Source organism: Dipteris shenzhenensis, chromosome 20 (genome assembly GCF_047967505.1).
Source record: "Dipteris shenzhenensis isolate YYH24624 ecotype China chromosome 20, Dip_SZ_1.0, whole genome shotgun sequence".
NCBI lineage: Eukaryota > Viridiplantae > Streptophyta > Polypodiopsida > Gleicheniales > Dipteridaceae > Dipteris > Dipteris shenzhenensis.
In genome coordinates, this window is record NC_141615.1 from 46,868,288 (window position 1) to 47,012,466 (window position 144,179).

The 144,179-nt window shown below is 42.1% G+C and overlaps 4 protein-coding genes across 10 annotated transcripts; 2 read left to right on the forward strand and 2 right to left on the reverse strand.

The window, feature by feature from the left end:
- The first annotated feature begins 5,383 nt into the window (after positions 1-5,383).
- On the forward strand, positions 5,384-6,806 carry LOC147889754 (cyclin-U4-1-like). Its single transcript, XM_087391521.1, has 2 exons — positions 5,384-6,143; positions 6,341-6,806. The coding sequence occupies exons 1-2, from the start codon at positions 5,713-5,715 to the stop codon at positions 6,645-6,647; spliced, it is 738 nt and encodes a 245-aa protein (XP_087247647.1). The 5' UTR covers positions 5,384-5,712; the 3' UTR covers positions 6,648-6,806.
- A 33,504-nt stretch (positions 6,807-40,310) lies between these two features.
- Positions 40,311-46,637, reverse strand: LOC147889755 (S-adenosyl-L-methionine-dependent methyltransferases superfamily protein). 5 transcript variants are annotated; one of them, XM_087391354.1, is made up of 9 exons: positions 45,952-46,637; positions 45,632-45,698; positions 45,395-45,460; positions 43,793-43,886; positions 43,540-43,665; positions 43,284-43,384; positions 43,098-43,172; positions 41,170-41,262; positions 40,311-40,989 (listed from the first exon to the last, which is right to left on the reverse strand). In XM_087391354.1, exons 1-9 carry the CDS (start codon positions 45,960-45,962, stop codon positions 40,543-40,545), a joined length of 1,080 nt encoding a protein of 359 aa, XP_087247480.1. In that variant the 5' UTR covers positions 45,963-46,637; the 3' UTR covers positions 40,311-40,542. The 5 variants fall into 5 exon arrangements, with proteins under 5 accessions (XP_087247480.1, XP_087247479.1, XP_087247478.1 ...); XM_087391353.1 differs by having other exon boundaries at positions 45,632-45,708; XM_087391352.1 differs by lacking the exon at positions 45,952-46,637 and having other exon boundaries at positions 43,540-43,650; positions 45,632-45,933.
- Positions 46,429-109,188, forward strand: LOC147889756 (FAD/NAD(P)-binding oxidoreductase family protein). Its single transcript, XM_087391309.1, has 9 exons — positions 46,429-46,971; positions 47,328-47,603; positions 58,394-58,520; positions 62,385-62,446; positions 77,914-78,135; positions 78,278-78,399; positions 78,593-78,731; positions 108,541-108,739; positions 108,929-109,188. Exons 1-8 carry the CDS (start codon positions 46,429-46,431, stop codon positions 108,697-108,699), a joined length of 1,650 nt encoding a protein of 549 aa, XP_087247435.1. The 3' UTR covers positions 108,700-108,739; positions 108,929-109,188.
- A 22,755-nt stretch (positions 109,189-131,943) lies between these two features.
- On the reverse strand, positions 131,944-140,924 carry LOC147889757 (uncharacterized). Of its 3 annotated transcripts, XM_087391595.1 has the most exons (6): positions 140,680-140,924; positions 133,915-134,072; positions 133,473-133,735; positions 132,925-133,012; positions 132,768-132,834; positions 131,944-132,552 (listed from the first exon to the last, which is right to left on the reverse strand). In XM_087391595.1, exons 2-6 carry the CDS (start codon positions 133,965-133,967, stop codon positions 132,490-132,492), a joined length of 534 nt encoding a protein of 177 aa, XP_087247721.1. In that variant the 5' UTR covers positions 133,968-134,072; positions 140,680-140,924; the 3' UTR covers positions 131,944-132,489. The 3 variants fall into 3 exon arrangements, with proteins under 3 accessions (XP_087247721.1, XP_087247722.1, XP_087247723.1); XM_087391596.1 differs by lacking the exon at positions 133,915-134,072 and having other exon boundaries at positions 133,473-133,740; XM_087391597.1 differs by lacking the exon at positions 140,680-140,924 and having other exon boundaries at positions 133,473-133,740; positions 133,915-134,067.
- Between the last annotated feature and the right edge of the window lie 3,255 nt (positions 140,925-144,179).

The following is a 144,179-nucleotide window of genomic DNA, read 5'->3' on the forward strand; positions in this document are numbered from 1 at the left end:
TTGAGTATTGGTTTTTCCCATGAAAACCTTTTCTCCCCATGTCATTAGGGCTTAAGTAGGGCCTTGCATGGGACATCTGATGCGACAAGAACCATGGCAATAACATGTCATTAGGGCTTAAGTAGGGCCTTGCACAGGACATCCGATGTGGCAGGAACCATGATAATGGCATGTTGTTGATTATGTGTCCAATGTACAATATGCTAATAATAATTGACAAGTTGATGTAGCATGATATATCAACATAATTAGGATTAAAATGAGATAAAACCAACATTTTTACCAAATATTATAGAAAAAAGACTTTATGGGAAATAAGACTTTGTGAATTCAAGCATTGAAAATGAGATAACATCCACGTTTTCACTAAAAGTTATGATATATTTAACATTGAGAATTGGTTTCTTCCATGAAAATACTTTTCGCCCCACATCATTAAATAGGGCCTTGCATATGACATTTGATGTGGCAAGAACCATGGTGATGACATGTCTTTGATGATGTGTCAAATGTATGATATGGTAATAATAATTGGCAAGTTGATGTGGCATGATAAATGAGATGATAGACGGCATGTAACTTGTGAGGTACCATCACATATAAATGCTATCCTGAGTATGTGAAATGTTTTGGCAGGTTAATGAGATCACCAATTCTTAATTGGCATGTTAAGTGGTACCCATTGATGATGTGGCAATTGACACCTAATGATGTTTCTCTTGTGTTAACCTAGAAGGGCCTTTTACATGGACAAGTTGCCTCACATAGAAGGTTGCCATTAGAATTGGTATTCCTCCAAACCTAGCTTTACCAAGCCTACAATAATAGCAGCCTAGAAGGACCTTCTACATGGACAAGTTGCCCCACACAAAAGGTTGCATTAGAATTGGTATTCCTCCAAACCTAGCTTTCCAAGACTAATACCAAGCCTATTTAGCCTTGGTATTTGGTCAGGGTGGCTTCTTTTCCTCCTATGGAGTGTTTTTCACATGGAAAGATTAAAAATTATCCTTTCCTTACTCAACTTTCACTAAAAAAACTTCCCTAGCTTCATCTCATGAAGATGATGTCAAAGAGTAATATCCTTGTGAATATATGTTTGGACCCTTGTTTACAAGTTATACATTTATTTTCAATTTTCTTGACTAACCTGCAATCAACTTGAGGTGAAATCCATAAAGTAGATCCCACAAGATCCAGTAATTAGATTATACATTTATTACTTGGGCCACATGTTGTTATGTGTCCTATCAACTCAAACATCTATAATTAATAATTTAAGTGCCTTTGTTTAAGTGGAAAAAAATTGAACACAATTTCCTAAAATCTTAAAGCTTTCAATTCATTTTTTATTGGGCGAAAATTTCACTTTTTTTTCAATAAAACGAGTAAATTTGTATATGTGTCTTCTTCTAAATTAATATGTTCGAAGGGGAGAGATGGCTTTAATTATTCGTAAATACTTGCAGCAATTGAATTTGTCTGACATGGAGTAGATGGAGCCGATATTGTAGTGGAGATATAAAATAAGGGAGATATATTTGATTTGAAATAATAATGTATACTTGTTAAAATCTTGAATAGGCCTTGTATACTATACATAGGAAAAAAAGGACCAATATAGCTTTGCTCTTTGATCAGACTTTGATCAGACGGTATCATTGTATGTGCAATAAGATGTACATTGTTTCATTAGAAGATCACAATGGAAATTAGGTGAGATTAGTGATTATACTTTTATTACTTGGGCCACATGTTGTTCTGTGTCCTATTAACTCAAACATTTATAATTACTAATTTAAGTGCCTTTAATTAAGTGGAAAAAAATGAGCACAAATCTTAAAGCTCTTAATTCATCTTTTATTGGCCCGCAAAATTTTCACCTTTTTTTTTCAGTAAAACAAGTAAATCTCTATAAGTGTCTTCCTTTAAATTAATATGTTCGTTTGATGTAAAATAAGGGAGATATAATTGATTTGAAATAATAGTGTATACTTGTTAAAATCTTGGATAGGCCTTGTATACTATACATAGGGAAACAAGGACCAATATAGCTTTGCTCTTTGATCAAACGGTATTGTTGTATGCACAATAAGATGTGCATTGTTTCATTAGAAGATTACAACAGAAATTAGGTGAAATTAGTAGCCATCTAGTGTGCAAAAATGTCTAGTTTTCTTCTTAAAATAGTTTAGGCAAGGAAAATGGTAGTATGCCCTTAGATTGTAACCACTACCAAATCTAGTTTAGAGACTGTGCTCGCTATACTTTTGCTTCCTAAACCCCTTTTAGACTTATCTCATTATAAGAGAAACTTTGCCACACATACACACAAGTGACATGTGCGTAGTTCTAGTGACTGCACTATGATTCATCTGATTCGGTGCTAATGCAGCAGTTAGGTAGCTGATCACCCTTTACGTTGGATCTCAGCTAGATGGTTGCTTGATTGGGATATTGCAGACAATAGAACACAGCGCATCTGCAATTCTTCTTGTCCACGCGAGAATCTCATCTGCAGTTGGTATTATCTATTGTCCTACATTGGCTGGATTCGATCTCGCAACCGGCCTCACGTCCAACCCAATAGGAGTGTCCCAAAGCTCGTATGCGCTTAGGATGGTCTTCATCTTGAACTTCCAGAGTGGATAGTTAGAGCCGTCCAACTTTTCGCTTTCGCCGAACGGTGGGATTCGCAGTCTTGCGGGCTGAGCCATCTCTCACAATCTGCTCGTAAACAAAAAACACACTACCAAATCTTCTTGCTAGAGTCTGGGCTCTGATACCATGTAAGAAAATAATACAACGTTTGTGCTCAACAGATAATAGGATCTCATATGCAAGAGAGAAAACAAGATAGTATGGAGAATAAAAAATTTGATTACTGTAGAACTGATACAATAGATGGCGCTGCCTCCCAACCGTATGCTCCTGTGAAAGAAGCTTCGATGGCATGCTGAAAACAGTAGAAGACGGAGGCTGGATGCTAACGAATCAGGATTGTTGTAGCTAGTGATGAAATGGGCTTCACGGGCTTGCTCTTATATAGCCACCAATCGTATCGGTTAGGCTCAATTGGGTGACCGACCTAGTCCACCCAAAATGGTTGACTGGGGGTTGGTCTCGAAATAGGCCACCGACCATACGATAGAACTAGTGCGCAAAATAGAGCAACTAACCTATGGTCTCCATTCGGTTCAAAGCCATCCAAGATCATCTGAGGCTCCAAACGGGCCCCGCAACCCGAGAGTGGGCTGCCTCGGGAAATGCTCCATCTACCCTTAATGCGATCAGTCAAAGGATGCCTTCCCGCACTTGCATGTAGCCTAGTTGGCGATGTGCCAACTCTATCTGAAGCCGTCCAGCCATCAAGCCACACAAGGCCCCCATCTGGTGTCCAAACCAGGAACTACCGGATAACCGAGCTACTCAAATGCCTTCTCCTCATATGGGGGGCTTACAAGTAGAGTTAGCTGGTTCCCGCGTAGTTACACGAGAGTGGAGCATTGACATCGAACAAAAAGTTCTCGATGGTGACAACCTTAGTGTAGTGGTGATGAATGATGACCTCTCAATAGAGATGGATTGGAGAGGGGATGACAACCATAATGGAGAGGTGATGAATGATGAATGATAACCTCGCAATAGAGATGGAATGGACCGAGTATTTCGAAAGTGGTGCTGATCGAGGAGCTTGTTCTGGGTTTAAAATAATGAGATGCATGGTTAGGGTGGCGAGTGAGGAAATAGAAAAAGGGGTTAAAAATAAGGTTGAGTAAAATAAGGTGGTAGCATGTGCATGGGGGTGGTGGAGCATATCTAGCTCATAATGGAATGATCATGCAAAGCAAATGCAAATGCAAGGGATATGGTTGTCTATGCATGTGTGTGTGTGTGTGTGTGTGTGTGTGTGTGTAATTTCAACGTTAAAAAACAAGGTGAATGATATATCTATCATTCATTAGGCCTAGCTATGCGTGAGCAAAATGCCCAAAGAGAGCATAAAATTGGAGGGCCCAGGTCAAAAGGAGGAAGGAGATTAAGAGGAGTAAATGCGAATGGCCCAAAAGTCATAAGAAAGGACCCCAAATCATCAATACTCTCTGCCGAAGTTGGGAGCAGCCAATGGAAATTTGGACGACCCAAAATAACAGTGAATCCAACCAACAAGTGCACCAACCACTTATCAGAGCATAAATAATAACAAGAATTTTATTTTTCCAATATCAAAACCACAACCTTCATTAAGGCCTACCCATGGCATGCCAAAAAGTGTGTGCATGTATGTATGTATATATGTATATGGTGAGAATGAGGCAACTTTTTTTCTTTCACACACGGAGATCCCCCTCTGCCCTCTCCACATGGCTAACTAGTAGAGGCATGTTGATAGGGAGTAGGCTTTCTTCTTGAGGAGAATCCACTCATGTGCACAAATGGCCAAACTGCCTAAGCGAGCTTCCCCAATGCCTACTAGAGGTGCTCACCTAGCCCCACTAGTAGGCAATTCCCAAATTTGTCTCATGTAGGGCTAGGGATAGCTATCTGCGATTGTAAGTGATTCTCACTGAGTGCTCACCAAGCCCCACTAGTGGTGCTCACCCGGCCCCACTAGAAGGCAATTCCCATCTCCCACATAGGGCTAGGGCTGAAGCTTTGGCAATCGAATGCCAGCCCAGCTTCCAGGATTTCTAGTGATTGCCACTGTTAGAGGCCTTGAAGTGGGTCTTTCCTGTGAATGGGCTAGGCTAGTGGTGGCAAGGTGCAGCTGAGTATGCTTCTTCTAGGGAGTCTGCTGAGAAGGAGGCAACTATGGTGCTTGATAAGGGTCCGTGCACACGAGGCCACTTATGCAAGGCTGGTGATGCATTTTCTAGGTTGGCACTATTTTCGAGGCGAAAGTGAAGCGGCTTTGGTGTCAAGAATGGCACCTCCATTTTCGAGGTTGCAAAACCGAGCGCCATTTTCTCCAAGCCAATCAAAATCTGGCATGTGACACTAGTGCTAGACTGAGCTGCCTTTAATGCTTCAAAGTTCGATGGGCAAGCCAATTAAAGATGGACAGCTCTCCCTCCACTCCTCCTCCAAGTATATTTGAGTGTGAAACAAACATCCATAAAGATGTTGTTGGGCGAGTTAGAGAGAGAGAGAGAGAAGTGAAGTTGTGGGTGGTCGGCAGCACGTCCCCCTCGCCCATGCAACGCTCCACCCTCCAACTCCTTCTCACGTAACAACTCCCCCCCTCCTCTCTATTTACACCTTCCTCATCCCCATCTACTACCCCCCAGCTTCTGTTTCCTTGAGTACAATTCGTAGCTCCTCCCTTGTCACATCTTCTCCCCCCCCTTTCTCCCCCTCCTTCATCCTCTCCTATTCCCTTCCTACTCCTCCACGGTAACGTACCTTTCACGTACCCTTCGTAATCTGTTCCCCGTCTCAGATCTTAGCATGTGCGCTCCGCTTCACACCGTCGCTCTCTCATCCCCCGGCATCTTTTCCCCATTGTGATCCTTTACATCCCTTTCCACCATGTTTCCAGCTGGGGTCTTTGCATTGCTCTCTCCGCCTGTCCTGTACTGAAGCGCACTCATTGTACCCTCTGCCAAGAAAGATCAAGCGCGATGGCTTGAGTCGCAACAAGAATGCAGATCGCCGTGACCCCGTAAACTGCGCATTGCAGCTCACGTTGGGTCTCGGTGCTCTACTCTGCACATGATCATGGCGAGTGTCGTCCCGATGCGCAAAGCAGCACCGAATACCCACGCTGATGTTTACTCCCGCCTGGATCTTAACAATCCAGAATTCCAGAAATGTGAAAGTCCAAGCATTCTATCTGTGCTAGCTTCGTTTCTGGAGAGGATGGTAGCCAGAAATGACCAATACGTTATGGAATTGGGTCAAAGTGCACTAATGGCCCATCGACTCACCGTGTTCCATGGCCTTAGAGCTCCTTCGATTAGTGTTGAGAAGTACTTGGACAGAATTTTCAAGTATGCCAACTGCAGCCCCTCTTGCTTTGTTGTGGCGTATGCCTACCTCGATAGGTTCATTCATCGGCAACCAGGGTCGCCAATAACGTCTCTCAACATCCATCGGCTCCTCATTACCAGCGTAATGGTGGCTGCAAAGTTCCTGGATGACTCGTAAGTCCTCAAAGCTTATGCACGCGTGATCGGCAGTAGGATTGTATCATTCTACAGTTCTGTATCGCTTTAATGTGTCATTAAGGAATGAGGTGCGGGCTGCTGTGTCGCAGCAGGCTAACAATATGGCTCCGTCTCCGTCATTGAATGCGTATAACCATGACTGACATGCATCCTTTGCCTTGGTAATTGAACAGATACTATAATAATGCCTACTACGCTAAGGTGGGTGGTGTCACTACCCTTGAGATGAACAGGTTGGAGTTGGAATTCCTGTTTACGGTGGGGTTCCGTCTGCAAGTAACGACCAACGTCTTCGAGAGTTACTGTCGACATTTGGAGAAAGAAGTCCCGTTCGGAGGCGCACGTCAGATTGAAAGGGTTTTGCAATTCAATTGGAGTGGAAATGGAAGCTCGACTCAGGATAACAGAGATGCGCAAGGGGTTGCGGCAGTCAGATATAGCCCATACGCCGCTATAAGTGTAGCAGAACCTGTATCTTAGCCTTCTTTTAATTTGCTCTCGAGGTAGATGAGTTTTTTCGGAACTTAATTCTTGTACAAAGTGAAATAGTTGTGGGTAGGAATAAAGTTTGGGAGAGACTTGGCTGGCCATGGGCTTAGGCTCCAGAGCGGCGGAGATCATGAATTCTGTAAAATTTTGCCGGTGGTTCTTCGTGGAACGAATTGTATTCATGTGTTTTCTATCTTCTGGGAACGTTCAATTCGATTGCGGTATTGTAGGCCAGGGTCTAGGTGAATGGGCGAACACCCAGAAGCACTCTTTCGCTTCTTCTTGCTTTACTAATTGATGTAAGTAAGAAGTAGGTATGCCTTCCTAAGTATGCAAAGAATGAGCACTCTCGCTGCATTTTTCAGTAGGTCGTAAGCTGAAATCCAGGCAAAGCATTGCGAGCAGCATTCAATACCTGCGAGGCTGCGCTGATCATCGCGATACGTGTTTTGAAGGGCATGGAAGAACTACACTAGACTTGCGTGCGTACCATTACCACAAAGACCCAGTAGGTGCCGCTTAATACAACAAAGCTTTTGCGACCGCTGAGGCCGAGCCATGTCAGGGGTTCACGTTGCACAACTCTCATGACGAGAGCTGCAGTATGTGTCATGGCTCATGACCATAGTGGGGGGGGCGGGGGGGGGGGTCCTGGCCGCCTGGGACAGGATCTTCGTCCTACACAACAAGATCTTGAGGTTGTCCACCGACAAGCATGGAGCAAAAGCAACAGCGTCCAGCAGAAAAGTACAGGCAGCCAGGCGGAGATCGACGTTATGAGAAGGCAGAGTAGAGTTGTCCAGGGAAGAATCCAAGGTGAGCAATGGAATTGCTTGGATGGATGAGGGGACAAGGTGGATTTTGGGGAAGGTGAGTGATCACCGATCGGCATCGATGATGGGAGTAGAGTGGTGCAGTTGTTGGGAGTGCGGAGCTACCACCCCTGCCATGCCCATTGCCAGCACCACCCCCTTCATTCTGGTAAATAGCTTGTTAGCTGGCCTTACTTATAACTCCCCTCAGGATTTCCCATATCCCCTTCTTCACTGTCACCCTTATTTGAGGTGACCTCGTCCTCCATGAGTTGTCTCGTTGTTGTACTCATTTGGTTCTCTCCTTCAATATAGGAGCTCCCTTCAACCCTGCGAAAATGAACTTTACGATCACGATTCCATCATTTTTGCTCCATCTTCACTCCATTGCAACCAATCAAAACACACCATCAACGCCTCAACCCATGTGTCATTGTGAGAAAAATTGCAGAAGCCTCGAGCATCAAGTTCAACATCATGAGAATGTGCTCTAAGAGCATGATCACGCGCAGACAAAAATCCCCCAGTGGTTCCTTCTCAGGTCCTAATCACATACTGGGAAAAACGGATTTTATGAAAAGAACTAATTCCTCATGTTAAAAAGGTGCCCCAAATGATCACAAAGTCTTTATCCCACCAGCTCCCACCTTGGCATTGAAATTCCCATTTCCACAAACCTACCACAATGTCACAAAATCTTGTGGCCATGCCTAGGCAAGCTGATTTCGTATTGCTATTTAGTGCCCTTGCTCTCGAGCAAGATTAGCCTTCACCTCTCATAGCCTTTTTTTGCCCTTATAGGCCTAAAATATATGACTTGGGAAGACATCATATCTATTTCCAATAGATATTCAAAGAGCCCATGTTTGGAACCAAAAAAATGGAGGATAGGTGTGGGACATGGGGGAAGATTGACAAGTTTTCATTTTTAAGCCCATGGTGTAGTTATCAACAAATTTAACAAATGGGGAGGAGTGGCCATATGTGCAAAATAGAGGATGTATGAACTAGGTTCCAATTGAGTAAGGTCAACAGGGTCCCCCTAACCCCCCACACCCCACCCCTTTCTTTTTACTAGCTATGGGGACCTGAGCCATTATTTAGATTAAACACAAATCAAGATTACTTGGGATGTCACTAGATGGTCTAGGTGTGCACATTTGTGCACACATACATGCGTGTTTATAAATCAAGATAAAATTGGACTTTGGAGCTCTTGATCATAAAAAAAGATATGAGTTAATGCAACATGAAGCTCTCCCAGTGCTGATTACAATGGTGAATCTTTCTCTTTATGTGCATGTCCCATCTCCCCTTTTGGCAAGTCTCTAAATATTTTTTAAATTTCATGTCTTCTTCCTTTCCATCTCATTTCCATCTATTCACATACCCATGAACCCATTACCCTTCCATTACTTGATTTTGGTGGCAACAAGATTGATCGAGAATCTAGTCAAGTGGGGTTTGCAATTACGTGGCAAAAAGCCCAATTTTGTGCCAATTTTTTTCTTTTCTTTTTATAGTGCCAATATAAGCATTGATATTAGTGCCGGTATATTCAAAGCAGAAAAAGTTGACATATTATCTTGACCTGGAGAAGTATCAGTAGTTGGCAAATTCAAAGGCTATGTTGATAATATACTTTATATGATTGAGCTAATGAAATTGACATGTGAAGGTATCATTCAAAGTGCACTTGTTGATAGTAGTAGTTCACACTTCAAAATTCAACACCAGAGTTTGATGACTCATAAAGAGATTGGAAGCATAAGAGAAGATATCTTATGCATCATTTTTAAGAAATGGTGTATCTTTACACCACCTCTATGTTGATAATATACTTTGTATGATTGAGCTAATGAAGTTGACATGTGAAGGTATCATTCAAAATGCAATTGATAGTAGCAGTTCACACTTCAAAATTCAACACCATATTTTTTGACTCATAAAGAGATTTGGAAGAATATGAGAAGATATCTTATGCATCAATTTTAAGAAATCCAGTATCTTTGCACCACCTCTATGTTGATATTAACAAATGTTGAATGATCACATTTACGTCATTAAATATATTTAATGCTATTTTAAGAAATGAATCGATTAATAAAGCAATGAATTAATACAAAAGAGGAAAGAGGGAGAATAAATTATTAAAAACTAATTAATTTGATTAATAAAAATAATAATTCATTTAGGAGAGGAAAGGGAGAGAGAGAGGAGGGGAGAGGGAATATGAGAGGGAGGACAAAATGTATCAAAATGTAGTCATGTTTGTTATCAAAACAATGAAAAAAGGGCCAATGAGTTCATTTTTTATCTCAAATATACAAAGTTGTATGGAGATGAGCTATGTAGTGTTCCCAATTCACCTTATCTAGTGTGTACTAGTGAATATGGGCTGAGGTGACTAAGTTGGAAAAAATGTCAAAATGTAGAGAAAAAGTCCAAATAGTTTGAATGTTGTGTTTACAATAGCTTCTTACACAAAGTCTTTAAAGAAGACATCTAAGCTACTTTAGTTGGGGAAGAAAATGGGATAGATGACAAAGTGAGGGATCAAGGAGGATCAAAGCACCATGAGAGAGACATACGATAAGCAACGCTCAATCTATTGCAATATGTGTAATCAACAATACATGATAGGCTTCTTATATAGAGAGAGCCTTTAAAATAGTCAAACCATGTGGGATCCTCTCATCCACATCTCTCCTTATGGATATCCTCAATCCACATCTCCACATTCTTTTTTTTATAAAAAGAATGAGTCACTTAGAATAGTAGGGAAGCTACTCTAGCTTTATTGCACAGTGCCCCTTGGTGGGCAAATTCTTCAAAGTGGTTGTAAGTGCATTGTACTCTGCAAGCATGCTTTTAAGGAGAATTGCAAGTGCATCTTTTCCCCCTACTTTTGCATTCATGCCTTGTAGTTGGGTCATAATGCTTTTGATTTTGTTTACAAATTGTGCCATGGATTCATTGAAGCCCATGTGCAAACCATAGAATTCAATCTTAAGATGGATTTCTTGGTTTTTGGCTTTTGCACCAAACACTATGTTCAACTCATCCCATGCATCTTTGGCATGATCCTTGGAGTCTATATGATGAATTATGTTTGGACCCAAGTGCAAACCAATGAGTGATAGTGCTGCTTCATCTTTTTCCTTCCAGGCATCATTTTGAGCAATGGGTATGTCTTCTTTTACAATCTTTCAAGGCTTTTGATGCATAAGGAGATACCTCATTTGTGTAGACCATGTGCGAAATCCTTCCCCAGTGAACTTCTCAATAGTTGGGATGCGTATTGCCATTGCAAAGGTCTTAGCAGTTGAAGATACTTTCAAATCTAGAAGTGTCTAATTGCATACAGAAAATCTGAGTTGACAGGCACGTAGAGCTAAAAAAACCGATTATTTTTCCTTTTTGGAGCATGTGCAAATTCCTCCTGGAATGCAAGTTACGCCTTGTCGAAGATTCGGTGGAGAAGAGGGGGCATGATGAGGTGGCATAGAGAGTCACATGTTGCTTACAAACCAGTGCTTAGCAAGGTACTGTGTGCTTAGGTGGCACTGTGGTGACCTTTTAACCTAAGGCTACATGAACTTAACCATGGTTCAATGAAACCAAGCAACTAAACCTAACCACAACTAAGATTAACCAACCTTATCCACTTGTTAACCAAGGTTATCTTAACCTAACCAGCCAAATAACTTAACCAACCCTATCTCACTAGGGGTGGTTCCAAAAACCCCACGTGTTAATTTTTGGGAACCTTAGGAAACCTTGTGGAAAGAAATATGAGTGGAGAAGGAGACGACGGCGTCGCGGCCGGTGGCGTGGATCGGCGTTTGATGGCGGAGGTCGACGCTATAGGTCAGAAGCACGAACATGCCCACGCACAAAATACTTCATCCAAGCTTGCCATTGGAATTTCGCAGCACCAATCCGTTCCGTCCCTCATCATTGTTGCACCAGCTGTCAAGAGCCGCTGGAGGTCGTTGCTGCTTGAGTAGTCGCTGGCTACGCTACCTCTTGGTCAATGGTGATGGTTGAGGAGAAAGGCTCCATGGAGTGCAGCTCAAGGTCTCACATATCCACAACACAGATCTTGCGAGAGCTTGCAGATGGATAGTGGATCTACCTAAGATCTGCACAGCAAAGTGGCAATCGAGTGTCAAGCAACAATGGCGAGCAAAAGAAATGAGTGCAGCTTTTACACTGAGCTCAAGGGAGGAGTCATCTGCTCTGCTGTGCTACTGGTGCTTTGTTGTTTGCACTCCCAGCTCACAGCACAAGAGAATTGTTGTTGCCTGGAGCTTTAGCGATTGGAGCAAGCAGCAGCTTGTAGCATGTGTGTGTCACCACAACTTTAGTGGAGTCGCTTTAGAGCACTAGTGGTGGATTCGTTAATCATCTCCTACTACAAGGGAATGCTTGCCTATTGCTTGTTGAGTTGAGCCGTTGCAGAGTTGAGTCGAGGTCACGTTGTTGGGCCTTAGTATGAGGCCTTAAAGCCCATGTGCCTCTTCTTGTTATTGCCACTGTAGGAGCCTTGTTGAGCTGTGTTGAAGTTGATCTCTTAGAAGAACTAGAGCACTCTCTCTCCCTAGAACTAATGGAGTCTCTCACAGGAGTATAAGTCTCTTCCTATCTCTCTCATAGAAGAATAATGAACAAGAGTAACACTCACTCTCTCTTGCAAATGGAAATTATTCCAATCAAGAATGAATGGAAATTTCTCTTCCATTCAATGGAATGAAGGAACTCTCAATTACTCTAGATCTCTTACACTCTTATGCAAGGATCACCATGTCTCGGCGGAAGACACGAAAGCTTTGATACCATGACAAAGTGAGGGATCAAGGAGGATCAAAGCACCATGAGAGAGACATAAGATAGGTAATTCTTAATCTATTGCAATATGTGTAATCAACAATACATGATAGGCTTCTTATATAGAGAGAGCCTTTAGAATAGTCAAACCATGTGGGATCCTCTCATCCACATCTCTCCTTGTGGATCCTGGAAAGTGATTCTCGTCATTTTCCACATCCCTCATGGGGTGTCTTACGCATCTTCTTCTCATTGAAGACCACATCATGGCTTCATATGATCTTCTTTGCTTTTGGATCCCAAAGACGATAGCCCATCTCTCCACTTTCACCATAACCCAGAAAGATGCATTTCCTAGACTTAGGATCTAGCTTCTTCCAAAGCTCTTTTGGCACATGCGCATATGCCTCATACCTAAATATATGCAAATGAGAGTAAGAGGGCTTCTTGCCACTCCATGCCTCTTCAGAATTACCACCATCCAAACTCTTACTAGGTGATCTATTGATCACATGCACTACAGTCTTCATTGCCTCAGCCCAAAAACCACCAAAAAGACTTGCATTGGAAAGCAGACATTGCAATCTTTTCTAGATAGTGCAGTTTATGTATTCTACGATTGGATTTTACTATAGAGTACGAGGAGATGTGAGCTTCCTCTTGCTCCCACATGTATCATAGAAATGTTGAAAATCATGAGAGAGACACTCTCCACCTCCATCAATTAAGTTGCCTGCAAACTCTTCGACTTCAACACAAACCATATGTAGCTGCAGTAAGACAAATGGGGTTTTTGTGGCAGCTCACATGTGACCTTTGGAGTCTTGGGCCAAGACAGCATCGCATTAGTATGTCAATTTGGCTTGGCTGTTAACTCCCACCTGTACCTGTCTATGCTACGCCTGCATTCTAGCAGAACACATAAGGACAGAACAAGCTACTGTATTACTAATCTAGGAAAAATGATACCTGATTGAAAACAACACAGAAAGATACTTACATTTCGTCTGGTTCACGTACATCAATCAGCTGGGCTTCTTCAGTAAAGCTAGTGCCTTGTAAATGTATATGAAGCTCCTCAGGTTGGATATCTTGTAAAAAGGATCCCTCTCTACGCACCAGAAAAGGCATCCTGTTTAGATATCCTTACATAATAAAAATCAACTGAGCACATTTTCATAGAAAAAGAACTAACACTAGAGGAAAAAAAATGCAAGCAAAGCATCTAAGAAAAAATGCGGGCATTTAAGCATTCTATGTGACTGATTTTCAACCAAACCCAACCATTTCTAAAATAGGTGGAACACATCACACTTCCGAGCTATAGCATAAGCCAGCACTTTCCTAGCTGCATCATTAATGAATGTCACATAGTATTTAGCCCCACCTAATGACCGTGTAGGCATGGGACCACATACATCTGAATGCACCAAATCAAGCCTTTTAAGCTCTTTGTTTCCCCTTCTTTTATGGGATGATTTAGTCTTCTTCCCATAGAGACAGTGCTCATAAATTTCAAAATTAGAAAAACTCAAATACGGTAAATAACCCAAACGGCATAAGAGTTTTATTCCATTCTGGCTCATGTGCTCGAACCGGCAATGCCACAAAGAAGTACTTGGCTGCTTGGTTATTGCAACAACATGATCAAACACCCCTGATACATGTAAGGGATACAATTCCCCACACTTGGCACCCCTTGCCAAAACCATAGAGCGCTTTCGAAAATTTCAGCTCTGAAAGCCAAAGGTAGTCTGAAAGCTAGCATCATCTAGCTGACCCGTTGAAATGAGACTCTTGGTCAGCTTAGGCACATGTCTCACATTTTTGAAAACAAATGCGAACCCATTTGCAAAATAAAACTTTACATCACCTACTCCCACTATGTCACATGCATAGTTATTTCCAAGATGCATACAACCTATCTTTCCACTATCATAAGTGGAGAACCATTTACTATGGGGTGTAACATAGAATGAAGCACCAAAATCCAAAATCCAATCCTGGTAATATGCATCATCTGAAGTGGTAAGCAACTCTAGGTAGAGTAGACAAGAAGAGAATATCATTGTCACTATTATTAGTGGGACTGCATTGATCTCCTTGATCTTCAATTGTCCTTTGTTCTCCCTTGGGCTCTCTTCCTTCTTATTCGCACCCCAATTCACATCCTCCTTATTACATTTGGTCCATATGTGTTCCCAATCAATTTTCTCCCCACGTACTTTGAAGCAAGCTAAGAGGTAAAGCAAATTTTTATTCAACAGGTTCTAATGCTAGCCATCCTTCCATTTGAGTTTCATTTCCTTGTTGGGCAAGTAATTTCAATGAAATGTTACAACTATTTATAGTCTACTTATTGACATAACTACTAATTTCAAATCCTTAATCATTAAAAACTGAACCTACTGTCATTCTTAGGCTTATGAACTTGCAAAAAGGAGAGGTTACTTGGTTTGGCAGGTTTGGAGTCAGTGCTATCCCTGTCAAATACCTTCAGGAATTATTGTGATGCACTTGGGTGGCCATGCTTGCGGATCGATTAGCCATAACAATGTTCTGTGCCTTGGATTTGCTATGAGACTTCCCTCTTTCCTAGGGGTTCCCCCTGAACTGTAATCTGCCCCTTTGCACATTTAAGGCAGCATCCTACTTGTTGCCATCCATAGACTTCGATCTAATCTCATCGGCCAACAAGCTACCCACAACATCATAAGCTTCAATACTCCACCAATGCAGAGTTAGTATGGAAGGTATACCATGAGGATGGCAATGAACACAAGGAATATTGCCTTAGTCTCCACATCAAAATTTAGCTTGTGAGCCTGAAGCTGGTTGAAAATAACATTGAATTCATTCAAGTGAGAAGCAATGGAGACCCCTTCATCTATAACTCAAACGACCTCTTCATGAGGTAAACTTTATTTGAGGTAGTTTCCTTCTCATAAGTGGCACATAATTTCTTCCACAAATCTTTCGTAGTCTACTCATTTACTCTTGTGAAATAAACTAACTTTGTAAGATGAAGTCTAATAGTAGACTTTGCTAATGCATCCAACTCATTCCAATCATCCTCAAACATAGCTATAGGCTTAGCTATAATCCCTTCCAAGGGTTTAATTTGCTTCTTTTGAATAAGCACATCCCTTATCTGTTCTTTCCATAGAGAAAATTTTGTCCCATCAAACTTTTTAATGCTAAAAAACTCCTTTTTAGACATGGAAGTAGATGCCATGATGCAAATAAAGCTAAATCTCAAATGTTAGAGCTTGCAATGAAGAGTCACACCAAATACCAGGTGCACCCAAATGTGTATACTACAATAGAGTGCAATATCACCGAAACTCAAAGCTCAAAGCATCAAAAATTGCATCTAACTCATGTGCATATACCATATGAGTAAATCTGGCCCAAAAGAAAATATCAACTTGCAATGCCAAATCAATGGCAAACCCAATGCCAATAAGAGCCAAATGCCTCAAGCATGAACACCGTCCAATGGCATAAGCATCAATAATGTCTCATCCAAGAGAGCATAGCACTATCAGTGCATCAACTGCAATGTGTCAAAGTTGTTCCTTAGCATAAAATAACATCTGTGTGCTAAATGTCCACCATCAATAAAGCATCCCACAAGGCAATCTGGACCTATCAACACATCTAATAAGGATCGCAATGCATCCAAATGGCTTGTAAAGCATCCATTGTAATCCATTGCAAACCAAAAATAAGCGCACATGGCTCAAATTGCAACCAAAGTGATGTGCATAAGGTATGTCCCAAACACCATGGCCCTGAGGCGCCAACTCCCTTTTGTAAGAAAACCTATCAAAATCTTGAGTATGAGATGAATTTAACAATATGCCATGAGTAGAAATTATTCAAATTAGCATGGTTATGTTCTATACTAAAAGAGCTTCAAATATGTCTTTACATCTTGAAATTTGGGTAACACATGAGAAAGTTACATTAATTTGAAAGGAGATGGGTTTTCATATTTTAGTGTATTTTTGCTTTAACCCCCCCTCATCCAAAACACCCCCCTCCCTTGGGCCTCACATATTATGAAAAATATGTACGAATCTTAAAATCTTGCATATTTTTCAAGGTATATACCTTATTTCTTGTGGGAGGAGGAACATGACATTTTCATATTTTTCCCTTGCATATTTGAAATTTTTAAAGAAAATCCATGCATTATTATATATGGACCTTGTCCCCCCATACCCTAGATTTTGGATGAGGGTAGTCACATATTACCTATTGAATTGGCGCCCCAAGATCACAGCCCCACGGCAATGATCGCTACTAAAATAGGATCTGACATGCCTCAAAACATGGATATCACTACATAATCAGACTCAACAAAACGATCTGCAAATATCTCTCTTCTACTACTGGAACTCCAAAATCCCAATCAATGAATGGGAAATGGGGAGTTGACTGTTGCAATTGATCTGTAATAAAAAATTCAAAGGTTTGAACCTTCGAATGTATTTTTGATAGAGAAACAAATGATTCAATGTCTCAAAGATACGGAACTTCATCAAATCTCCACGGAATCATGCAAGAGCTAATAGGTAGGAGTTTTGAGCCTCCGAAAAGCAATGGAATAGACAGCTTTGGAAACCGTGGTCCCAATCATCGGATTCTAACTTTTAAAGTACAATGGATACCAAAATCGATTGCCTCTGCACGTCATTCCGGATTCTCAGTCATCAAAAGAAACATGGAAATCATTTAAAAATGTCTTCTTGCTCCAAAACCACCTACAGGCTTGCAAAAAAACACTCAGAGAACTTTGCAAAGGTTTTTGTAAGGTATTTTCACACGAGAATGCAGGTAAAGCCACCCATAGAGCTTCTCCTTCCTCCCACAGGGCTGCAATAGCAGACTTCGAGCTCTAGGCTCACACACAGGCTTGGCTAAACCACCCACAAGCATAAGATAGACCACCTAGGCTCTAGCACTAGTTGAGAGATCTCAAAAATGAAAGTGGAATGGAAGAGGGTGAGAGAGAGGGAGATCCAGAAGAGAGAGCCACACAAGTTTTGGTAGGTGCAAAACACCCTAATGTTCTATGTCATCCATACATTTATATGTGTTTGAGTATTGTACATAACCGGGGTTAGGCATAGGGGCCTTTAACCCCACACCCCCTTCCACTGCCTCTCCCTCTACCTCCTAACCTCTGGCTCCCCCAATAGACAACATAGTGTAGGATAACATATTTTATACCTTGTTTCAAACAAATGGTGTATACTGTGTGGCATCCATGTAAGAAACATCATGTATCTTATGTGGCATCCGCGTAGAAGACATGCATCCACAATGTGTTATGTAATCAAATGGTGTATCTATACACCACCTATATGTTGAATTCAACAAACTCTTTCCAATCAAATGGTGTATCTATAGATACACCACCTAGTGGAGGTGACTGTTTTGTTGCAAATTTTCCCATCATGATGTATTGAGTGGAGGTCACCACTCACAAATTTGGGGAATTTTGAGCTCTATTAGGCCATATTTGTGTCAAGGTGACCCATTTAGTGCTACAAAAAACCCGATTTTGGAGTTCAGCAAGTGATATTCAGTGGAGGTGACCAGTTCCAAAGAAAAGTCCAAACAAAGTGAGAAAGTCTAAATTTTTTGAATAGTGTGTTCTTTGTATAAAAGGATAGGAACATATTTTTAGAAGCCTTGGAGTACATCATCTGTAGAATATCGAGGCCTTGTGCTTGTAATGGTGATAGCTTATGAAAGAGAAGGCTTGGCTTTAGGTTGGATGTTTTGTACGTGATCAAAGACTCCTTCCTCTTCCTATACGCATGTTGCCCATCCATACTGCATGTTGAAGAGCTTTGGATTTCTTCAAGTTGCTTGACTTCAATCTTGCTATGGCTTGTGGAGGCCTGAACACTTACTACCTTCAATTGATCCAATGTTTGAAACTCTTTCTTGAGGGTGCAAATGTGCTACACAACCTCTAGTAAAAGGTGAGATTTGTCATCATTCTGTCATCAATTACCCTTGCATTAGATTCCATCACTCTGCTATTGTTTTCCTACAATAGTTTGTGTACTCACCCAAGAACAAAAAAAATGCTCGAAGAAGTTTTCTCACCCTTGAATGCAAAGGAGGTAGTGATCCTTCCAAGTTAGTGAACAACTCACCGACTTGAGCTCGCCTACATCGCTCAATAGCTAAACTAGAGGGATTACTGCTATATCATTTCATGGGAGATGTCCCTCTCCATTGCTTCAATGGGCAAGCAACTGAGATGAAAAAGACAAGGATTAAGATCTTTCCACTCATGGAAGATGTCCCTCTCCATTCCTTCAATGGGCAAGCAACCTGAGATGAAATAGACAAGGATCAAGATCCCTCCACTCACCAGAATCACGTCATCCAAACAAAGTAGTTCTAGATTGCTACCCAAAACATAACATGAGCAAATATAATTGATCAACCACTTCAAAGTGAACTAACCATTCCTAAATAGATCTAACGATCATCACAATCATCATGTACACATATTATTGTGAGGAAGAAAATTAGAACAAAGAACGGAGGAGGAGTATTGCTAGTATATCTAAGTGCCTGCTATTGCCAAATGTTATGGACAAGGTTCTGGATTGGTAAGATGATAGCCTTGCTTTGGATGGAGACGAGTAGAAAGAAAATCCATAAAAGGGGAACCGCTGCAAAAATAAAATTTTGAGGTGCATGAAATCACATGATGCTTTGGGAGTGGAGCTTTTTGTGCTCATGTGCTATGTTCCATGATGCTTGAATTTCAGCATCTAGTTTAATTCTCATAAACAATAATAATCCTACTTTCAAATCTTTCTTTTTCATTATTGACAAGATTCAAGACCCAAATGGAAATGTAAAGGATGGAGCACATGCAACAATCTAGTACAATCTTGTTTTTTGTTAGACGAAGAAGACATGGATGAAAAGATCCTTCTCATAAGTAGGAGCTAGAGCCTTGATGTTGCTTAATGATTGCTACAGTTCCCAAAACTTGACAATTGGCAGGGTTTGATGCCCTTTGCTAGACTATGCAACCTAAGATAATGTGTCTCAACGTTTCTTCTATTGCAAGAGTGATGCTAGGCCCACATGGTGACAAGCCACATTATGGTTTATCTCAAACTAATCAATGTATGTTATGAAGGCTTATGGAGAGGAATCCCAATTTGCCCAAATTGATGGTTTGAAGGTTCACAAAGAGGAATCACAATTTGCCCAAATCGTCTCTTGTCTACTTATGTCCACAAGCGCCCACTCCTCTATTGCCACTAGCTACAATGTGCAAAGCTGCAAAACCAAGTGCAAAGACATAAAACCTTGATGAACTCTGGGATTTGACGATTTCTAGCAAGCATCTTGACAATTTCTAGTTGTATGGGAAGAGCAAGGACAACGAAAAACATCCAAAATGGGTAGACCTATTATAATAGAGCGTGACATGTGGCTTCATGAGAGGCTAGATTTCAATTACATGGCACTATATTGCTTTCCATAAATAGATGGTGTGTACCAACAAGATTACAAGGGTCTCATCCTCCAAAGATACAAAAGTATTAAAAGGATCTCTTTGGGAAAGAAAATGTCAAAACTAAAATCAAAGAAAATTGGGAGGAGGAGGAGCTAACTGCTCCCAAACATCTTCAGCAACGTAGTAAAAGGATATCTTTGGGAAAGAAAATGTCAAAACTAAAATATAAACAAAAATTGGGAGGAGGAGGGGCTAGCTGCTACCCATAGATTAGTGCTCTAGGAACCCTTGAAGGTGTAGAAACACATGTAATGTGGAATCTCAAAGCTCCCGTTTTAGAGGTTGGTCAGATATATATGGAAAATCCCAAACCCATGATTTCCACAAACTGGTGAGATCTATATGTGAAAGCCATATGCATGATCCCAAAGGTCCCTTGCTAGAGATTGATTAGATCTATAAGAGAAAGGCACCATGTTAACATGCAATGATAGGATTCTACCCTAGGTTGTTTGTAGAAAGCTTTGGAGGATTGGTTGAGATCGAGTTCTTTCTCAATGGTTAAAACCTTGATGCCCATGCACAGAGTTATAATGATGCCGAAGGACATCTACTTGCACTAAGGTCACCGAAGTGACATAGATCCCTCATTCTTGGGGCACACGTCTCAACACAAGTTGGGCAGTCACACTTTATACGATATTTGACATAGTAGGTTTGTCAATGAATGGAAGGGTAGTTTTCAATTTTGGGGACTTATGGACCCAAGTAGGAAGGGGGATTTTGAACTTAAAGTTACAACATGCATGATTACAGAAGAGGGGTAGACTATTACTCAACAAATTCAAAAATGTAAATACAAGGGTATTTTAAATGTGTGCTTGCTCACATGTTTTTTATGCCTTTTGACAGAATGACCACTCTTGCAGCCGTATCACAAAAGGTGGGAAATGAGGAGTATGCAACAAGGAAATTGAAGTGGGATACTATTCTAGATATGTGTTAGTCAATTATGCAAGACTTGCGCTAACTTAGCTTGTCATTTCATGTGGGACTTCCCTTGCATGGCCATCACATTACTTCCCTTTTGATGCAAATGAGATTCAAATACTTTTGAATGTACATATAGAAGTCAATGACACGTTTTTATAGTTGTCCTAAGGTCCACCTCTTGATTCTAATGTTGTTTCCTTGCCTTCAGAAACTTCCATGGGATATTTTTTCTTTAAAATTAGTTACCTTCATACTAGCAAGAATATCATTCTTTTGGGCATGTCAAAAAAATGGACAAAAAGCATGGGAACAAAAGTTGACATACCCCATGATTATGTGTAAAGTGTCAATAATAAAATTCAAAAAACAAGTGTGGGAGAATAAATAGAGTGAAGACTAAATTAATGGAAATAGACAAGCAACAATTTGGCACAAAGGATGTCCGATCTACTTGATAGCCACATATCTTGATCCCAACACTACGATAGAGCCTTAAAGGGCCCAAACTTACAAATTGCCAAATTTCTCACCTATCTAGCATCACTCAATCTAATGAGCTCAAAAATAATGTTGACCAAAATAGATTTAGAAGTAGTCATGCATGCCTTGCACATTATCTCACTCTACATAACTTGTGCTTGTAACTTTGATGTCCTGCCAAATTTTAAGAATATCCAATATAGCTAGAATACTAGATATCATCATAGTACTCATAGGAATTTTGATCAAATTGTTTGTTTCCTCACCTTTAGGAAATGTATGCAATCCACTAGGCTAACAACTACCATGTTAATAGTGCTAAGACAATAGAGGTGTAACAACATCCTTGCCTTAGCCCAGGTATTTTATTTATAAATCTCAATATCTAAATGCTTCTTAGGAATTTTAAAGTTGGATTTATGTTTGGGGCATCACATAATCCAAATGGCATGAGTCTGTATGCACAAATTTCCCATTCTATGGCAAAGGCTGTCTTTGGCTAATCTTGAGGAAGAAGCTATATACTTCTAATCTAGCTACCCATTCCAAAATTATTTCTATGAATAGTAGGGGGTAGTGATATTTGATTGTTGTAACATTGAAGTCTTTGAGATTCACACATATTCTTAGCTTCTTGTTTTCCTTGGAGTAATCACAATCAGTGACACCGAGTCAATGTGCTCGATATGATAGATGAAACTGGCATCGAGTAGTTTTTCAAGCTCTTCATAGGCATGGGTGCCATACTTTAGATTTGTTCTATAGGGTTCACATACCTTAGGATACTTACTATTCATACAATGGAATTTTTAGAGAGAATACAACTCCAAGAACGCCACAAGAAAATCTTGTATTAGAGAGGATGAACAGAACAATCATGGAGCATGCAGGGAGTATGAGACTATATGTAGGGTTGCCCTTATAGCTTAGGGCTAAAGTAGTGAATAAAATTGTTTAATTGATAAACAGATTGCCTTCAAGTTCCTTAGATGGTGGCATTCTAGAACAAGTGTGGACAAGTAAAAAGGTTAACTGTTCTTTTCTGAAGGTTTTTGGTTGTGAAGCATTTGTCCATGTTGATAAGGAATTGAGAAAAATGCTTGAGGCAAAATCCAAGAAGTGCATTTTTATTGGATATGGAGGTAGTGAGTTTAGTTATCGTCTGTAGGTGTAAGAAAGTAACAAAATCATTAAAACCAGAGATGTTGTATTCAATGAGACTGTTATGTATAAAGATCACTTGCAAAAAAGGAAGAAAGATAATGTAGACACAGAATACACAACTCTTGATGAAATCATAGGAGATGGAATTCCAAAGGTTACAAAAAATGAGACTGTGCAACAATAGCAGCAACACCAACAAGAACCTCAAATTCCTCTAGGTGCACTTGGAAGGTCTACAAGGGTAAGTAGACCTCCTGAGAGATTTTCTCCTTCTTTCAATTATGTTATGTTGATGGCTGATTCTGGTGAACCAGAAACATATGAAGAAGCAATGCAAACAGAATCCAAAAAGGAGTGGGGGCGAGGCATGGAAGAGGAAATAGACTCTTTGCTACAAATCCAGACTTGGGATTTCGTTTACTTGCCCATGGGAAAAACAACATTGCAGAATAAATGGGTTTACAGGAAGAAGAAAAAAGATGGAGGAAAAATAGTACAAGGCAAGGCTTGTTGTAAATGGGTTTGCATAGAAGAAAGGGATAAAATTTGATGAAATATTCTATCCTATTATTAAAATGACTTCAATCAGAACTATTCTAAGTCATGTGGCTATAGAAGACTTGCATCTTGAACAATTAGATCTTTTCTTCACGAGGATCTAGAGGAAGAGATTTATATGCAGCCAGCCACAAAAATAGAGGTCAAAGGAAAGGAGGAATTGATATGCAGGTTGAAGAAAAGCCTGCATGGTTTAAAGCAAGCTCCAAGACAGTGGTGTTTAAAGTTTGATAGGTTTATGGAAGAATAGGGTTTTAGTAGATGCCATTCAAACCACTATGTTTATTCTCAGAAACTAGACAATGGCAGATACATGATCTTGTTATTGTATGTTAATGGCATGCTTGTTGTAGGCTCTAACATGCAAGATAAATGTGCTCAAGAGAAAGTTGGCAAATACATTTGTAATGAGGGACTTGGGTGTTGCAAAGAAAATCCTTGGCATGAGAATAACGAGAGATAAGAAAGACTACAAATTGACATTGTCTCAAAGTGAGTACATTGAAAAGATATTGAAAAGGTTTGAAATGCAGAATGCAAAACCTATTTCTACACCTTTGGCTAATCATTTCAAATTATGCAAGGACATATGTCCCAAGACACATGAGAAGATTGACTATATGTCAAGGGTCCCATATGCATCGACAATTAGTAACTTGATGCATGCAATGGTATGCACAAGGCCAGATATTGCACATGCAGTGGGAGTTGAGCAGAAAATGAATAATCTAGGTAAAGAAAATTGGATGGCCATAAAGCAGATTCTTAGATATTTGAAAGTTACAACTTCTCATGCATTATGTTTTAAAGGTTCAAACATTTCTCTACAAGCATATGTTGATTTAGAAATGGTAGGTGGTAAATATGGAAGAAGAAGCACCTCCGGGTATGTTTTCACTGTAGGTGGAACAGGAGTAAGGTGGGTTTCAAAGTTGCAAAACGCTATTGCACGTTCCACTACAAAAGTAGAATATGTTGCAATTACAGAGGCTAGTAAAGAGATGATTTGGTTTCAAAGGTTTATGGAGGAAGTTGGAAAGAAGCAAGAAAATTGCAGCTTGTATAGTGATAGCCAAAGTGCTATTCATCTCGCAAAGAATTCAGCCTCCCATTCAAGAACCAAACATAACAGACTCAAATATCATTTCATCCGATCTATTTTGGATGATGGACAGCTGAAGCTCAAAAACATACATACTAGCCAGAATCCTACAGACATGTTCAGTAAGGTGGTAACCAGGGAGAGGTTGAGATCTTGCTCAATTTAATCGGTCTTTAAGAATGAGGAACAACATGAGAGATTCTAGATCCAAAGAATTTCAATGAGTGTAGCAATAGTGGAGTTACTATGCACAGTCTCCTAGTGGGAGATTGTTATATGTGGAGCCTGATCTTTTTTTCAGAGATTATTTTTGGCCGTGCCTTGTACCCATGCATGTTTATACCCATCCCATTAAGGGGGAGTAGGGGAAGCAACGCCCCCCTAGTATTGTTGCCAGGGGGTTCCCCCCCTTGGCGGGAGTTCGGGGGCAGTGCCCTCGAAGCAAAAAATACACGAAATTTGGTGCATGAGTTGCTCATGAATTGTGTAGTCAAAATTGTAAGATAAGGTTGTGGCTCATATAGCACGAGAGCAATGTATCGATTTCTTGTAGCTTATATCTTCGCATTTGCTGGATAAGAAAAATGTTGGATTGACTATTTCTCCGTGGGGACGTAGCCCACACTGGGTGAACCATGTATTGGGTATCTCTAAGTCCCTTCCATTCTATGAGCTTTCTGTATTGTGTATTTTACGCATTCTGCTTCTCGCATTATTGCTTCATTATCGTGTTGTTCCTAACACTCGAGTCATAGAGCATGTTTTGCCTAAATCTCCAGCACAAGTGTCTGGAATACTATCCCAGTAGTGCTCTCTTATTTGCACTCTCTTTTGAACTCCTCAAATTTGGGGTCTGTTGTGAGAAAAACATGTCAAAATGAACACTCCCTATATCCATGTGGTACTAGGCAATCATTCGATTGTATACATTGGAGGATGTATCCGTCGGCTCAGTGCACATAGTCATCATACTATCGAATCGATGTAAAAGCTTGTTCTTGGGATGATTGGCCCACCGAATCATACTCAACTTTCCATTTGAGCATTATCACTTTTTCTACATCGAAGCCAAGTGCTTTAAAAGCCCTCTCCATTGTCTGAAACATCTTTGAATAAGCGTCAATGTTGTTTACTTTGAGATTAGTAATGTTGTTCTCCAAATACAGCTTAGACATGCCGAGTTCCTTTAATCTCTCTTCATAAGCTTTCGGAGATCCATGCCGTCTCTTTTCCTCCTCTCATCATGTCTCTTCTTGAAGGTCGACTTCTGCTTCGATCGTCGCTGATGGTGATGTTTCGGGTCCTACCCTCCAATTTTGTTGTGCTGTAAATGCTTTCACCAATGTGGGGTTCTTGGGGACCTTCCATACTGTTGGATAGACCCCAAAGTTTTTGAAGGTTGTACAGTGTGAGGCTAGAGGAATGCATGACAGGAGAATCTGAAATAACAGGAAACAGCTTGGGATGAAGGTGGCGAGCTTGGAACAACTTGGGTTGAAGGTGGGGAGAGAAACTAGGAAATGGCGAGCTGGGAAGAAAGGCAGAGACGCTGAGAGCCATATGATGGCAATCCAATGACAGAAGCGACATGCCATAATGAAAGCTGAGAGCCGTACCAACGGTAGAAGCGACATGCCATAACGAAAGCTGAGGGCCATGGGAGGGTCAGGATGCACTATCAAAGGATGGGAGGTGATTGGCTAGCCTTACCCCCCCTCCCTCCAACATTTCCACATAATCTCTATCCCTCCATCAAAGTCATTGGGGCTTTGAGACTCGATGCCGAGCATTCGGTCAAGTGTCTCTAAAATTTGAAAAATGGTGGGCGATTCAACCACATTGGCATATAGGTGATAGGCCGAGAGAGCACTTTCGAGGAGGAAAGTGCCCTAAAATTGCCTTCGGATCGTCATGTCATCCTACGGGCCTCAGGTCTCTGCCTTTCTTCCCAACTCACCATTTCCTAGTTTCTCTCCCCACCGTCATCCCAAGCTGTTTCCAAGCCTGCCACTTTCATCCAAGCTGTTTCCTGCCATTTCACATTCTATTGTCATGCGTTCCTCTAACCTCACACTTCACCTTCCACCCTTTGGATCGTGCGTTTTGACACTTGGATAGTCATCTCATCCTATAGCCCTCAACTTTTGTTGTTGTATGTCTCTTCTATCTTCGGCATCCTACGGGCCTCAGGTCTTTGCCTTTCTTCCCAACTCACCATTTCCTAGTTCCTCTCCCCACCTTCATCCCAAGCTATTTCCAAGCCCGCCACTTTCATCCCAAGTTGTTTCCTATCATTTCAGATTCTACCGTCATGCGTTCCTCTAACCTCACACTATACAACCTTCAAAATGTTTGAGGTGTATGCAACACGATGGAAGGTCCCAAGGACCCCAGATTGGCAAAAGCATTTACAGCACAACAAAATTAGAAGCCGAAACCCGAACATCACCATCAGCCAAAGCAGAAGTTGATTTTCAAAAAGAGACAGGATGAGAGGAAAAAAAGAGACGACATGGATCTCTGAAAGGTTATGAAGAGAGATTTACAAGAATCGGCATGTCTAAGATGTGTTTGGAGAATAACATTACTAATATCAAAGTGAACGACACTGATACTTATATGAAGATGTTTCACACAATGGAGAGGGATTTTGAAATATTCGGCTTAGGTGTAGAAAAGTGATAGTGCTCAAATGGGAAGTCGAGTATGACTCAGTCGGGCCAATCACCCCAAGAACAAGCTCTTACATTGGTTTGGTAGTATGATGATTGCGTGTAGTGAGCCCTCGGATACATCCTCCAATGTATACGATCAAATCATTTTCCAATACCACATGAATACAAGGAGTGCTCATTTTGACATGTTTTTTCTCACATCGACCCCGAATTCGAGGAGCTCAAAAGAGAGCTATGAAGAAGAAAGCACTACTCGGATAGTATTCTGAGAGTATTCCAGTCACTGGTGCTGGAGATTCAGGCAAACCAGACTCTGTGACTCTAAGAAATTCAAGTAGATGTCAAGATGATAAGAGAAAGTGGCCACACAAGGCACTAAGAAAACCTAGCCAAATAGGAGGGTGCAGGCCTCGCAATGTGCACCTTGAAATGGCGAGATCCAAACAATAAACAAGAGAAATTACACCACCATCAACATAAATGAAGCCCTGAGGTAAGCTTTTTGGTTCTTAATACAATCGACCAAAGCCCGCCAAGCAAGGATGAGAGAAAGGCAAAGGTAAAGGTGAGAATGGTCAATGCCCACCCAAGATTAGTTTTTTTGTATGAAGGAGATAGCCATACCAAGGCATAATGTAAGTTATGATTGGAGCACATCAAGCTACTCAGGACCAATGTTGAATGATGGGAGATTCATCTAGATCTCCAAGTAGTCAATGCAAAGGCAATGGAGATGATTAATATCAATGCAGTTACTCAGTCTTAGGGATCAATACCTAGTACCGACAAGGAACCAACTTCGACCCAAGACATCAATTGGAAAGAACATAACCATGTGGCATTCGAGTTGGTGAAGGAAATGAAGGGCCAAAACCCCACCGTCAATCTACCAATCAGAGTAAAACTAGGTCCCACATTTGACCGAGGCAAGTGAAGCCTCAACATGTAAGTCCCAAGCCAACAAGATGGCCCGAGCTCTAAAATAACCAAAGCATGGGAAGCATTCCAAATGTTGAGGTAAGTCTGAAAATGGCTGAGCTTTTGCAATTGGTTTATACTATCATGAATTCTTATTGAGCAACTTAAAGCATAGCAGAAGCCTACACCAATAGTGGATTGTGGTTGATGAGGCAATCTGAGTCGTTAATATCAAAATTAAGAAGGATAAAATACAAAGTGCTATTATGGATGGTGGCACACGAGTGAGTATTATCTCAAAAATCTTGGTAAGACGTTTGAAGCTCAAGAATTTAAAGCCTTCTCCATTCTACATGCATATGGTAGATCAATGACCAGTGGAACCTAAGGTCACAATTGGAGGATTTCACTATAGTGTGAGGTTGATTGTCATTGCCATGCAAATGAATTCCTATCATTTATTGTTAAGAAGACCATGGTTAAAAAGGGAAAAAGTATTGCATGATTGGGGATTCGAGATAATGATGATCAAATTTGAGGATATCGAGGTGAAAATCTTGATCCCTCTAAGCAAGGTGCCAAGTAGTATCATTGACCCAAGGACTTGGAAGTCAACGACAAGTTTTGACACGATGTCAAGTCCTGACTAATGGAGATGCATGTTTTACTTGTTGGTGAAATACACTTTTTCGAGGTGGTTGTTGAGATTAATTAAAGAAGAGAAGGTTAAAGAACAGAAGCATCTATATCCTGAGCATGTCACTGGGAAACGAGAATTGTCCAAGCCCAAGACAACCATTACTGGCTTGGTTCCGAGAGCTTGGAACCAACCCAGAAGCTAAATTTGGGAACCATAAAACAGCCACGCACCGTCTTGGTAAAGCATAAATGTTGTTGATGATCAACTCCATGCAATGAAGAGTCTTTTTATGCAAAATAAATATGTTGTATTTGCTTGGAGCTACACCGATTTATTGGGTGTTCCATCGGAGATATGCCAATACCAATTTTGTTAGTACTCGATGCTGAACTAGTTCAATAGCAAAGGCAATGGATGAATCACATCAGTCCAAGAACGCTTCATCTATTTAATCAATTGGTTATTCCAATTGTGGTGGTGCCCAAGGAAAAATGGAACATTGATTACCATAAGCTTAATGATCAAATAATGCCTAATCCGTTTCCGATTCCTTTCATTGGTAGCATTTTAGTCCAAGTTGGAGGACACGAGATGCACTTGTTCATGGATGGATATAGAGGGTACAATTAGATTTCATTTGCACTTGAGGACCAACAAAAGACTGCATTCATTACTGAGTGGATTGCATATACCAGCAAAGTTATGCCATTTGGTTTGCACAATGCACCATCAACAATTCAAAGATTTTGGCCGAAACCTTCAGTGGGTATTTAAATAAGCTCATTGCTATTTATCTGGATCACTTTTGTGTATACTTGGTTGATTTCGCTAGCCTTGAGGAAGTCTTGTGCTACGAAAGAGATGTAGAAGAGAGGAGCACCCATAAACTACAAATGGCATTATCACGAAAGACGTTGTGGAGAGAGGCCTAGCCAATGGGAAGGCTCTGGACTCACAAGCAAAGAATGCGGAGGGGAAAATGCAAAATAAATGCTCACCACCATAATAAATAAAGATCTAGAAGAAGGATTCCCCATGATAGTGTTGATCCACAAAGGAGGAGACAATAAGGTAGCAAAAAATACAGAACGATCGTGGTAAGTAGCTTGATGGCAAAGCTATACGGCACCATCCTTGACCAAAAACATCAGTTATGCAGAGAAACACGGAATGATGGCAACATCTCAAGCAGGATTTCGGCCAAACACTCAACGTAGACCATATGGTTCTAGGATCCAGGGGGGAGGAAATGGATCGTGGCCGACATTATTGCACATTGCTTTGGACTCAGCAACAGTGAGAGGAGGTTCCTGGAAGATGTTATTCAAAGAATCAAACCGGAATGGCCTACTTCCCAAATCTTTAGGAATGACACAGGGTTCGGAGGGATGCGCTGGAGAAATGGCAAACCCTTCAGAAATACTAGAGTAATGGATGATGGCTTTGATGGCAGCTCAATCTCCGTGGAAATTCCACGCGCCTCAGGACAGACTTGACACTTGGGCCATGAGGTTCAGGAGGATCTGGAGATATACCCCGTCTTTCAGGATCCCTCTTGGGGAAGCTTCCTGTGCGTGCCAGGATAGCCAAATGGAACGTTAGGGTGCCCCCGACTTGCCCCTTTTGTAATCAGTGCAGGGAAACTCACATGCACTTGCTATGGGACTGCGCCTTCTCCAGGAGAATCTGGACAAACGGGGCGGCAAGGCTCAGGACTGCACAGATCCACATCAGGATCCGGTGGAAGGTAGCGCTCATAGGTGATCGGGGCAGTCTCAATGAGGTGAAGTCTGGCAGGTACTGAGGGAATAGTTATCATCAACCAATGGAAACTTAGGAATGATGTGGCTTTCTCAAGACCTCACTATGGCAATGGACTCATGCGACAATTTTGGAGGATGCCAAGAACACTTCGCTTTTTTTTTATAAAAGGAATGAGTCACTTAGAATAGTAGGGAAGCTACTCTAGCTTTATTGCACAGTGCCCCTTTGGTGGGCTGATATTTTACCTTTTTGTAATTACTTTATAAATCTTAATATGAGTTACTTTTCTCCCGGAAAAAAAACGTAGACCATATGGTCGCCATTAGAGTGGCCATAGCGGGGGCCAAGAGAAAGCTATCTGCTGCTCTTTTGTGGACTTCAAGAAATCCTTTGACATAAGACCTCGAAAAAGTTGTGGGAAAGACTAGAAAAGCTGCACATCCCTCAAGCACCGGGAAAGCCACGCTCAAATTATACAAGAGAGTAATTGGCAAGGCCACTTGTAGATAGGTCAAACTCCAAGGAAAAGATAATTCTAAGCAACGACATAGAACTCAAGTAAGGTTATCCCTCTCAACAACTCTCTTCGTTATATTCATTGACAAATTGTACGGATGGATGAGAGCACGTAGTGGAGGGGTCAGGACGCGAAACAAGCAAATGTCCTTCCTATTCGAAGGAGGACCTCTAGTAGTAGTTACTTCATACAAATACCTAGTGCTTGAGTTCGTGAATAACTACAAGTGGAATGAGTGTGTGGAGCAGGAAGGCTGAACGGAATAAATGCAGGAAAGCACACCTATGGAGTTGGGAAATGAGAAAATCCTTTTACACTATGCTGGTACAAGCTATGGATGAGCACCCGGACTCTGCTCTCTCTGCACCTCCGTAGCCCTCCCATAGCTTCTCCGCCTGCTCTCCCGTAGCTCTCCCATGAAGTTCTAGGTCGTCACTCAGTAGCCCACAAGAGCATATTTATTACTCACAGCAAGAAATCCGTGAGCTCAAGCTCAAACTTGCGGCTCTAGAGAGGAAAACAAATGCTTGGGAAGGGCAAGGAAAATAGGAAATCATTCACGAAGTATTGTAGATACACAACACAGCAGCACCCACACCACAGATGGTGACTAAAGTTCAGGACTTGGTTACAACTCGGCTCCAATCAGTGAAACAGGAAATTACAACAACATTGGACACTAAAGTCTAACACATCGGATGTATATATGGAGTACAAGAACAGGAAAAGAGGGTGGCTAATGCACGGCTCATACGCAAGGGGGGCTACTTGAGGGCTGATTTGAAGGAAGTCAAAAGGAAAAGCTGGAAACTGTCATGGAAAGAATCCCACAAATACAGTTGGAAGCTGAAGATGTAATAGTTGTCTTACAGAAGGGGACACAAGCCAAGTATGCTTCCAGAACAAGATGAAAAGAAGCAAGATTCTCAAGCAAACCAATAACTTGCAAGGTACTAAAATATGGATAGCAGAGGAGCTCACTCCAACTGAGCTCATGTAGGCCGATCAACTTTTGTAGTAGACCGTAGTTAACCTATAATGTCTCTGTGAGTGCTATAAACACTCCCAAAAGACTCTCAGTCTATAACTGATGTTTGGTGTTTATCCCATAGGCCTGTGAGGCCTCCCGACGTTTTTCTTTCTCTCTTTCTGCAAGCGACATTAGAAAAGAATAGAGACAATCAACAAACGATTTCTCATTCGAGAGTTGGGAACCAAAGTACAAAGCCAAGATGATACCTCTCGAGAAGGGGAAGCAATGTGCTAGTACATGGTTTACCTCAACAAGATTTTAAAAATGGAGGCAAATTAGGATCCCACACGGGGTGGAGGCCACAAAAACCACGGGATGGCACAAAGAATGGGTCAAATGGATGGAGCATGAATACAAACTACAGATATCCCTGATGGTGTGGAAGATATTTGAATTTTGGTTATGTAGAAAATGCTATAGAAATTATGGCACAAACCCGGGCCTAAAATGGAGTTGTATACGCGGGAAATTAATCCAATGGACAAATATGTAATGCAAGAGTACCTCGGGAGGACATACCACTGCTCAAGCGACATCTAATTTATAGAATAACGACCAGTTATCATGATCTAAAGGTGAAAAGGGGTAGGCAGACAAGACTTGGAACTCTAAAGGATACAAGAACTTGCAAAATCTGCCCAACCAGGGAGATAGAAAATGAAAAACTCCATTGGCACGCATACATGCATATCAGGGAAAAATACATCAACAATGAGGCATGTGTCAAAACCCTCCTTCAACAGCCAATTAAGAAACTATGAGCGTACCTCAAGGAAATATCAGGGCATCGCAAAGCAAAGAGCTTGACCGAGCACACCAATTGGCTAGGCACATACTCACAGTATAGCAAATATTGTATGAATTTCTTTTTCCACACAATTTTAATTTAAGAGCTACTATCTATTTAGTAGTCCAGCCCCATAAATCCTAAAGGTTACAAGTGGACTTCAATACAATCATACCATAGCATATTATCTGTAGAAAAGAGGGTAGGGGCAGATTTGGAGAAAGAGGATAGACTAGCAGAAGGGGAAGAGAGATAGGGAAAGAAGGGAGGCGAGAGAGAATGAGGTAGGAAAGAGAGAGGAAGAGAATGAGAGGGAGTAGGGAAGAGAGAGAGAGTGAGGGAGTGTAGGCAAGGAGGGAGGGAGAGTAGATAGAATTAGATGTCACATCAAAAAGTACATAGTAGGGGTGGATGGGGACTTATATAGTCCCTCCACATTTTCCACCTAAAGGACCTCTAACTTGGCCCTTTTCCCCCTTCATTACAGCCAACCCTTCCCATAGAATTTCGCCGTCAAAATTTCATAGCATGGCTGTCCAAAAGTGCAGCAAACAGCAACTACTAATGAATCCGGTAGGAGATAGGGGTGGTCCTGGACAATGCTTTCCGGCTGCCATGAATTTTCATTTTCAGGGAGTCCCCGCCACTTGATAAGATACTCTACGTAGGCCTTGTTTTAGAGGACATGGTCTCTGAAACCCACATGCGCTCCGGAACATAGAGGATGCGGCCCTCTTCATCCATAGGTGGCAGCTCAGGAAGAACATGGACATGCTGTCCAACATGTGGTTTCAGCAAAGACACATGGAAAATATCATGGATATCATGACAAAAGTGCCTCAAATATTCTCCACCCATTTGTTCACCCTTTCCGACTGTCCATCAGCCTCAGGATGGTAAGCAGTGCTAGGTGTGAGTAAAGTACCCACTGCTGTAAATATCTCCTACCAAAAGTGACCCATAAATTTTGCATCTCTATCACTGACAAGTTCCTGAGGGAAACCATGATGCTTAAAGACATGCTCAATGAATTGCCAAGCAACCTGTGATGCTGAATACCGGGTCGTAGTGGGTATGAAATGGGCTTGTTTTGTCATTCTATCCACCACAACAAAAATGATGTCCCATCCCTTCTCTGTAGAAGGCAATCCTGTGATGAAATCCATTCCTATGTGCGCCCATTTGCCCTCTGGAATGGGTCATGGCTGCAAGAGACCTGCAGGTAATTTGCTGTCCAAGCATTCAGCCACATATTTAACCACATCTCTCCACATGCCTTCCCAGGTAAAGCTCTGCTTGATTCTTTCATATGTTTTAGTGATACCCGCATGTCCAGCCATGGGAGAGAAGTGCATTTCTTGCAAAACCAACTGGCGGTATTTTGAGTCTGGCAGTAAATAAATCCTGTCTTGGCACCACAACAGCCCATTATGCAATTTGAACCTGACTAGAAGGCTTCTGCAAGTCCGAAAATATGGGAGCTGCCTTGGAATTCTGCATATACTCTTCCTGAATGCCATGAATCCACTCTTGATATATGGTAGAGATAGCAGACAAATTGCAAGCCCACATCCTGGACAAGGCATCTGCAACCACATTTTCCTTCCCTTTTTTGTACTCAATGTCAAAATCATAGGATTGACTACAGCCAACCACCTCTTCTGCTTATATAACAAATTTGGCTAGGTGAGGAAGAATTTGGGTGTCCTATGATATGTTTTCACCTTAATTTTACTTCTGTACAGATAATGGTGCCATTTCTTGAAAGCATGCAAGATAGCTAGCATCTCCTGATCATAAACATTTCTGGCATTAAACTTCCTGCTTTCAAAGGCTATCACCCCGTGTTCCTGCCTCAAAAAAGCCCCCAATCCTTTGCCACTGGCATCTGCCTCCACAATGAAAGGGTGTGAAAAATCAAGGCATACCAAGACAGGCGCATGAGTGAGAGCAAATTTCAGGTCTTCCTTTGACCACCCAAAAGCATGGGATTTTGTGGATGTGGCCAATCTTTGATGCATTTCACCTTTGCAGGATTCACTTGAATGCCACATCTACTCACAATATGCCCCACGTACTCAACCTCCTTTGCCATAAAAGTACATTTGCTGGCTTTTGCATAAAGTTGATGCATCCTCAAAATTTCCAGTACTTGCTTCACATGCTTAATGTGCTCTTGTCTATCATTGCTGTAGATGAGGATATCATCAAAGAAAACCAGCACGCATCTGAAAAGAAGTGGCTGCAATATCTTGTTCATCAATGCCTAGAAGGTGGCTGGTACATTAGTCAATCCAAAAGGCATCACCTTGAATTCATACAAGCCCCGTTCTGTGCAGAAGGCCATCTTAGGCTCATCTCCTTCTTTCACCCTGATTTGATGATAACCAGACCTCAAATCTATCTTCGTGAAAAATAGAGCACCCTTGAGTTCATCCAACAGGTCATCTATCCTGGGGATTGGAAACTTGTTCTTGATAGTGGCCTTATTTAGATCCCTGTAATCAATGCACATGCGGTATGATCCATCCTTCTTCTTTCACCAGAAGAACCAGAGAGACAAAAGGAGAAGTGCTATGAGAGATGAAGTTATTCTCAAGCAATTCCCGCACCTGTACTGCCACTTCCTCCTGCTCAACCTTAGAGAGACGGTATGGGGCTTTGTTTACGGGTTTACTGCCAGGCTCTAGAACAATGGCATCTTAGGAGGCAATTGGGATGGCATATCAACAAATACATCATCAAACTCTGATAGCAACTGCTGCATATCACAATCCTCAACACGGGGAATGCTACCCTCTTGAGATACTGACACATTCAATGCGTAGAGGGCATGCTCCTTCGTGAGCTCTCTGGCCAACTGCCTTGCTGAAATGACCTGCAATTTAGGAGTGGCAATGCCATGCAATGCTACAATTCTACCCTTGTGGAAAAAGCTGAGTGATAGGGCATTTAAATCCACGCTGATTTTACGTAACCAAAGATTTCAGCCAATCGCAGCCCAAGACAGCATCTATTGGGCCCATATCCAGTGCCAAGAGATCCCCAGCAAATTCATAATCCTCAGAGGGCTTGATCCTTGCATCTTGGCAACAAAATTTGCTGACCAAATGATGTCCATTTGCCACCTCTACTCTCAGCCCATGATCAATCTCAGTAGAAATCAGTCCCACCTTCTGTAAGGTCTTAGAATTGATGAAACTATGAGTGCTACCGCTGTCCACAAGCATGTGAATAGTCCTGCAATTAATTTGTCCTTTCGATCTTTGGCACCCATCAATGCATGAGAAGAGAGAGCATAAATTGTTTGCTGCGCATCCCAATAAATCTTCTCCTCGTCCACAAGAGCATCCTCTCACGCAAGAAAAGGGTTAGCAACCTGATGCTCCACATACATGACAAACTTTAGGCCAACGGCCTCGCATGTCACATGTGGGCTGAGTGTCATTGGATTGTACACCGTGCATATTATGTTCATTAGCACCACCGGCATCAAAAAACGGGAAATCAGCCCCCTTCATGGCTACAACATCTGGAGCTTCTTCCACAATTTGTGCACCCTCTGAATCATCATGAGTGGCATCCAAAGTCTCAAAAGCATCCAATAAATCCTCATCATCTGATATCTCAATAATCATGCTGAGTTTTGCAGTACCACTATTACGCATTTTGCAAAATTCCTGATGCTCAGGAGTCCGCTTCTCACCACACTTAAAGCATAAGTTTGCCCACTTTCTGCTATCCATAATAGCCCTAGTGTGTTGTTTAAATTCTGATTTTTAATTTCCAACACTTGGCTTAACATCAAATGACCGGTATGGCTTAGCATATGGCATCTTGCTGCCTATATCTGTGGGAAACCTCGGAAATGGTGCTGTTGCTGATTTTCTTTCATTCCAATCAGTCACCTTAGGCTTATTCTCAGCTTCATTTGCATTCCCATATGTACTGCCCGCTGTCATAATATACTTGTTGGCATGTTTGGCTCAAATACCTCTGCCAATTGGGTTGCACGTTCAATTGTTTGAGGGTTGTGTGCCTTCACATCTGTAGCAAGAGGAGGACTTAACCCATGGATGAAATGCAGCAGCTTTCCCTTTTCAAATACGTCGTGCACAAACAGGGAAAGCCTCAGAGCGTTGCAAATACTCTTGGACCATACCGGTCTGCGACAAGGCACAGAATTCAGCCAAGTACTGATCCAAGACATGTAGTGACCATCAATTCTTTGAAACCCCTCTAGGTGGTTGGCTCTGAGGCGAATCCCTCATGTATCACCACCATGTGTGGGCAGTCCTGCATATGCATACTTGCAAAAATGATGCAATCCTCCTCAGACTAGGGGTAGAAGCGGAAATAGTCTTCCAGCTTCGTGAGCCGCTCCAACAACTCATTGGGAGTGCGAGTGTCCCCTTTAAACTTATGCGCTGTGAGTTTGTCCTCGATATCCTTGGCTACATAATTCTTGTGTGTGTAACCTTCAGAAGTGCAGGCATCATCACGCTTGAGGTTCACATAATCAAGGAAGGACATCTCAAGTTTGATGGCCTTACGTAGGGCCTTATATGATCACAAAGAATCTACCAACATGTCATCAAAAGTGGCTTGCAGTCCACCACCAACCCCCTGCTGCGTAGCTGTTGCCACTGCGTCTGGCTATATGTGCTCGCTGACGGAGCGATAGGTGCATGAACCCCGGATTGGGTCTCTCTGCCAAATGCATCTCTTCGAAATGATGGCATACCAAAGGACTGAAAAGAGGATTGACCTCTTTCACAGGGGTATGGGTTGCCATATAAACCCATGCGAGCTCCAGGCATACTCGCTGGTGCGGTGAAAGAAGCACTAACCGGATGCACACCAACGGGCCGGCCCAAAAGAGGCGACCCAGCCTGCATAGATGCAGAAAGCTGTGAGCCAAAAGATGGCCTGACATCCTGCAAGAAGGGGATTTGTGGCACAGAAAATGCATCATCTAAGTCTAGAGAATCCCCATGCTGGGGTACATGCAACGGTCCAGAAAGACTGATGCTCTTAGGCACGGTGGGCATCTGCCATATACCCCTGTGTGGAGCAGACAACACATCCCGACTGTTTGAGTGGTCCCCTTGTTGGGGTGCAAGCTGCTTACCCTTATCATGCATAGCAATGGCAGATGTGATCTGCTAACCAATCTGCTGTCCCATATGGGCAAGAGCGGTATCCTGCATAGCCATGGCTGTGGTAAGCTGCTGGGTGTGATGCCTACTTAAAGGCTCCACCCATTTAGCTCATTGTATCAATTTCTTTTAGTCTCATAGGAATTTTAATAAACACACTCCCTCTTTGGGAGTCAAGCAAGGCTGCCCACTCTCACCCACTTTATTTGGGATATGCATTGACACGCTAGAAGAACTTGTAAAAGAAGCTATAACAACAGAAGACATACAAGGCCCCAAAATAGGAGTATGGGTAATATTGTTACTGCTATATGCAGATGATATAGTTCTTTTTGCATATATGATCTTGACCACATGCACAAACTATTACAGATATTGAAGACCTTTTGTCTAGAGAGCGGGCTGCAGGTAAATGTCAACAAAACCAAAATGATGGCAGTGTGCACCATTCAGCCTTTACATCCCCCAGACATTATATTCGATGGACAGCCCCTCGAATATGTCAATACTTTTAAATACCTAGGAATTGATATTCCAGCAGATCATAGATGGTGGCAATGTGTCCAAAGAAGACTAGACACAGGCTGGGGCAAATACTATCACTTTGAAAATGACTGCAGGCACACCGACACTCGCAATTGGAAGATTCGGAACATTTTGTTTGATGCATATGTGGTTCAAATAGTACTCTATGGAGTGGAAGTATGGGGAGGCAGCATTCCCCCATCAACATGGAATGAGATCGAAAAAATGCAAAAGTCTTTCTTACGCCGCCACTTAGGTGTAAAGGCAACTACTCCATACTCGGTGCTACTATTAGAAACAGGCAGGAGACCTATTGAGTTCCATGCTTTGGTTAGAGTACTGCAATACTTAGTGGAGGTACAACAAATGCAAACAGATAGATTACCTCACAGGGCATGGATGGCCAGCATGAAACTTCAAAAGAACCATAAGAGCAAGATCATTTGCACAGGATGGGGGACAAATATAAGGAAGTGGTTCAGCAGATGGAATGTAGACTCATACCTGACTATGCCACCCGCAAGAATTGATATCCAAGAGTTTCAGATGTCCCCACTGAGCACTCTACAGACTCAATGGCTAACAACAAAGAAGAGGGTGAAGCTGGAGTATTACCAAGATCACATCAACCCCACATGTTGGTCCACATATATGACAAAAGAGGCCCCTGCTCAGGCATACATCAGCACTTCCATCCCCTTGCTCTATCACAGAAATATTGCTAGATTCCGGACTAGATCTCACATGCTTGCAATTGAGAAGGGAGCGTGGTTGAATCTTTCGCGACATGCCAGAATATGCAGATTTTGTGACTCTCAAACAGTGGAGACAGAGGCACATATAGCTCTGCAGTGTCCCAGTTATGCACACATTAGGGAGGACTACCGGAAGTTACTGGGAGACTCCACACAGTTAACATCAGTCCTTTCCACTGCCTCGCCGGCAGCATTAGGATCTTTTGTTACCCGCCTCTTTTTGTACCGTCAAGAACTTGAAAATTCTTGACCCCTCCACACTGGAGGAGACTTTTCTTGTACACCGTTCGGGTCCCATGGGTCGTTTTCGGCCCCCCGTGGACGATAATAATTTCTACTTCTCTCTCTCTCTCTCTCTCTCTCTCTCTCTCTCTCTCTCATGGAGGTACTTATTGATTTTTGATCATGCTTCCTCATCATAAATAACCTTAAACAAAGCTAACCTTTCCTCAAAGCTCTCAAAAGCGTTGGCATGTAGGCTTTTGCTTTGCATTGGATTTCAGTTGTTGCGTACAAGCTTGAAGGACGATGTTGCACTAGGTTTAGCACATGTGAAGTGCCTTCTGGTGGTTGCTGGTTGTTAGTTATGGGTGCACCACAAACTTGCTAGAAAGGTGATGACGTGCTCTAGTGTTGCCTTTGGAAATGTGAATCAATGGTTGAGGTGGTGATTCAATTGCCAGTTGGAATGCAAGTGATGTAGCATTTCCATCGATGGGTTTGATGTCTCAGTTAGCTAAATGATGAGACTCATCTTGATGCTCAGGATCTCCTCAATTCTCAAGGCACATTTCACATCTTTTAATAGTGGCATAGATTCAATGTTTATCTGCAGTTTGATGGCCTGGTGTGACGCACATATGGTATGCATAATGGTACGACATCATGGATTGGGTGTTCATTTTAGAGGCAAGCCCAGCTTTTGCACGCACATGACATATACTCAGAGATGCATCCAACATTGAAAAACTGGTTTGTCAACATTCTAATGAGTATAGGTGACACTTCTTGACGTCATGGAGTAAGAGTTACTTATGGAACAAGGAAGCATATTTGGAACCACCTTCCACAATCCTGTGTCAGTTTTTTTTCCTTCAGTTAATCTATTTCTCTGTCTTTCAGTAAAGGGATCACCTGAAAACTTGTACATCTAATCAGAGTCCACTTAGCAATTGTTACATTTTTGTGTCAAAACTTTGCATAGAATGATTATTTCCTCAGGAAAAAAAAGAAGAAAACGCATGTAAGTTAATGCACTAAAAGTTATTAGTCTAGATGCCAGTCATGGTGCCAATCAGATTGTGGCGAATCGACATCGTTCTCCCACTTTACCAGTTTGAATATTTTTAAAAGAAAAAGTGATATATTCCATTCAAAACGAATCATACAACAGGTGGGAGAGAAAGTACTCTATCCCTGCCTCAACAACTTACATATCGTCACATTACATGCTCATATGCTTAAACATGGATACCATCGAAGAGTTCAAAAAGGTATCAATTGCATGCTCTGGGAAGTCCAGCCTGAAAAGGCTTATTCATGGATTTTTGTAAAAACTTAGCTTTCTTGACCTGTGTCCCTGATGTGCTATACATTGAGAGCAGAAATGGAATAAAGCATATTTCCTAAAGCTACAGGGCATCTTTATTTTATTTGGGGCAAAAAAGCTACAGGACATCTTGAAGAAGTCTCGCTGCCATGGAGCCTAATCTCCGTATCTCCCAATCATTTAGACCAGGGCTCCAACTAGAATCTTCTAATTCACTATTTGTATCTGAATGACCATCACCAGGAGCCAAATCTCCAAATTTCTCCCCTCTTTCATGGTTTTGCAATGATTTCTCATCTTTACTAATATCCAATGTTTGTTGAACGGAGCTGCTTGATGATGCTATCTGGACACCCTCTGGTACATCAAGAGAAGAAGCATCCTCCAAGTAGTTTCCTTCCAATAATGTCTCAGTTGCCTCTTCACTGGACTGGTTTTGGACAACAAAGTCTGATTGCTCCCCAAGTGCCTCCTCGTTATCCTGTCCTTGCAAAATGACTGATCCAATAACCTTTGGCCTCATGTTAAATATGTGAATGTTTACGTGCTGATATTTAGAATCCATCTACATCAAAAAAAGACAGAAAACAATATCCAAGTCCTTACAAAGCAATCTTATGAGAGGAAGTTTCCTAGCTCTAATTCTTATGGAAATAATATCACAGACAATGATAAATAATACACATGATCAACAAATCTAAAAGTGGCTGAAATTTTCTTTAGTTTGGTGCTCCAGAAAAAACACCTTTGATTTGGGAATAGTCTTGACATTGAAGTTATCTTTCCAAAGCTGTTGCATTTTCTCATGTACCATACTTGATCGGAACTCATATCCTAACTGCAGCATATCAAAGGAGTAATCTTAGGAAACATAGAGATATCATGTCAGACTGCAAGTGAATTCCTTGACAAAAATGTATTGCCCCCATGACAAGGCCAGAATATATATCATATTAAAACAAACATTGATCATAATCAGAGTCACAAGCAACATTTTTAGGGTTTTACCTAGAAAGGTGTTTCAGGCGTTTTTTCTAAAAACGTCTCGCTTGGAGAAACTTAGAAATGCCCGTCAAGCATAAGGCTTTTCATAACATACTAAATATACACAAAAATAGATATATGTTGTCCAAATTCTAAATTTTATAGTATCTAGCCAATACATGGATGTTGGAAGTACCATAGGCTCCCTCTGCCCAATTCCCGTTGTAGTCTACCTAATACAACATCATAACTACTAGCTCCTTAGTATTAACTCTCAAGTGAAGAGTCAAGACTTGTATGATCATTGAATCATTGCTCAGGCTTGGGGATCTTTCCTCCATGTTCACTAGACCAGAGGCACAATCAACAGGTGTGACGATGACCCTTGTCCGGCAAAGGTCCATAGCTAGGCAACCACAACGAACCACGCATATAATCGTCGCCAATGCTCTATCATGGGTTTTATGCCACCACAGCCCTGTACATCACCGGAGCCTCCAGTGGACTTGACTGCTCCACCAGCATCTAGAGGATCACCATATTGATGCCACACCACAAGTTCCTTGCTCCCCGTGGGCTCAGGCACTTTGCACTTTGCACTAGTGTTTTTATGTTTTAGTTGCACTTGTCTTGGATGTAGATGTCCACATAGAGGCTGCACCCATTCAGCTTATTGTATCTGGTTTTTTCAGTCTCATAGTCCCCTTCAGTCATTCCAAGACTTTTAATTAAACTCTCTCTCTCTCTCTGTCACACACACACACACAAGCTACCACTTAGAAGTTATTAATTAGTACTAAATTGTACGTTTGATGCCTATTGGCATGGGATAATACCAGTTGTTAAGAGATCCCAAAAGGCCAATGCATTGAGTGCATGGACCACAGAACATATTTACTCCCATCAGAAAAGGAATCACAAACTAAATGACAAAAAAACTAACTAGAGCACTTTTGGGCCTAGAAATTACATCCAACTGTAATTGACATTCTTTTCTATTCCATACCCTCTAAAGTTGAGATGATAGATGGTACACAGAGAAATTATATATGTCGCCTTCATAATTGAAGGGCATTGTAAAAAGTAGATTTTATTGTCTGCCTTCTAGTCGTTCTCTTCATGAGATTCGGCATCATGGCCAGAGTGACTCTCGGGCTGCACAGAATTACTGCAAGTTGTTGCACACTTTGCATCACAACTTTCCTCACACATGATGGAGGCTTTGATTGGAATTAATTTCCCCCCGTGCTACTTAGGTCTTTTTAGGTAATTCCCTTAAGTTGATAGCTTTGTGCAAAAATAAACCATTCTTTTCATTTCTTATGATAAGCCTAGTTTGCTTTGGCTTCCATGCTGAGAGCTGTGCACTGAGGCTTCAGGTTTTCGCTGTCTGGCATTTGTCAACTTAGAAGAATGTTTTCCCAAACAAAAGAGACTGGATTATTCAGGTTGTTCATCCTATAGAGATGGCCTTGAGAAATTGAGTATTACATTATCAACAGGAAGTGCTTGATTGTCTTCCTACCCTCCAGATTGAAAGCTGAACTCAATACTTCAAGGGACATCAAAAGGACTCAAAGAGAGAAACAGATTTAGAAAGATTTCCTGAGTATCTTTTCATGGAAAGGGACCATAGAGGATAGGGGCCATTTCAAAGTGCAGAAGGCTTAAAGGCTTAAAATGGTATACCAAGATAGAAGTCCGTGGTCCTGCTAAACCAAGGAAGGTTGCAAGAAGTGGCTCCAATAGTTGCTCCTTATATACCTGCAAAATACAGAATTAAAAAAGATGGTAAAAGCTGGAAGCAGCTTGCCATCCGATGAAGTAGATACACTCTGTGAAAAGGAAGACAGTCATCAAGAAAGGCATACTCACAATATCTGTGCCAATGATGTAGTCAAAGGGAGGATTCAAAGCCCTGATGTGTTGTTGATTGCCCCATTCGAGCTCTGCAACTTCAATAGTTCCAAGGGATCCTAAATATTGCCGAGTAGTAAGTATTTTCATTATGAGCACAGGATATCATCTTTGTAACAAAACTATTGTACATACAATGTTGAAATAAGGGCTCTGATGACAGTTGTCTTCAAAACGTGATATCCTAGAAAACTTACTTGCAGACCATACAAACCTAGATAGGGACTTTGTGAAGTTGAGTGTTTCGCTCGTGTCATATTCCGTTCCACATTCCTTAATAGAAGAGGCAACACCTCGATCTGGTCTGTGGCTACCACATCGCAACCTAGTATTGCCATGCCTATTTCAGGAGAAGAAGTCTTAATAAAAGATAGTTCTCACTAATTCATGAGACCAAAACAAAACACACATGTTCTGATGACATCTGTAGAATCAATCTCGAAAACCCACAGCTTTTTAAGACTCACCTAGCCCAGCCAGTCCACATCCAGCTCCAACTTCAATAACTTTCTTGCCAGTGAGTCTCGAGCTGCTGAATTCTCCCTTCTTGCAATTACGCTCCTGTGCATGAAAATATAAGACGTGAGTTCAGAAAGAGTTTGAGGCAAAGACATTGTAAATTGTCCTCCGTTATTATAGTCTTGAGCTTGACAATGGCCTTTCAATCATAAAGGCTATAACAGATTCATGAATACGAGAAGATTTAATGAATAGTATTTATTTACAAAACCCAAGCACCAATCATGCCCACTTACACCGTCACATCCTGTTGTTCACATGGATAGCTAAATATACATATCATTGGATATGTTTGATCTTGACTTTTCAAGCAGTTTTTAACACAAGAAATAAAGCCTCCACAGATGTCAATGGGACTGATTCATCTCATCCCTGAAAGGGGATGATTGTACGTCTCTACCTTCCTGGATGCCAATCATCCTCTTGGGCACTTAATGAAAGAGCTTAGAAAATTATTAGGGCTTCACCTTGTCCTTTCATTTCAGAGACTATTCATAAGACTCATAATAGATTGATCTACGACCAGAGTATTCAGAGAACATTGCCAGTACCTAAGGATCAACAAAGTCACCAGGATATGGCCATGCTACTCCTTGACAAACCGAGAGAGCTTATAACCGAAGGGATTTGTTTTTTCCCGAGGAAACCCTTACTTGGTTGAGTTCTTAGATTCCCAAGGCACTGGGATTTCAGCATTGTACTCTTCAGCAAGTTGTAACACTAGTGATCAGAGAATGAAGGGGACAACCCTTGGCTCTTTCCATGTCAGTTCGTCATGGTCGCCCTCATATCCTAAATTTCTCTCTTTGTAGTAGAGGCTCTGGGACGTGCAGCAGAGACTAAATTATGAGGCTTATGCTTTCCCATGGGACAAGGAATTACTCGGTATGACACAAGGGCTTTCCTAAAGGGCACAATTCAGAAGCTCAAGCAGATCAGACAGCTTCAGGAGCAAAAATCAAGTGGCATAAGTCAATTGGGTTTTGGATAAGTTACCCAGTGACTCCAACGTGGGTTCCAGAGGTCCAGAAAGATAGATCTTTCAGATGCTAGGTGGGAGCGAGCATATCATCAGCTCAACAGCTAGAACTAGTCATGGAGAGCATGTAATGCAAGCTATTATCCTGTAGTACCATATCTTTCGCCAGAGAAATTTGGTTGCAAATTACAACCTACTAGTAACAATCCTATATTGCGTTAGGTTGGGTGACTAGTTCGAAACTGCACCATAGATAGGATAAGTTCAAGTGACTCTTCAGTCCAGCTAGCCTCGTTGATCCCAAGAAACACCTGCTTAGGATTCAGTTCAGCACTCGACACTCAGTCCAACACAGTACACCCATCAGTGGAGGCTACTGGCATCCATGGTTTTGATGGATTTTTGCTGGCATTCAACTGTGAGCCAGTATCCCTTCCACAGCCACTCTTCTCAGGGCAGGGAGGAGAATATGCTTGAATGCAGAGGTCCTTGTGTGTCACCATGTGACCCGCAACTTGCCCGAAGGAAATTAAACATCCGAGTTCATACAAAGAACATTAAAAGCTGTTACCAGGAACTTCACAAACACCATCGACGCGTCCCATACAGTTGTCCCTATATGCCTTGAGTTTGGATCCTGCAAGACCCGGTACGAGCGTTTTACCGGTTAAGTAAAATTGTGGGTTGGAAGATATTGGTATCATGAAATTTTTGTCGTTCGGCACTCTCATAAAAACAGTGGACATACAAGTTGGATAGTGTCCAAGATTCCTCACAAGCAGCCGACCTAGACAAATGATTCACCTACCTGAGCAAGCAGCAAATTGTGTCCTAGAAACTCCAGCTCTATCTTGTCAGTGTGTGGAGTGTTGAATCTGCACAATGCTTGGAAAACAAAAGCTGATAAGAAAGAGCATTGCGCTGCTGAAACAGTGGTGTATCTGCACTGTGATCTCAGATGTGACCGCAAATCTCCCACATCAAACATGTGAGTTCTGTGAGCAAGAAAATCGCGACAAAAAGGCAAGACTTCAGAGCAAATTTGAATGATAAGCTCAATGGATGAAAAGAAATCTGCAAAATCTGTTCATGCAGCAGACAACGAGCAAAACCGGGGGGATTTCAGACCTGTCATCCATTGCCTGAAATTCCGTAAGGCGTCCGGACTCGATTCTGACGTACAATGACGTAGTCTAGCTAGTAGCGGCTGAATGACCCCAGGCTCCTATTTATTTCAAATCTAGGCGTCTCATCATTGTTGGAGGCTTTCAAGCTACAAGAAATCTAATTTTCTCGTCTCAATCTTCCGCGCCTTCTCCAATGCGTCCAATGTGCTCCTCTCAACTCGCCAGCCTTGCTCCTCCGCCCTGCTTAAGCCCTCTTCTCAACTCCAGCTTCACTCCTTCTTTACCTTTCCCTTCGCATCTTTCCTTTAGCTGCCAACCCACCATTTCATCGTCGCACGCTGCTGGTCCAATCCACGTACAAACCCAACTTTGTGAACTCGCTTGCACCTCTGAATGCACCTTAAAGCTTGCTGTTTCCGCGTGGCGCGTGCGGGATTCCAATGGCCTCTTAGAGGTACTAGGCCGTCCAAAGTCAGATATGAATGCTGCAGCGTCTTCCAGGTCGCGAAGGCCTCAAGAATGGAAATTTGTGACACGCTCCTCATCCAAGTCCTTCCGGGGCAATATTCAAACTGATAAAAGTGTGGGCAAAGGGACGAAGGCATGGGAGGAAAGAAATAAGAGGTCAGACGAGAGCACCGAAAGCGGACATGAAAATTACTCAAATGAACTCACCTCACCTAGGGCATTGGATGATACTGAGGACGAAGATGAGTTAAGGGAAGAGTTCTCTGAAGAGGAAAATTTTGCGAATGGTTCGGGACAGGGGGACGGCACGGAAAGCCTGAAGGAAGAGGGACGCCCAAAGTATGGGGATCGATGGATAAATACGCGAAGAGATGCTTCCGTGGAAGCAAACACCGGTAAGAAGAAGAAGCCACCCAAGATAAGGGAACAAGTGCGGCTTCTTTCTTCTCTGAACAAAAATCCACACGTTGCCATTCTTGGTGGCGGGATGTCTGGTCTTATCTGTGCATTGACTCTGGAGGAAAGAGGCATTCGATCTACAGTCTTCGACACGGTCCTTATACTTTCTCTCTCGTTGATCCTGTCCCTCTGAATAGTATTGTGTTTGTATGTAACAAACTCCTTGAAATGTTGATGTAATCCTGCCAAGGAGATAGTGCAATAATGCAATTCGAAAGTTGAAAACATTGTCGTCCTCTTATTGTTTCTATTGATAAATCCTGTATGCGTGATTGAAGATTTCTTCTAAAGTTTCAGGCAGCTGATACCGGCTTTACAATTTTCTCATCTCTTGTTACACTGTGAGACTGCACCAGACTATGATGCATGGCTTGTGTTTATTTGATTGGTGGGACTATCAAAAGCTGCAAAATGTGAGAAACATTAATAGAATCTCTTATGCTTCCATAGGGCAAACATGGATTAGGAGGACGGATGGGCACACGTGATATTGCTCAAGTGAATGGAGTGCCATTGGTGTTCGATCATGCAGCACAGTATTTCACTGTCACAGATCCTAAGTTCCAAAGGCTTGTGAATCAATGGACTGCAGGAGGTGCTGTTAAAGAGTGGGTTGGCGTTGTGGGGGCATTGGATAGAGACGGAAAATTTTCAGAATCGCCACCTTGTACCAAGTATATTGCAACCAATGGCATGCGCCTTCTTGCAGAGTATATTGTCTCCAAGGTGAATTGATAACTGCAGTAATGCCATGTCTTGAACAGTTCGTTGCAAACGTTGACCACACAAGGTCTCTTTCAACACTACTGACACCAAGTTTTGAGCTTAAGTACCTACGAAAAACGTATATTCACATTGGGACTGCTGTTTCATTAATATACTTGCAAAACATTGACCAGAAGTAGTTGCTCAAAACAGTCTAGATACCAAGTCTTGAGCTGAAGTTCCTTAAAAAATAGTGTGTCAATGGGGAATTCGCCGCATTTCTACAGCACGTTCAGACATTGTGGTGACTCCATTAACGACATATGTTTACCTGTACAGACATGTTGCTTTTTCTGTTGCACTGCTGCTTTGGGCGGATATTGATCTGAGTAGATTGCTGTGGATCATAGTGAAAGGCAAATGGGTTTAGAATAGCTAACGATCAGCAAACATCAATAGTTTCCTAGTAGTGTGTGCAATGTCATGAGAATATGAGAGAGAGAGAGAGAGAGAGAGAGAGATTAACTTCTTCAGGAAGTCTCACAGGCCTATGAGCAAGTACAGCCAAAAAGAGTAGCTATTACATCTCAGTACTGAAGAGTCAGGGAGTGCAACATGGCAGCTCCTTTTGAGTGCGTAAAGCAGCTGCAAAATTATTATAAGACATAACTATGTTCTAGTTCTATCACAGGATGACCTTCATTACATCAGCTTAAGACTGAGAGTCTTCAGGCTTAGATTTGAATTCTCTAGTCAGCGCTTGTCCCTCCCTATAGACCACCCCTTTGCCTACTTTCTCTAACTTCTTTTGGTTTGGTAAGTTCAATGGCTTTTTGTTTGAGTTGGGTCAGATATGAGCTCCTCAGATATCCATATCTTTGTGCGTTTCAGCTTGTGGGTTTGTTTGAGAATCCTTACCCTTGCTGCCTTGCCGTTTCAAAATACTCATGTATTTGTTCCCTTTTGACCGACATTAGGCTGACATTCCATATAATTTTGATGCTATGCAACTATTGGCATTTTGTCCTTGAGGTGAAGCCGTCCGGCAATCCCCCCATGTGTAAGATCAAATTGTTATTTGCCCTAGCTTCCTACTCTTTCATTTCCACATAGAAGTCAACTTTATTCACTTTGTTGTCAACATTGGCGATCATCTCTTGATGCATTGACCTCACCTGAATGGTGATCACTTCCTGAACCGTAAAGTGGGGATGTATTACATTTGTGTAGTACCTCTTTGACAGCTTCCTGCTTTCTATTTTCTTTCCATATTGTGAACTCCAAGCTTGAATCATTTTGCATATTAGATGCCTTTTGAACCTGGATATGTCTTTCTCAAGGTTTTCGCAGCCCATAGGCTATCCATTGGATTAAATTTCTTGTTTATAAAACTGCATTTTTGCACCTGGGTCTTGCTAAGTTTCTGTAGCATCTTCTGCGTCACTAGCTCTCTGATCTCACATGTATCCTCTGGCATATCAGCAGCTGTGATACCCCATAATTCCATCCAGTCATCCCTTCTCGGTGCCATCTGGTGGTTTGTGTAGCTTCCAATGCCTTCTGATGTATTCTGTTGGCATCCATCTTCTCAACTTTGTTATATTTCCATGTTCATTTGCAAAATGATTGTGACTAGAATGTCCACCTCGATGATTTCCTCTGCCTTGAGAATTCCCTAGATTACTGCTGGATTGACCGCCTTGGCCATATTGCTTCTTGCAGCAATCTCTTTCATAGTGTCCAAACTTGTGACAGTAGTTGCACTGGATGTTTGACACATTGGTGGATGCATTCCCTCGTCCTTGAAATCTTCCTCGGTTGGAATGATTTCCTCTTTGCTGATTCTGATGTTGCTGAGGATGATGCTGATGCTGATGCTAATTCTGACTTTGATTTTGTGGATGATGACCACTTTTCTGGTATGATCTACCTCTGCCTCTGCCTCTGCTTCTGTCTGAAGCTGTGAATGCCTGATCATTAGAATGATCGTTACGTGCTTGAATGGCCTGAGCCCTGAGTTCTTCACCAAGTAGAACTGACTGAAGTTCTTCTAGTGTCAAAATTACAAGGGTGTGACCATGTTCATATTAGATCTAGAAAAGGGGCCCATAGATCCAGAGTGCCTATGGAAAGTGAAGGACATGCTCAGTCACTAGAGCTGCAGTAGAAGCCGTGTCCACCAAGGGAGGTGAGGAGTTTGGCAATAACGATTACAGCATGAGGTCAGAGTTACATAGGTGTCCTTATCTTGAGGTTACACCCGGGAGGTACCTGATCTTGAGGGTACACTAGGGAGGTACCTGGCTTGCAGTCATGGCAAGCAACATTGGGAAGATGAACCAGGGGATGTAATCTCAGCTATTTGCTTGGGATCTTTGGTTCTCCTAAAGTTCTTAGATGGTTGGAGAAGGGTGAAACCTTCTGGACAGTCAAGAGGGGGAAGCATCATTGCAGTGGCACATTCAGCCTATTGCATGATAGGTGTAGCATTGGTGATTCAGCCTCTAGGAGGTTAAGTGTTAGTCCACATTTGGACATAATTTAGCGAGAGTTAAGAAGGTCAAGTTAACCTAGGGTCATGTAACCTAACCCTAGGATGTTTTGCATTTTATTGGGGAAGGCCTTTATCCTAGAGGTGAATGATCAAGGTGAACAGGCCGGGCAGTGTGGATGGGACTAAGGTTAGGGGATACTTGAGTAGGAATCCTAACCATTTATGTGTTCACTTGCTAATAGTAGAGAGTGCTGCCCTTTTGGAGGCAGCTCACAAAGGGTCTTTGAAACTTGGATTCTTGGAGTGTTGAAGATGACTTCAACAAGTTGGAGTTTGAAGAGGAAGACAAGCTCAGGGGGCTCACCTTCATTGCAATGCCTTCCTCGAAAGGAGTACATGGGAAGAGTTTATCTTCATTGTCAATGGCTGTGATCCTTGGCGAGAGAATGAGTTCTCTAGGGTGCCAGGGAGTCTCGATTTCTCTTTTGGGTAGTGTCGGCGGCGGATAGAAAGGACAAATTTTTCCTAGGCGACGGGGCCATGCACAGGGGGGTTCAAGATGAATTTTGCTCAGCATGATGATGTGGGCTATTCTCCCATTGTATTACATCTTGAACTGCCACGGCGTGGGCTCCTTCAAAAAGTTGTGGGGGTTTCGGATGCCATGTTCCAGCTCCAACAAAGCCATTGCACAGATCAAGCGAGTGGAGGTTACCCCTCCATAGGATCGATGGGCCAGTTGGAGAGTGAGTTTCATTTAGCAAAGCAGCACAGTGCTCTAGGTCCTTCGAAACAGTGATTCTTTCCTAGGCAGAATTCTCAGGCAGAGGAAGGCCTTGGTATCATTGATCCAAAGATATTGAGTAGAGCCATGTTGGGCAAACTTTTTGTTAGGAGTTTGGCTCTAGGCTTTGAATGTTGGAAGCTCATGCTATGGTAGGGGCTTCGTGCATGGGTCGACAGTGGCTAGGGTCCCACCGTCTACTTGTATGGCATCCTGGTTTTCAGCATATTCTTGACAAGTTTTTGAAGTTCTTTGAGCTAATTCTTTCTACATCAATGTCAAGAAGATTGAGCTCTTTTGTACCAACAAGCTTGAATATTTGGGACATGTCATTTATCACAAGGCATCTCAGTTGATCCCAAAAGATTGAGGTAATTTTCGCCTACTTCAAGGAATGTTCAAGACGTACGCTCTTTTGTCGGCTTGGCAAAATTTCATCTATCAGTTCTCTAAGATTACAGCACCTATATCCAAACTTTTGAAAAATACAGCAACTTTTCAGTGGCTTCCAGAGACAGGGTATAGTTTCCAACAGCTTGAGCACCCAATACAACACCGGTTATGGCTATTGCTGACCCAAATCTTACATTTGAGGTAATGACCGACACTTCCAACATAGTTACTAGAGCAGTTTTGATGCAAAAGGCAGAGGTTTTGCTTCTGACAGCCATAAACATTCTGATATCTAGTCAGATACCCGAATTATGATAGGGTTCCTTGCCGTTGTTGATGCTTACTGCACGTGCAAACATTATCTCATGGTGGGAGCTGACTCTGTGGTGAAAATGGATGATCTCTCGTTGAAGTATATAACTTTAATCAGCAGTTAAGAATGCTCGAGAAGCATTCTGGGTAGAATTTCTGGCCAACTTCCATATGGCCGTTCAGCACATTCCAGGATTACGCAATGTGGTTGCTGATGCTCTTAGCGAATCAGCATCAACAGCAGATGAAACAGTACTTGAGATGAGGAGTGACCTACAGGAATTGGGGAAGGAATATTTGTGTGTGTGTGTGTGTGCGCACGCGGGGGGGGGGAGGAAGGGGCTTTCGATGCAAAAACTGTGCTGCAAGGGGGAGGGCTGAGGGGTGGGACAGGGTTAGATGCAGCTGAGAGGGGCTGAGGGGAGTGGTTGAGAAAGAAAATTTATTACTGACTACGAAAGACTGGAGGGTCTAGGAGACTAAAAGAACTAGATACAATGAAAGCATCATGTTGTCGTTGTGCGAGAGAGAGAAAACCCAAATAAGGGACAACAAGAAGAAGTTCTTGGTCATCTACCGATCCATTAGCTATCCATTTGAGTGACTAGACCTATGTATGCTATGTGTGGGGCCATCTCCACCGGGCAACTAAGGAGAGACAAAGTGAGCTCGTATAGTGGCTCTAAATCCACTGAGGGCATGGATCATTGCTGTCCCTGTCCCTCCCTCCCTCTTGTGTAGTCTACAGTCTTAATGTGACTGTCTACATGGGTTCGAGTTTGTCGAGTTATCTATTTTGGGTCTCTTCTATGCCAGGTCCCTTGTTGGTCTGGTTCATGTCATCAGAGAAAAAGTCTGTGATCTCCTCTTACTGGGCTAGGATTCCCTCATGTTCACTTCTCTGTGCTCGCATGAGCTGACCTCTATGTCTCTTGGCCTCAAGTAGGAAAATGGCCACACGTCGCTAGGAACTCTCTCAGTGGGCCAAAACCACTACTACATAGGCAGTGATGTCATCCACGGATCTCATAGTACATAGGGCATCTGAATGCAAAATGCTCCTATGTCTGTATCTTATGCATATCACTTAGAGGGCAAATCCACCTCTCACGTGGCCCCTCTGTCTATTCTGTCTCAACCCATAGCCTATAAAAAGAACCAAGGAACTTCCCAATCGATGTCCTCCATGCATGTGGGAGATGGATGTAAGTGTAGCCTAGTGGTTCGGTAAACCCCTCCTCTTAGATCCGCAAGCAATGATCTCTATAGAAGTTGAGTTCTACCAAAGCTCAGAAGGCGCTAGCCAAGTCCTATTGTGTGAAGCTGTAACAAATCCTCTTTGATGACTTGATTTACCTCTTAACGAAGAGCAGAATGGATGGAGCTCGGCTATACTAGGATACTAGGGCTATGGCAGTCTATCCATATGTAATCCCCAGCGTGCAAACCATCTGCATGTTCGGGCATACCAACTCCATAGATCCCCTTTTGCCTCCTGTGCGATAGATGAAGTAAAGGTCATCCATGGCAATCTCTGCCATCGAGATGTGGTGGTGCCAAAGTCTTTGACTTTATGGAGATAAGTGATAGCTGAAGGACTGCATCAAGTTGTAGAGGAGTAACCCCTAACTCTGCTTGTACAATATGATGTGTGCAATGCACTCAATACTTAGCCCCTCATGATCTTTGACTCGGTCATTGTGTGTCATGACAAGAGAAATTACTAATTTGTGATTAGTAGACATTAAAACATTATTATATATTATACACCAATGGTGTAACATGTATTTGTATTTATGATGGACACCGACCGATTTGTTATGACAGTGGATCATCTCAATAGATAGGACTAGTCGAGCTGGAGCCACTGCTTCAGACAGCATTGAATTTGGACATGTGATACTTATTCTATTAATAAAAATGTGCACACATGTGTCTAGGTCCTAGGGGCAATAGGAAGGGAAGGGTGCATTAAGGTGCATTGAATGGTAGATGCATGGGTCATAGGCTAAGGGTAGGTGTAAATGGGAAGATGGAACTTGAGTTCATGGGTCATTGAATGGTAGATGCATGGGTCATAGGCTAAGGGTAGGTGTAAATGGGAAGATGGAACTTGAGTGATCTCAAGGGACATTAATGAAAGGGTATCACCCTTTCATTGTGAATCTCACGAAGCATTCTTCATTCACCTTGCATTCATCTGCCATCTCTCACCCCCCTTGCATGTAGGTTGACAATAGAAACAAGTACTCTCACGAGGGCGCTCTTCCCCATTGGAGGGCCAATCGGCATTCAAATTCTGCATGCATTGCATACATTTGCATTCTTGAGAAGGCTGGTTCTTCACATTTGGTATCAGAGCTTTGACAATCCACGGCTGGGACAGAAAGAGGAGCAGGAGCGAGCACGAGGCAAGACGCAAGCATGCGGGACAGCAGCCAACACAAACGGGAACCACACGAGAAGGCGGCGCACAGAGGAGAGTGCAGCAGAAGGCACGCTTGCGGAGAACCTGACGAAAGGCAACACGACCGAAACCCTCGTACGTAAGCCCGAAGTACTTTGCGCGAAATAGTTCCATTGGACGGAACCTGTGTGTGAAGGCAGAGGGCAGCAGAATGCAGGAAAACAGACACAGCAAGCTGTGAATTTGGTCTCTTGAACGGAAGGAAATCAGGGCTGAGAGGCTTCGAAATTTGGAGGAAGAGCTGAATCTGAAACTCCTGAGGTAAGGGCTTTCTCTTATTTTTATTGGTCTTTGGACGGGGAACAAGGTGTCCTAACAGGGTGACTCCCCCCCGTGCAAATAGACCCTTAAAACCCTTAAACTATGGGAAAAAGAGACCCCCCTGTTCTCCCCAACGGAAAGTCAGATCGGAACAAGATTTTAAGGGGGTGATCCACCCACCAAGCACCCCCTATAACAGTATCTAGAGCTCCAAACCACTCAAAATAAGTAGCCCAAACAGAGCGCACCAGTTTACAGTAGAAATACAAGAAGAAAAGCCTAAAACAGAACGAAGAAGAGCTCATTTGAAGTGGTTTTTCGACACAAGCAAAGCGGGAGTTGGATAAGTACCACCAACTCTACAACACTTGACTTTTGCTGTAAAATAAACCCCTTTTCTGAAATTACAGCAAGTCATTCTCTCTCTTGTATTACTAAAAGGAAAGAATGGAAGGAGAAGGGATATTTAATAATGAACTTGTCCTTTTTCCTCCACTACCAAAAGGAGATAGGGAGACAACACCATCACCTCCTCCTCAAGAGGATGATGTAGATGAGAGTTACACACATATTGAGTATGATAACCCATGTATAGAATTACCTTCATCTCTCCTTCAAGAATCTCTGGATAGGGAGTTTTCCTTTAGAAATGAAGGGAGAAATGAGTACATCTAAGAACAAGGCGCTGAGTTCATGCCTTTAACTCAAAATCCCGTACACATGGATTATAATCCAAGTGCAAGAGGAAGAAAGGAGTCTCCCGTTGATAAGTTGGTTTCTTAGCTTAGCCATATATGATTGAACAGTCCATTATGACAAAATTTGGGACTAAGAGAGTGTTGGATTTTGGAGATGAAGATTTAGGTACCCCCTCGAAGAGAGCCAAATTTCAATCTCGAGAGAGAATAGAATTCCCAAAGTATGATGGAGCAAGAGAGGCGGATAAAATCCTCAATTGGATTCGCCATTTTGAGCTATATTGTGCCCATCAAGATAAGACCGACCACGAGAAGCTTACTCTTACCACACTACATCTACAGAAGGATGCTTTGATGTGGTGGTCCTTGTCACAAATGGGAAAAGAGCCTATTCTTCAATGGTCCAAACTTGTAGAGCAGCTTAAGGCCACTTTCATGCCTCCGAGGCATGAAGAAGAATCGGCCTTCCGCTGGGAAAGGTTCAAGCAAGTCGAAAACGAGAGTAACACTGAATTTACAGCTAGGTTCTAGAGACTCTCTTTAGAGTTACATGAGAAGAGCGAGGATGATAGAAGGAAGAAGTATTTAGCAACCCTAACCCCGAAAGTGAGGTATGAGGTTGAAATGTTCAACCCAACCACCTTGAAAGGCCTCACTAAATTGGCTGAGATTGCTGAGAGGAATTGAATCCTCGTAAACCCTTCAACAAAGGAAAGGAGAAAGCTATTGTACAAAATGTTAACAGCCAATCACGTCCTGGATGGATACCATTTCCTTCCATGACTGACTATGAGAAGAAAAAGCTAATTAAGGAGGGTAAATGTTTCGGATGTAAGAAACATAAGCTGGGGCATCCATGGCATAAATGTCCTATTCTATTAGCCAAAATCGCCAAAACGAATTCTGTAAAAGGGAAAGGCAAAGCATCCAAGCAGGAGGGTGAGGCTTCTACCTCCTCATCCCAAGACTCTACGGTGAACATAGAACCAAGAGTAAATGCTATCCATTTAGCCAACACTGGCGTATGGATGTGTGAACTGAATAGAGAGTAGGCATATTCATTGTAGAGTATGGATAGCGAATAAATATTTTTCTGCTCCGTGTACAGCGTCTGATAGGATGAACAGGGCTTAGAAGAGTTGGAAAAAGAGATTGAAGGTCTATAGTTTCTACAGACTAAGTAGCTCTCCATCGCAAAATCAGCTATAGCCAAGGTCTACCTAGTTCAATGAAACATTTGGGTGAGAGAATCGTTTTAATACTGACCAGTTTGTTGAGAATATGTTTCAGCTTATTGAGTAGGTTACTATAAAGAGATTTCAGCAGCTTGGTATTCAGAAGAGAATTCTGAGTATGAAGAGATATTGAAGAGGCACTGCAGTGGTACTTCTACATTTTGAATATTCAGCATCAAGAGGAACAAAAACTTGAAGATTGGATTTAAGTTCCGATTCAGAAGAGATCATGTGCTACCAAGAGAAGACTATTTGCAGATTATGAAGGGGAGATGCAAATGCAGAAGTAAAAGAGAAGCGTACGCAAGAGAAAGAGACAAGAGAGGATCCAGAAGAGGACTTTTGCCCATTCAAGCAAGAGGGACTGTCATGACAAGAAAAATCACTAATCCGTGATTAGTAGACATTAAAACATTATTATATATTATACGGTGTAACATGTATTTGTATTTATGATGGACACCGACCGATTTGTTATGATGGTGGATCATCTCAGTAGATAGGACTAGTCGAGCTGGAGCCATTGCTTAACATCAAATTTGGACATGTGATACTTACTCTATTAATAAAAATGTGCACACACGTGTCTAGGTCCTAGGGGCAATAGGAAGGGAAGGGTGCATTAAGGTGCATTGAATGGTAGATGCATGGGTCATAGGCTAAGGGTAGGTGTAAATGGGAAGATGGAACTTGAGGAACTTGAGTGATCTCAAGGGACATTAATGAAAGGGTATCACCCTTTCGTTGTGAATCTCACGTAGCATTTTTCATTCACCCTTGGAATTATTACTAAACTGAATGTTTAGTAGTTCTTCCTCATTCTAATGGATAAAGTTTCTCTTCTTCCTATAGATCAGACTTTGATATTCTCATTTGGTGTCTGCTGTAGTCGGAAGGTGATGCATGGACTCGAGTCTGAGTTGATGGCACAAGGCCTTACACTCATCATTGTACAAGGTATTGCAGGAGATTGATCCAATATTAGATGGTTGGGTGGATCTAGTGGTGTGAGTGAAGGATTGGATGGCGGCATCTTGTAGGGAACAAATGATAAGGCTGGCTCTATCCTCTAGTAGGGGGATATCATTGAGATCCTCAAGCATAGTAGAGACGCGAGTGGCATGGGCGGGGGCTAGTGTGTGGGCAAAGTGAATCCCTTGGAAAGTGGTGTTAGGGGGTGGGATGAAGGAATATGAAGTTTATGATTCATAAAGACGCCTTGTGATCACACAAGATTTGATGTGAATAAAAGCTAGGGGCTTGCAATTGCAACTTACATGTCTACCTTGTGAGCAAGTTTATGTTGTAGATGGTGATAGTCGCCAAGAAAGGAAACTCGAGTCTTTGACTAAGAGATTTAATAGAATTATAGCTTGCCTTGTGATGGATAAAAGCGATGAGAGGTTCTATGATTGTAGCTTTCCACCATGTCAGCAAAAAATAAAGGCATGTGTTTAATGAACCCTATTTGTGAGTGATTCACTTAACTAGTTATTCGATGTCATTGATCCAACTATATGAAATTCAGCATTGTGTGAGTAATTTAAATATATGACTATGCAAGGTGAAGGCCTATGCTTGTGATTAATAGGTCGAGGGAATAATCAAGCTCATTTTTGCTCATCAATAGGTCCAACAAAGAAACTGCATGGTAGTGGGAGTGGGATGGATAAGCGAAATAATAGGTATGTATGATTAGTGTAGGAGGGCTAAGGCGAGGTGCGGATTGTGCAAGGAGGAGGGAGTGACTTAGAGGGGCTGAGGTGGAGGCACAAGCAACACAGGTGGGTTGGGAAAGCTGGCAAGGGGCTGAAGGGTAGAACTGAATAATAAAATGTCTAGCATAGCCTTCAAAGATCTAATGGAAGATTAAATTGAAATTAAAATATGCACACTCATAATGAGAGAGAAAGAGAGAGAGAGAGAGAGAAAGAAAGAAAGAAAATTTGTTAAAGCCTTTGGAAGACCAATGGGTCTCTGAGACTGTGAGAATCCTGATACAAACAAACTGTGAGGGTGGAGCTACTAAACGAGCATCCACACCAATGTAAAATGCAAAAAGCTACTGCTAAGTACTACATAGTCATGTCAAAGAGAGAGAGAGAGAGAGAGAGAGAGAGAGAGAGAGAGAGATTATCTGAGTTCATTTGATGTTGGTGGTTTGTAGAGAAAGCTTTTGGATATAATAAGACCTTGTTGGATAAGTAGCATGGATGAAGTAAATGGTATGTGGCATCTCACAGAGAATGGGAAATTTCGAGGAGCTTTTGATATGGTAATTATTGCACACAATGGTATGTATCGGTAACTCTTTAACCTCTTCCACTGATTCTTAAAGCAAACACAAAGATAAAAGACATCAAGTCTCATGTGCCTTTATTGTATAAGGAATTAAGGACCATGTTATTACGGAAGTGGTGCATTTACTTATCACATTTTATGCTAGAGTTGTGCATGAGGCACAACTTTTGAACTAGAGAAGTTAATAATGGGTGCCGATTGTGCTGTTGATGAGGGCCAGTCAATTCCATATGTGTGTTTTCAATTGTTCCTTTCTTCTCAAAGCATTTAGGGTGTGCTTGAAATGGAAAAGCTTGCCTCAGGTCTCTTCTTTATAAGAACTATTCGCACTTTCCTATAGTTTAATCATTGCAAGCTCAATTCATCCTGCAATATTGTAAGAAAAGAAATGGGGCAAGTGTAGAAAGGAGGGAAAGATAGAAAGTGAGACAAGGAATGTGCAGGAGAAGCATGGGTGAAAGGAGTGAGAAAGAGAGAGAGTTCGGAGAGAGTGAAAAAGAGAGATGTTGAAGCTCAAAGGGGAGTGGGAAGTATGTAGGGTTGCCAACATTTCGTTGTCATGCACATGGTAGGTGAGCTCTTTGTCATCAAACTTTTAACGTTCAAAAGCATATAAATATTTCTAACACCCCCTGCAATGGCAATATCCAATGTACAAGGTAAACGTCAACCACCAAATGAATTTAAGTTTAAACCTTTGCGAAAAGCCTCAAACTTTGGACAAGGTAATGCTTTGGTGAAGAGGTCTGCCACATTCTGAAGAGCCCACATCAAGCTTACGACCAAACCATGCTTGATAAGGTGTCATGACCTTAAGAGACTTCGTGGGAGGTTATGGGCCCACCACGCTTCCATTGCGCCACTCTAATATCATGCCAACTCCCAAAAGGGAGCCACGCATCAGCCTCGGGTGCAGGGTCCGAATTTTGCCAGATAGCCAGCCTAGAGCGTACATAGTCCCCCAAAAAGTACCGGGAGGGATGACTCTGGAGGGTCTTCAAGGCTCAATGTATCTAGGGTACCTTTACACACACAATTGCATATGGGACTATTCCCTCCAATTGACACGTGTCGAACAACGCGCTCCCCTTGCTCCAATTTAGGCTTTGGAGGCTCGAACTTGATTGTGGGCAGGGATTGGGACCCCGCACCCGAGGCTGACACATGGCTCCCTTTACACCGGAGGCTTTCATGGGTACCAAAAATGCCGAGGCACTTAGATTGAAAGGCAATATCGATGGCAAGGCTATTCATATGTTAGTGGACAATAGGAGTATTTACAATTTTATCAACACCCAAAACTTATAGAAAGTGAAACTTACAGCTCAATAAGGGAGAAGATGGAAGCCTATTGAGTGCATCTATGAAATCAATCTCGTGCTTGGTAGTCAATGACCACCTTTAAATGAAAAAGTTCTTCCATGTCTCAGTGTGAGGAATGGATGCTCTAAGCACCAACTTACTTAGCAAGGCTTTGCAGTGAATGTCAAGATCGATGATGCTAGGCCACCTCAATGTCTAGGGAAGATGATGGTTCTCCAGGCCACCCTAGCCCTCGTGTCATTATGCTATCAACAAGTTTCAGATCAATATTTTGAGCTGACCACTTCATGTTGGGAGAAGCACCAAGAAGATGCAAAGTAACCATGGTGTCGCTAATATAAGTTGCACTAGGGTTGTGGATGTGAAGTCTAGGATGGTGGAATTTCAATGGAGCAATGTTCTCTTCATGTGCACCATCATTGGAGCAAATTGTTGGGTCAGGGTCACACCCATGCTATGTGGCATCCCAAATATCTAGTCATGGCGTCACTATGTGTCTATTTGAGTAACCCTTGAAAGGATGAAATGATAGTAACCCCTATCATATCCCAATGTGTTATGAAGAAAGCTATAGTGATGTCGTCATCACTTGAGCACTTGCCTTATGGCAAACCAAAGAGTGCCGTCATGAGCTTGTGTGTCATGAAGGTTCCACCTGAGCATATCCTTTGGCTACTAATGTAGCCTTGTTCTTGTCCAATGGCCCATCAGACTTGTACTTCACTTTGATCCATTGGTTCCTATGACCTTCCTCTTTGGAGACCTAGCCATTGTATGATTTCAAAGTATGGATTCCATTTCAACCTTCATGGCTTTCTCTTGGCCTAGTTCTCCCTCGGCTTCATCAAATGTCTTCGGCTCTTGAATGTTTATTGGAGTAAAGTCTACCAATGGTCTTCCTAATAATAGCTAAAATTAGGGTCATCTTCTAATGCACTAGACTCTTCCAGGGTCCCCATTTGCCGTTGAGAAAGTCTCTTCAGTCTTTGTTGTAACTGCTCTTCAAAACATAGTGGCTTGACCTTTACTTCCTCAACATCTATTCGATCAACTGAGTGAGTGCTCTGGAGGTTTATAAGTGTCTCAATGTTGGATTTTGTTTGGTACACTGAGCATGTCTTCTTGCCCATCTTGCAAGAAGCTCCCATTGTGACTTTTGTTATCTTGATCTTGTATAGACTGTTGTTTGACACTCCACATGTAACTACTTTCCTCTTCTATGAAAAACATTTGCACCCTGATAGTCAAATTCTACCTTCATTCCACTTTCAGTAATAGCATGAATAGAGAGAAGATTCTTGCATATTTTTTGAACTAAGAGCACGTCAGTTGTACCGTGGTCTCACCTTTTTCCATGATGAAAGGAACATTGCCTATTCCCTCCACTAGGCACTTTGAGTTGTCACCCACTGTGATTGAAGATTCGGATACACTAGTTTGAGTGAACTGTACCACTCCCACTAGGTGGTGATGTGTCAGGTGCCACCATTGTCAACATACTAGCTGTTTACAGAGGGCTGTTAAGGATATCTTCTAATAGTCTGGCAACATGGCTGTTGCTCTTGGTCTCCTCCTTGGGCTTCTCATTGCTATCCTTGTCGGCTACTTTCTTCTTGCACTCATGCAAGAAGCCATTGCAAGTGCTACAAATGACCCAACAAAGTTTGAGTTGACTACAACACATTAATGGTAAACTGAAATACAGCATCTTGGAGCAATGCCTTCCTTCAACTTATTTGAACAGATCACGAGAGTATTAACTTTGGCTGTGTTACCATTATGGAGGTGAGGGCCTACTTGTGAAGTAACGCCATGCAGCGGAATATAATCAATCTCTCCCTGATCTTTCACTGTTGGTGCAGACACACTAAACCCACGCTCAGAAATCTGAAGCAAAGGATAGTGAAGCAGAACTCAGAATATGTTAATCTACAGATATAGGATAAATTGTTCAGAGAAGAGCCACAAACATCCACCAAGGTGCTGGGGAAATTTTAGTCAGGACAAACTGAAATACTGAGAACTTTAGGGAGCTATGAAGCTCACACTCTTTCCCGCGTTGCCTATGACCGGGCTTCAATGGGATCAGTGGGAGTGTGCCAATGCCTCCTGGAGGGGCTGGATACCCGTCCCTGTCTGAGCTGAATGAACTCAACCTACTGCAGGCCGACCAGGTCTGGGCTCTGCCTATCTGCCTGCCGCTCCCTGCCAGACCTACAAATAGGTGCTGGCCCGGTCTGCAAAGTCTGCTGCAATCCTGCAAGCTTTTGCCACTGTGTCGTTGTCATCTGTACCTCCTCCCATCTTGCCACAGCCCTAACAGTGGGCATACACTAGCTCTACAGCCCAGGTCGCTGTCCACAGAAACTTACAGGCAAACAAAAGTGGCTAGGTTAATCACTTGATTCTTTTTTGGTGTATGATGGTTGTCTCTGCTCTAGTCTTAAGACCAAGCAGCTTCATGATGTGTGCTTAGAAGTTAATGCGCTTTTGAAGGCTTCTTTGATGGTTTTTATCAACTTTGTCTATTTCAGGGAAATGTGCAAATCGCTTACTTGGCCCAGTTGGTGTTCCTCATATTGCCAAGCAGATGAAGGTATCTCTTTTCTCTTTTACTACATATATTGTTGGGATCTTGAAAGAACTTTCTGAAAAAAATCCCCTTGATCCAACAGGCCTCAGTTTGAGTGCTTAGATTGAGAGTTTCAAACCCACATTATCATGCATAAGGGAGACAGTTTCACAGTGGAAATAGGTGGAAACTAGTGAATCGGGACAAGAATGAAACAATGGTGCAAATATAGCAGCAAGCCCATTTATGCATGGGGATTAGACCCAATCAACTTTTAGGCTATTTAATCAAACAGAAAACCAGAACCTTGCAGTCTCACAGCTGACTACATCTGGAAAAGAAGCTTCAGAGAAGAGGTACAGTAATGAACAGTAGAGCTGTCAAAGCATCTTGCTGGGCATTGTTTATATCCATCAGGTCTAAGAGATTCGATCTGTAATATACCAAGGAGGAAGGATTGACATGTTGGAAATATGAAGGCAATGATCAATGTTAGGTTAGTAATAAGGCCAGGGGCACTTTTTCCCTCATTATTGAGTTCCCCTCCCCCGCTTAACAACAGTTAATGGGTGAGTTAGTTGTTTTTAAAACGCCCTAGGGTTTTATCCCTTGGAAGTTTTTCATGTCTACTTTTCATTCTCAATACAATAGTTTAGCGAGTTGTTGCTGCTCCACCTTTGAGCACCTTGCTTCCTTTTCTCACAAATTGGTATCACAGCAGGCTGCCCCTCCTCCCCCGTACCTCCCCCACCCTTGGGAAGCACTGTTGTTGTGAGAAAACCCTCAATTTTTCTGTGAGAAACTCTTCTGGACAACTCAGTTTCAGTTGGCCACCTTGTTTTGGCGTTGGAAGAGCTCCTGGAGTTGCTCTGCATTGGCTGCCCCTGATTTTGCGAAAACTGCCTTCGCAGATGTTCACTCACCATTTAACTCACTCTAGGGCAGCCAGTCAGCGTATAGTGCATGTGTTTGGTGCATGCTGATTGGATACACTGTGTTAGTGTAGCCACATAGGATGGGGCTGAAGCACTGGCTTTTGTGAGAAGCCACCGAGAAGCTTCTTCCTCCTCACCTCCACACCTTCGCACCTTCTCAGTGAGCATTTGACATACTTGGGGTTCATTTTGTATCTGCAGTTAGTTTTTGCAGATTCAGTTGTATCCTATTATTCTAGCGAGGGTTGGTATTTTTATTGTAGCAATTTACGCATGTGCATCTATCCCTATGTGTGTATGGAGGGCACTGCAGTAGTGTAGCAGGCATCCCGTTCTCATTTTTCTTTCAAAAAGAACACCATCTATGTATTAAAGCAACCAAAAGCAAAACCCTCTTTTATTCACTGCTGATGCCTCAATCAGAAGGGCTGATTGTGAACTCGATTGCAGAACAACTGATTGTGAGTACACTTGTCACATGCTGGCTTTATTCGCACAATCCCATATGAAGCATCTATGACAAAAAGCAAACCCAAAAATTCCCACATAAAGCTGACATTCAATCCTTCCGAGAACCGCTGGTGCAAAAGATCACAAGCTGAATAGCAGCACCTTGTAACACTTGCTTCCCAATTCTTAACTGTTCTACTGTCTCCAACCTCCATCTCGCTCTTCTCAGATATGGCTCAATGGAAGACTAATCCTTGGACAAGTCTTCTCAATGAAACCCTCAACAACCTCGATTGCCCTGCAGCTCCCATGCGAATAGCTTAGAATGACAGCAAGTTCCATAGTCACATGAAAACGTGTTTCGTCCTGTCATGTAACATGCAATGGTTATTTGATCGTGTAATTCACAGCAAGACCTTCTTTAAACCTTTAGCAAGGAATGAGCGTTGTTTACCATAGAGAGAGGAAGGAGATGAGGGTAGAGAGAGAGTAGAGTCGACAACCAATTGGGTCCCTGTACCCACTGAGGGCCCCCTCCCCCAATCAGGGGAGAATTTGCTTTGTACTTGGAGAACTGAGAAATACAAAGAACACTCTTCAAGAGAGCACGGAACACGCTTTTGAAGAGCTCATTGTGCACACGTATAGCAGACCCAAAGACCTGAGAGGCAATGCCGACCAATACTGAGACCTTGATGCTGTCCACACTGACGATGTAGGACGCTTCTGCAAGGCAAGGAAGAGGCTTGTGCTGTCTAGCGGAATGCAGGGTTACTGCGTGAGTGAGAGAGTGAAAAGCTAGAAGTGATAGATCCTATGAGAGAACTGAGAGATGACGGAAATATAGAGCTGAGAGTGAGCTGTGTAAACTGTAAAAGAGAGCTGAGAAAGCTGAGGAAACAGTGTCCAAACCTCTCTCCGTTTGTTGGTCCAAACCTCCGACTGTTGTGCTACATGGTCACCTTCAGATCAGGCTGAACTGATGGCCAAGGGACTGAGGCTAGAGCAGGGCCAGATCTGAGGATCTCAGGGGCTGCACAGGAGGCTGAAGTGGAGCTGTAGGAGGACTGAAGGCAGGAGCAAACTGAATGAGAAAACAGGGCAGCCAAGGGGCCCTTTTATAGCGCTGGACTGAGCCAACCCAGTCTGTAAATAGACTGACTCAGTCTGTACTCCATGTGGGCAAGAATCAAGAGAGATACCTAGAAAGAAAGAAAGAAAGAAAGAAAGTTTATTAAAGTCTTCGGAAGACCGATGGGTCTATGAGACTGTGAAAATCCTGATACAACAAGCTGTGGTAGTGGAGCTACTAAACGAGCGTCCATACCAATGCAAAATGCAAAAAAGCAAAATGGCAGGACTAAGTCCTAAGTACAACATAGTCATGTTGATGGTCGACTATATATCAATCTCAGCATCATCATCAATATCATCATCATCATCGGCAGCAGCAAGATATCAAGATGGATGAGGCAGTGGAGGCATGAAGTCGGCAATAGAGTGATGTCGGCCACTCAGAGGTGCAGTCCTGGTACGTCTCTTGGTCATAGCTCTGCGTCTGACCAGGGCTACTGTGACCCCCATCGGTCGGTCTCCGACTCTAAACAAGGAGGGGATGTCCCCAAGTGTGATCTGTGTGTCGACCCTTTATCTAAGTTGTCGGGTCATAGGCTCCGGGTCACGGTCATGTCAAGGCCTCGTCTCGTGGGGGTCCATGTGATCTAGCTGAAAGAACTCCGTGATAGAGCTCTGAGAGGGATCAGTCGAGGAAGACGTCTGCTCCTGTCTCCGTGCTCGGAGTATCCTCTCACGGTGTCTAAGTGCCTCATGAATGAAACGTGCCAAACATCGCTGGTCTGGGTAGGAGAGGAAACATGCCAAAATCCCATAACTATCCTTGAAGAGGCAGTGGAAACACCCTCAGATCTCATAGTACACAGGACACCTGAAGATGAAATGCTCCTCTATCTCAACCTCCTGCATGTCACACAGTGTGCATATGCGCCTCTCCTTGGGTAGTCGCTCTGCTTAGCCGCTCTCGATGCGAAGTCTGTGTGAAGAGACTTGGAACTATCCCAGAGAGATCCTCAGCGAGTGGGGTAGGTGAATCTGCGTGTATCATGGTGGGTCAATGAAACCCTCCGCTGTGATATGTAAGAAGTAATCTATGTAGAAGCTAAGCTTCACTGGGAGTTCACTCGGTCCCAACCAAGTCTGAAATGTGTGTAGCTGTAGTAGATCCTCACGGATAACCTGGTTGACCTCGTGTGATAAGAGGGGAGAAAACGGATCCATGTTGTACTGGAAGGGAGGTAGTCTATCCATGTGGAGCCCCAATCGCTTAAACCATCTCTTTGTACGTGCATACCAGTACCTCTGGTCTCCTCCTGCTGCAAGTGCCATAGAAGAGGATAGAGCTATCCATGGTAGCCTGCTACGCCCCAAGGTATAATCCCCATATTCCCTGACTCGGTACAGATACGTGATGACTTGAAATGCAGGATCTAGTTGTAAAGGGGGTGACCCAAACTCAGCCTGAATGATCTTGTGAGGAACGGATGACTTACCACGAATCATCCGTGATAACATGAGAACTTGTAGCCGCTCCACACGGGCCCACTCTGTATCCGACAAGTGTGGCCCCCAACAAGAGCTGTCGTACATCCTCGCTTAGCGAACCAAGGAGTCAAAAAGCAACCCCTTGGTGTGTGGATCCTAAAAGTGTGAGCGGAAGCACTGCCTCTCTAGTCTGGCCAATGAAGCATACCCTATACTCAAGCATACTTGCATCGCAGGTCTCATAGTGAAGCTGAGTCCGGAGAAGATAACCCCAAGATAACTGTATGATGAAAGTATTTCAACAGATAACCCCGCAAATGTGAACTGCTCCTGACACGTGATGGCTCGAGATGTATTGAAGATCATGACCTTGGTTTTACCCAGGTTGACCTTCAAATCATGAGACTCACAAAAGGACTGTAGTGCGTCTAGGTGTCTCTGAAGCCCCTCTGCTGAGGAAGACAAGAGAGCCACGTCATCTACGTAGAGCAAAATATGGATCAACGTGCTCGCAAGAGAACAACATACACCCCCCTGTGTATGTTGGGGTAAAGGCACATTGCCACCCCTTTATTAAAGATAAGACATCTATGACTGTCTTAAGACAGTCATAGGGTAAAACCTAATCCTAATAAAACTAATGAGTTTGTGGTGTGGCTCATCACTTCACACCCGCACACTTGAGTCTTCTCTCTCTCATACTCTCTCCCTCTTGCTCTTCTTCCCCCTTCTGGCCCTTCAACTGGTATCAGAGCCTCCTCTCCCTCTACCCTTGCCTACCCACCCCCCTCGACCCCTCTACCTAGCCTCTGCAAGGGCCAACGGGCCAGCAGGCGGCAGCGCAGGCCAGCAGGCGACAGCGCGAGCCATCAGGCGGCAGCGTGAGCAGGGCACGGGCGCAGGCGCGGGCATAGAGTAGGGCGCGGGCAGTAGCGCAGCTGCTAGCTACAGCAAGGCGGCGCCGCGTCACGCCAGCAGCTGCATAGCAGCTACTAGCTGTTCGAGCCCTCGGGCTTCGTCCGAGCGTCACACAGGCTATAGCAAGTGTACGGCCGTACGGCCGTCCGTACCGTCGTACGGACTCCGTACGGGTGTCCGTACAGTACGGACGTCGTCGTACCTACAGGGAGCTGCATCAGGGAAGAACTTCCAAAATTTTTTGTTTTCCCTCTTCTGGGATTCCGTACCCTGCACAGGTACAGGAAGTACAGTAGGACTGCGCAGGTACAGGAAGTACAGCAGGCGCAGATTTTTTTTTTGGAAGAAGAGAAGGAGAAAGAGCTCTCTGCTCTTCATTCAGGATAATCTTTCACTTCTTAAAACTGTGTTTTCTTGAAAGTACAGCAAGTACCTTCTTTTACCTCGTGCTTGAGGTGAAGAGAACCACAGTGTGTGGTTGATTGCACAGTTATCTGTTTTCGTGAAGGAAATGCCTTGAGGTAGTGTGGTGCCAGAGAGCACACATTTGCCTCAATTTTCGCAGTGTTGAGGTGACATTTTCTTGCAGGTCACATTTCTTGTGCAACACTCAGAGAACCTCAGTTGAGCCACGCTTGGCCAGGGCGCATCGAGTTTACTCGGTCCCTAACTGTCCATCGTTGACAGTGCTCAAAAGGTTCCTCATTGAGTGTTTGTACGTTGGGATCTGTGTATGTCATTTCTACACAGGGCAGTATATGCATTACACGGTTGGTTGATTCTGTCAGAGAGATTTTCACATTGCATGCTACCTCAGTGTTGAGGTGTTCTTCACTTGGTTCAGGTGTCAGATCAAGGGGCTTTTGCCCAGATTTTGTTTGAGAGCACTTGGGTTACCGACAGAGATCTTCAGATGCATTTTATCCCCTTGGCAGAAGGGTGATTGCTTGGGATTTATCCCATTTTCTGTTGCAGGTTTTGTGACAGGCTGAAGTGTCATTTTTTAAAAGGTGTTTGCCAAGTGGTTTATGCATATTAACTCAGTGCAATACCTCATCTGAGGTGGGAGAAGTGATCAGTACAGCCAGTACAGCAGTGTTTACAGCAGTGTTTTGTGTTTTGTCAGCCAATGATGCACTGTTAAAGCACTTGTGGAGCAGCTGCAGCATTCTGAAATTACTGTTTATGCCTATTTGAGCACGGTACAGTGTGTCAGAAGGTACAGTATTTGCAGGGACATTTACTGTTTTGCTGCAGATTTTCCTGACAGTTTATTTAAAAAAAAAAAAAAAACAGCACTATTGTGAGTGCTCCTGGCTCTTGATAGAGCAGGTTTTTTCTGAGAAATCAGAATTTTTATTCAGTCGTTTTTTACTTCCAGGGAGTCAGATACTTTCCTTATCTGAATATGGCATCAGGGGGAAGTGAATCTTCAATTCTGAACATAAAGAAACTGGAAGGAGCACACAATTATGCATTATGGGCAGAACAGTGCTTGAATGTACTTCTGTTAAAGAAGATTTCTAAGCCCATAAGGGTGAAGGGTGTCAAGCCATCTGACATGGCAGCTGATGACTGGGAAGAGCTTGATTTGTCCACAAGGGCAGCTATCATGCTCACTATTTCTAACACTCTTGTGTTCAATGTTCAGGCTGAAAAGACCTCTTATGGCCTATGGCAAAGGCTAGAAGAGATCGATGAGGTTAAGACTTTCATTAAGAGTCTAGGGGAGACTAGAGGGCCTCCATCATCACTTGGATGCACTTCATACTTTGTGTGAAACACGACTTGAAGTCAATCTTGGTAAAACCAAGGTCATGACTTTTAATACATAGTGGGAAGTCATGCATATAGAGGACTTCACACTAGATGGCCTACTAGTGGAGGTTATTTACATACTTGGAGGTTCTTTTCTCTAGCCAGAATTTCACGATTCGACTAGCGTTGCCAGCCTGATTGAGCAAGAAATATGCATGCTTGTTAGACTAGCGTGGTAGTGCACTCTCATTTCAAGGATCTTTGGACCAAGTCTCTTCTCTTTGACTCTTTGGTCCACCCACCAGCGGGTAGGTATGGCAACCCTTGTTGGGGGCCAGACCTATCAAAGGCTCGAGTGGAGAGGCAATTGTATGCCCAAAAGAGCTCAGCCAGTAAGGTTTATTGGTTGAAGAAGCTGGTTGATCTTCACATGAAGGAAGGTACAGCTATGACCTCACACTTGAGTGAGTTCAATGCCATCTTTACACAGCTGATTGCACAGGGATTGAACCTTGATGAGGAGTTCAAGGCTACTTTCTTGCTGTGTACCCTCCTTGAGAGTTGGGACACTTTCAAGACCACCCTGTCAAATTCGAATGTCACTCTTATGTATGCTGATGTAGAGAGCTTTCTCCTTATGGAGGAGATAAGCAGGAAGAATAATGCGAGCAGCAAGTCTTCAAATGCCTTGCAGGTACAGGATAGAGGCAGGACTCAGCAGAAGGGGAGATCTGCTAGTAAGTCCAAATCCCGCAGTCAGTCCCGTGGCAAAAAGGATATTGAATGCTTTTATTGTGGCAAGAAGGGACATGTGAAGTCTAAGTGCTTCAAGTTCATACGGGATCAGAAAGCCAAGAAGGCTGAAACAAAGGATGCAGGCCATGGAAGCAAAGGCAAAGGCAAGGCCAAGGCAGATGACTTGGATGCAGTGAATGTTGCAGCAGAGGACAGTGACAGTGACATACATGATGTTTTATGCTCTTCTGCTATAATAGCACATGCTTTGGTTATTGATGGCTATGACATGCACACCTGGCTCTTGGACTCAGGTGCTTCTTTTCATGTTACTCCTCATAGGGAGTGGTTTACTTCCTACACAGGTACTTATGGAGTTGTTCATCTTGGGAACAACTATGCATGTCAGATTGCAGGGATTGGCAGTATACACATAGTATTCCCTGATGGACGCTTATTTATGCTTGATGGTGTTCGCCATGTGCCGCAAATCAAGAAAAATATGATTAGCACTGGCTTATTGGATGACAGTGGTTACCACACCACATTTGGGGATTCCAAATGGGTGATTACTGATGGCCAGGCTGTAGTGGCTGAGGGTTTTAAGAGTGATACCTTGTACCCTCTTTATGTTTCCAGTGTGGGTAATCATGTTGTTGCCATAACCGAGCTGCCAAAGGTTTCATTGTGGCATAGCCGGTTGGGACACATGTCTGTTAAAGGAATGCAAGAACTGTCACGTTTGGGTTATCTGCCGTCTCTTTCTTTTTCAGATTTGCCTACTTGTGATCATTGCATATTTGGCAAGCATTCTGTGACTCCTCATAAGAGGAGAACTCCTCCCCAGAATAGAGTACCGCTTGATCTAGTGCACACTGATTTGTGTGAGATGCCACAGTTATCACTAGGGGTGCAAAATATTTTATTACTTTTATTGATGATGCCACACGCAAAGTGTGGGTCTATTTCTTGAAGCATAAGGGCGATGCCTTAGATGCTTTCAAGAAGTTTGTCGCTCATGTTGAGAATCGGACAGGTCGTAGGCTGAAATGCCTCAGATCCGATAATGGGGGTGAGTATGTGTCACATGCTTTTGTGCAGTTTTGCCAAGCTAAGGGCATCAAACAGGAACTCACAGCCCCTCATAATGCATCTCAAAATGGTGCAAGTGAGCGGATGAATCGAACTATTCAGGAGAAGGTTCGATGTATGTTGTCTTATGCTGCATTACCCCATGGCTTTTGGGCAGAAGCCGTGCAAACAGCAGTTCACATTATTAACAGGTCGCCTAACAAGGCTTTGGAGTTGAAAGTGCTAGAGGAGGTGTGGTCTGGCAAGCCACCTTCATATAAGCACTTACGTGTATTTGGCTGCGAGTGCTTTGCTCATGTACGCAAAGAACTGCGCACCAAACTGGATCCAAAGTCTATCAGATGCATCTTTATGGGTTATGGTGACGAAGGTGAAATGGGGTATAGGTTATGGGATCCCGTTAAACGGAAGATTATACGCAGCAATGATGTCATCTTTAAAGAGGATAGTGTACACAAGGAACCCGTGCAACCTGTGGAATACAGGAGGGTTATTTATGATGATGTTGGACAGCAAAGAATGCCCATTTATATGCAGCAGCAGGCTGCTGCAGATAACCCTGTTCAAGAGGGTATACAGGCTGAAAATCAGCCAGATAATTTTGCCAATGATGCACCACTGGATATGCCAGCAGATGGGGCTGTAGAACAGCCAGATATGGTGGTACAGCCACCCGTCATGCATGACGAACAGGCTGGACAGCAGCCTAATCCGGAACATTTTGTTAGGAGGAGCACCCGTGTACAACGGCCTCCTGCCAGGTTTGTTCCAGGAGCCAATAATGTGGCTGATTTTATCATGCTGACAGATTGTGGTGAGCCTTCCAGCTTCAAGGAAGCTATGGGAAGAACAGAGAAAAAGAAGTGGGAGAAAGCCATGCAGTCAGAAATGGACTCCCTACTTCAAAATGATACATGGGACTTGGTGCAGCTACCTGCAGGCAGAAAGGTTTTGCCATGCAAGTGGGTTTACAAAGTCAAAGTGGATTCAAATGCTTTACCGAGGTATAAGGCCAGATTGGTTGCCAAGGGATTTAAGCAGGAGAAGGGCATTGACTTTGATGAGATCTTTTCCCCTGTAGTCAAGAGGACTACTTTGAGAGCAGTGTTAGCTCTTGTTGCTCATGACGACATGGATTTATGTCAGATGGATGTGAAGACAGCCTTTCTTCACGGAGATCTCCATGATGAGATCTATATGAGTTAGCCAGAGGGATATGCTGTTAAAGGGAAAGAGCAGCTTGTGTGTAAGCTCAAGAGGAGCTTGTATGGACTCAAGCAGGCGCCAAGAGAATGGTACAAGAAGTTTGATGCCTTCATGCAGTCCCAAGGGTATCATAGGTGTGAGACCGATCATTGCTTGTACACCAAACGGGCAAAGGATGGCAGTTTGATGCTACTCATTCTATATGTGGATGACATGCTTATTGCCAGTAAATCTCAGCATGAGATTAGTGCTTTGAAGAAACAACTGCATAAGTCTTTTGACATGAAAGACTTAGGTGATGCAAACCATATTCTTGGCATGCGGATTACTCGTGACAGGTCCAAGGGACTTTTGTTTCTGTCACAGAAGGAGTCCATTGACAAAGTACTGCAGCGCTTTAAAATGGAGGGGGGGAATTCTATTAGTACCCCGTTGCCTCCACATTTAAAACTCAGTAGTAAGGACAGCCCCAGATCAGATGATGATAAGGCTGAAATGGCCAAGGTTCCGTATGCATCTGCAGTTGGTTCTTTGATGTATGCCATGGTTGCCACTCGTCCGGATATTACTTTTGCGGTGGGAGTCATCAGCAGGTATATGGCAAATCCAGGCAGGAGGCATTGGGAAGCAGTGAAAGGTGTCTTGAGGTATCTCAAGGGTACCAAAGACTTGTGCATATGCTATGGTAGGCAGGATGCATTGGTGCATGGTTTTACAGACTCAGACTATGCAGGGAATGCAGATAATCGGAAGTCTACCACCGGTTATATTTTCACATTTGCAGGAGGTGCTATATCATGGGTGTCTCGGTTGCAGAAATGCATTGCACTGTCAACTACTGAAGCTGAATATGTTGCAGCCACTGAGGCTTGCAAGGAAGCAATATGGCTTACTCGGCTGGTGGGAGATTTGGGCATTACAGGAGATATGCCAGTTTTGCATTGTGATAGTCAGAGTGCTATCATGTTGGCAAAGAATCCGGTCTTTCATCAGAAGACCAAGCACATAGATGTAAAATACCATTTCATCAGGGAGGTACTGGAAGACAAGCGACTTGAGCTTGTGAAGGTGCATACTGATGATAATCCTGCAGATTTGCTCACTAAGAGCTTGCCTACAGAGCGGTTTGCACATTGCCGCCACATCATGGGATTAGGATGAGACCATTCTTATTTTATGGTCTTGTATACAGTAAATTGCTGTAATTTTTATTCTTTTCTCCCCTTTAGGCACATTGGCCTTTAGGTGGGAGGTGGTTGGGGTAAAGGCACATTGCCACCCCTTTATTAAAGATAAGACATCTATGACTGTCTTAAGACAGTCATAGGGTAAAACCTAATCCTAATAAAACTAATGAGTTTGTGGTGTGGCTCATCACTTCACACCCGCACACTTGAGTCTTCTCTCTCTCACACTCTCTCCCTCTTGCTCTTCTTCCCCCTTCTGGCCCTTCAGTGTATGCATCACTATCTTAAGCTCGTCAATGTAGAGACAAACAAGCTAGGCGACAAAGGACACCCTTGTTTGACCCCGATGGTGCTCATGATCTCTTCTGTCCACCCGGATCCTGCCTGAACTCTGTCTGAAACTCTCTCATAAAGTGCCATGACAGCCCAAATGATCTCCTTGTCATAACCCAAGTCCTGTGGGCGCCGTATGAGGCGGGCTCTCGGAATCGTGTCAAATGCCTTGCAAAAATCCACAAAGCAATAATAAACCCTCTGCTTCCGTGACCTCGCCTCCTCGATGATACATCTGAGCGTGAGAATGTGGTCCATGGTTCCATGATCACACTGGAATCTGGCTTGTCTTGCTGCTCTAAGTCCTCGACACTCTGCAGGTTTGCTAACCTCGGATTGAAGTACTGATGCATAAATCTTGGACATGACATGTGCAATCATAATGGTCTTGTATTTCTCCGGGCTCATGGGATCCCCTGCCTTGTGGATGGGTGAGATAGTGTTGATGGTCCAAGTGTGTGGAAATTCCAAACAAACCGGGGCTAGGAGGTTAATCCCATATGCAATGAACTCAGTGCATAGCCCCTCATGATCCTTCGCTTGGCCATTATGAAGTTTCATTACGGCATCCTTTATCCTTTCTCTAGTGAAGAGGGTGCAGGATATGGGACGAGGCATGTGTCAGAGGTCAGGGACTGGTTGATTTGGAACGTCATAAAGTGTGCGTGCATAATCAAACCAGATCTGAGTGTCAGTGAGTGGTGGAGGGGACCGTCCTTTTAGAAATCTCCACCATAAGTCCTGAGAGTTGTTACTAAACAAAATGTTTAGTAGCTTCTCCTCGTTTCGACGAACGAAGTCTAGTTTCTTCCTCCGTACCAGTCTATGGTATTCACATAGCATATTTGGTGCACTCGGAAGACTGTTTTTGGTTTCAAATCTGAGTTGATGGCGTAAAGCCTTACACTCATCATTGTACCAACTATTACAGGGTAGTTCCAGGGGGTGGTGGGGGGTGGGCGGGTGGAGCGAGTGGTGTGGGGGAAAGCGTGAACGGCAGCCTCGTGTAGTGAGCGGGTGACAAGGGCAGCACGATCCTTTAAAAGGGGTATGAAGTCAATATAAGCGAGAGTTATGTACAGACGGCCAGAGTAAGAAGGTGAGTGATCCCGATCAAAGCGTATATCGTGGTAGGTGGAGTAAGCACTAAGTGGGGTGGAAGGTATTGTGCAAAGGGAGGTGGAGATGCTAAAGAAAAGGTATGTATGATCAGCCCCTAGGGGGAGAGGTGCTACAGTGAAGGCAGTAATGCGAGATGTGAAGACAGGGGATCCCATGATGTAATTAACAACACTAGAGCCCCCCCCATGTGGAAAGCATGTGAAACCACCTAAAGTGGGCCATCTGTCAAGACCATTATAGATAATGAGATCATGTATCGTGCCGAGGTCTAACAGGGCCTACCCATAAGATGAGAATGGACCTCGCTTGTCAGCCGAAACCCGTAGCATACCTGCCTCCTCAAGGTCAATATCTGGCAGTAGAGTGGAATCATCTCTAAGTCAAGAAGTGGTACCTGACAGGCCCTTGTCCTCGCGTTGAAGTCCCCCACTAGGAGCTACCTCAGATAACGATCATATGCAGGAAGGGTGTGAGGGCAAAGGCCCTTGGATCTGGCCTGGCAGGAGGTGCAGCAGGGTGGTGAGTCTTTGGGCAGCAGGCGCCTATGTGGCAGGACACATGGCACATGATGTGGGTAGGTTCAGGACCTGCAGCAGGCTTGGAAAGTGGAAGGATCCAGGAAACCTGGTCGGTCATATGGAAGGCTGGTAGGGATGAGGACTTCCCTGATATAAAGGGGCTTTTGGGGCCTCATATCTCACTCACCAAGAGTCCAAGCAGGGAGTAGATTGGAGTTGAAGGGGGCCTGCCTCAAGGACCAAGACATGGAAAAGGACGTGGCTATCAACAACAGACAAAGAGGTCATGATGATGAAGACCCTTGGCTGGACTCCAAGGCAGCAAGGAGATTGGGACTCTGGAGATTTTGGGCATCTAGTGTGGGAGCTTCAGAGTGCAGGTTGGAGCAGGGTACAGCCAGCCAGAAGGGCTTCCAAAGAGACTAAGGGAGGTGGCAAGGACTTGCAGACAAAGAGCCAAGAAGAGTTGTACAAGGATCAAGGGAGCCACTAGAGAAGTGGAGCAGAAAAGCTTGGGGCCTGCATCTAGGAGGACCTAGGGAGCTATGTACTGTAGACAGAGCTTAAGGAAGGATTGCACCCTTGGCTATCATCCAGACAGCAAGGTACAGGGTACAGGAGAAGTTTGGGCCTCACCATTGGCTGCACATTAAGGCAGCGAGGAGGTGAAGTCTTCTAGTCATTCACTGCCTCACAGGTAGCTATATGGAAGGATAGCTTTGAGGTTTGTTTGTGGGCCCAGGCGACCAAGTCTACAGTAGCAAGGGAAGGAGCACGCGGACTCATGGATCTAGAAGTGCCACGGAGGTAGTAGGACAACATTTTGGTAGGGACAAAGGACCACGATTTGGTGGGACTTTGGACCTCTTTTGTATTGTCTTCGGTTGTGGACGGAAATATATTTCGTCGGTTCTATATCTCTGGAGCAGTTTCTATTTACTAGTCTGCACACACACACATGGTTGTTTGAGTACACATTAAGTAAAGACGTTTTGGATTCCGTAGTCAAGCACTTCCGCATGTAATTCTTGGGATGTTCTATCAGTCTTCCGTTGTGGGATACCCTCTGTTGGGATCATTTCTAACATGGTATCAGAGCTACCCTCTGTTGTGAGAACTTCTAACAGGATCTACATAGAGCTTGAGGGTGTCTAGGCCACACACATTGAAGTACGAACATTTAGCGAGGGAAGAACAGGTGCTGCGATTCTAGCAATCATCAGCAACACAGCTTGAAGGAAATCAAAACCATCCTTTGCTTAGTGCCAATTGGAGCAGACAAAGAGCAAGTACAGATTATAGTGGATGCATTTCTCATGATTCATATGATAGCCTCATGACATCCATACAATTTGACTAGTTTCTCGCTCATTCCAAAGATAGCAAGCAATATTGAAATGTTCTCCACAGGGTTATGAGATTGAGCTTACTCTCTGTCTCTGTTGTTGGGGGTTTTTGGTGGAGGCTTGGGATGGAGAACACTCTCCCACCTCTGCTGTAATAATTGTACTTCAGTACTGAGTTGTTTTGAATGGAATATATTCCCTTTTTGTTGAAAAAAATATTCGCCACATGAGGTTTGGTGCAATCCAATGAGATGTGCGTTTTCTCCTTTCTTTACTTTCAAGCTATTACCTCCATTTAGAGGTCAGGTAGTTTCATGAGTATGTGTGGGGAAGTTAGCTAGGAGTTCTGATGCATGTGTCAAGGAGCCCAACCTTGGTGTAAATTTGTTTGCCGCATGTCATATTCAAATGAACAATATTAAGTCTTGTGGATACATATGTTCATCCATGGGTCACTTCGACTCTTGCTGATTTTGTAATGTATATCCGTAGACTGCTTGTAAACTTTCCTTCCTTGTCTTAGATAGCTATGTCTCCTTGGAGTTGAGATTCATGCAATCAAGGCATGCACACTGTGCCTGTGCTCGTACTCAACAGGAAGGGATCATTTTCAGCAAAGAAAAACTGAAGTTGTAAGTTAGCTGTTAGATTATACACAGCTTGAGGTTGCAGCTGTACAAGTAAATGACTAGTATAGTTAAGCACAATTTGGGTAATTGATTTGCAGGTCCTGGATACTCACAGGAGGCTAATAATTAGATGTGGCCACTTCAGATGATAAATGGTGATATGAAATATTGTGTTTTAGAGTCCAGGCATTACAGCCTTATGGATGCCTAGACATTCTAGCTTGGTGGTGAGCTTGGCTTGAGATACTAGGCTGGATGGTCATGGTCATGCCATTCTTCCTGTAATTCTTTTTCAACCTGCAACCAGTTGCAGTGATGGATCAGAGAATGTCCTTACCAAACAGCAGCAAGCTTGGAATTGTGCTTATGTTGGTTTGGGACCATGATCCCAAGTGCAATTGCTTTTGACATGATGAAACACATATCATAAAGTACATTGGCAATTGCACCATGATGAAAAACATATCATATAGTACATTGGCATTGGTCCTAAACCAAGACAAGCACAATTCCAAGCTTGCTGCTGTTTTGTAAGGACATTCTCTGATATGTGTTTCGCCATGATCTACTTGTCAAACGCATTGTGAAGGGCGGAGATGCATAATTCCTTTTTTTAAAGATTTCATTGCCAAATTAAGGCACAAAGTGTTATGCTGTGGTATTGAATTTATTCATCTCATGTTTCTTATGTGCTTTGTTGCAGAGGCTGGAGCTTAGCTCTATCTGGGCTCTGATGGCAGCATTTCAAGAGCCTCTGCCTTTGTGCAGAGGTATGAAGGTAGATGGAGCATTTGTTGCAGGCATTGATTCTCTTTCATGGATTGGGAACAACACAGCAAAACTGCAACTCTTACAAGACCATGGTCCACATTGCTGGACCTTCTTTAGCACTGCTGCCTATGGGAAAAAGCACAAAGTCCCCCAGGTACTAATCTTATTTTGTATGACAAATGTTTCAATCACGGCTGGTGCAAAGGCATGGTCAGAGAAGCAATATTTATCTGCCTTGCCTCTCTTAACCTTCTTTTAAAAGAATACTGTAAGAAGTTTGTATTTTTGTTTTGCAGGAGAGCATCCCTACTGCCAAAGCACTGAGGGTAAAAAGAGAGATGCTTCAAGGTGTTGAGAGGGCATTTGGTCTGGCTGAAGGGACATTGCCCACTCCAATATATACAAAACTGCAGCTCTGGTAGCATGAATCTTCCTTCGATTGTTGCTTTATTTTCTCTGATAAATCAAACGAAAATGTCATTATCATCTTATACATCTACTGTTTTAGTGCACCCAAGGTTGGTATCTCTCATCCCAAGCAAACCTCTACACCATTTCAATGATTAAAGCTGTCAGTTTTTCATCTGACTATGTTCATCATTTGTAATCAGGGGTGCAGCTCTTCCTACAAATACTCCAAACCTGCCATGCATTTTTGATGCATATGGAAGGGTAGGGATTTGTGGGGACTGGCTTCTAGGTTCCAGTCTTGAGGCTGCAGCTCTCAGTGGCATGGCCATGGCAGATCACGTAAGTCTGTTCAGTTTGTTCAGTGTGCTCCTCTTATTTCTAGAAGAATTAATAAATCAAATCCTTCTGTAAAATCTTTGCAGATGCTTACAATGGTCTGAAATTCTCTCTCTCTCTCTCTCTCTCTCTCTCTCTCTCTCTCTAGCATGCCAAGTCAGCAAGAGACTGGACATAGGTCTCATGAGCACTCGCCCCATTGGAGATACAGTCATTGCCGCATCTTGATGCTAGGCTGTCTCAAGCCACGCGCAAGTACACCCCACAGAGAGGAGTTAAGAATGCTTGTAGTGGATCTTGGACATGTTCTAGAGACACTGGTTCTCCTAAATGGGGCCTCAGTCAGGCTGACGTAGAGCTCAGACTACTTATGATAAACATTGGACAGATGACACACGATAGGACATGGTGTGATACACACCTCTAGTTCCTCCCATGGGGGTGCACTTTCATGTCGATTTTAGTTTCTTCAGTCTCATGCTATTTTGGCCTTCTGCAGACATTAATAAACTTTCTTTCTCCCTTGCTCTAGCTTTCTGTTGTGCTTCTTACTTTCTGTGGCCTCATGACGTGAAGTGGAGTACCAAAGCTTCAACCTTTTCACGGAGTAACTTTTTGGTGAAGAGATCTGCCACATTTTGATGTGTAGGGCAAAAGACCAAGCTGATCGCCCCTGCATGTAGCTGCTCCCTAACAAATGATAACGTATCTTCATGTGTTTTGTTAGTGCATGAAACACAGGATCCACATCACGGCAATGGCATGTTGGCTGTTAGTGAGAATTGGAGTAGGCTCCTCCAATGATGCATGTAGATCTGCCAACCTATGTCTCAACTAGACACATTCCATTGTGGTTGTGAAAGCGGCCCTATAAGAAACAATTACCACTGGTTGACTACCTAGTGTCAAAATCACCAGTAATTCGAATCGTTGTAAGCATGTAAATGCAAGCTACTCCCCGTGGGACATAGCAAACCGAGAGACCGAGGATCTTGCAGGTATCTGAAAACACGCTTCACAGTCTGCCAATATGAAGTCTTCGGGTTGTGCATAAGTTTGCTTGACTGGGATGAATGTGTGGATGTATATTACACAAGCAAATTAGGCATCCCATAGCCTGGCTGTAAATGATGGCATCAAACGGCTCACTAGCATCATGCACAAATAACTTAAGCTCTGTTCATGGGCTTGCAATTCTAAAACTTGAACCGTTGACAAGCAGTTTTCCAATGTACTTGGACTACAATAAACCAGTGCCATTGTCACCTTGTACAAATTCGTAATAGTGAGAAACCCCAAATTCGACCTCTCAAATGTCTTCTGCAGTGCAGCCTTCAAGGATTTCTTTAACATCCAAACTTGTCTTCCTTGCCAAGTACAACAAAACCAATGGGTTGAGACACGGAAACTTCTTCCAGGTTCAAAAATGAAGTATTAATGTCCAAATGATGGATATGCTATTTAAAAAATGCAGCCATGGCAACCACATACCTAATGGCCGTCATACTACGAGTGGGAGCAAAGGTCTCGTCATAGTCTATACCCTTTTTTTGAGCATAGCCTTTGGAACAAGACGGGCTTTGTACCTATTAATAGATCCATCTAATCTGTGATTTAATTTAATCTCCATTTGCATAGCTTGCATTCAATGTGCATTATCAAAACAAGCAGGTTCATTCATTTCCAGCAAATTACTGGCCCAAGCTGAAATAAAACAGTTGGCATCCCCAATGTCCAAGCGGAATCAAAATAGTTGGCATCCTCAATGTCTCTAGTCTCACGACATGTGCGATCAGAAGGTGGTGCCGAGAGCTTGCTCTCTTGGAGACTACAGAGCAGCCAGCAAGGGACTGTCCTAGCTTCCTGCTTTGCTGAACTTTCTTCTGCCACAGCATCCGCAATTTGTTGTTGATTGACAAGGCGAGCCCTAGGTTGAGCTGAGGCATCAACCACTTGTGAACCATGCTGCAAATTCTGATTTTCAACAGGCATATCAGCTCCAACATCATAAGAAATGGGCAAATCTGATTTCTCAGCAAAAATAACATCTCTACTAGCGAACATCTTCTCGATAGCATGATTGTAGGTTTGTAGCCCTTGCTTTCAATGTTATAGCCCATAAATATGCACTCTCAGCTTGGTCATCAAGCTTTCCTGAGGTGCATGTGCATATGCTCATTCAAATGTACGGAAGTAAGGGCTGCCTTTATGGAGCCTAGGGCTGCCTTTATGGGGCCTAGTGCTGCATTTATGGGGCCTAGGGCTGCCATTTATGGGGCCTCGGGCTGCCTTTATGGGGCCATCCAACCAGCCCCAAAGGCTCTATAAATAGGGGGCCTCCAGGCCCTCTTTCCTCATTCAGTTCTCCCAGTACTTCAGCCTCCTACAGCTCCTCCTCAGCCCCCTCTGAACAGCTTGACACTCACCCCCAATGGCCCTCTGACCAGTCTCAGCATTTGGCATCAGTTCAGCCCTCTGGGAAGGTGTTCACGTAGCGCATCAGACGGGGAGTCGGGACAGCGAACGGAGTAAGATTTGGGGTCTGTTTCAGCAGCTCTTTTCAGTTCTCTTTTAAAAAAATAAAAAAGTGATATATTCCATTCAAAACGAATCATACAACAGGTGGGAGAGAAAGTACTCTATCCCTAGCCTGAACAATGTGGCAAAAAAGCCATGGAGGTGGTCTAAAATGCCACGACATCCCAAAAGGGGTCAAATGAAAAAATAATGAGCAGTCCCATGTCCTCATGAAGGATAAAAGTCTCCCACGAGCTGCCAAAGAGGTGCTTGTACACCGCTCCCACTGACTCCTGAGAGTGAAGATAATCTCCGCCCAAATGGAAACGAGAGTGTCAGCCTCCGTGCATAAATGGCCCCCAAGGACAAAAGAACATCGCGAACACCAAATCCGCCATAGGGTAATGCTGGAAATCACCTCCCAGGCTGACCCTGCAGCTGAAGTAGGCATGGAATCTTGAGCTGGTACAGGTACCAAAAGTAAATCCTGCGGCTCCATGATGCTGGCCTCTGTGGGACCCCGTCTCTAGCGACGCTGCATGAAGAAACCGTGGTCTCTTGGCTCTGACTCAAAGAGAGTAAAGGCTCCAGATCCTCTCCCCCAAAGGGCAGCGCCCCATGTCATCAGAAAGGACTCGGATGTAACATGTGAGAACAACCTGAAGATACCTGTCCATACCACTCTAGAGCTGGGGCAGCTCCATAAACAATGCTTGCTAGATTCCTTTGCTAGCTGACAACGCATACACAAGGAGGGTCTACCCATCTGCTGAAGCCAAGTACCCACAGGTATGCCCCTATGTATAGTGAGCCAAAGAAAGTAGGAGACTTCTTGGCTCTACTGATGCCCCAAAAGTGAGTCCAGTAGCTTAGCAAGAGCTCTGCAGTATGTCCCTGTGCGTGCCAATGCTGGGAGGCAGATGGTAGGTGATGAGAGTCTCTCTGCTGAAGCCTGTAACTTGCCCTCGTTGAGTACTGGAAAAAGGGAAGAGGACGATCGCCTGCCACCAGAGCAGGCCATGCCCACTCACCTGGGTCCCAGTCGACCTCCGCAAGAGGTCAACCCTGAAAAATCCAAAGTCTCCATCTAGTATCCTCTACAATGGTCAACGTGGAAGGATTTGTGGCCCATTCCTTACCCAGGCAACCAATGATCTTGACTCTCTGCCAAAGGAGCTCCTGTCGATCCAGGGGTTGATCCAGGGGATGAGTGGGATACAATCTGTGAGAGGAGTTCGTCTCAAAATAAAGAAACGGTGCCGGTCCTAAACGAACTCCAATGCATAGCCGAGCCTCACTAAAACAACCTAACCAAGTAGAGATGGAATGAACATAGGTTGGATCTGTAAGTATATCCCTCCACTCCTGAGGAATAGCTCTCATGATCAGTAATCTGGTGGCAGCAGTCTGTGCAAGTGGCCCGTGTCTATCTCTAATCACCTCCTCTGACATCTCCACACCTCCCTTGAACCAATCTCCGACTGTCACAACCCCCTGAGCATGCCATCTGGCCAAGGGAGTCCTAAGTTCTGTACTAGGGGAAGATCCCTGATACCAAACCAGGGGGTTGTGGTAAAGTGGCTGTCAAGCAATTTCCTCTCTGGAGGAGGGAACTGCTCTGATGAGGTGCTGTCGAAAATGATCCCATATCTGAATAAGCCTTTTCACAAGTGGTGAGGAAGGCTGAGAATGCTGGTCCGTCAGGAAGATCCAACTGACTCTACCTGCCCACTGGCCTGCTGCTCTGGGGGTGCACTGGTGAATCCCATATGCAGTAGGAACTGCTTCCACGGCTGATCTCCTGGAGTCAAACCTCTAACAAGAAGTTTGACTAAAAGGGCTCTGCTCTGCATCTCCGGATCAAGAACCCCAAGTCCTCCGTGCGAGGAGGGTAAAGTGATAGTATCCCATGAAACTTTGGCCCTAGTGTCCTCAGAACCATCACCACCACTCCACAGAAAGTTCCGAAGCAATCTCCTCACCTGACGGATCGAGTCAGCATGAAAGCACCAACATGACGCAACGTACCACATAGACGCTAGTAGCACCTGGTTGAGTACCAGCGCTCTTCCAGCCAAAGAAAGTCTAGCCATACTCCAGTAGGCTAGCTTTCTCTGGATACTCTCAAGAACTGGGGCAAACTATTGCGTTGGGGACACCTCCATGCCAACCTGGAAGCCTAGATATCTCTTGGAGGTGCCTCTGGGAATCCATACAAAGCCTCTGTCTCCTCCCCATGCTGGGGTATCCTGCTGAGCTCCAGTCCAGATGCCTTTTGATTTGTTCCAATTGACAAGTCCCCCTGAGGCTAGGCAGAACTTGTCAATTTTTCAGTTATCTTTTACAGTTTTACACAGCTCATTCTCAGCTCTTTATTTCAGTTATCTCTCAGCTCTTTTAAAGGATCTATCACTCCTAGCTTTCACTCTCTCACTCACGCAGTAATCCTACATTCCAGTGGACAGCACAAGCCTCTCCCTTGCCTTGCAGAAGCATCCTACATCGTTAGTGTGGACAGCATCAAGGTCTCAATATTGGTCGGTGTTGCCTCTCAAGTATTTGGGTTTGCCATACGTGTGCACAGTGAGCTCTTTAGAAGCACGTTTTCCGTGCTCTCTTGAAAAGTGTTCTTTGTATTTCTCAATTCTCCAAGTATAAAGCAAATTCTCCCCTGATTGGGGGAGGGGGCCCTCAGTGGGTACAGGGACCCAATCGGTTGTCGACTTTACTCTCTCTCTCTCTACCCTCATCTCCTTTCTCTCTCTATGGTGTACAATGCTAATCCCTCGCCAAAGGTTTAAAGGTCTTGTTGTGAATTACACGATCAGATTACCATTTCATGTTACATCTTCTTCCATACCAAGCTTGATACGGTTCATAACCTTAAGTGCTTTGATGCGACACCTATTCAAAACATGATGTGAGCATGTTAAAGCTTCCATCCAAAACTTGTAAGCAAGTCCTTTGGCCTTAATCATGTACCTTGCCATTTCCATTAATGACCAATTTGTCTGCTCAACCACTCCATTATGGTGACGAGTATCATGAACCGTACATTGATGTATGATGTCTTTCTCACCCAACAAGGTTGCTAACTCCTTGGACATGTATCTCCCCCCCTCTATCCAATGTAGGGTCTGTGTCCTACAACCAATTTGATTCTTCAGCAAAGCAATGAAATACTTAAACACCAATACTTCATTGCAAAAACCCAAGTGAATCTTGAGAAGTCATCAATAAAAGTAACAAAATAGAAATGGTCTCCAAGAGATTGAGTCCTCATAGGACCGCAAACATCAATGTGAGCTAGCTACAATTTCTTCGCAAGCCGAAGTGCACCATCCTTAAGAAATGTGAACTTGTGCATTTTTCCAAGAATACACCCTTGCTTTCCAAATGAGGCAAGCATCTACCATCTGAAATCCATGCAAGAGCAAAAGACTACCAAAGTTCACATTCTCAAACCTCGCATGCCACGACTCTACATCCTGCATGCCAAAGGTAGATGTAGATGTAGAAGCTGCATATGTAATTTGTTCTCTTTTATAATATGCATTAAATCTGAAAAAGACCATGACAGAGTGTGCCTGACAAGACCAAAGCATAATCATTCTCCCTGTCACAAACCGTACACTTGTCATCCTCAAAGATGACCTGAAACCTTCTTCTAATAAATGAGGAAATGGAAAGAAAATCCTAGGGACATACAAAGCATCATGAATGTAGAGGTGGGAGCCATTAATTGCTGCAAGCAAAATCTCACCAAACCCTCTAATAGGATAAGAACAGTTATTGGCACAAGATACTTGCTGCCAACAAGCTGCATATGACATCATGTTTGCCTCTACTTTTTGCAATAAGGGTATTTGCCCTTAACTTGGGCTTTTCGGTATCCTTCTTATCCTTCTTGTTTGCAGCTCTCTTTGGCATTGATTAATGTGGTGACTTGACTTTTTACCATAATGGCATTTACCCTTTTTCTCGGGCTTTTTTGCATCCTTCTTGTCCTTTCCAAAAGTATGACCAGCAACATGTTTGCCTCTACCCTTATCTATCACAGCAAAATCTTGCTCTCCACCGTGTGCATTCATTGACAAGTCTTATTCTTCCTATAGCAAAAGTCCCACCAACTCTTGAAAGGTGATAGGGCTGTAGACAAGTTGAGCGATTTATGAGAAAAGGAAAATATGATTCCGATAGGGAGTTCAGTGTAGTAGAGACAAGTTGTGAATTTGATATGACTTCATCAATATTCAGAAGCTGCTCACACGAGTCCTGAACCTTCGTGATATAGTCTATCATTGAAGCTTCTTCATTCATATGCACTGAATCAAGCTTTCTTTTGAAAAATGAGACTCTTGCCTCATTATGAGCATCATACATTGCTTCTAGAGTGTTTTAAGCATGCTTCGAAGTCCGGTAGGACCAAATGTTATTTATTTTTTACCACTTCAATGAAATCGAAATCAAAGACAAAGCCTACGCATTGCATGTATCCCATCTTTTTTTGCTTTGGAGTGATACCAACATTTGCTTGTGGTTGAGCCTGTTGCCCATGTCCTACACCATGGCCTCCCCCTTGCTAAGAAGGGGTTCTAGGGCAATGAAACATTACAAAGTGATTTATGCCTTCCTTTCGTGGAATCACGGGCACCGGCACTTGGTTTCTCCTCCCAGCCAACCTCGTTGGTAGCAAGCTCATGGATAGATCTAATTACGTAAAAGCTCATGCTTGCTTATTCCCAACAAGCCCCAAAACTCCCTAGATGAATCTAGTATGCCACATGTCACAATTGTAGGGTCCTTTCTTAATGCATTATTTACCCCTCTCTTGGGATATCTTTAAAACATTTGCCCCTAGGCACATTTAATGCATTAAAGTCCTGTAGCCTTAGATCCACCTAGTCTAGTGCCATTATACCCTCACCAAGGACCTTGACCTTTATTCCTTTTTTATCATTTACATGAAACCCAAACAAATATAATACAAACATTGATCCTTTAAAGGAAAATGTTGACTGATCCTTCCGAGGTCATGTTACCTCGACTTGAGCGTAACATTCCTTCCCTCTTCAGCATCAGCGTCCTCGATGATAAAGTCTGGGAACACTCTCCGTAACTGGTATACGGATTCCCAGGTAGCTTCTGATAGAGGTAGACCATGCCATGCAACCAACATCGTGGGTATCTTCTGATTGTGTACTTGCATTGTTCCTCGGTCCAGGATTCTCGTTGGTTTGTGTCTTGCATTATCCTCTATCTCCTGAAACAAAACAACACCTTCGATTAGTGAGTCACATGTATGCAAAAAAAATTTTAAACGAGAAACATGAAACATTGGGTGCACCTTACAGCCCTGTGGCAATTCTAATTTATAGGCTACCTTGCCTATTCTTTTTAGAATTAACCATGGCCCACAATATCGAGGTGATAACTTAGCACACTCTCCTGCAATCAAAGACTTAAGAGTGCAAAGGAACTCTGAGAAAAACTTTTTCTCCTTCCTTAAATTCTCTAGCGGATCGATTTTCATCCGCATATGCCTTAGCTCTATCCATAGCTTGGCGGATGTTAGCTCTCACAAGTGCTAGCATCTCCCGCATCTGAACCACAAAGTTCGCGGCACTAGACACTTTCTGAGGTATTCCAACTATAGTTGGGTTCGCTGGCCTATAACCATAGTTCAGTTCAAACGGACTGAACCCTATAGAGGAACGTTTTCTATCATTGTAGGCAAACTCTAACAATGGCAACCACTTGTCCCATGTATGTTGTCTCAATCACACATATGCTCTAAGCATATCCTCTAAAATTTGGTTGATTCTTTTTGTCTGACCATCCGTTTCTGGATGATCCCCACTACTCATTCCTAACTCAGTCCTTAGTGTTTCAAATATCGCAGTCCAAAAATGACCGGTAAATTTGACATCCGTGTTTGACACTATGGATTTAGGTAATCCATGCAAACGAAATATATGTCTAATAAACAAATCTGCCACTTGCGGGGCACTAACAGACTCTCTAGTTGGAATGAAGTGAGCCAACTTGGTAAGACGATCAACCACCACAAGGATAGAATCATATCCACCTTGTGTCGTAGGCAAATGTTATGCTCTAGCCGAGATAGCATGACCTCGGAAAGATCGGTGGGCATTTTCCCTTAGATGACCGACTTTTGTAATATTTTATGTGCGTAAATAAAATGGTTAAGGGAAGTAACTGCCAAGGTCCTAGGTGAGGGTGTTATTGCATCGATTAGGTGGTTCTGAGTGCTCCGGCCTAGGTGCACCTAAATGTGTGAGAATGCCAAGGGGCAAATGTTTTAATTGTGCCCCAAAGAGAGGGGTAAATGGTGTACCAAGCTAAAGGTCTAAAATGATGACATGTGGCAGGAGGGAACCATCTAGGAAATTGTAGGCTTGTGGATAGGCATGAAGGAATGTAATTACGTATCTTTGTGTGGAGGCATGCAATCCATGAGAGTGGCTAGGAGGAAAATTACGATGCCTTGTCTTGTCCGTGAATCGACAAATCCAAGAGAGTAGTAAATAGAGCGTATCATTTGGTATCAGAGCTTGCAATCGAGGCTTTTCAAACTTTGACGATCGAGGAGACAGAGCGTTGCAGAGTACTCTGGGTGATTAGTCGACGTCTTTCCTTGGTGAAGGATTGAAATAGGCGACATTCATCACTTGCTCAAGGCTTTGTTAGCAAACGGGAGTCGAACGTGCATTAAATTGCCTCTGTGCATAATTCACCTGTGATGAACAAGGGACAACTCTGCCACGCGTGACGCCAAAACGGAGAAAAAGAGTCAAGGTGTATTATCATTACCAGTAGAGTCTTTTGAAGTGGATTGCTACATAGCTGTTCCGAAGGTCACCCGGTTCTTCATCAAAGGAAGTTGGACTATATCTACGTTACGTGGAGCTTCCAGGGAGCATTTTTTCCCCCCTTCTATACAAATTTCCAGTTTTCAGTCTATTTACTCCTGTACAGCAAAAGGAAATTTGAAGTGTGATACTTTTGGAGTTTTGGAGTGCGGAAAGAAGTAAAATAATAATAATAATAATATATTTTCCCTTTTGAAAGAATGGAGGCAGAGGAACAAGATTCCAAGGTAAATCCTGGTGAATCTAGAGCGCGATCTACGCAAGAAGTGTCCCATCACACAACACCTACTCTGGTGGGTAGGATTTCTGTATTAGAAGATGCTTTACAACATATCATGAACCAGCAGCTTCAAGTGAATGCTGGTCAAAATGAAATTAGAGAAATGGTGCAAGCCTTATCGGCTAGACCATCTAGAAATGAAAAGGGCAAAGCTCTAGCAGAGCCAGAGCCCAGTATACACTCATCAGAACGTGTGAAGGGCAAGGTACCTAATATTGCCAACTATAGACCGGAGAAGTACGCTGGTCGGATGACCGAGCGCAGTTCTGACGTGATCGAGGTTTGGTTACACAAGTGGGAAGAAGCCTTCGCCATTTGTGAAATCAGATCTGATCTAAAGAAAATCCGCAAGACCACTCACCTGTTTATTGAGGCAACGGATAGGTGGTGGATAAAGCAACAGAAAGATCAGATTGCCCCTACCACCTGGGAAGGGTTTAAGACTAAATTCAAGAAACACTTTCTTCCACCTGATGAAGAGTCCCGAGCTTGGGATGCTTATAGAAACCTTCGCCAGAGGAATTTGTCGGTGGCAGAGTACACTGACAAGTTCAGGGAATGTGTTATGAAAATAACAGACCCTCTCCCTAAAGACTATATCTATGGACTGAACGACAAGATTAAAATGGAAGTTCGGGCTAAATATGTGACTACATTAGATGAATCTATTGCAATAGCCCTGAACTATGACGATGCCAGAGGCAGACCTAGTGGGTTTGTGCAGGCAGGGACTCAACATGAGTACTCGAGAAAAGGGGGATTTCAGAGGAAATGGACTTCAAAGACAAGTGTCTTGTAGCCAAGTGGCCAAACCAAGCAGGTGAAGCTGGTTGAGGGACAACCAAAGACAAGTACCACCTTCGAAGTGAAAAGAAAAGTAACTCCAATGGCAGCCCGAGCTTGGTCAAAGTCCTCGTTGACCCCTGAGTAAAAAGAAAAGCTAGAAAAGAAGAATTGTTTCTTCGGCTGCCTTCAGCGACAGGATAGATTATCCACTAAACAAAGACCGTCGCACGGCCAATATGATAATATCTGAATGCGACGCGGAAATGCAGGAGAGTCCCAATGCGGAACATATGCAGATGCAATTGGCGGGACCTTCTCAGAGATTAGTACCTGTGTTGTTAAGTGTGTCTGTTACTAAGTTAGTAAGCGGTGCACGTGATAACATCCTTTCAAAGCCCGCAGCAACGGGGTATATGGTTTTCGATGAGCCCGAGTTGATTAAAATAAAAGGACAAGTAGCCAATCATGATGTGATTGTGTTGTTTGACTCAGTGTCAACGCACAATGTAATTAACTCGAAGCTTATTAGGAGGCTCAAGTTGAAAACTAGTCCGTCTGACTATGCTTATACGGTAAGGATGACGGACGGAAGTTCAACTGAAGTATGGAACCAAGGGTTACCCAGTTGGAACTTCGAATACAGGACTATGTTGGGAAGCTGGACTTTGAATTGCATGGCTTGGCATTTTTGGAAAAATCCAGCCATTGATTAGAAAAAGCATATTTACCAGTTCAAGATGAACGGGGTAGAATATGTTTTGCGAGGTGAAAAGGATTTACCTCGAGGACCATTGATTTCAGCCATGGAAATTCGGAAGACTCCGAAAGAGTTTCTGTGTCTGTGTATAGCATCGGTAGAGTCGATTGATGATGCATCGGCTAGCACTAAGGCTACCCAAGATGGGGAAATGGCCGAGTTAGCTAAAGAGATATCGGAGAAGTTCTCTGATTGTTTTAGGGATGAGTTACCTTATGGGTTACCTCCAGAGCGGAATGTTCAGCATAAAATTGAGCTTATCCCGGGGGCAAAACCTATAAATAGACCTCCCTATAGATTAAGCTTTACAGAAGAAGCTGAGATGCGAAGACAACTAGAAGAATACCTCAAGCTGGGACAGATTCAACCCAGTTTTGCACCTTTTGCTTCCCAGTGATATTAAAGAGGAAGAAAGATGATACTTTTCGCCCCTGTATAGATTACAGAGCATTGAATAATATCACTATTAAGCACAGGTATCCGATGGCTCGGATCGATGATTTGCTAGATGCATTACATGGGGCCATAGTTTTTAGTAAGATAGATCTAAGTGTGGCTACCATCAGATCCGTATTAGAGCCGACGATGTGCATAAAACCGCTTTTAGAAGCAGGTTTAGTCATTATGAGTTTTTGGTAATGCCCTTTGGACTTACCAATGCTCCAGCTATATTCGTCATGAATAGTGTTCAGTACTTTGAGGAAAGCCAGTCTTTATGTAAATAAAAAGAAAACTATACTGTGTATGGTTAGACTTGAATATTTAGGATTCATAATTACTCCAGAGGGGATAGAAATGGATCCAAAGAAAGTGGCTGCGATACTGACTTGGCCAATCCCTCAGAGTTTGACCGCTTTGTGATCATTCTTGGGATTTGTCCAATTTTATCGAAGGCATATCAAAGGATATCGCCATTGATTGATCTAACCTCAGATAAAGTACCGTTTATATGGGGACAGAATCAAGAGGAAAGTTTTAACACCATAAAACAAGCTGTGGTCACAGGACTGGTGTTAAAAATAGTTGATCCCCAGAAACCGTTGTTCCTGGAAACCGATGCAAGTGGCATTGCAGTAGGAGCAGTTCTCCTTCAAGAGGGAAGGCCAGTAGCCTTTAAAAGCAAGAAGCTTTCTCCCTCTCAAAGAAATTGGCCAACTCATGAATTAGAGTTGTATGCTATTGTCCATGCTTTGAAAACATGGAGACATTATTTGTATGGATCAGAGTTTTATGTGGATGTTGATCATGATACTCTGAAACATTTTTGTAAACAACCTGACTTGAGAGGCCGCTAAGCTAGGTGGGCAGAACTCATGCAGGAGTTTAATTTGACGATTCGGTACCGAAGAGGAAAAGATAATAAAGTTGCTGATGCTTTGTCATGCATTATGCATAACATGAGTTTCATGGTGTTAGAGAGTGCTCTAATGGCCGAGATTAGAGAAACTCAAAAGATGGACGAGTTCGTCCAGAGTCTATGGCCTAAGGCTCGTGTTCAAACCCGGGGAAAAGGATGACCTAGCATCCAAAAAAGACCAAACTTATGCAAGTATGGCATAAGGGATGGTATGCTGAAAAGAAATGGCAAGGTAGTAGTACCTAATCAGAATGATCTCAGGCAGAGTCATTCAGCAATGCCATGATAGCCCCTGTGCGGGACATTCAGGAGTCGAGAAGACATATGATCTCGTGAAGCGAGATTTCTTTTGGCCAAAGATGAAAAAGCATATTCATGAATATGTGACACGTTTTTCATGTCAGGTAAGTAAGGCAGAGCGGGTGAAGCCACCCGGACTTTTACAACCCTTGGAGATACCACTAAGTAAGTGGGAGAGCATTTCCATGGACTTTATTGTAGGGCTGCCTACGACACAAGGTGGATATGATTCTATCCTTGTGGTGGTTGATCGTCTTATCAAGATGGCTCACTTCATTCCAATTAGAGAATCTGTTAGTGCCCCGCAAGTGGCGGATTTGTTTATTAGACATATATTTCGTCTGCATGGATTACCCAAATCCATAGTGTCAGACAGAGATGTCAAATTTACCGGTCATTTTTGGACTACGGTATTTGAAATACTAAGGATTGAGTTGGGAATGAGTAGTGAGGATCATCCAGAAATGGATGGTCAGAAGAAAGAATCAACCAAATTTTAGAGGACATGCTTAGAGCATATGTGTCATTCAGGCAACATACATGAGACAAGTGGTTGCCATTGTTAGAGTTTGCCTACAATGATAGAAAACATTCCTCTACAGGGTTCAGTGCGTTTGAACTGAACTATGGTTATAGGCTAGCGAATCCAACAATAGTTGGAATACCTCAGAATGTGCCTAGTGCCGCGAACTTTGTGGTTCAGATGCGGGAGATGCTAGCACTTGCGAGAGCTAACATCCGCCAAGCTATGGATAGAGCCAAGGCGTATGCGGATGAAAATCGATCCGCTAGAGAATTTAAGGAAGGAGAAAAAGTTTTTCTCTGAGTTCCTTCGCACTCTAAGTCTTTGACTGCAGGAGAGTATGCGGAAAGATCGGTGGGCATTTTCCCTTAGATGACCGACTTTTGTAATATTTTATGTGCGTAAATAAAATGGTCAAGGGAAGTAACTGCCAAGGTCCTAGGTGAGGGTGTATCGGCATCGACTAGGTGGTTCTGAGTGCTCAAGCCTAGGTGCACCTAAATGTGTGAGAATGCCAAGGGGCAAATGTTTTTATTGTGCCCCAAGAGAGGGGTAAATGGTGTATCAAGCTAAAGGTCTAAAATGATGACATGTGGCCAAAGGAAACCATCTAGGGAATTGTGGGCTTGTGGATAGGCATGAAGGAATGTAATTACATATCTTTGTGTGGAGGCATGCAATCCATGAGAGTGGCTGGGAGGAAAATTACGATGCCATCGCCTGTGATTTTGCCTTGTCCGTGAATCGACGAATCCAAGAGAGTAGTAAATAGAGCGTATCAGCAGCCCTACAATAAAGTCTATGGAAATGCTCTCCCACTTGCTTAGTGGTATGTTCAAGGGTTGTAAAAGTCAGGGTGGCTTCACCCGCTCTGCCTTACTTACCTAACACGAAAAACAACGTGTCACATATTCATGAATATGCTTTTTCATCTTTGGCCAAAAGAAATCTCGCTTCACGAGATCATGTCTTCTCGACTCCTGGATATCCCGCACATGGGCTATCATGGCATTGTCGAATGACTCTCTGCCTGAGATCATTTTGATTAGGTACTACTACCTTGCCATTTCTTTTCAGCATACCATCCCTTATGGCATATCTTGCATAAGTTTGGCCTCTTCTGGATGCCAGGTCATCCTTTTCCCCTGGCTTGAACACATGAGTCTTAGGCTAAAGGCTCTGGACGAACTCGTCCTCCTTTTGAGTTTCTCTAATCTCGGTCATTAGAGCACTCTCTAACACCGTGAAACTCATGTTATGTATAATGCGTGACAACGCATCAGCAACTTTATTATCCTTCCCTCTTCGGTACCGAATCGTGAAATTAAACTCCTGCATGAGTTCTGCCCACCTAGCTTGGCGGCCTCTCAAGTCAGGTTGTTTACAAAAATGTTTTAGAGTATCATGATCAACATCCACATAAAACTCTCATTCATATAAATAATGTCTCCATGTTTTCAAAGCATGGACAACAGCATACAACTCTAATTCATGAGTTGGCCAATTTCGTTGAGAGGGAGAAAGCTTCTTGCTTTCAAAGGCTACTGGCCTTCCCTCTTGAAGGAGAACTGCTCCTACCACAATGCCACTTGCATCGGTTTCAAGGAAAAATGGTTTCTGGGAATCAACTATTTTTAATACCGGTCCTAAGACCACAGCTTGTTTTATGGTGTTAAAACTTTCCTGTTGATTCTGTCCCCATATAAAAGATACTTTGTCTGAGGTCAGATCAGTCAATGGCGATACTATTTCGGAATATCCTTTGATATGCCTTCGATAAAATTGGACAAATCCCAAGAATGATCGCAAAGCGGTCAGACTTTGAGGGATTGGCCAAGTCAGTATCGCAGCCACTTTCTTTGGATCCATTTATACCCCCTCAGGAGTAATTATGAATCCTAAATCTTCAAGTCTTACCATACACAGTATAGTTTTCTTTTTATTTACATAAAGACTGGCTTTCCTCAAAGTACTGAACACTATTCTTAAGTGTTCATAATGCTCAATAATACTCTTACTGAATACAAGAATATCATCAATAAAGTATACTACAAACTTTCCGATATACGGACGTAGTAAATCATTCATAAGCATGACGAAGGAAGCTGGAGCATTGGTAAGTCCAAAGGGTATTACCAAAAACTCATAATGTCCAAACCTGCTTCTAAAAGCGGTTTTATGCACATCCTCGGCTCTAATATGGATCTGATGGTAGCCACACTTAAGATCTATCTTACTGAAAATTACGGCCCCATGTAATGCATCTAGCAAATCATCGATCCGAGCCATCGGATACCTATGCTTACTAGTGATATTATTCAATGCTCTGTAATCTATACAGAGATGAAAAGTATCATCTTTCTTCTTCTTTAATATCACTGGCGAAGCAAAAGGTGAAAAACTTGGTTGAATTTGTCCCAACTTGAGGTATTCTTCCAGTTGTCTTCGCACCTCCGCCTCTTCAGTAAAACTCAACCTATAGGGAGGTCTATTTACAGGTTCTGCTCCCGAGATTAGTTCAATCTTATGCTGAACATTCCGCTCTAGAGGTAACCCATAAGGTAGTGATGGGAACAAAGAGCGGAAGCAAGAGGGAGAGAGAGAGTGGAAGGAGAGAGCACAAGTTTTGTGGGAAGCAAAAATTCTATTGTGTGACTTCCCTTATTGCCTTTTATACAAAGAATAGATAAGGTGATGACGTGGCAGTATAAGTACCACTTATACAAGGAATAGCACATTGTGCCTTTATCCCCAACAATCTCCCACTTAAAGGCAATGTGCCCAAAAAGGAGGAAGAAGTGTACATAAAAACATATACACAAAATACAAGAGAATCTCAACATGAGAAACTCAGCCAACACCCATCTGTACTTTGCAATGTGCAAAGCGTTGCGGGTTAAGACTCTTGGTCAAAAGATCTGCAGGATTGTCATGAGTGTGCACTTTGACAAGCCGAATGCGCTTATCCTCAAGTACCTGTCTGATAAAATGATATTTCACCTCAATGTGTTTCGTTTTGGCATGAAACACAGGATTCCGTGCTAAGCACTCTGACTATCACAATGCAAAATAGGAACCTCTCCTGATAAACCAATATCTCCCACTAGATGAGATAACCATATGGATTCTTTGCACGCCTCTGTGGCTGCAACATACTCTGCCTCTGTGGTAGATAAAGCAATGCATTTTTGCAGCCGAGAGATCCATGAAATAGCACACCACCTAAGGTGAAAACATATCCTGTAGTAGACTTTCTTTGGTCTACACATCCTGCAAAATCTGAGTCTGTGAACCCATGAAGAACCAAGTCTTTCTTCCCAAAGCAAATGCACACATGCATTATGCCCTTAAGATATCTCATGATACCTTTCACGGCTTCCCAATGCTTCTTGCCAGGTGTTGCCATGTATCTACTGACAACTCCCACTGCAAAGGCAATATCTGGACGTGTAGCCACCATTGCATACATGAGACTACCAACCGCGGATGCATAAGGAGTCTTGGCCATTTCAGCCCTCTCATCATCTGACTGTGGGCTGTCTTTTTGACTGAGTTTCACATATGGAGGTAATGGAGTATTAAGAATCTTTCCTCCCTCCATATTGAAACGCTGCAAAACCTTGCCAATGTATTCCTTCTGAGACAAATAGAGCAATTTCTGATTTCTGTCCCGTATGATACGCATCCCTAAGATGTGATTTGCATCACCAAGATCCTTCATATCAAAGGTCTTATGCAATCCCATTTTCAGTGCATCAATCTCATACCGAGATTTGCTTGCAATAAGCATGTCATCAACATAAATGATGAGCAAAATAAGGCTACCATCCTTTGCTTTCTTGGTATAGAGACAGTGATCAACATCACTTCTCCTAAACCCCTGAGATTGCATGAAAGTATGGAATTTGAAGTACCACTCCCTTGGAGCTTGCTTCAACCCATATAAGCTCTTTTTCAGCTTGCATACCAACTTTTCTTTGCCTTCACTGACAAACCCTTCTGGCTGTACCATAAAAATTTCCTCATGAAGATCACCATGAAGAAACGCAGTTTTGACATCCATCTGACACAAGTCCATGTCCTCATGTGCAACCAATGCCAAAACAGCCCTCAATGTTGTCATTTTCACCACAGGGGAAAAGATTTCATCAAAGTCAATGCCCTTCTGTTGCTTGAACCCCTTGGCAACCAATCTTGCCTTGTATTTGTTCTTAGCATTAGGAGTGACCTTGATCTTATAGACCCATTTGCATGGTAAGGCATTCTTTCCAGTTGGTAGTTTCACCAAATCCCATGTCTTATCTTTGATAAGAGAATCCATTTCTGAATGCATGGCCTTCTCCCACTTTCTCTTATCATGCCTTCTCATTGCTTCCTGATAGCATGAAGGCTCACCACAATCTGTCAACATGACAAAATCAGCCACATAGTTCTGTCCTGGAACAAACCTATCAGGAGGTTTGGATACTCTGGTGGATCTCCTTACCCAAACATCTTGATTGGCTGGCTGTTCAGCCTGCATATCAGCCATATTATGTGGTTGTACCACCTCTTCTGGTTGTGCTACATCACCAAGGTGTGGCTCTATCTGTGGCATATCAAAGGCAATTTGATTAGGCTGATTCTCAGCCTCTATTCCCTGTGCATTAGGGACATTTGCAGCAGCACCTTGCTGCGTATTATTGGGCATATTTTGCTGTCTATTCACAATGATTTCTTCAAAGACAACCTTCTTATTTTCTGATTTTTGTGAGGGCTGCCTGTGCATGCTTTCCTTATGAAAAATCACGTCATTGCTGCGTATAATCTTCCTTCCAACGGGATCCCACAATCTATACCCCATTTCACCACTATCACCATATCCAATAAAGATGCATCTGTTTGACATTGGTTGGAGTTTGTTGCGCTGATCTTTTCGTACGTGCACATACGCATCACAGCCAAACACTCTCAAGTGTTTATATGAGGGTGGCTTGCCATACCACTGTTCCTCAGGTACTTTACCATCCAACCGCTTATTTGGTGACCTATTGATGACATGAATGGCTGTTCGAACAGCCTCTGCCCAAAAACCATAGGGTAAGGCAGCATGAGACAGCATACTACGGACTCTATCTTGAATAGTCCGATTTGTTCGCTCTGCAACTCCATTCTGTTGAGGATTATGAGGGCTTGTGAATTCCCTCTTTATCCCCTTTTTGTCACAAAATTCCTGAAATATTTTGGAGACATATTCTTCTCCATTATCAGAGCGTAAGCATTTCAACTTCTTGCTTGTCTGATTTTCAACCAAGGCAACAAACTTTTGAAATGCATTAAAAACTTCATCCTTCCTCTTGATGAAATAGACCCACACTTTCCTTGTGGCATCATCTATAAATGTAACAAAGTATTCATGACCACCCATAGACAACTGAGGCATTTGACATACATCACTATGTACCAAATCTAAGGGTGTCAAAATTTGTTGCAATGTCACTTTATGTGGTGACTGTGTATGCTTACCAAAAATGCAATGCTCACAATGCTTAAATTCTGAAAATTTTTCAGAGACGGTAAATAACCCAATTGAGACAGTGCTTGCATTCCTTTAACACTCATGTGTCCTAACCGGCCATGCCACAATGAAACCTTTGGCACCTCAGTTACGGCAACCACATGATTCTTTACATCAGAAACATGCAAAGCATACAAAGTATCACACTTATACCCCTTTGCAATGACTCTGGCTCCCTTGGTTATCTTCCACCTACTATCACCAAACACAATGTAGTAGCCTTGATCATCCAATTGACCAGTACTAACCAAGTTCTTTTTAAGCTTTGGCACATGCCTAACATCATGTAGCATAAAATGTTTGCCATCAACAAATACAAGTTTCACATCTCCAATCCCTTCAATAGAGCATGCATAATTGTTTCCAAGATGCACAACACCCTGTGAACCACCATTATATGAGCAAAACCACTCCGTGTGTGGTGTCACATGGAAAGAAGCACCCGAATCAATGATCCAAGTGGTCATATCACTATCATCATCAGTGATCAAAGCATGTGCATCAAGTGATGAAACAAAAAGAATGTCATCCTCACTCTCATGAGTGACTGCATTTATCTCTTCAAACTTCACACCACTGTTACTGCTCTCTGCATGTTGCTTGCCTTTATCATTTTTGGCATCCTGATTGTTGTTGCTGCCCTTCTTTTGCTCCTTTTTCAACTTAAAGCAATCTTTCTTCATGTGTCCCTTCTTTCCACAATGAAAGCACTCAATGTCCTTCTTAGGACGTGACTTACTGCGGGATTTGTTCCTTTGGCTGTCATTACCTCTATGCTGAGGTCTTCCCCTTGTGTTAAGGGCAGTGGAAGACTTACTTGAAGCATTATTCTTCCTATTCATCTCCTTCATGAGGAGCTGGCTCTCAACATCTGCATACACAAGAATAGGATTTGAATTGCTCAAAGCTGTCCTGAAAATATCCCAACTCTCAGGAAGAGTACAAAGCAAGAAAGTTGCTTTAAATTCATCATCAATGTTAAATTTCTGATTTGCTAACTGCTTGATGATAGAGTTAAACTCATTTAGGTGCACACTCATAGTCATGCCCTCCTTCATCCTGAGATCCATGAGCTTCTTGAGCCAATAAACCTTGCTTGCTGCACTTTGTTGAGCATACAAATCTTCCAACCTTCTCCACATATCCCATGCAGTGTCCTCATTCTCAACATTGAACAAGAGCACATCTGAAATAGAAAGCATAATTGTGGAACGTGCCAATTCATCAACACTTTCCCAATCATCATCAGACATTATTTTTGGCTTCACCCCCTTTTCCTTGATAGGACGGGCTTGGTGCTTTTGAAGAAGCACATTGTAGCACTGCTTTTGCCAAATGGCAAAGTTGTGTGCTCCTTCTAACTTCTTGATGTTAAGAAGTGAACCACCTTCACTCCCACTTGAAGCCATGTCTGAGCAAATAAAAAACAGCAAAAGCCAAATAAAATAGCAACCAAAATTTGTTCTCTACAGGAGAGAACTTGCAGCCAATATACCTTCCACCTTTGAATGCATAAATAGTCCCAAAACTGTAATAAATTTCCTGCACCACTATGACTCCAAAACTGAGTCAAATATGCCTGCAAGACTGAGTGCAACTCACTCAAAAATCTGTCCCAACTTGTGACAGAGATAGAGGCATCCAAAACTCAGAGAAACTGTCCCAAAATGACAATCAAAACAGTCATAAAACTGCAGCAAACAGTATTCTTGTTTTTCTCAACATAAAAGCATCCAAATTGACATCCAAGATACTATTCCAGTGTCACAAAGAGTTGCTGAGCACTTGTGCACCAAAAGCCCCAATTTTTGAGGTCAAAAGTCAAACTTTGACCACCACAAATGTGCACAATCCAAGCATAAAGCAAATCAGCACCACTTTTGCAACAATGTCAATGCATCCAAGTGCTCCAAGCACTGTTTCACAAAGGCATAACCTCTGGGATCGAGCTCGAGGAATATTCTTGGAATATTTTTAAATTCTTTGAGATTCCCCCTTCCAATGTGTCCCAAACAGAAAATTTCTTGCTTCAATGTGCAAGAGCAAGCCTTCCAATGCATAAAATTGCAAAAGCCCCAAATTTCTCTGCCTTATCCACTGCCACGTGTCACTTTTTGACAGGCTGAACCCTAAAAGTGATGATATCTCAGCACCACGAAGGCGAAAGTCAACCAAACTTGGCAGACAGTGTCCCTTCAAGTAGGCGACCACTTTTATGATGTCAAAACAGCAGTAAAATGTGCGAAATCCACAAATCTGCAACTTGCCCTGTGGCTGGAAACTGAGAATCAGCAAGAGCTTCGCAACGGTCAAGCAGAATCCAACCAAACTTGGCAGGATTCCTCTCCAGGAGTAGGCGACCACTTTTAGTGCAAAAGATTGGAGAAAAAACCCCATAAAGATAGGTGAAATTCAACTCCTGTGTGGCTGAAAGGTGTCGCCCTGCTTAAACTGCACCGGATCTAATGTAAAGTACTACAAATGAAGTTGCCCTTCTGTAGGAGGTGTAGCAATACCAAGAGCTCCAACTGGAAAGTGTCCTTGACCACTTTCTCGCTGTATTTCGCTTGCTACAGCCCAAAAACCAGTCAAAAATGCTGAAAAACAGCAAGTACACTCACCCAAAAGGTGTCTCCAGCTAGGAGCACGAGAATAGAAGTGATTCCCGCGATGAAACTCCACGAAACAGCTGGGGGCAGCGAGGGAGAGAGGCTGGACTGCGTGGGCAGCAAGAACAAGTGACTTCCCGCAATGGAAAGGTCACACCGTGCAAGGGGAGGCTAGGGAACGAGGAGGAGCTGGTGGGTAACCTGGCTCTGATACCAATTGATGGGAACAAAGAGCGGAAGCAAGAGAGAGAGAGAGAGTGGAAGGAGAGAGCACAAGTTTTGTGGGAAGCAAAAAGTCTATTGTGTGACTTCCCTTATTGCCTTGTATACAAAGAATAGATAAGGTGATGACGTGGCAGTATAAGTACCACTTATACAAGGAATAGCACATTGTGCCTTTATCCCCAACAGGTAGCTCATCCCTAAAACAATCAGAGAACTCCTCTGTTATTTGATCAGCCAGCTTGGCCATCTCTCCATTTTGAGCAACATCAGTGCTAGCCGAAGACTCATCAATTGGCTCTACCGATGCCGTACAAAGAAACAAAAACTCTTCTTGAGCTTTTCAGATTTCCATCACGGAAATCAACGGTCCTTGAGGTATATCCCTCTCACCTCATAAGACATACAGCACATCATTCATCTTGAATTGATAAATGTGCTTTTTTCAATCTATGGCTGGATTCTTCCTAGAATGCCAAGCCTTACCCAGGGCTATGTCTGCATGAGCAGGCTTAGTCATTTCAAAATCAAGCTTCTCAGCATAGTCCTGAATTCGAAGCTCCAACTGGGTAACCCTTTGGTCCCATACTTCAGTTGAACTTCCATCTGCCAATGCATAGTCAGATGGGCTGGTTTTTAGTTTCAGCCTCTTTACGAGCTTGGAGCTAATTACATTGTGTGTTGACGCTGAGTCAAACAACACAATGACCTGATGATTAGCTACTTGCCCTTTCATCTTAATTAACTTCGTATCACTAAAGGCTGTATACCCCGTTGCTGCGGGCTTTGACAGGATGTTATCAGGTGCTCTAGTTACTAACTTGGCAACAGACACACATAACAAAAAAGGTACTGACCTTTGAGAAGATCACGCTAGTTGAAGCTGCATCTGTTCTGCTCTGGGACTTCCCTCCATTTCCACGTCGCATTCTGAGACCATCATCTCAGCCATCCGACGATCTTTGTTCTGTGGACAATCTTTGCACTGATGAGGCTGAAGGCAACCAAAACACAAGCCTTCTCTCCTCGCTTTTTTCCTTTGCTCTGGGATTAAAGAGGACTTCGACCAAGCCCGGGCTGCCATTGGACTTTTCTTTTCATTCCAATGGTGGTACTTGATTTTGGAGTCTCAAGTGGTTTCGCCTGCTTAGCTTGACCACTAGACTGTGAGGCCAATATGCTATGTACACGAAGGGAAAGTCTACAAATCTACTGCGGATACTTCTGAACTGTACCAATCTCTGTCAATGCATAAAAATCAGCCAAATATTGCTCTAGGATGAGCAAGAAAACAAAAGTGGTGACCATAAACTCTTAAACTGCTCCCATATGGTGGATCTATGCGGGGATCTCTTATGTAGCGCAACCAAGTATGGGCATAATCTTACATATGCATGCAGGCAAAGATGATATGCTCCTCATCAAGTATGGGATAGAAGCAGAAGGAATCTTCTAGCATTGTAATCCACTCCTCCAACTCATTAGGAATTATAGTGTCCCATTTAAACTTGTGCACTGTGAGTTTTGTCATCAACATATTTCACGACAAATTGTGTGTCTGGCCAACTCCATGGCCTCATAACTCATCTTGCCTCATTCTTCTTAAACCCAGTTTTCTTCAGGTACCCATACTGAGTCCCAACCTGCACAAACCCACTTGGTCTGTTCCCTTTTGCATCTTCATAGTTCAGGGCTATGGCAATTGCTCCATCTAGCGTGTTCGCATACTTAGCCCAAACTTCCATCTTTATCCGATCATTCAATCCAAAGATAAAATCTTTTACTTGGATTGAATGAGGTAGGGGTTCATCAACCTTCATTACACTCTCTCTAAACTTATCAGTGTATTCTGCCACTGATAAATTTCTCTGACGAAGGTTTCGGTACTGATCCCAAGCTCGGGATGCTTCATCAGGAGGTAGGAAGTGTTTTCTAAATTTCTTTTTAAACCCCTCCCAGGGAGTGGATGCTACTCCATCTTTCTGCTATTTTATCCAGCACCTATCTGCTGCCTCATTAAACATATGGGTGGCCTCGCGGATTTTCTTCATATCATTCCTGATTTCACAAATGGCGAATGCCTCGTCCCATTTGTGTAACCAGGTGTCAATGATATCGGAAATCACGAGATGGTCTAGCAAACATACTATGCACCATTTTTCTGAGTTCAGACTGCCCCACATTTGTTTGTAACTGCTGTGCCAAAATCTGTTGCAAGGCATCCTCTAACATTGCAATTTTGCCAGACAGTGTATGACCTGCTGGGCGCGACACCTGCGGGGTCGGCCGGACTCCCAACTCTACGGGATCCATCATGGAAGCTTCTTCTACTTCCATTTAGGTCAATGGGTGTTTTTTTTTTTTTTAAATAAATAATAAATAAAACACCGCTTAAAACTGTAATTACAAATCGAAAGTCCAACTTCCAACTTTACAGCTGTAAACTTCAAATACTCGAGACAACAGCTATCCCAACATATACCAAGCTGCAAACCACGAATACTTTTCCCTATGCTAGGGAAATAACTGCAAATTTTAAACTGACTGCAAATACCAAAAACTGTAACCTGAAAAAAACTTAAAATTTTCAGAACTTTAAAAAACTCGATAGATAGCCCCTTGATCAGATTGCTCTTTCAATTTCAGTCAACGGAGATCTCCCTGCAGGTACTTCGAACAATAGATGGATCCTAACGAGAAGCCAGGTCCTCACACCAAGGTCACGACCTCCGTAGCCAGCCGTGACCAACCAAGGAACAACAAACCAGAAGAACCAACTCTCTTTGTAACCACCGACTAGGTGACCTCTCTATTGGGTTCAATATGAATTTCGTCTGTCAACTTCAGCCAAGAAATCCCGCGCCTCATAACCACCTCAAAAATTAACGTGATTGTTTACCACGTTTGCAGGTCTTTCACCTAGCATCGCTTATCGTGTCGAAGGACCTCCACGTAACGTAAGTATCATGAGCCACAGTTCCTTGGCCCTAAGCTAACCGTAAACCAGCGGGTGTCTAAAACTTTCGTCTGCCTTCTGTCACTTGGCTACGTGAACCCTACGCTCCTGCGACAACTCGTCCCTTCCCGCGATGTCATGGAGTCCTAAAGGTAACCACCCGTTCTGCTTGCATGATGCCAGATTATAAGCCTGCAGCCGTATGCGCTCCTACTCTCCTGCAACGGTGATGTCGTTCGAGACCCCACAGTTGCGCCATCACCTGCAGTAGCTGCACTGCTCCTAATACGTAACGCAAATCTGAAGGGCCAGATTTCCAACTCCTGGCAATTCTACTTGTTACCCTTTCGTACGCAACTCGTTCATCCACGCTACCCAGATATTCTGAGCTTTGATACCAAATGAAATATTACGAACTGATTTCTGCCTTCCTTTCGTGGAATCACGGGCACCGGCACTTGGTTTCTCCTCCCAGCCAACCTCGTTGGTAGCAAGCTCACGGATAGATCTAATTACGTAAAAGCTCATGCTTGCTTATTCCCAACGAGTCCCAAAACTCCCTAGATGAATCTAGTATGCCACATGTCACAATTGTAGGGTCCTTCCTTAATGCATTATTTACCCCTCTCTTGGGATGTCTTTAAAACATTTGCCCCTAGGCACATTTAATGCATTAAAGTCCCGTAGCCTTAGATCCACCTAGTCTAGTGCCATGTCACCCTCACCAAGGACCTTGACCTTTATTCCTTTTTGATCATTTACATGAAGCCCAAACAAATATAATACAAACATTGATCCTTTAAAGGAAAATGCCGACTGACCCTTCCGAGGTCATGTTACCTCGACTTGAGCATAACAGGCAATAGAAGTGGAATAATCATCATCACCAGTGACAAATTCCTAGAGTCCCTTGGCGACCAAAAGATTTCTAACCATGAAGCTCCAAAGAGAATACTTGGTGTAATCCAACTTATCCTCCTGGGCAAGCACACTAAAAACATCATGTGGTATCTGGGCAGTTGTAGTTTGAATGAAGAGATTTTGGACTACTTTTTTATTAGCCTTCTCCTTTAGTGGTAGCCTTCATCATGGCTAAGTCTGCCCTTCACCTCCGAAGTGCCAACAGAAACTCAGTACAAAGACTTTGTATAAATGGATGCTCAAGTATGTGTGGGTGTATGGATTTGTATATGTGAGAGCATATTTTTATACTATGGTCTACACCCACTGTTGGGTGCTGATGACGTCAATGGGGATGTCATAGTAGCTAGTCCCTGCTATGTGTGATGGAGTTTACGGTTTTCAACCTCATGAGTGACTATCATGAGATTGAAACTGCACTATGTTGTGTAAAATGTGTCTCCGAGTCAAGGAGAGATCCTAGAAATAGGCCTGCCCTGGAAAACCTGTAGGAGTGGTCGCCCAGCTCTAGACAACAAACTGAAGACTTTCTGTGAGGTCTTCGTCATAGAAGTGTAGCGAGGCAAGAAGCAACCTGCTTTGATACCAAATGTGAAAAAAATGGAAGCGGGAGCGCAAGGGGAGAAGGAACATGCAAGCTGTATTGAGATTGCAGCAGCACGCAATGAGAAACCACACTAGGCTGGAAGCCCACCAGAGCTCATCATTCGGAGAATTTTTGGATTTCTGCTGATCTATAGAAAGCCTTTTCGAAGAGGCTATAGAAATCCCACGGGAATTTTAAAAATACTATTTTCTTTTGGCTTTTAATCCATGAAGGGATTCTTGTGAATCGGTGGAGGTCGAGGTTCAGGGCAGATTCCACATGTTCTCATTGCCTCTCTATTGATGAGTCTATTCAGTATTGCCTATGGGATTGTAGACATGCAAGAATCATTTGGAAGGGGATCGCTAGACTATTGAGCACCGTTACGCCTTCCTCTTCTTCACGACCTAGGGCTCTCTCGGTAGCTCTCTCTCTCTTGGGGCCTCAGGTGTTCTACGAGAGACATGACTCTTCTTGGGCTCTTTTGATTTGATAGCATTTGGTTAAGTCATGTTCTCTGGATGAGGTTCCTGGCTCTTTGTATAGACGTGGGCATGCATCTATGGATACTTCGTGGGAGATTCTGGCGAGCATATCAGAGTGACATATTTGGAGATCCAGATGTACAGAGGCTTTGGATGGTTCCTAGGTCCACCCTACACACACATTAGCTAGTAACTGGATGAACGAAGTACATAATTTGGTAGCCATTTGGGGGACTATGCAGGGGTCTTCACGAGCAGCCTCTACCAAGAGAAATGTTTTCTCGAGGGAGTGGAGCAGCTCCCCATTCTTCTCGAAAGCCCCTACAAGGTTGAGCTGGCACTATCAGCCTCAACCTTGGTTATTTTGTGGCCTTTGTTATAGGAGCTTGATTTTGCCATTTGGTTTTATTTTATCATGCCTCGCATGATGTAGTTCTCCACTAAGCTTTGCTCTCCAAGGTTCTTTCATACTTAAGAGATCTCTTTTTTAGCATTTAAAAAAAAAAGAAACTACACTAGGTAGTCATTTTTTGGCTAAAATCGCTTACAAACTCCCTTCTTTCCTTTGTTCTTGTGCCTATACAAATTCTAATTTGTAAGATTGGACATACTCTAGTTTGATCAAGGTATATACTAGATAGTCATGGAGACAAAACCCTATGATGGGCCCTAACTAGGGTCAAAACATGTTTGGTGACTAACTCAACCACTAATTGTGCTTAGGGGGAATAAACATTATAAAGGGAAAAAGTGCCCCTAGTCGTATCTTGATCTTTACCAATCAAAATCATTTCTCTAAAGCAGGTGAAGTTCTCCTTTGGAGGGACCTTCTGGTGCTTGTACCACATTGAAGGACATGCATCTTGTCAATTGTGTCGAGGGATAAGACACCATATATAGGACGGCATTATTAGAGCTACATACCACATATGGCTTGATGGTATACATATTAGAGCTATGCACCACACATGGTGTGACAATATGTAATGGGAGGAGAAATGGCCACAATCTTCAAACTTGTGTTTTTGCATGGGGGAGAGAAAAGCATGGTCGGTTTTTGTATTGAATTCCCTACGTTATGCCGTGGACATCATAAATTTCTCGAGTTTAGATGTAATCTCTTCCAATACAGGATGATGCCCCAAACATGCTAAGTGTAGAGTGCTCTCCCAAGCTAGGATGTACCTACTAAGAGTAGTAGCCACACCAAGTCCTTCCAAGATGAATGGAGAGGAATGGATGAAATAAAGGGATATGCAATCCATTATTAAAGGGAAGTACTATTAGACTTGCAGCCAACCCAATTTGGAATAGCTGACAAGCTACATGGCCAACTTTGTCTGACCTTAGAGTGGTCTTGCCACACAGCATTCCTCCTTGGTCGATTGCACTTGGCAGTCTTGCCATGGGTCACGTGTTTGCTATCATCAGGCCTTTGGCCTCAGATCTGGCAAATTGCATTCTTAGCATTGTGCTTGTGCCCACCTTCTAGTCTTCTTGGAAAGTTGCTCAACATAAATCAGCCCGGTCATCCCTAGTCGTATCCAGGACATGTTCGTTTACTTCTCCTCGTACAAAAATTAAGCAACTAAGGACTTATCGACAACCTAGAGAGTGGAGAATTGATACCAATACTGTTCAGATTATCTCTTTGAGTGAAGGTAACTCTTGGTATAAGCCAGGCATCCAGTGTCCTTTGTGTTTCTAAAGAAAGGCATCGTTCTACCTGGAGGTCAGCAATGGAGGCTTCGTTCATGTCCAGCCTGGTGCACCCTTGATGATATCGGGGATATCTACATTGCTTCAGTGTTGAGCAGTCCAGAGAGAACGTGAGGCACTACTATATATGCCCCTTATATATAGAGTGGCATCATTATACCGCAACTTAAGCAATGTGGGTTTCATCTCCTCCAGCTCTCTACGCCATTGGAGAACCATGATAAAGGGATTTCTAGATCCCTTTAGATGCTGAGCAGTCTAGAGACACGGTGAGGCACTAGCTGCCACCGTCACCATTATATATGGACAATGTTTGCCAAACCCTGGAGATCTTTGATCAGCTGAAGGCCAAGCTTCACATTAATGCCAAAATCATTCATTTCACGGAAGGTAGAGGTTTTTTGAGGTTTCAACTAGGAACCAGGTTATAGCATCAGTCTGTTTACCTCCAGATTCATTTATTCACCTCAGCCTATGGTTGGCTACTTTTCATGCAAACCCATCGGCTGTGCTTCATCTCTTTTTGGAGCATATTTCCCAGCCATCCACTTGCACTCGACATCATTGAGCACATTGCAGAGGGGGTCTTTGGACTTACCAACTGTCCAATGCCAGTTCAATCACTAATCCGAACCCTAAAGTCATCACAGTGACGATTACCATAGTATTCATTTGTGTTACCTTAGACTCGTATCTAAAAGACAGACCTACTACCAATCAGTCAGCCTGGTTGTCATGGGGTCTACCTGACCAATGTTCACTTTCGAACTCCTAAATCCCTTGACTAGGTGGTTCATCTTTACAGAAAAGATAGTCGGTATTCAACGGCTCCACCTAAGGCCCACAAGCCCCTATGATCATCAGTTTCCAGCCATTCCTACAAATCATCCTCCTCAGCACCAGCTGCTTTGGCAGTGGACAACCCGACAGTGCATCTAACTGATTTTTCCATTTTCGTTTTCATGCTTGGGTGGAGTTGTGCTTCCTGTCATTGCTCATCTGCTCTTTATTTTCTGGGAGAAAATACTTGTCACCTTATTACAAGAAAGTTGGAGAAATTTTAGTATTACAGAGGTGCTGCACCATTAGTTTTTTTAGTGTGGTACTGAAGTACTCGTTAAATTGCTGATATTATAATTCCCATTTCAATTCTCCTTTGTATATTTTATATGTTTACTGCTTGTTTAATTGACTGTATTAGATAATCACACCCAATTGTGTTAACAAGAACATTTTTCTTCATGAAAAAGGAAATCCATGTGTGCACTTTCCTTGTGTTGTTATGCCTTGAAGAAAATGACTGGAGCAACTGATGTTGATGCATAAGTATCTACGTTTTTGCAGATTTCTAAGTTTTGTACGGCTGAAGGGTCAAATCCTGAAGACTTTAATATTGGCTTGGACAAACAGTTTTCAAAGGTTAATGGGCATGACATTGGGCAGTTTCCTGGACAAGAATCCGTGCACAAATTACCAATTCCAGAATTGCTGACTGCAGCATAATCGTTTTCTCTCTCTCTCTCTCTCTCTCTCTCTCTCTCTCTCTCTCTCTCAGATTTGACATTATGTACTTTCACTTGCATTGTATTGTGTAGCACTTAGATGATATTCGACGATGCCTCTTCTTTGTGGCACGTTGATTTTGTGCTATCTTGTATGCAGAGTTCTTGATGTCCCATGGGCCCATTTTGGCCTTTAGTGGACAATAATACACTTTCTTTCTTTCTTTCTTTCTCCTTGGGAGCTGCCCTGTGCCCCCCTTGAAAGCTGGTTTTTGTTGTCCCATAGACCTGGTGGTCTCCTATGGACGTTAATAAACTTTCTTTCTTTCTTTCTTTCCTTCTCTGTGTCTGTTTGAGCTTCAGGATGTAATCTATGCTACTTTGGCACTACATGGAAGCATACGTATCTTTTATCTGTGTCTTTTCAATTTATGATTATCTGAAAATAAAGCATGTGTTCTTTGTACATACCATGATACTTTTACCACTAAATATAAGAACTAAGATCATGCACAAACCTATTGATTGTGTTGTTGTCATCTCTGCGATCTACAATTGTACAGCCAATTGCATACAGTGATTTGCATGTGGTTGACTAGGTCCAAGGTCTCTTATGTGAGCTCTAAGAACTATGCATGAAGACAGTCCGTGTACGGTGGTGGGGCTGCAAAAATGAGGATTGGGTGAAGGTTTGAGATTTGATTTTTAGTCTTCAGGGTCGCATGTTGAAGTGGTTCCAACATGAAAATCCTTTCTGCAGGTAAACTATATCAGGACTAATGGTAGTATCTAGAATGTTGGAAACTTTCTCCGGGTATTTTATTGCTTAATGTGGGGACCCAACATGCTCCCGTCTACCAAGTGCACTTAATTTATTTTTCATAATGGGCTTTACATCCGCGATGATGCATCTGTTTGTTTCGTTTTTGTGTTACTGCATGCAACATATTTTTCAGTCTATTTCAGAATGTTGGAGCCTTCAACATTGTCTTGTCACCTCTCATCTTATCCATCTAGCCCTTTTGAGTAAGAGTGCATCTTAAAATGCAAAACATTGTAGAGGTTTCTTCTCCATGATCTATATCAAAATTCCATTTAGTAGCATCTAAATACCATATACACTGTGGACCCTGAGTGTTGCATTGTCATAAATTAGATCCTTTGCCCTTAACCTAATTTTATAGAGGCCCATATGCAAACCTTTCCTTTTTCCGATTGTAGTAGTTTGATGGGTTAGCACCAAGATGGCGTACCAAGTCGCTACAAATTTTGTCAAAAATGAGTAGCAACCTTCATAAAAGTGGGAATCCCATCGAATCAATACAATATGATAAGGCTTTGAGGTTCATGTCTTGAAGTAAGTTACTTCTATCATGCATGATAAGTGTTCTTTTGTGGGGCATCCAATATTACAAGAGAAATGTGAATCTTCAAGTACTATTGCTTTTAATGGATCTTTGATTGTCATGTCTTCATGTATTGCTAGGGGTAGCCTTATTAAAGACATACATGGAGTTGTACATACTTTGTTAACTTGTTTCTATACAGAAGAGAGCTTATGTCAAATGATGACGAGGAATGTGTTGAGAACTCAATGTTGCCATTGATTCTCTCTAAGTTATATGTTTCCTATAATGATTTTTTAGTAAATATTTTTGTTTTCACAAAGTGTCTAAATTGCTAGGGGTAGCCTTATTAAAGATATACATAGAGCTATACATACTTTGTTAACTTGTCTCTATACGTAAGAGAGCTTATGTCAGATGATGACAAGGAATGTGTTAAGAACTCAACGTTGCTATTGATTCTCTCTAGGTTATACGTTTCCTATAATGATTTTTTTAGTAAATATTTTTGCTTTCACACAATGTCAACTACATAATGTTAAGTACAATATTAGAGTTATTAGAATCTGAAAGGCTACGTGTGTCTTTGAAATAATAGCAAAACATTTCATTTAACACAAGGAAATAATAGCCTTAGAAAGTATTGTAGATTTTAAGGGCAAATTCAAGGGAGGTTTGATAAATAACACTTTCTTGGTTCTAGTCAAGGTACACGTTTGTTCAACAAAATTGAATTGTAGTAATAGCTTTCTTGTATTCTCTAGCTTGTCAGATTTCTTCTCATCTCAAAGTTTGTTTGCTTTATTCAAATTTTGTTAAGTTTGCTTAAGCGCAAAATAATTTTTCATTGTATATCTTTAGGTTCCCACATGTTGATACTATGCTTGTTGCTTTTGTAGTTGAGAACTTTTGCTTGAAATGGTCTTCATTGCGATCGTAGCGTTCTCAATCAACACCAATAGTTTAAATTATATTTGTTATTAAATTGTCAATTGTTGTCTTGTAACTTCATCCCACATTATTGCCCTTCAAGAAAGTACTTGAAAGATACCCCAAGTGCAAATGCTCATCCATCATGTAGAGCATGAGAAACAAAATACCTTGAGTAGGCAAATTACCTACTCATTAAGAAGAGCTAGTAAAGTACGAAGTTTGAAGTTGAAAGTGCCATCTCAATCCTATGGTGGACTTCGAGAAGAAAGGGGAGCCACTCCACTTGTTGAGGGAAATAGTCCTAGTAGATGTCGTTCACGAAGGTCCTTGCATGCTCACTCAAATGGCTATCAAACTGTACAGTATCTATCTAAATATACTAGCCAATGCCTGTGAAGGGTGGACCTTGGAATCATCAAGAGCTTGTATGCATCTGGACGTTCAAAATATGCCATGTTGAAATGGGCGCTAAAATCTCCTAAAAGTATTTAGTGAGGCATGTGTAGGTCTATAAGTTGATTGGGGAACATCGTTTGGAGAGCATGACTCAACTAAATGCCATTAAACTAAAAGAGCCCAAGAAGAGTCATGTTTCTCATAAAAGACCTGAGGCCTCAATAGAGAAAGCCAAGCCAAGGAGTCCCAGGTCATGAAGAGGGGGGGGGGGGGGAGCAAAAGTACTCAAAACACTAGCAAATCTCTTCTAGGTAAACATCACTTTCTAAAATCCCATAAACAATATTGAATGGACTCTTGGGTTTGACTTGAACCTGGGCATCCATAGATTCAGTGCAATCGTTCCATGAATAGAAAATCAAAAGAAACGATTGATTTCTCCAAAGTCTTCTTTAAAATGATTTTTGAAAGTCTGTAGAAATTTGAAAATTATCCCATGAAGAGCTCTATTGCTATTGGGCTTCAACCCCTAAGAATGAGATCTATTGGTCTTCCAACCACGAAGACTGAGATGTGTCTCAGGTTTGTTTGTGTTTTGTAGGTATGTGCATGGATATGCCTTGTTTGTAGCTGCAATCTACTTCCAATGAAGGCTTATCTACTTCCATTATTTTCTTTTGGTAAATTTTTTGTCGTGCAAATGATTTTCAAATGTCATTCTTTTCTTGTTCATATGTATACTAGAGTTTTTCTACATATTACAGCTACAATGGAGATGTAGCAAATAAATTTAATGCAACATTTAGAGATTTATTTTATGAGAATTATTTTTGGAGGGGGAAGAATTGAACTTCTATTAAGGATGACCAAACTATAACAATCCAAGACATCCTATGAAAACTTCATGTAAGCTCATAAGAAAAGAAACAAAGATGTCTAAACCAATTCAAAGAGTGGAAATGCCCACGACGGCCCATGTAGCAATAGTTTTCTATGGTTAAGGTTGGGACTCTTTACTAAATCCAATCATTTGGATTTCCTTTATTCATTATCTTTGGTGACCTCAACTAACCTATTGATTCCTAATTGCACTAAATGCTTGGTATTTATGCTTTTTATCTTTAATGTTCATTTTCTAAGTGTTAATTATGCTAGATTAATTATTTTCTTAAAATATAATTGGTATTTTGAGTATGGGATATATAATGGAAGACAAATAAGGAAATGAAATAGGATGGTGATGATGATCTTCATAGAGGTGGTAATTGGAGGGTTTAATGGCCATGGACCAATTAAAAGGATAATATATTCAATTCATGAGTTAGTCTTAAATTCCTCTATTTGAAGAATATGCATATTGTGGCATGCATTCTTAATCCCATTCGAATACTTATTGGTTTAAATATCGGATTCCCCTTAAATCTTATGATAGCACTCAGAATTGTGCTCAATAATGTAAGCAAAATATACATATGATTCTGTAGACAAGCTATGAATTTATGACCTGTCTCTCAGATTTTAATGTTGGGGCAAATTTTATGTGGCCCATGTGTGAGATTTGGCTAGTCGTGTGTTGCCATCAGAGTTCTTCCAACCTATGGCTTCTCCTTCATTAATAGTTCATTTTAATAAGTCATGGTTTTTTGAAGTTCTCTCTCTCTCTCTCTCTCTCTCTCTTCCATGAGCTTATAGATTTCTTTGTATGTATTGGTGTCATTATGACTATGATCCTTTTGCATTCGTCATGGCATTGATGCTCACTTAGAGGCTCCACCCTTTCAGCTCATTGGCATTTACATTCGTGCCAAACACTTGAGAAGAATGGAATGAAAAGAGGATAAGATATGCATGCATCTAATTTCTAGAAATAGATGGCATGATTGGCCATATACAGGATTTGGAGACTCCACAAGATGCATGGGAAACATTGGAAAACTGTACAGCAACAACATAAAAGACAAGAAGATACAACTGAAGAATGAGCTCAATAATGTCAAGAAGAAAAATATGTTTGAATGATTATATGTTGAAAATAAAAGAGATTGCTCATGCCTTGGGATCTATTGAAGCCAAACAAGATAATGATGACAGTGTGTCTGTCACCTTGAATGGTTTAAATGAAGATGAGAAGTGGAAGTCATTCGCAACTTTAGTTTATGTATGAGAAAATCTCCCCAATTTTGAAGATTTGACATCTCTCATATTTTCTGAAGAGTTGGTTCAAGATGAAGGGATCAGCAATGAGTGATAATGTGCTAGTTCCTTCTACTTAGACTTTGATAGAGACAAGTGGAGAACACCAAGAGGCTGTGGTGCCAAAAGAGCTGGTAGTGGACACCAACAAACCTACAAAAACCTACAATATTCTGGAGAGAGATCCTGAGGTAAGGAAGAGGAAAATGGGGAGCAATAGAGGCCGATGTGGATGGCAAAACAATACACAAAGTGGAAATCAAAGTGGCTGGTATTATTGTGGAAAACTAGGTCACATTGAAACGTTTTATTACAAGAAACAAGAAGATGCAAAGAATGTCAGATTGCAATGTGGCAACTATGCATCATCCAGCAAGGTAAAATGAAGAGAGAGGAGAAAATGTGTTTGTAATAAAGCATATGTTTAATGCCATTTTGCATAAGGAAAAGGTTAAAGATGTATGGTAGGTCAAACCACATGAGCTGCCATTGAGAGTGGTTTCTAGGTCTGCAGCAGCCTGAGAGGCCTAGGATTGTTGAGACCAAAGATGACACTTATTATACAATTGAGCACATTGGCAAAATTCCTTTAGACATGCAAAATGTGCAAAGAAAGTATTTGGCTGATGTATTAGATGAGCCAATTATTACTAAAACTTGGTTTCTACTAGTCAAATGGTAGACCAAGGATTATAGGACAAGTTTAATAGAAAGGGTGTGCTTGTTGAGCACTATAAGAATATCAATAAAGTTATTGTAAGAGGATACAGGGTTGGTAAGATGCTCACCTTGAATGTGGATATGCCAAGTGTGGATGTTGCAATGTTTGCAAAAGGACAAGGAGTTATTGTAGACATAGAGATATGGCATAAGAAGTGGATTGGCCATGTAAATGTGCAGTGGCTGAAGTCGATGTTGTATAAAGGAATAATTGCAGGTTTGCCCAATTTTAGAGTTGAATACATGGATAATGTGTATGAAGCATGTCAATTTGGGAAGCAATACAAGAAATCCTTTCCACAAGAAAGACATATAAGTTCAAATCCATTAGATTTAATACATTCAAATGTATGGGCTCCCACAGATACACAATCAGCAAACCTACAAAAACCTACAATATTCTGGAGAGAGATCCTGAGGTAAGGAAGAGGAAAATGGGGAGCAATAGAGGCCGATGTGGATGGCAAAACAATACACAAAGTGGAAATCAAAGTGGCTGGTATTATTGTGGAAAACTAGGTCACATTGAAACGTTTTATTACAAGAAACAAGAAGATGCAAAGAATGTCAGATTGCAATGTGGCAACTATGCATCATCCAGCAAGGTAAAATGAAGAGAGAGGAGAAAATGTGTTTGTAATAAAGCATATGTTTAATGCCATTTTGCATAAGGAAAAGGTTAAAGATGTATGGTAGGTCAAACCACATGAGCTGCCATGGAGAGTGGTTTCTAGGTCTGCAGCAGCCTGAGAGGCCTGGTGTTGTTGAGATCAAAGATGACACTTATTATACAATTGAGCACATTGGCAAAATTCCTTTAGACATGCAAAATGTGCAAAGAAAGTATTTGTCTGATGTATTAGATGAGCCAATTATTACTAAAACTTGGTTCCTACTAGTCAAATGGTAGACCAAGGATTATAGGACAAGTTTAATAGAAAGGGTGTGCTTGTTGAGCACTATAAGAATATCAATAAAGTTATTGTAAGGGGATACAGGGTTGGTAAGATGCTCACCTTGAATGTGGATATGCCAAGTGTGGATGTTGCAATGTTTGCAAAAGGACAAGAAGTTATTGTAGACATATAGATATGGCATAAGAAGCGGATTGGCCATGTAAATGTGCAGTGGCTGAAGTCAATCTTGTATAAAGGAATAATTGCAGGTTTGCCCAATTTTAGAGTTGAATACATGGATAATGTGTATGACGCATGTCAATTTGGGAAGCAGTACAAGAAATCCTTTCCACAAGAAAGACATATAAGTTCAAATCCATTAGATTTAATACATTCAGATGTATGGGCTCCCACAGATACACAATCATTAAGTGGGATCAAGTTTTATGGGACCTCTATTGATGATTACTCAAGGAAGATTTGGGTATACTTTATTAAGCCTTTAAAGCCATGGTTGAAAATGAATATGGTAGGAAGATAAAATGCTTGAGAGCAAATGCTGGGGTTGAATAGTCCTCACATGATTTTGACAAATACTTGAAGGAGTATGGCATAAGAAGGTAATTCATAGGTAGGTACACCCCATAGCAGAATCTAGTTGTTGTGCTGAAAGAAAGAATAGACATATTTGAGGTTGCAAGAGCCATGTTGACTAAGAGAAATATGCCAAATTGTTATTGGGATGAGGCAGCTCATATAGCTATGTATATTATGAACAGGAATCCCACTGCAGCAATACATGATATGACACTAGAGGAGCAGTATACTTGAAGGACACTAGATGTGTCACACTTTAGAGTCTTTGGCTATGTTGCATGTGTGCATATACCAGATGAGTTGAGTTCAAAGCTTGATCTAAAGGCTAAAAAATGCATTCTGTTAGGATACTCAACTGAGCAAAAGGAGTATCGTTATTACAACCATGTCATATGAAAGCTTAGAGTGAGCAGGGATGTTGTACACAAAGAGATGGAATTTTGGTATGCACAACCTAATGGATTTTTTAAAATGAACATTGAAAACGATGTTGGCACCAGGGCAGTGTAGGCATCATGTAGCTTGAGTGGACCAAGAGAGTTCTCTATTAATGCTACAAAAGTGAACCCTTGGTTAGGGAGATAAAGAGAGCCAATGAGATCCATTGATTTGTCAGCTAAAAATTCATCAAGCAAAGCTCGAAAGCAAATATTGATTAAGCACATGCAACTTATGAATACTAATGGTCACAGTTTTGTGAATGATGATACCAGTGGTGTAGAGTCCTTAGATGATGAGTTTGGCATATCAAAAGTAAGAACACCTAGCGTGCAAAAAGGAGGCCTACAAATGAGAAAAATCTATTAGATCAAGCAATTGGAGAATCCAACTATGTATAAGAAATTGGTTGAAAGTTTGTTGTATGCTTGACTAGGCCAGATATGTGTCATGATATAGGAGTGTTGAGTCGATTTGTGCAGCACCCAAGAAAGCCACATTTCGATGCAACACAAAAGATGCTACAGTATGCAAAGGCTAGGGTGAATTATGGGTGTTTCATACATGCAGTGCAGCCATAGAGGTGTTTGGATACATCAATGCAGATTTGGCAAGTAGCTCGTATGAAATTCACCCAGTGGCTATGCACTCAATTTTGGTAGTGGCATGGTGACTTGGAGTAGTAAGAAGCAACCAACTATTGCATTATCTAGTACTGAGGTTGAGTACAAAGGTGCAACAATGGCCGCGTGTGAGATATCTTGGTTACTACAACATGACTTGGGACATGACTTGGGAGAAGATGTTGCCAAAGCAATCACATTGTATTGTGACAATATGAGTAGCATTTAGCTCGCTAACAACCTGGTTTATCATGCATACAATGTGACAATATGAGTAGCATTCAACTGGCTAACAACCCTGTGTATCATCCAAGAACAAATAACATAGAAGTGCAAATTCATTATGTGAGGGAGAAGGTATTTGCTTGAGAGATTGATTTGCTATATGTCAGGACAGATGATCATGTGGCTAACACATTTACAAATTCATTGGGTGTAGAGAAGCACCGAAAGTATCAGAACATGTTGGGTGTGATGGAGTTTAGGTTGAGCTCGAGGGGGAGTGCAAGCTTACCACATGAACGGCCACTTGGGTAGTGGACCGATGGCCATCAGCATGATAGATCAAGTGGTTGCAATGTGATTATCGATGGCTCTACATAAAGATTTTATCGTTAATAGATGTAGATCCAACCAACCATATAGTTAGTCATTCACCTTTGTTTGGTGTGTAGTGGAGTGTAGTGGAGCTATTGTTTGTGTAGAGGGGATGTTGTTGAGCAGCCGTGTGTGGCCGAGGAGTTGTGCATGATTCCACCATTCTTGTGAATCTTATGTGTATACTTGTGCAATTGTAAATCTCAAGCTCCCCCTCTTCTACTGCATCTTTGTTGTTATGTTGTTTTCTTTCAAAGATGAACTTTTGGGGTGGGTTTCCAAAGGTTTTCTAACTTTTGGTAGATGTAGGAAAAACAAATAATGTTTAGGACACCATGTGGCAAAAGAACATGGGGCACATGGCTCAATGAGAGGCAAGCTTTTAATTTCATGGCACTTTGTTTCTTGTCTAATGGCGTTCTAATCTCATATGTTTAAAGAAGCATTTTGCATATGATCCCTCTTCATATGGGGAATTACAATTTTCTCTTGCATTAATGGAAATATTGATGTGTGGGAATGGCATTCATAGGTATACACATTAGCATTGACATTCTTTTTGCTAAATGTGGAAGAAACATGTAAGCAATGTTTTGCATAGGATCATGACACATAAGAAATATGGGAATAGCCTTCATAACTAGACATGTTAGCATTGACTAGGAATTTATTGCTTTTACTAAATGTGAATCATGTGGTAGATTTACCTTTGTTGCTTGGACGTACCTTTGTTGTGGGAATGTACCAACTTGGGGAATGGTTTTCTTGGATGCTTTGTTTACGATGCTCTCCATCTATACATGGTCTTGAGATTTCATGCAATTTACACTCTCATTCCAATTGCAATGTCCTACATATAGTTCTACCATCCCATGCAACCACCAAAACCCTAAGAAGTATGCTTGGTTTAAAATTCAAATCGGTTCTCCAAGGGATCTATCTTTCTACCCTTCCTTTCAAACTTTTCATTATCTACTCCATGCAAATTTTCAAGGCTTGCCTTCTATGAATGCAAGTCTATACTAATTGTAATAATGCATGAACTATCAACTACACTTCATGGTTGCACATTATTATATGTCAATGGAAGCACATATTGTTTTGTTTCATGGGATATAATATATTTGATGCGGATTTGGGATCTACTACTAGTGTACAAAGATCTAAAACGCAACAACTATTATAAATAAAATACGTAAAAAATATAACTACTCAATAACTTCAAGACATTACCATGCATGTATCAATTTTTCCATGCTTATTCCACTAAGAAAGTAGGTTTTGGATGATGTGGTTTGTAAAAAAAACAATGTGAGGAAGTGTCAAGTAAGATCACTCTTACCAATTGAGCTCATTTGCCTGACATTGGAGACTTCCCCCTTTCTAGGAGGCAATCCCTTGATTGGAGAGGGTCTCATAAACCTACCCTAATTGGAGTCCACCTAACTCCAAAGTGCACCTCATATCCGAATGCTCTCTTCATATGGAATAAAGCTTGTATACCATTCTATGTCCTCACCATAGGGATTTGGTAGATTACCATGGGGATCTTTTGGTTTGGTGAGACAAGTGGTAGCTGACAATGGACGAGGTTCCTACACACCTTGAGGATCCTATATCAATGACCTCTCACCTCAGTAGAGGGTTAAATAGCTAGTCCATATATGTGTATACACTCATCTTCTTCTTTGGGCTAACTGAACCCATTGTGATCTTCTAGCTTGTATTGAGGGATTGCCCCCTCTTTCTCTCTTCTATGAGTAATGCAAGTGTCTTTTCTATTCACTCAAGTCATACTCTTTTGTTTTGAGTCTAAGAGCTCTTATTTGAGTGAGTAGTGTGGTTGGGGTGTACATCATTGGTATCAAATCTTAAATTTTCATAAGGAGAGTCCACAAGAGTAAGCCTTCTTATTCTTGCATAGTCCACTCTTTTTGCTTCTTTCTCTCTATGGTTATCCCTCTCTTTCAGTAGTCTCTCCCATAAGCTAATAGTCTCCCACAAAGAATAAAGTTGTAGTTCATCAAGAGCTTGATGAACTATGGAGTCGTCATGCTCAACTCCAACAATAACTTCTAAATGGTCACCAAGCTCTCCCAAAGTCAATGTCCTTGTTGTAACAAGAGATGGCTTCAAGAATGACTTAATTTGGATTGCAAATGTGCCAACAATTGTTTAAGAGCATAGACCAAGCTACCCATTCTTTGCAAGGGCTGGGGAATAAGTTTGAATGTTGGAACCCATGGAGGGACTACCTCATGTAGTAATTCTATAGGAACACAATCCCCTCAAGGAAGCTTAGGGTCCCATCTATCCAAATGTTTTAAGGTGGATACAGCCTTGGATTTACATGGTTCCCTAATCTTGAGAAGTTATAGTAATGGGCCAAGAAGCTTACTCTCTATTTTCATTCCAACCATTCAGTAAAAAAGAGAAGCTTTATCTTGCAACCATCAAGCTCACTAAGGGAGCATTGCATTGGTGGGATTAAGTCCAAAGTAGGGTCTAAAAAGCAATCCCATCACCACATGGGATGAGTTGGTCTAAGCCATGAGAAGCAATTCATCCCACTTGGGTACAAAGAGAAGATGTGCCACATATGGCAATTCTTCAAACAAAATCCAAGACAAACTCTCTCACACTACATTGAGGATTTCCAGCAATTCATGCTAAAGGCCAAGGTACACCCAAAACCTCTTGACAAATCCAAGGCTCAACAACAACATCAACATCAGAAGAGAGCCAAAAGTTGGACTCCCCTAGAAGAGTATGCCAAGCACAAACCTAAGAATCATTCCAATTATGACAAACATGGTCACACAAAGAAGGAGTCCAAAAAGAAAAAGCATGCGAGAGTTTTGATAACATGAGAAAATATGGAGAGGGAGAGAAGAAAAGTGTAGATGAGGAGAGAGGGCATGGCTAGAGAGCATACCACAAGTGACTAACTATACACTAGATTTTTTGTAAATGATGAATATATACGTAGCATTTAGGGTAAGGGTTAGGGTCAAGGTTTCCAATCCTTTCCTTTTTACACTCTTGTTGGTTAGTGCTTATCCTCGATTATAAACATGATATTAAGATGAAGCCCGACATAAGTCTGTTGCAATTGAGTATGGATTCCTTAAATACTCTCGTCCATTAGGCTTGGAATATTATCCATGTCAAGAATCTTGTCTAAATTTGTTCAATTAATGACATTGAGACTATAGCTAGGAGACACTACCGATGCTTCTACATAAAGTTCATACTGAGACTATTGGGAAAACTGCTTACCATGGCTTGGTGCATTTGATGCATACTTTTAGAAGCGAGTGGTTCATCCTAAATTTTTTATTTAGCCTAGGTCTTTTCTTCATCCTTTACTTCATTCTGGACAAATTCACTTTAGGGTCTCAAAGCAATGTAGTCAAAGACATAATTGTAATGGAGACCATGTTTGGGTGAACAATAACCCTTTCAATTGTGTGAGGTGTTGTAGGAGGATCTCTTGCACTATGTTGCTTAATAGTCAAAGATAATGATGTCCAATCAATGTGTCATATATGTGTATGTATGCTAATAATTATGGAGGATCATATGTGAGCACGCCCCCACCTAGACTATGGAGTAAGACATGGCACTTTGAAACTTTGAGACTATGCAAGGTCTTGTGGTTTGGATCTTGAGACTAGCACATCACTTTGGGATGTTTGCTGTTTAAGATTATGGAGTGTAACGTCTAGAAGATTCAACTTTTAAGACACATTAAGAATAGTGGTTAACAAACCTAAACCCTAAAGTGCTAGCAGTAATTTGTAAAATATTTTTACTATAGCAAGAGGTTGTGTTGTACCAACCCACAGGTTGGGTCTTGAGGTTGGGGTGCAACATAACCTCTTGCTCGAATCAAATTATTTTATTGATTTAAATAACAAGTTTTGTTTCAATGCAAAGTGTTGCTTGAGCAATAGGTTGCATGCAACACATTGTAGAGACAATCTATTGTCTTGCATGCAGCCTATTGGTCAAGAAACATTTTATTTGATTTGAGCAATAGTTTTATTGTACCAACCTGTTGCTCATGTAATTATTGCTCAAATCAAGATATGTTTTTATTTTAGCAAGTTGTGTTTCACTCTAAGGTGCTACTTGAGCAATAGGTTGCATGCAAGATAACATAGAGACAACTAGTTTGTGTTTTGCACCCTAACCTACAACTCAAGAAATAGGTTGGTGAAAGATCCAACATGTTGCTCAAGTCATAGATTGGTGCAACACCACCTCTTGCTCAAATCCATAATGTTTTTTAAATTTGGCAAGAAATTTGGATTTCCTAAAACATACTTCAAAAGTTGATTTTTTTCTAAATTTAATACAAAATTGAGGGTTTCTAGTGTTTAGGGTTGCAAGTTAGAGATTTGTTGATTGTTGGAAGCAACATCTTATATTCTTAGAAGTATTAGCAATTGGTAGATTCAAAGTTTTCTTTCTATGGTAGAGGGAAGTAGCGCAAATTCATAGGTCCATAATACTATCAAATGAGGGCTAGGCTTCCTATAGCCTTGTTTGCCTAAGACAGCTCTCTAAGAAGAAAGTACCCCAAAGAGCTCCAAATCAAGAAATTCTAGCAAGTGTGAATAGCATCATAGTGGCACGGTCATATCTATTGAGGACATTCTACTATATAAATGATGTCATGGACATTGACATTCTAATATTATAAATGATGTAAGAGCTTGTGTTGGAAAGTGACTCCAACATGGCCATCGGGATAGAAGATTTGCCTTGTGGGATCACTACGGAATAAAATAAAGGGATATTTGATGACATGATAGGGATCACCAGTATAGAATACTTACCTTGTCCTAACAATGAAAATATGGGATCACAGAGGAAAAAAATGAAGGGATTGGTGGGACAAGTGATACACTTATAGGGATTGATGATATTATTGATATTGGTCAATGGAAAGACACCTAACTATAATGTTTCTCATGATGTTCTTATTGGAGAGGATATAGATAGTAGAACACCTAACTATGAATTTAAAAATGCCATTCAATGTAGTAAATGTGAGCAAATTCAAGGCAAATATACAAAATGGCGAGCAGTCCATTTGCATCATGCACACTAGAATGTTTATACTATTGGAGGAGGATCTTTTCCAAGCATGAATAAGCCCATGTGCATCACCATTGATGCTATAAATCGAAACACAACAACATTGGCAAGGCACCCCATCTCCAATGGAGGTTAAAAGTGGACTAAAGACTCACTTGTATGTGGCATAAGTACTGATATCAACTATTCCATGACCACGATAGTAACCAAATTGCAACATTATCATGAAGGCAATACAAAATCTCATAGCTGTGCTTGGATGTGTACTTTGCATCTTACATATACATGTTGATAATTTATGGAGAGAAAACAAGAATAAATACATGTTTAGATTGTGCTATATGCTAGTTGGTTTGAAAATATGCTACCTGGTGCTAGAAAACAAGAATAAGTACATGTTTGGTTTGTGCTATATGCTAGTTGGTTTGAAAATATTTGAAGAAGTGTAATCAAATACTTAGCATTATCTTTGTAATTTAATGTCAAGGGATGTTTTGACTATGGAGGATGTGCTAGCTCAAATTGGGGAAAAGTTTGGTGGATCTCAAAAGAAAGAATCATAAGTGGTATTTTAGAGAGGATGGTAGATTGGAGAGCATTCATAGACCCGCATTTACATCAAAGAGATGATGCAATAATAAATCACACAAATCCACACTATTTCAAGTGAGAATCCATGGAAGCACTCCAATTATGCAATGGAAGCAATACTCAATGGATGACACCATTTAAGGAGTACAGGAATAACTCCATTGGGAGAAACCATTTAAGCACTCCAATAATGCAATGGAAGTAATACTCAATGTATGGAGACCATTTAAGGAGTGAAGGAATAACTCCATTGGAAGAAACTATGTTTGTTCTTGCAAAAAACAAAGCTCTTGACATGGATGAAAATGAAAGTCTTGCAAGACTTCATTTCACATCTTAGAAGTAGGATGCAAAAATATCCTGAGCAATCAAGTACAATATGGAGATAATCAAGACAAAGGAAGCCCTTCTTGAATATCTAAACAGACCAAAAGAATTATTGATCATTGTATACTTAGAATTCTTTTTGCCACACCGATATAAGTCATGAGGATATACTAGAGTAGATATAGAAGAGTTTGAGCAATGCATTTTACCTCAAAGATTTTGTGATAGGAATGTAACAAGCCTTTACTAGTGTTTGTGCCATCTAATGAAATCCAACCAAATCAAAAATTAGACTTGGACGACCAAGGTGGCCCAATTTTGGTGGCAAAGGTTTTTCAAATAGCAAGGAATAGAAAAGGAATCCCGAGAATATTCACAAATTTATGATATGAACTAAAGCCTCTCTCAAAAAAAATCCAATGAGACAACATTTTAAGGGTTGCTTATAAAAGAAATGTGAATAAGATCCAAACAAAGATGATTTGCCAAAGGTGGAAGTGAGTAGCATTAGTCATTTTTGGAAATCGGAGTCTTTAAAAATAGAATGGAATTTTGTTTTAAAAGCACGGATACCATGTCGAAAAATGTACTCTAATCCCTCGTAATAGCCACCCATATATTAAATATTATTTGAGTGGACTTGATTCACTAAGTCAAAATTTAAAATCTAATGACTATGCACAAGATTCAAATGCATAGGACAATAAGTTCTATGACTTGTTCCAAACAAATTGTTTATCTTTACACCACCTATGTCTTGAATTAATAAACTCTTGAATTGCCATATTTAAGGCATGATTAAAAGTGTATGCAATATGTTATCATATTTGCACTATCATTACTACTTCACTATTGAGTGTAGGTCACCACTCATAAACTGAATCAATTTTCTAATCTATAGTAGGCCATATTTGTGTGGAGGTAACCCATGTGAAGTTGCAAATTCACCTGATTTTAGAGTTTATTAGGTGAATATTTGGTAGAGGTGATCATTCTAGAAAAATTTCCAAACAAATAAAGACAGTCCAAAAAGGTAAATACTGTGCTATAATCTATGTCTATTGTGTGGCTCTTATAGCATCACTCTAGAGACATGGGCTACATGTTTTAGTTTCAAATGTATAGATATTCTATGATCACAACTTCAACATTCAGAAGTTATTAGTCAATGGCAAGGACCTTATGCATTACCCCTTCTCCCTTGTTTTTTTCAAGGTCTTCATTGGCATATGAGTCTGTTTCCCTCTCACCACATGAGTTGGGGCCAATATGGAAGGTTAGTCATTTTTTTCATTTGGAGATACTTTTTGTAACATCGTATGGCAAGCTTGAATACTTGAGAGATATGGGATGACCTAGTATTGAGAATTCAAGTGTATACATGAGTGAAAGAATGAATTAAGTACATATGGTGATGTGGAATCATAAATCAATAAGAAAGGACCAAGATTTGAAAAATGAGAGACACTGAGAAAAAATATAAAAAAGAAGTGGGAATAGATTGGAAGAAAGATGAACTAAAAAATTCATGGTATAGATAGAAGGTATGCTTCCTTTTTAGTAAAGGGAGAGTCCTATATAAGTTCATTGTAAAGGGAGAGTCCTATATAAGTTCACTGTATTGTAAATTTTGCCTTATGGAGAAGAGATAGTCATTCATATCTTTGAGTATCCTTGTTTTGTACAAATATTTATATTGAAGATTATCTATCTCCATGATGTACATCAAAGCTCATGGTATATCAAAGCTCATGGATCTTAGCTTACCTCCATTATACTACCCTACCTTATTTCACTTTGTTCTATTATTATTTCACTTGAGATAATAAAAGTCATGAATTTAGGCATGAGAGAGAGTTTGTAAGGCTAGAGGGACTAGGAGGGCATATGATGCCCCCTAAAATTGGCACAGTAGATGGGTTGAATTTATCCTAAGTATATGCACTCACAAGTGTTCTCAACATGATGGTCGAAACAATAGAATAATTCATGACAGAAGGGTAGACCACAAATAGTTGGTGGTTGAATCCAAAGTGGGTCACAACCATAGTGATGATGGTGAAGCTCACATCCCTTATCATAGCAAAAGGTTTCATGATCGTGACTAACACAATAGTGACAATAGAACATGCCAAATGACTCTCAAGATAACACATGTGGCAACCCATAGCATTTAATTCTCTTCGTCTCAATCTTGCCTTGCTTTGAGTTTATGGTTCTCTCCTCTATATTAGGGCCCCTAGAATTATTTTTGTTTATGGGTTTATCCTCATGTCCAATAGACACATGGCATTTACCTACTCTATGTTCACTCCCTTTGTTATTTTTGACCATCTATATCTCTATTAAGATAATTAATCCCATTGTTATCCAAATTAAGCCAACTGTTTACGCTATAAATATCAACCTTTTAGTTCTCTTTTGAGTAGTTTCTATATACCTTTTTGCTATATCCAAAAGTTTTAATCCTCAAGGTTATTTGTAATTTTGTGGAAAGGAAGGTCATAAAGTGTTATCTTTTCAAGTCCATTCATGGTTATATATGAAATTCAACCAATGTTCAAAAAGAAAATGAGACAAATTTATGAATGTGAATTGAATGCAACTCAAGGAATCATTTCAAAGGAAAAAAACACAAGACAGCTCAAGAAACTTATAATTGACTTTAGATGAATTTGAACAATAGTTTCAATTATATCGTACATATTGATTCAAGATTTTTTATGAAAGATTGCTTAGTTATTTTATGAGGAGGATGTTTAGTTGGGTCCATATGTACTCAGTTGAGTAAGCCTTCTCCTAAAGGCATGTGAAAGACTAGTCATGTTTGAGAGCTTTGATAACTCAAGACTTAACATTGTTTGAATTTAATTTATCATGTTGGGAGGTAAATTTACAATTTCATTGAGAAGAGATTCTTCGCCCCGACAAACATGGTATTGATTACTAGAAAATATTTCAGATGCAATGCTTTTCTTCATCCTTTCAATAGACAATAATTTCAAGAAATATTTCATTTCCATATGATTCAAGTTCTCTCTCCTTAACAAAAGACAACATATTTTAGTAATGACCAATTATATATTAATTTAGATAAAAGTCAACATGAAGATTTAGGGTCATGCTTTTCTAAGTTATGATTGGATGTGTACCAAAAAAGACTACTTTGATAGATGAAGTGCCAAGCACTATTGGACGTGTTCATGTTTTGCACAATAATAAAGGTGTTGCTCTGCTTATTAGAATGTATGTTGACGAATTACTCTGCTATTCTTTTCATGAAAATGGAAGGTTACTACTTTAAGGTCAAATGATTGATACATTGACTATTTATTGGTAGTAATCATGAGACTTACTTGGATTGAAACAACTTACAAAGAGGGCAATATCAATGAATTTTGACAAGAATGTGGTACATGTTCAGAGCCATTAAGTGTGGTCTACTATAATGGAACATGATTTTTTTATTCTTGACATGTATAGTTTTTTTAGAGTCTGAGGTGTATTGTGTTCCCTTATGTTATTTGGAAGTAAATGATTTGATCTTCACAAAGTTTGTATAGATTTAAACGTACATTTAAAGTGTACAATGGCCTGTGTTTGGCTTGTTTTAGATTTCAACAAGTGCTATGGCCATAAGATATAAGATTTATATTCATTCTCAAAAGGTGATATATTGATAGTACTATTAAAAGTCTCCTTACATTATTTTAGACACTTAACAACCTCCAAAAACTCCACGGGGAGAATATACAATGCAAGTTTTCTTCATATTTCCACCATAAAATCAAGTGCAAAGTTTACAAGTTTAGAGTGGATCTTTGTTTTAAAATTGACATCAACATTATGGTTGAGATTAAATCTCAAGAAATGTTTCCTCAATGAGGAATCTATTGGAGTATTCAAGAGAATTTCATATCATAAAGCTTGAGTTCTATAGAGATATTGAGTAAAATTGTAAAGATATAAATGAGTGAAACATTGAAATTGAAGTGCTAACATGTAATGCGAAGTGACTAATGAGATGAGAAATAATGTAAAGAGGAGATCCTAAGTAAAAGAGTGAAAAGGAGTGGTTATTGATAAGACCCTAGAAAGAATGTTCAAAATCCAAAGTAACAATGCTAAATAGTCGTGATATAGATATAAGATACATTTGAATTCTACTTTTGAGAGACCCTTTCTTTTTGTAACGTACCTATACAAGAACATACTCTTGTATGTGTCATCTAATGCAAAAAAGAGTCATTTACAGCTTCAAGTATGTCCTTGTATTGCTTATATTTGTATATGGAAAACTTGACGTCCTTGTCAAATGATGTAAATGTATCTTTTGCTTCTTTTTTAGATCAAGCGTTGAGTCTTTAGTTTGGGCACCCGAGCTCTCTAGAACTTATTGGAGAACGAGAAAGTCATTACCTAAAAACTTTGTCATAGAGGAACTAGGGGTCAAGGTAGACACCCTACCCCACCTTAGTGGCTAAGATTGGTATAATACATCTCTAAGGGGAAGCACTATGCCAATACATGGTCAACATCAACAAGCTAAACAAGATGGATGCAAGCAAGATACCACCCAAAGCAATGGAGGCTACAAAGGACATTCGATGGTACAAAGAAGGATGGGCTATAGGGCATAAAGGTGACAAATACACCAAAAGATATTGGGGAAATTAAAAATTGTGTAATACAAAAAATGCTATGAATACTATGCCAAGACCCGGGTACAAAAATGTAGTCTTACAAATAGGTTCGTTGGATTGATATGAAATGCAAAAATACCTTGGGGGGGTATATCAATGCTCAAAAGACAATCGATATGTGATATAGGGACCAGCTCACATGACCTTAAGGTGAAAAGGGACAGGTGGGCAAGATCCCAAGAGATGTAAGAATCAGTAAAATCTGCCCCAACAAAGGAGGTAGAAAACGAGTAGCAGGTGCTCCAATAGTGTCAAGCCTATGCACACATAAGAGAAAAATAGTGACAGCTGTGACAACCTAAAAACCCTAATGGAATAAGCAGCCAAAAACCTGGGGAGTCACATTAAAGAAGTCTTGGAACATCACAGCAAAGTCCTCGGGCTTGCACTTAAGTTAGCTAAGCAAATACTCACAACATAGCAAGCTTTGTAAAGATTTCTTTTCACTGGATGTAAAAGGCCACTATTATCCTGATGGGTCTGAAGCGAACTTTAACACTAGCATATCATCTCTCTCTCTCTCTCTCTCTCTCTCTCTCTCAGCATTTATATTTTCCTCTCTGAGCATAACTCTCTCTCTCTCTCTCTCTCTCTCTCTCTCTCTCTCTCTCTCTCTCTCTCTCTCTCTCTCTATGCCTGTCTCCCCTCCCATCTCTCTCAGCCCGTCTCCCCTCCCATCTCTCTTAGCCTGTCTCCCCTCTCGTCTCTCTCAGCCCGTCTCTCCCAGCTCAAGCCGCCTCTCCCAGCCTGTCTCTCCTAATAGTTTGTCTCCCCATAGCTTGAGCCGCCTTAGCAGGTTGCTTCGCCGCCTTTGTTTTTGTCGCCACAAAGTCTCTTCCAAAGTTCCTCCAAAGTCCAAAGTTTATAGCCGCCATTTCGAGTTGAGTTTCAGTTCAATTCAGTTCAGTTCTGTTTAGTATAATTCAATTCAATTCAACTCAGTTCAGTCTGGTCTAGTCGATTCATTTTAGTTTGACTAGTTAGTTCCACACTCCAATTCATAGACTCCAAGTTGGGCTAAATCCCTTGCCCAACCTTGGGGGTTAGCTTGAGCAGGGGGTACACACAAGTGTAGGTCACCATGGAATTCCCTAAGCAATCCTAGCCCCCTCTTTCAAGCCTTTGTATTTGACCATTGCGAAGACACATTGCCCCCTATGCAAAAACACATCAAAGGCGGATGGTTAATATTGACCCGCAGGAGCAAATCTATTACCTACATCAAGAGATTAGAGAGCTCAAGCTTCATCTTCTAGCCCTCGGGAGAGAACTGCAAGATATGGAGAGTAGTGAAAAGGAGGAAATTATTGCAGAGGCAGTACACAAATGTAATGCATCTCCACCAGCACCAATACTTGTCTCCGTGGTTCAAGACATGATCACCACTCACATGAGCTCAATCAAGTAAGAAATAGATGCTCATACCAGTAACAAAGTCAATAGCGCTGACCTTTCTATGGAAGTAAAAGAGCAAGAAGATATAGCATGGAATAAGATGATATTACGCATTGGAGAAAGTTGCCTTCATGATGATGAGGAGAAAAGCATTGAGGACATAATCATATGCCTTAAGAAGGAAGTACCGCAAATCGAATGGGAGGATGATAATGATATCCACAATGTCTGTTAAGCCAGCACACAAGCACAAATCTATTGCAGAGGGAAGGTAGCAAGAATCAAAATTCTCAAACAAACACATAAGTTGAATGCTACAAAGATTTGGATATCTGAGGAGCTCACTCCGCTCCAGCTCAAACAAAGAAACAGTGAAGTTACCAAGGTAAAGGAAGCACGCAAGGCAGGCAAATGGCACTCTATCAAGATGAGCAAGCATTGATGAGGGACTTCAAATCTAAACCCAAAGACTATCAATCTTACATTGATGTTATAAATACCACTTTATGATAGTGTTAGAATCTAACTACGCTCTATAATAAATCAGGAGGAGTTGGCCTTGTCCACCACCTCGATTCTCTAGCTATCCAAATGTAGTAAGTCACTTTTTGGTGTTGGTACTTTGCCTCATAGACCCATGAGGTCTTCTGCAGACGTTAATAGATCTTTATTTTTTCTCCTACACATGTGCATGCGTCTTTTGTCTAATTCCCTAAGCTTCGTTGTGCTACTACTTTGAAAAAGAATCATCCTATCATTTGTACTCATTCCCCACTCTCTCTCCAACACTATTCAATCTTTTTATCAATGAATTGGAAGCGTGGATGAGAATACACAACAAAGAAGGTGTTCAAATTGTGGGGAACGCTTTGTTAAAGCTTATCTATGCAGATAATGTGGTAGTCTTTGCGAAGAACAAGGAGAGCCTGCAAGCACTATTCGATCTTTTTATCGATGAATTGGAAGAGTAGATGAGAATACACAACAAAGAAGGTGTTCAAATTGCGTGGTATGCTTTGTTAAAGCTTATCTATGCAGGATAATGTGACATTCTTTGTGAAGAACAAGGAGAGCCTGCAAGTACATCTAGATGCACTAGGAGAGTTTTGCAAATAATCAGGAATGCAAGTCAAAATTAGACAAGTCCAAGGTAATGGTCATCGAGACATGGAACTAATCAAGTGAATGTCGCATTTGGAGGGGAACTCTTGGAAGTAGTCAATTCATATACTAGATTTTACCAACTACAAATGGAATGCATGCATGGAAAGGAGGATTTTGGGAGGTCCAAAAGCCCTGCATAGCTTCCAAAATAAATGCAAGAAGTCGCCATTGTGGAATTGGGAAATGAGAAAGTTTCTATACACCATTTTGTGCAGACAGTAATCCTTTACGGATGCCCCGCTTGGGCACCTAGACTGTCTAGGATTCACTGGGAAAGAATAAAAACTTTACATAAACGATTCCTAATAGGGGAGTTAGGGATTAGGGCACAAACACCCTACCCCTTCCTACTGGCCAAAACAAGTATGATACCTCTAGAAGGAGAAGCATTGTGTTATTTTATGGCTTACCTCGACAAAGTTGAGAAGATGGACACCGACAAGATACCACGCAAAGCGATGGAAGCTACAAAAATCAAAGTTTGGTATAGAGAGGTGTTGGCGTGGATGGAATCATGGGGTATAACAACCACTGATATACTAAAAGATGCATGTGAAATAAGAGAGATTGTGACACACAAAATCATACAGAAACTATGGCAAAACCCAGGAACAAAAATGCAGTTTTATAAGCAAGAAATCCAATGGACAGCTATGGAGTGCAGAAATATCTTGGGGAAGACATATCAACATTTAAAAGACATCTAATCTGCAACTAGTTCACATGATCTCAAGGTAGAGAGGGGTAGATGAGCAAGACCGAAGGTCCCCAGATTTGCAAAATCTGCTTCACAAGAGAGGTAGAAAACGAGCAGCATGTACTCATAAGATGTAGAGCATATGCGCATATCAGAGAAGGCTATGGGGTAAGCAGAGCTGCTGGAACAGCCAGCCAAAAGCTAGGAAGCTACTTAAAAGAGATTTGGAACGTCGCAAGTTTGTAAGATTTTTCTCTCACTGGATGTGAAGGATTACTATTAGCTAATAGTGATCGCCAGTGGACTTTAATACAATCTCTGTCTCTCTCTCTCTCTCTCTCTCTCTCTCGCTGCCCCCCCCTCCCCCCCCCGCCCCCCAGTCCCTTGCACATGCACATGCACCTTTTGTCTAATCCCCCAACCTTCACCATGCTGCTGCTTTGAAAAAGAATCATCCTATCATTTGTACCCATTCCACATTTTTGACAGGTGAATGCATTTCGAACTACAAGTAGGGCTTGAATACTTATAATCAGTCAGTACTTAATCAAATAGATGTGATACAAAGCGCTGATGATGCACATACCCAAATTTCAGGGGCTGAACGTACTTAAAATGAACTTATCATATAGACTCAACCATTTTACGTAGGGTGAACTCTGGAAATGTGCTTTCCACTCTTGGAACCCTAAACCAAAGGAACAGCATATCACGTATGTAGGAGCCACTCTGGCAAATTGCCCTATATTTTTCCACTGCTGGATTTTCAGCTGTTTCCCTCTGTGAAGTCATATGATCACAAGAATAAATTAATTAGCTCTAGTATATTGGTGAAAGCAGCCTATGATTTCTCTGATTTACTTCAGCCTGCCATATTTTCACCATTGCAATCCCTTTTGCAATACTGTAAGACGTACACAATGATCTTACACAGTTCCTCCAGATGGAATACCGCATGGACACTGTTTCTTGGCATTATAATGTGTCCGTGAGTCCTTGAGTCTTTGAGTCAAGAAAAGAATGTATTCTATCATCCCTTGGGGTAGTATTTGAGCTTCTGGAATCTGGTCTAAAACAGATTGTCATAGAGCCCTTCTTGCTTCCATACGTCTACGAGGAAATCCACCATCTCCTGTAACATTATAATAATCCAGTCAGCAAGAATTTCACCATTCAGAGACGTTCCAACCTGTGAATATTGCAGAGGGTTTTCTTCCAAAGCTAAAGGTCGTTTTCCATACATAGAGATGATCAAAGACAAGCCTGCAAGCAGAGGACTTTCTTCAAAAGCTAAAGCTGTTTTTTCATATAGAGATGATCAAGGTCAAGCATGCAAGCAGAACTGACCGGCAGAGGAATAGCCCGAGGAAAAGGTCTGCTGGTTGCAAGCAAGTCATCATACGTCGTTGCCAATCTGCAGTTGTCAGTTTCACATTTGAGGAAAAATCTTGGATGGTAAACCAGAGGAACAGAAAATGCACATAATTCACTCAACCAAACATACGTCAGTACAGGTTCACGGGTCTCTTGAGGCCGTGGCTCTTGCCTATTCCCAACCCACTCTCTCCTCCTCTCTTGCCAAAGTAACAAAGCTGCAAGATATGCCATGAAACAACTAAATATATAAAAATCTTTTCTTTTTGAAATTTCGAAAGCAAAGCTGGTTTAAAATGCAGATCTTATTTAGGCACCATTGAACAAAAACCACGCTTAAGCTTTCCAACTCAAAGACCGACGTAAACCGACATTATACAAATATAAAATTAATGAACATACACACATGTGCACAACTAGCAGCTTGAGAGACATATCAAGAAATTTTAGAATATGGAACCACATCATTAGGAAGGCTCCCTCACCAAAATCGGTGAATAACCATGATGAAGTTACGTCAATCATATAAATTGAAGAAAACTTGCAGAATATTATCCTCAACTACCATAGTATAATTTCGGTAGAACCAAATTGACGATTTGGCAATCCTGTTAACATTGTTAATACAAAGAGAAGAATTGTGGACACAAAATATGATAACAGTCTAGATATGCTCACCATGATTTACAAATGCTGTGTTGTTGGTATTACTGTGTGCGTTCCTACTTTCCTGACTATGGTTATTGCCACTTATGCATGAACCACTCCGCTGAGATGACCTTGAATTAGCAACATTGTTATCCATCTCATCAGAGCTTGTAGCCCACCAGTCCCTATGTGGTATACTGGAAGCACGTAAAGACCTCCTTGAACTGTGTCTTCTTGAAGACCTTTCTACCACCACATCTGATGATGTTTTAGCACAGCCTCCAACACAGCCACTGTTCTGTTGCAAGCCCGATACATGGGCTCATCATTCATTGGATGATGAAAAAAATCACAAAGAAAAAGGGCAAACATGCAAGTGAAAGACATAATTTGAAAGCATATCCAAACATGTGTACAATTTATTAGATCCAGAACTGAAAAATAAGAGATAATGTTTAAGAAAGGGACACACCCCATACATACAGACTGAGTGGAAATAAGGACCACGCAACCCAGAAAAGACATACACCAGGCACTTCTAAGCCCTGATTAAAGAAAATCAGGATTCCGTCAACACCGGTTTGCAGCTGTCCCTTTGGAACCTTTGTTTGTCAGATAAAACATAGGCTTCTGCACACAAAAAGACACGCATACATCTACAAACTTAGTAGACAGGTTATCCATGGATTGAAATTATGTAAGACAGTATCTTTATGTGCTCTCTCAAAATCAAGACATGAGGAAAAACATAGTCTTCAATCACCCATTTCTTTAGTCATACCCTTGCACCTCAAGTTTTATCCAACTGTACCCTCAATCTACACTATCCTTAAATCTTGATTTGACTGTACAGGGAAGCCTCCATATTGATATGTTAAAGGCAAATACCTGCCACCAAGGAGGTGGTAATACAATTCAAGGACTAGAGGAGCGAGAAAAATATGGATGTCGATGTGCAGAGAAGAGGAGAGGAGACTGTTCCTTTTGTTTTTGTTTGTGAGTGGATGGGGGCAGGATGGAAAACCATTGCTTCAGCTTTGCAGCACAGCAATTCCGTCGTGGTCCTCACAAAGGGAAAGCAAAAGAGGGGAGGAGGCTCAACTTGCTTAAGCTTTGCAACACAGCAATCCCTACCTGGCTCTCATAAGGTAAAGCAAAGAAGTTTGAAAATCTTTACAATAGGCATGCATCAGAGGCACTTGGGACAAAACAAATCCTTTTCTTCATGAATTTCCAAAATTATGCACACAGTAAACATCAGCGATAATTCACAAAGGAAAGGACAATAAAAGCAACATATTGGAAAAAAAAGACTTTCTTTTTGGGACAATCACGCATTTTGTGGTTGAGGAAGAAACAGTCAATGCTTGCTACCTCCTCTGAGTACAGGGCAGATTTCACAACAACAATTGAATATTTTTGGTTGCGACAATTGCTTGCAGATCTACATTGCATCAATTGGAGTCTTCCACTCCAACTCTGACTGACAGTCAGATTGCTGTTGTAGTAGCATGGAACCCTGTGTTTCATGCCCGCACGGAACACATTGAAATACACTATCATCATGCTAGAGAGTCATTACATGTAGGGAAGATCAGCCTGATCTTTTGCCTGACACATCAGAACGTGGCCGAGTTAGTTGTTTATAATGGTCTTAACCCAATTAGGGTTGCACCTAGGGTTTTAGGGTTTTATACCCTGGTACTCTTTTTTGTTCATCATTCTCAATACAAAAGTTCAGCGAGTTGTTCCCCCTTCACTTTTGTGCACCATGCTTCCATTTCTCACATTGACCACTTAAAATTGATACACTTGCAACAAATCACACCTCTACATTTATATATATTTTCAGTATCTCTAAGGACTAAGTGTCAACCAATCCATCCAAGGTCATAGCTGCATTCCAATTGCAAGGTAACATACTACATTAGGAGCAGCAGCATCTACAGCACCTTCGCAACAAGTAGTAGACCTACAGCAACAAAGGCACTCCATGCAGTTCCTTCAAGCTCTCTAGTAGACCCTAGTTCTTCTACCATAGCCCTTTTCGCTTCCATTGCCTCTTCTTAGCCCATCCTATCATGGGCATGGTTCTCCACATTCGCCATACTCTAGATGCAGCTACCACAACCCCAGATAGATGAAGCAATGAAGTAGTTGACCCTCTTCAATGAGGACCGACAATTATATGCCATGGGTGTCTAGTGATTGCTAGGCCCAAAAAGAAATAAGGGTGCAAATTCTCTCTCTCTCTCTCTCTCCATCCACGGCACATGTGGATTTGAGTTCAGCTACCAGACACATGGCCGATCTTCATTGCAGTGTGTTATTTTCCCCCAGACACATCATCTTATGCACGAGAGGTCACCATCAACGGGAAAAGCCCATATGAGACTATACATGATGACATCACAGAGTTCTCCAGGCACAGGAACACTCTCCTCCTTGGTGACTTCAATGCACGTACTGGGAATAGACAGGTTGGCATATTAAATTTTGATGAGGATTCCCTCATAGTACCGGAGATGGATGCAACAGAGTTGGGGATCGTGAGGCAGTCGGCAAATGCAGATGCACCAGTGACAGTGTATGGGAGGCATCTACTCGAGTTGGGGGCTATCATGACTTGATCATATATAGCGGTCTCCAAAGATGGCCATCATCTTGCGGGCTAACTTGTTTCCACATGGTGGGGGCAATACTATGGACTACCTGCTCAGTCCACTAGCCTTTGCCCCATGGATACATGATTTTACTTTGCCCCACTAGCCTTTGCCCCACGGCTACATGGTTTTACTGTGCCGCCTCCTCCACTCGGGGCTGACCACTCATATGTTGCCTTTTGTATATCGGTCGCCATGCCAACCATGAGGAGGGCTCCCCCGCCACCCACTTGCGTTCAGAGCCATTTTGACTATGCTCTTGACCCAGTGTACGTGAGCCATCTAGCTTCTGAGCTTCTAGTGTTACTTGGAGAGGGGATGGACCTCGCACAGGCATCAGATACCCTTATCTCAGTGATACAAGATGTTGCCACCAGATCCTTTCCCACGACACGATCTTCACATGTCCCAGATGGGAAGATGCCCCAAAACCCCTGGTTTGACAATGAGCGTAGAGAGATGAGAGCCCACCTTACACGTGAGCGAGCACTGAGACACTTGACTTCACCACAGGCACAACGGATCTCACGCCGAGTGACACCACGTAAGGAGCGAGCTTTCCTCATACACAGAATGGATGAGGTGATTAGCTCCTTTCACGGAGGAGACCCTACTGGGGCCCTTGTCAACGGGAAAGTCACCCATCCCCATCACAAAGCCAACACTCTGGCATACATATGCATGCTCCCAATATGATGTCCCACGTTAGGCACCACCTGATATGTCCTCTATGTCCTGACCCACTACGTGTCATTTGTTTACTGCACAGAATGTACGGGCTGCCCTCCTCCGACTTCATAACCGGAGAGGGACTATGCACTGAGCACTTTGCGCATGGGCAAGAGATCTTGACCCCGATCCTAGCACAACTGTTCAACCATGCCGTATGCCATGGCTTCCCGCCTACCTGGAGTACCACCACCATAGTACCGATACACAAGGCAGGTGATCCCATGGACATTGGGAACTACCGCACTCTTATGATTGGCCACACTTTAGCTAAGATAGATGGGTCAGTACTAGAGAGGGAGATCAGCAGCCACACAGAGGGTCACCGGCAACGGGCTCTTGGGCAGGTAGGTTTTCAAAGATAGCACTCCACCTTGGACCACATTTTCACCTCGAGGGCTATTATTGAGGAGGCGAAGTTGAGGCATCAGAAAGTCTACACTTGCTTAATAGACTTGCGAAAGGCATTTGATATTGTCCCACATTCTCGCTTGATCAGGAGGTTACAGGAGCTGCAGCTCCCAGAGATCATGATTTGGGCCCTCTCTCTCTCTCTCTCTCTCTCTCTCTCTCTCTCTCTCTCTCTCTCTCTATGTGGCTCATCACAGCTCTACTCGAGGGGATCGCTTGAGCAAAGGGCGTCACTCTCGACTTGGCCCACCGGATACAGATATCAACGAGAGATGACCCAGCTAACTTTGTTGCAAAGGTCACCTCCCCATCTGTAAGCCCCCTTATGAGGAGAGCATGGGGAGGGTGGACCTGGGAACTGATGGAAGTCCATGTGGGCAGCACTATGGCTGCCATGGGAGCAGAGATCAGAGAGAAAAAGATCAAGTACCTGGAGCTCCAAAGGCTGCATGAGATGGCGCCTTTGTGCAGAGACGATGACAGGGGCATCATGCCCTAGATATGACCTGGCAGGAAGCAGCATGGGGAGGGCCCAGAAATAAGGGCTGGACCCCCTAGAGGTCTTTATTGCATTGTACAACTCGCTCTGAAAAGAGTATGAAGCTGAGTACCACTCTTGAATGAATCTAGGAGGCCTAAGTCCTTTTCTTTATAGACTAGGCCTAGCAAAAAGCTAGGGGCTTTTTTCTAAAAGCTACTTTTACAAAAAAAAATCAAGCTTTTTAGGCTTGCTTTTTAAATCTGGTGCTTTTGGTGCCTTTTTTATCTTGTGGGCCTCCTTTTAAAGAGGCACCCCCCTTGTCCATGCTTTTAGGCCTCGTGGGACTTGCTTTTTGTGCTTTTCTCACCACTCTTGGGTTCTTTTTGCACTCTCTTAGGTAGCGAAATGCATGCATTCCTAGTTCTTGGACTAATCCTAGTCCCTTGTGAATGCAAAGCAAAAGTAAAAGCAGTAAAACTTATTCTAGTGAACCAAAGTCAGTTTTCTTTGACCACAGTCAATCTAATCAAGACTCTTCTTTATTTCTTGGGAGAAATACCAATTGGTGACAACAATCCCTAGACAAATTAGCCCTAACCTCACTAACTTGGCCCAATCTCGAACTTTATTACATTTTATGACATGTATGAATGCAAATTTGGTATGCCTTCACCAGTGGTAGGCTTGACTGTAAAAATCCAGTAAGCAAGAAATCATTTGGAGAACATGGAAGTCCTTCTACGGGTGGGTAGCAAGAGCCTGCATGATGCCCAGGCCAAACAGAAGAAATTTGTTGATAAGTACAGAAATACACTTGCCTCTTAAATAAGGGGATGGTAAATCTGCAGTTACACAACGATAAATATGCTCCTTGAAGGGAAATACCAATGCCAAGTTGGTTCACAAAGATTAAGCACCTAACAAAATTGGAGAGGTAGCTTAAGAGCTGAGCCTACTACCAACTTCCAGACGCATGAGCAGAGTGACATCCTCTACAGCAAAGCAGATCATGGGTTTTCAAGATCGTTCCTTCAGAACAGTCTACATCAAATACCTCATTAGATTGAAGGGCCTACCAATGACAGCCAAAGAGAATCGCATAGGAGCATCCTCATCTCTAAGGGAAGATAGACAGCCTTCATGCCATCAGCTGCTTAATTTGGACACCACCGGGTGTACTTTTGAGGGAAATTTCAGTTGGAATGGAATGGCTGTAACAGAAAGCAAAAGTAGCTGGTAAAAGTAGCTAAGCTAGGGGGAGGTAGATAAATGCACAAAAAGATGTTTCGGGGATAAAGAGGGTAAACTATTACACTCTGCCTCTCCCCTTGTAGTATATGTTCCCCAAACGCTAATTAAAAAGGAAGCCCAAATTCTCTGAATGATCAAAATCTCTTCCAAATGAGCGGTTCTAGGCAATTAGAAAAGGAAGCCAATAGGGATTATAAACACTTTAAATGGCTGTACCCTCAGACACTAGAGGGGCAGACATATAGGCAAGGGAGCTGAATGCTAGCTTTTGCTGTACTTGTCATTTAGACGGGGTATCAATCTCAGGATGTAGGTGCAAATAACTAGGCTGACTTAGAATGGGATAGTACTTCTACAGTTCATAAAGATAGGCTGCCCAAGGTAGCACGGAAGACCAGGTCCAAACTTCAGAAAACACGACAAAAGCACTCCACCTTGTCAGCAGGCACTGGTTTGAACATTGGATGCAAAGGACATTCTCAAGAAGTAACGAGTAGAGGAAAAAAGATTGGAGGAATAAGACACCGGCTCAAGATGGAAATTTAAGTACTATAAACAGCATTAAACAGAGAATACTTGATGGAAGGTTGACCAACAAGATAAAGTGCTTTTGACCTCTGCACCTGACCCCTTACAAAGAGCGAGCATGCAAGATGTGTGTTACCACCAAGTGACAAGAAGCTTTTATTATGCTTCAATGCGAAGGAAAATTATTGGACTTCTATTAGGAGGGTAACGTTAAAGTCATTAACGCTTATCATCTACAACCAGAGTAACAGGATAAACTGTGTATAACTAGCCACAATTCCATTGTTTCACTCACGGCAACACCAGTTGCAGAAGAGACCTTCAATGTCTTCTATACTTTTCTGTCTGTAGATCGCTTTACAGTCTTTAAGACATTCAGATAAATATTTATCATCACCTTCTCTCTCTCTCTCTCTCTCTCTCTCTCTCTCTCTCACACACACACACACACATTGAGTAAAACCACTATATATATTATTGAAAAGGCAGTAATACAGTAAGAGAAGCCCTCAAATTGAGGGATCATGAAGTATGAAAATAAAAAACGGTGCTGTACGGATTGCTGCAAAGAGCGCTTAAAGTAAGAGAAGAGTGGAAATTGCCATCCCCAAAAAGAGCAGCAGTTCGATGCATCATGCAGCCAAATGGTCCAGAGAGCCCCTATGAAAAAGTTTTTGATGATGCTGACACACAGTACTCGCCAAACGCTCTCTCTCTCTCTCTCTTGTGGAAGGAGGTCAATGCAAGAACATTTGCCATCCGCGAGCTCTACAGAGGCGAAACTGTTGAACGTTAACGTACAACTCTATTCCAGCGAGTATGAGCACACTAGGGAAAAATCTAGTCGACCGTATGGAATTACAAAGAAACAATTATGGCACTTTTAGTCTTTTCTGAGGCAGCAAAATTGGAAATGTACGCAAGAGATTTTGATATAATTGTCCCGTACACCTAACGGGTTTAAAACTGCAGCTATGTAGAACTGCAGCAAGTAATTGCATTCCGTTTAATATCATCGCATTTCTCTCTCTTTCTCTCTCTCTCTCACACACACACACACCTGCACACGCGCGCGCTCACCTACCTATGCAATTCCCGAAAGAGGCATAAACCAGAAGTTGGCCTCAACGGTGCTAACTTTTGACGAGACAAAACCAAAAAAACCTGCGCCTACCGCGGAAAGCATATTGACGACTCTCCCAGCGGGCGTGCTTCTATGGAAGTGAGCTCGATGCAAGAAAGCGGCAAGGCATGTAATGAAAACCAGATTCAAAGAGATGTTAGGGGGTGGATCTGATGAGGAAGGGAAGTAGGGCAAGCAAAGTGGATGGGCAGTTGCGAGTGTGGCAGCTCAGTCGCACTTGCAACGCCAGAATCCAACGACAGCATCGTCACGTGCTACCTCAGTTTGCACGTGCTCTTGTGCCAAATGTTGGCATGTGAATGCACTCTATCCCGAATGTGCAGTAGAGGCCTCCAAGGCTTTGGCCTAGTGGTTTGGTCGGCATTGGGCTTCCAATCCCAAGGTCAGGAGTTCAAATCTCGGTGTCCTAGCATGTGGTTGTTGGGGCGCGTGTGAGTTGACCACTGCTATGGGACCTTGTGCCCTCCAGTCCAGGGCAAGTGCTCCTCGATAGGACCACAGGTGGGTGAGTGTGGGGTGGGTGTATGAATGGGGAAAAAAAAGTTTTTTTTAATTATAAGGATAGGAAATCACAAATTAGCTGACAAAATATGAAGAGGGGAAAGAAGAAGAGTGGAGATGAGGAGAGAGGGCACAGCTAGAGAGCAACTGTACAGAGCAACTGTACACTAGATTTAGTTGAAAAAATAGAATATATACAAACCCTTTTAGGGTATGGGTTAGAGGATCTAACCCTTTCCTTTATAGCACTCTATAAGGTTAGTGCTATGCACATATGATCACGTGATGGTGCTATGCACACATGATCACATGATGTTGAGCGTGAACTCTCAACACCTTCCCTCAAGATCAACATCATAAAGTAGGCCTTCCCTCAAGATGATGATTCTGGGGAATCGAAGAAGGACTGAGCATTACATTCCATCACACCCCTTTAATGGGAATGTCCTTCCTCTACGTCAAACCAAGAGCTAGTCGGTGTTTCTCGAATAGCTCTTTACCGAGTGGTTTGGTAAAGATGTCTGCAACATTTTCTTTGCTATCACAATGCTGCAGTGTGATGTCACCAAGTAACACTCTTTCTCTGATGAAGTGCTCTCTGACATCAATGTGCTTTGTCCTGGAGTGATATACTGGATTTTTGGCCAATGCTTAAGCCAATTGATTATCACAGTATATGATTGTTGGCTTTGACTCATCAAAGTAATCTGTTTCTGACAATAGTCTTCTGAGCCATATAGCCTCACATGCACCTGTAGTGAGTGCTCTATATTCTGCTTCAGTCGAAGACAAAGAAACAGTTGGCTGTTTGTTTGACAACCATGATATAGCACCTTGACCAAGGAAAAATGTATATCCCTGTGTCGATCTCTTGGTCTCATGATCTCTGGCATAGTCACTGTCACAGTATCCATGCAGTCGTGGATGACTTCCTCTGTATTCTATCCCAAACTGTCTTGTACCTCTTATGTATCTCAAGACTCTTTTGGCTGCATTCCAATGAGACTGTTTTGGATTTGCCATAAACTGTGCTAGTGAGCTTACTGCATAACAAATATCTGGTTGTGTGATTGTCAAATATATAAGAGATCTGATGAGCTGCCTATAGTATTTGTCATTGACTGTAGGCTTTTCTGAATCTTTAGTAAGTTTCAAACTCTGTTCCATGGGAGTGGCTGCAATCTTGCAATTTGCCATATGAAACTTCTTTAGGAGACTGTCAACATACTTGAGCTGACTCATGAATGTGCTATCTGAATCTCTCCAGAACTCAATTCCAAGACAATAGTGCATAAGTCCAAGATCTTTCATGTCGAAATCTGCAGATAAGTCTTGTTTCAATTTTCTGATGAAGCTATCCTTGCTTCCTGTCACAATCAGATCATCTACGTACAAAAGTGCAATAGTAATGTCTTCCCCTTGAACTTTGTAGTAGAGAGTATGATCTACATTGAATTTCATGTATCCCAGATCAGCAAAATACTTGTCAATTCTACTGTACCAACTTCTGGGTGCTTGTTTTAAGCCGTAGAGACTTTTCTTGAGATGGCAAACCTTATTCTCCTTTCCTGGTTCAACATAACCTGCTGGTTGTTGCATGTAGACTTCCTCGTCTAGATAACCATTGAGAAATGCATGTTTGACATCGAGCTGATACACATTCCATTTGCTGAGTGTTGCTAGTAATATCAAGAACCGTATGAAATCCATCTTTGCTACTGGAGCATAACTCTCATCATAGTCTTGACCATATTGTTGTGCAAATCCTTTTGCAACTAATTTGGCTTTGTATCTCTGAATACTGCCATCTGGATTGTACTTCACTTTGTATACCCATTTGTTTGCTATGGCCTTCTTTCCTGGTGGAAGGTCGCATAATTCCCAAGTGTTATTCTTATACAAAGCATCCATTTCTTCATTCATAGCAGTTTGCCATCCTGGCTTGTCTACTGCGTCTTCGAAGTACACGGGCTCTTCTGTAGCCATGATGGTAGTCATAAGAGCATAGTTGGTGGTTTCCACCTGAATTGCTTTGCCTTTCTGAGCATATGTCAACCTGGCTAGTGGTCTGCTTTCCCTAGTAGACCGTCTGAGCTGCTGTGGCTCTGCTTGGGGTGTTGCTGGCAATTCTTGCTCTTCTTCATCAACTTGTTCTGTAGATGACTATGAAGTCGATGCTTCTATCTCCTGTGTAGGTGAGGTTTTCCATTTTGATTCCTCATCAAAGATTACATCTCTGGAGATAATGACTTTGCGGTTGATGGGATCATACAATTTGTATGCTTTGCTTTCTTCACTGTAGCCAACCATGATGCATTTGCGTGACTTCGCATCCAATTTCCTGTGATGATCATCATGTATGTGGGCATATGCTATGCAACCAAATATGTGGAGATGCCCAATGCATGGCTTGTGTCCAGTGAATGCTTCATAAGGAGTCATACCTTGTATCGGTTCAGTAGGAAGCCGATTAAGCAAGTAGTTAGCTGTAGCTATTGCTTCTGTCCAATACTGATTCAGAAGATGCTTTTCACTAAGCATTGCTCTAGCACTGTTTGCTAAAGTCCCATTCTTCCTTTCAGCTATTGCATTCTGTTGAGGAGTATCTGCCGTGATTTTTGCAAAAGTTCATGAATGCTGAAAACATGTATTCACCTCCTCTGTCTGATCTCATGACCTTGATCTTTCTGCCTGTCTGGTTTTCTACCATGGCTTTGAATTCTTGAAATCTGGAAAACACTTCAGATTTCTCTTTCAGAAAGTAGACCCAACATATCTGTTGTAGTCGTCGATGAAGGTCAAGTAATAAAGTGAACCATTGATGTTGCGGGTCTGGGCATAACCCCATACATCTGTATGTATCAAATCAAGAATACCTCGTGCACGAGAGGTACTTCTGACAAAGTTGGTTCGCTTTTGTTTGCCGAAGTAGCATGCTTCACAAACTTTTACAAGAAACTGTAGCTTCGGAATCCCAATTGCCATATTTTGATTCCTGAGATCTAACAAGTACAAGTTGACATGACCAT

What these genes read in the sequence shown, in the direction of transcription:
- LOC147889755 (XM_087391351.1), bottom strand. Translation starts at nt 45,811, where the DNA reads ATGTTTGATGTGGGAGATTTGCGGTCACATCTGAGATCACAGTGCAGA. An exon ending in TGGTGTTTGTGAAGTTCCTG is followed by an intron (nt 43,887 to 45,394) that starts GTAACAGCTTTT and finishes TTTCATGCACAG; the next exon opens with GAGCGTAATTGCAAGAAGGG. An exon ending in GACCACGGACTTCTATCTTG is followed by an intron (nt 41,263 to 43,097) that starts GTATACCATTTT and finishes GATATGCTGCAG; the next exon opens with TTAGGATATGAGTTCCGATC.
- LOC147889756 (XM_087391309.1), top strand. Translation starts at nt 46,429, where the DNA reads ATGAATGCTGCAGCGTCTTCCAGGTCGCGAAGGCCTCAAGAATGGAAA. An exon ending in GATCTACAGTCTTCGACACG is followed by an intron (nt 46,972 to 47,327) that starts GTCCTTATACTT and finishes ATGCTTCCATAG; the next exon opens with GGCAAACATGGATTAGGAGG. An exon ending in GCATGGCCATGGCAGATCAC is followed by an intron (nt 78,732 to 108,540) that starts GTAAGTCTGTTC and finishes ACGTTTTTGCAG; the next exon opens with ATTTCTAAGTTTTGTACGGC.
- LOC147889754 (XM_087391521.1), top strand. Translation starts at nt 5,713, where the DNA reads ATGATCATGGCGAGTGTCGTCCCGATGCGCAAAGCAGCACCGAATACC. An exon ending in GCAAAGTTCCTGGATGACTC is followed by an intron (nt 6,144 to 6,340) that starts GTAAGTCCTCAA and finishes GTAATTGAACAG; the next exon opens with ATACTATAATAATGCCTACT.
- LOC147889757 (XM_087391595.1), bottom strand. Translation starts at nt 133,967, where the DNA reads ATGTCTTTTCTGGGTTGCGTGGTCCTTATTTCCACTCAGTCTGTATGT. An exon ending in ACTCAGTCTGTATGTATGGG is followed by an intron (nt 133,736 to 133,914) that starts GTGTGTCCCTTT and finishes GCAACAGAACAG; the next exon opens with TGGCTGTGTTGGAGGCTGTG. An exon ending in CTCGGGCTATTCCTCTGCCG is followed by an intron (nt 132,553 to 132,767) that starts GTCAGTTCTGCT and finishes ATAATGTTACAG; the next exon opens with GAGATGGTGGATTTCCTCGT.